The 144179-nt window shown below is 44.0% G+C and overlaps 1 protein-coding gene across 6 annotated transcripts; it reads right to left on the bottom strand.

Moving 5' to 3' along the window:
• Window positions 1-30464: 30464 nt before the first annotated feature.
• CBFA2T2 (CBFA2/RUNX1 partner transcriptional co-repressor 2) lies at window positions 30465-126365 on the bottom strand. Of its 6 annotated transcripts, none has more exons than XM_056844413.1 (11): window positions 126336-126365; window positions 50330-50473; window positions 48260-48501; window positions 47644-47733; window positions 42979-43160; window positions 41079-41329; window positions 40629-40765; window positions 38568-38763; window positions 34188-34259; window positions 32789-32979; window positions 30465-30870 (listed from the first exon to the last, which is right to left on the bottom strand). In XM_056844413.1, exons 1-11 carry the CDS (start codon window positions 126361-126363, stop codon window positions 30580-30582), a joined length of 1824 nt encoding a protein of 607 aa, XP_056700391.1. In that variant the 5' UTR covers window positions 126364-126365; the 3' UTR covers window positions 30465-30579. The 6 variants fall into 6 exon arrangements, with proteins under 6 accessions (XP_056700391.1, XP_056700392.1, XP_056700393.1 ...); XM_056844414.1 differs by having other exon boundaries at window positions 32789-32976; XM_056844415.1 differs by having other exon boundaries at window positions 40680-40765.
• Between the last annotated feature and the right edge of the window lie 17814 nt (window positions 126366-144179).

The following is a 144179-nucleotide window of genomic DNA, read 5'->3' as shown; positions in this document are numbered from 1 at the left end:
CTGAGGACCCCTGCAGTATAGTTTAAAGTCAATTATCCACTTCAGCTCATTTTCTTTTCCCAGAACCATTATGTCTAATACTTGTATGTGTGACCTTTGCTGTGGAAGAGAAACATAATTCAATTAACTTATCAGAGTGGAGTCAACATATGCATTAGCCCTTTCTCCACTTCCTACTTTCCAAGTGGACTGGTTCAATAACCCACTCTTCTTTTGACCTCCTGCCAGAAATATAAAAGTAAAAGCCTGCCCATTTTCCTATGCAAACATCTCCTACGGACATTGATCTGATCACTGACCCCTGAATTCATCCGCTGGACCGCTGCTCCTGGCCTTCTGCTTTCACCAGAATATGAATGTTCCCCATCACTCACCTCTGCTGCTCTCTGACTTGAATATCATTTGTAAAGATTTTGGAGGCTTCGATGATGAATATCTGGTCTTTGGAGGCATCCCAGAACAGCTTGGCCACAATATCAATCTTGACTTTAACTAAAGAACTGCAGGTGCCAGCCTTACTGCTTGTATTCATGTTTAACATTTCCAGAAGTTTCAAAGCCGTGGGGAAAAACAACAGCAGAGTTTATACCTTTTTTAAAAAAGCAAACATTGAGAATAAAAGAGGTCGGGGAGAAAGGGATCACAATAACAAGCTATGTTCATGCCCATCATGAACAAGGCCAGTTGTCATGTCTCAATGACAGAACTGAAAAAATAAATATTCCTAAAAGCAAGGTTGACCATAGACAGTTCTTAAGAGGTTTGATAACACTTTGAGAGAAGGCATTGTGTACCATGGTGTTCATACACTTTTTTGTCCAGCTATCTCCTTAAATATTATATATTGCCTTATGTAGATATTACAGTCACACAGTTGCTAGAAAGCAAATTGCTGGCCTCGCCCTCTCCTCCCTCTCTACTCTTGTTATCTGTGAGAGTTTAATCTGCTTGCCTGTTCTACAGTGGTTACCACGTTTTTATTCGAATGCCATAATATTTAAAGTTGTTACGATGGTTGTGTTTTTATTCTTGATGTTTTATGTGGTTTTAGAGGTTGTTACTCGCCCTGAGCCTGGTTCGACTGGGAATGAGGGCAGGCTATAAATTTGAATGAATGAATGAATGGTGGTCAAGTAATTTTGCTTTTAAAAAGCCTTGCCCATAAAAGCATTTTGCTCAGCATTCCAAGGGTGTAAACAGACAAGATGCTTGGGGGGTGGGGGGTGGGACCTGGCTTCCTAGCTGTTTGTTGTACTTTCATGTTTCTATTATTGAACTTGAACTGCTTAAAAAAATTAAGGGTACTGTTTGTTTAGAATATTCTGGGCATTGGCTGAATATACTCTTTCAGTGAATGCAGTTGTAAAAGCCATTACTCTTCTTAGCATGAATATAACACCTTTTCTCAGAATGCCGTATTAGTTAAAGCCCCAATGCGACCAGATTTGTCACAGCAGCTAGCCAAATTTATGGACGCTGTTCCAGCTCTCTGAAATCTATGAATACATGAAGCTGCCTTATACTGAACCAGACCCTTGGTCCATCAAGGTCAGTATTGTCTTCTCAGACTGGCAGCGGCTCTCCAGGGTCTCAGGTCGAGGCCTTTCACATCACCTTCTTGCCTAGTCCCTTTAACTGGAGATGCTGGGGATTGAACCTGGGACCTTCTACATGCCAAGCAGATGCTCTACTACTGAGCCACAGCCCCTCACCCTATCAGAGAGCTGTAGCTAACCCAATGTCCAGAGTTGGTACTCTTTTCCATTTTAATGAACCTAATTAACAATGGAAAATTCAACTGATGCGCAACTATTTTGAGCATCAAGGTACATATTGGGTTTTTTTTCTTCATTTTTCAGATGTTTTAGCTGGTATTAGTACACAGCAATTCACCTCCATACAGGATGAGCAATACAATCCTAAACAGAGTTGCATGCAGAAGGTGTAAGGTCCACTGAAGTCAATGGGCTTAGAAGGGTACAACTGTAGTTAGGATTGAACTGAACAGAATACACGGGAGCTACAAAGTCTGTAGCTGGCTCCTGAATCAGGTGAAGGACAAGAGTTCTGTCTAGTATAACCAGACTGTAGTCTCAGGAAAGGACCTCTAGGGAGACCAGAAGCTGTGAAGAGATGAACCCTGGCTCAGCTTCTGTATGTGTAGCACTGGAGCTCAAGCCAACAACTGCTTTTGTGAACACGACCATTGCGGTAATTTACGTTGAGTTTTTCTGTTGTTCTGCCCCTTTGGATGCTTACCTTACAGCTTCTATGACAATTTCAACAGGGAGAGAAAAGCGGACTGTGTTGTCACCAGGTGAAAATTTCATGGTAGTTGGGAGAATGACAATTTTTGCAATGGCCAGGCTGTGAGACAAAAGCCAGGGAAATGGTGGGAGAAAGAGGCAAGCAGATGTATTATTGTCAAAACTGATTCCCCTCTCCTCAGAAGTGGCAAGCAGAAGGGATATGATCATCACATTGTTTAACAATTTTTCACCCTTGAAATGCAACCCTCTATATCCTATACCGTCCTCAATATAGGAATCCCACAAAGAGAGAGAGATTTTTTTAAAAAAATCAGACTTGGTTAGAATTACTGAAAAGATCTCTTATTGTCTGATGTGACCTTCAAGACAGTGGTTGTTGTTGTAACTGCTGGTAAAATCAGAAGTAAGCACATGCAATTGATTGCTCTTTTATGATTTAAGCTCAGCATAACAATGATATCTATATTGGTAGAAGCTCTGCTGAGATTCTGGTCTGTAAATGAAGTGGTTGAAATTAGCTAATTTGGGGCATGTGATTGTTCGGTCACTCCCTCTGTCACTTTCATACAGTCTCAGTGCAGAAAAGCCTTTTGTAATGATTTCTGATTTTAAGCACATCAGTGTAACGGAACTGAAACCCAACCCATGAGCCACTATCTGGTCTCATCTATTACTAGCTCTCTCTACAAATATCTTTCAGTGGTTTGTTACCCCTTCTGTAAAACAATTGTGCGTTCCTCCTGACTGCTATCTGGTTACATCGACCAGAAGTGTTGGGAAGAGAACTTGGAAGAGAAGTTCCACAACACCAATTTATTTACCGTTTCATATTCTGTATCATTTTGAGCATCTCGTTTTTACCAGCATCGTCCTTCAGGCTTTCTGTAAACTGGTGGTTTTCTCTACCTTTTAGAAGCTCGCTTACACCTTTGATCGTCATAGGCATTGCCTTTGTTATGTCCAGCGGCAACAGTTCCTTGATCACAGTCGACAGTAAGCCTTGGATATCTGAAAATGGGAGATGGTATTGATATATTTAGAGAGCTATCCTAGGCAGATCTACTCAGAAGTAAGCCCAATTTTATTCAGTTGGTTTTACTCCTAGGAAAATGTTCTTAGGTTTGCAACCTTAAGTACTAGCTTCAAATGGTAGTTGGAGAACATGACAGGTCATGACTCACAATACTGACAAATTCAGTGTCTCGGGTACCACCACAATCACAATACATAAATAACCTGAGAAATTCCCAAAGAAATGGGTGACCATGTGTTAAGGAATCTCTGTTAATTGTAAAATGGGTAAGTAAAGAGGGAGGAAAAGCATCTGTGCATGATGGGCTGGCTCCTGTTTACGAATGTGGGATTCACATTCGTAAACTTTTATGTGGCTGTCTTAGAGGGTGGACATTTCTCACAGCAGGGCAGCTAGCACAGATAAAAGCCATCTCATTAGAACAGACAGCAACGCTTCAGGAAACCATGTTACCCGGTCCCAGGGTAATCACCCAGCTGACCTGACTTTTGAAATGGTCAAGATTAAACAAGGAAAGGTTCACGTTTTCAACACGTCCTGCCAAAATGACAACACTGGAAGGGGGGCGTTCATAGTGTTTTGTCCAAAGTCGCACTGAGAGTAAAGAATTTTGAGCGCAGTCTCAGTCAAAGTACCTTCCAAGAGAATTTTATCCTTGGGATTTCTTAAGAAATGCTGCATTTCTGCAACAGAAGCAGAACATGAGGATAATAATGTGGACAGTGCACAACAAAAAAGTAAAAAATGCTCACCTGAACATTGCTCAAACAACACATCAACATGGAAAGTAGCTGAATTATGGGTTCATAGCCCATGACTTTATATAGGCTGTGGTTTATTATACACAGTAGTACTTCTCCACACAACGTATAATTAAATTATAGAGTTAAGGTCCACAAAAATGAGTTTATGGAGGCCACCTGGTTAGATAACTTTGAAAAAGGATTTGTCAGGTTGATGTATGGCTCTACCAGTGGCTACTGAATTTCAGTTAAATGGCACCTCCATGTGCAAAAGCAGTATACTTCTGCATCTTAGATGCTGGGGGCAAATAATAGTGGTAGAGCCACCTCTTTCGTGTCCTGTTTCTGAACACAGAGTGGCATCTGGGTGGCTGCAGGAACCCTTGGTCTGAAAGCAATCTTACAGTCTTATCTTCATATACATGTATTCACTTTGAGCAAAGGGGAGCTTTAAAAATAGAGGATTATGTAACCTAGGAAAATGTTGGAGAAAATAACTGTCCAAGGCTTTCTTTCTTTTTTAGTGACTATGGAAAAGATGATTTCTGGAAGTTAGTGTAAAACTTAGTAGTAAAACTACTAAAAGAGCCAATGTAGTATAATGATTTGAGTGTTGGACTACAATCTTGGAGGCCTGCTCTAAATGATGCTTACTGGTTGATCTTGGGCTAGTCACTCTCTGTCATCCTTAGCTACCTGACAGGGTTATTGGTAGGATAAAATGAAAAAGGGGAGAACGATGTATGCTGCCCAGAATAAGGGTGGGGTTTGACACACTGTTTACTTACAGTCATTAAATGCAGTCTCACTGATGCTTGCAGTGATAAAGGTATGTACTGCTCTCTTTGTAGATGAACCCACTTGGCTTCCTGCAGCTCTGATGACTCTTGCTGTTTGACTGCTTGGTAAACTCCATGGATGACGTGTATTTCCAGACAGATACTCTCCTCTTCCTTTGTCACTGGATGGGTCAGTTCTACTGCATTTAATTTTACAGCAAAAGAGGATCAGAACCCCATACCAGATCCTCAGCATCCTTGGTTCTGACATTTAGAAAGCCCACCTTTGCAATGAGGTAAAAATAACAACAACATAATGGTCAAATACAAAAAAATATATATGATGCTCTTAAGTTTTGTCCACAGTGTGTTCATGCCATATGAATGGGGAATCATTACCACTATTTGGTAAAAAGGGGCTAGAGCCATTCAGCCAGCATGGACCTAGCAGAGAGTAGGTGATAAATGTGTGTGTTAAGTGCCATCAAGTCGCTTCCGACTCATGGCGACCCTATGAATGAAAGTCCTCCAAAATGTCCTATCTTTGACAGCCTTGCTCAGATCTTGCTAATTGAAGGCTGTGGATTCAAAGGTGATAAATAAGACATGATATATAAGACAGAATTCTGCTTGACGGTGTCTTGATTCCAAGTTGAAAATTTCAGGCGATTTTTCATAAACTCTCCAGCAATGGACATAGGACTGGTAAAGCCCAATAAATTTTGGGCAATTAGCTTTCCATAAAAGTGGGAAGAAGATGCTATTTCTAAATATAGCTATGGCCATTCACTGATAATTAAAAGCTGCAATATATTCTAAAGGAGGGAGGCTGAGGCCAGCATAATATCCCAATAAATAATTGCTAATGACTGTGCCCAAGGGTTATTTCCCTTTTTGCATTTTTGCTGCATTTTTTCCTTATGAGAGTCCAAAGATGAAAATTTTACAACAATTAAACCACTTACAGTGCAACCCAAATAACGCTTTCCAGGGATAGGAATCTGAGTAGGCCTACTTAGGATTGCTTTCCCAAGGAAGTTCTCAAGATGCACAGAACAAGCTGAACTCTCCTAAGTGAGCTGAGCTCACCCTTCTCAGTTTCCTAATTTTGTCCTCCTGAACTTGACCTTTCACAGCCAGTATTTCCCTTCTCTACATACCTTCCATTAGAAGAGTTAATTGCCTTCTCATGGTGCCCACTGCATGTGCTAGTTTTCTGTCGCAGCTCTCAGTGTAGATGATATTTGGACACAAGACAATGACACTACCATTCCAATTAAATCAGAAACACAAATTCAGCATGATTATTCCAGCTATGTATATTGTCTCAATGTTGGGGTAAAGGCAGTAAAGCAACGTTGAACCAAGCGAAGGTAAATTTACTTCCAGTGCCAAGTTATTCTATGGTACCAGCCCTTAAGTGTCTCAGAGGGCATTCAAGATCAAAACAGCAAAAACTCATTCCTAAAAGTTCAGTGACTGAATAGCCCATTTATCAGAGAGGTTCCTAACTGTGTGCTTACCAAAAGAAGAAGACTTGAGGGACTGGCCTTATCCAGTGAGGGGTTTCCAGCAAGGAATATTCAAACTCCCCCAATTATTTGTTCTTGGTATTATATACGGATAGGCCCATATCATAGTCAAGGGGTTATGTACTGAGATAATTATATGGGGGCAGCAAATCTTGATAACCTTCCAAAATAAATAACTGGAGAAAACACTGTATTCTGGGCAAGACTGTGGAATGTGGGTAAGAGGTATCATATTTAGGTATGTTTAGGTTTAAAGCCAACTTGGTTATTCAAGTCCTCTGAACTCTGTGGCTTATAAACCAAGGGTTTTATAAGAGTTAGTGGATACTGACCACCTGGTCTTTCCTCCAGCATTTTTTAATAGATCTTGCATGTAAGGATTAAACAGACCTTGATTTCTGAATGGGTTCAACATGTAATAGTTTTCACAGCCAGTGCTTGAGGGACTAGCAATGAGTATTGGCTACAGAGTTAGGAGATTCAGCTGGTGTTAATCCTGTATCACATACTGTGTCTAAGGACTTTCACCTCATGCAGACACAACTTTAGCGTATGCAAAATTAAATAGTTTAGGAAATATACCTGCTGTTATTTAAAGTGCCTGTACTCACAGTACAAATATTTCTGACATGGCTTATGTAGTCCATGAAAAACAATAAAGCAGCATGAATCAATAAAATGGAAATACAATCATGAATAAAGCAGCACTAAAAAAAGGGAGAACAATAGGAAGCAGCAGCAGATCTTTTGGTGAAAAGTAGCAATAAAAATAAAATAGATGAGAAACCAGAAGCAAAAACAAATCAATGCTCTACTTTACACATCAGTAGGGTTGCCAACCTCCAGGTACTAGCTGAAGATTTCCTGTTATTACAACTGATCTCCAGCCGATAGAGATCAGTTCCCCTGGAGAAAATGGGCACTTTGGCAATTGGACTCTATGGCATTGAAGTCCCTTCAGCTCCCACCGTCCTCAGGCTCTGCCTCAAAAACGTCCTGCCGGTGGTGAAAAGGGAGCTGGCAACCCTTCACACAGGAACAAAAGTGAGAAGAGGGGCCAACAAAACAAGGAGTGTAAATAAATTAGAAAAACCTAGGGGAAAAAAATGTCTTGCCCAGTGCCTAAAAACAGCTTACAGTGCCAAGTAAATTTCCGTACGGTGGACGCTCCTAAGTCTTGGTTTTGCAACAGGAAAAGGCCGGTCCCTGGAGCTCCCCTGTGTTGCTTCTGAAAGTGACATTCACAGAACAGGATCTCTGAAGCTGATCTTAAAATACTGGCAGTGCTTGTCATGTGCTGGAACAGGATGAGAAGCTTTCACTCTTCAGCTGTTCAAGATAAGGCAGGAAATGGCTCCCCTTTCCACAGAGCTGCTTTGAGCAAAGGAGGCAGCTTGGACAGGTTCTGCTGAGCAACCTAATCCAGAGGGAGCAACACAAGGCCAGGCCACTGTCATAGGCATTGCATGGCGAACAGCTGCAAATCTACCCTGAATATAATAAAACAGGGGGGTGTCCTTCCAAAATTTTCATATTAATTTTGTTGCTCTGGGGTACTTTTTCAGATTCTGGAGTGTCAGGAACATTTTTGTTTTTTGCCATTGCCCCCCATCCGCCACCCCGAGGCAGCATGAGTGGGGAGGGAGGACGAGAGAAAAGTGTGCTCCAGCAAACAGTGCTTTGGCAGCACATATAGGGTTGCCAACCTCCAGGTGGTAGCTGGAGATCTCCTGCTATTACAACTGATCTTTAGCCAATAGAGATCAGGTCACCTGGAGAAAATGGCTGCTTTGGCAATTGGACTCTATGGCATTGAAGTCCCTCCTCTCTCCAAACCCCACCCTCCTCAGGCTGCACCCCCAAAATCTCCAGGTATTTCTCAATCTGGAGCTGGCAACCCGAAGCATATATGTCCTTTAAAAGGCCATTATTTTCTGTGGGAAGGATGGGCTTCTGAACTCCAAAGGCCAGGACTTCCTCCATAGAAGACAACGGCCCTTTAAAATGTAAAGGGCACATGTGCTGCCAAAGAGCTGGGGGGGGGGCACTAAATAATGGGCAATAGACCTGGACTTTGACTCTGGTGACCAGGCCTATCTCTCATCAAAAATAGCAGGTATATTTGCATGAACCAATAAAATGGAAAATACAGTCCTGAATAAAGCAGCAGAAAGAAAGAAAGAAAGAAAGAAAGAAAGAAAGAAAGAAAGAAAGAAAGAAAGAAAGAAAGAAAGAAAGAAAGAAAGAGAACAACAGTAGGAAGAAGCAGCAGAACTTTATGTGAAAAGTAGCAATAAAAATAAAATAGATGAGAAACCAGAAGTCAAAAACAAATCAATGTGCTGGTTTACACACCAGCAACAAAAGTGAGAAGAGGGTATAGATGCCCTCAATGGCTTCAGATACTCCCCTACTTCAGTTCAGGGAGCGGGAGTGGTGAGGGAGGAGGTAAATGGGTATTATTGAATGGGATACCTCCAAGGAATACCAGTGGTGTGACATGGGGCAGGAAATGGCAAACCACCTCCCAAAGTCTCTTGCCTTGAAAACCCTACAGGGTCACCATAAGTCTGCTGTGACTTGATGGCAAAAAACAACAATAATGAGATCCACCCTTGTTTACAGAGACTACAAAGTCTCATGTTATTCCTCAACATGGTGTAGTGGTTAAGAGAGGCAGACTCAAATCTGGAGAACCAGGCTCGATTCCCCCCACTCCTCCACAAGAAGCCTGCTGGGTGACCTTGAGCCAGTCTCAGTTCTCTCAGAACTCTCTCAGCCCCACCGGCCTCACAAGGTGTGTGTTGTGTGTGTATGGGGGGAAGGCGATTGTAAGCTGCTTTGAGACTCCTTACGGTAGAGAAAAGTGGGGTATAAAAACTACTTCTTCTTCATCATCTTCTTCCTCTTCCTGTCACCCTTTTAAAGCTAATTTCTCCTTCTCTGGGTCCAGTTTGGGTGACAGTTGTCCCTGTCAAAATAGCAAACTCATACCTGGTTCAGATCAGATTTGTTGATACAGCATTAGCCAGTAAAAACACATGTGTCATACTCATACCTGGTTAACTATCACTTAGTGTGAATAATTATTGGTTTCTTTACAAAAATTGCCTTCTTGATGCACTTTACTTAAGGGAGGGATGCTATTGACTTAAAATATTGGATGGTATGAGGAAAGGAGGAATACACACACAAAAATCAAGATTAATTGTTGTAGGAGAAAAAATGGTCCTAAATAATGCCCCCACCCCATGCAAGCATGCAGGCAGCCATGGACTGCTTTATGGAAACTTTTTTCAAAGGTATCAAGACTTGTGAGAAGTAAAGGATCTCACTGAGATTTTGGCTGTCATTCATAGGGTTCAAAAAGAAATATCCATTGGCTTTTGCTAAGGGTGATTCAAACTCCTTTTCATCTCAGTATTAAAGAGGAGCTCCAGGAAATATTAAAGAAAGATAACTGAAGCTTTGAACCTCCTTGAAGCCTCATAAATCGCTTCCATAAAGTATGACCTTTTGCATTGTAGAAAAGAAAGCAGTGCAGAAAGGAACAATATGTCCATTGTGGCCAAAGGTGTTCCATTTTCTGCATGTTTATTTTTGGTGTTTCTCTAAATAAGCAAAATGAATATACTTTCACTGTCTTCAGTAACCCCATTGCAGCTGCTGCCACCACCACAACTAACCACTCAGTTATTGTTGAACGACAGAAGCAAGGAAACACAGAATGTGCAAGATATTCTTGCAGCAGTCAAATAGAGGCTTCCAAGGACCTGATTCAGATCAGAACTGTGGCAAGCAGGGAGAGGGGGCTTAGAACACTCCCTAGTGCTGTTTTCCCAACCCGAACCAGCTCTGGGGAGTCACTATTTGCCAACAGGGCTATGTGTCAGTTTCCACAATTCAGCAAATGGTGTCTCATTAGGGGCATTTCTGATTGGGGAAATCAAGTGGAAGAAGGTCGTAGCCAGCTCTCCTTGCTCACTGTGATTTGAACCAGCACATACCTTTCTGGGTGCCTGGGAAGAGCAGAGCTCCCAGGACATGACTGTGATCCACTCCAGTAGGGTTGCCGGATCCTTCTTCACCACCGGCAGGAGGTTTTTGGGGCAGAGGCTGAGGAGGGTGGGGTTTGGGGAGGAGACGGACTTCAATGCCATAGAGTCCAATGGCCAAAGCTGCCATTTTCTCCAGGGGAACTGATCCCTATCGGCTGGAGATCAGTTGTAATAGCAGAAGATCTCCAGCTATCACCTGGAGGTTGTAACTGTAATAAATGGCAGCACGTGGCTTTAAAGATAGTAATATTAAATATATCAACTGGAAAAGAAAACAATATTATAGAATATAATAATTCTATTTTTTGAAAAATCCAAAACACAACATATATTCATAAACACTGTGTTGAAAGCCTGCATCCCTGTTCTCACTTCGAAGAATACTGATTTCTGAATGGGTTGATTACTCTTTCTTGATCCCTTTCATATGGGGTAAGACTTCATTTTTGGTATGGAGAGTTGTTCAATCTTTGATTCTCTTTTTTAATATTAGCCTTATTGATTAGCTTCATTGTACCATAGGAAAAAATTGTTCCCATGAATTTCCTTTTGAAGATTCCTTGGACTTTTGAAAAGCAGTGGTAAGCAGTCTTATTTTTTGAAATTGCATTCATGTTGTTACAAATGTATTCTCAACACTCTTAAGTTGTCACTGTAGCCATTTTGATAAGCCTTATTATTAGCCTTATTATTATTACTATGATTATCATTATTCCTAGAAGCCATTTTTTGGTCTCTTTAAACATCATTGTGGTCGCCAAGCTGAGGAAGGATTGGATTCCGAAACGCGTACTTGTGATAGACCCACCTTGGACCTTTCTTCGTCTCTTCGAGATTTTTCATGGACTATAATTCTTGAGTATACATGAGCCCTTGCTAAGGCCATAGAAATAATTCTTGAATTTATGTTGTTCATGTTGTTTAAAGCAATCTGTATTATACATTTTTTGTTATTTTAGACCCTGTGAGGTTTCTGTGTGGCTTTCAACACAGTGTTTATGAATATATGTTGTGTTTTGGATTTTTCAAAAAATAGAATTATTATATTCTATAATATTGTTTTCTTTTCCAGTTGGTATATTTAATATTACTATCTTTAAAGCCACGTGCTGCCATTTATTACAGTTTCTACTATTTCCAGCATAGGTATTTTCTTCTTCCAATCACCTGGAGGTTGGCAACCCTACACTCCAGGGACAAACGAAACATGTAAGTACATTAATGCTTATTCTTCCCTTTGTTTTTCTTTTGTCTTCCGCTGCGTTAAACTTTATATCATAAGCTCCTGGGCTGCAGGGATCTGCCACATTGCTTTTGCTACTCAGAAAAGCACCATGTATGCAACAGTAGTGCTCTGTAAACGATAAAGAGGGTGAAGATAATGAAGCAAGGATGGCTAGCCTCAGTAATTTAGGTTATATAAACCATACTTGTGTAAACAGCTCTTTGTGAATTGGCCTCAGATACTTAATTACTAAGAGCTTAGCCCCATTAAGTCTGTAGAGGTCATGTATACATGCAATTAACCTCTGCCTTTATCGGGAGCTTAATACATGAGCTTGGTCCAGAAACACTTCCACTGCAATGTAAAGTAGGCTACTGGCACCTTTGTATGGGCCAATATGAAGAAAGAATAATCTTCCTGTAGCTTCTAGAGCTGCTCTTTCCCCAAAGCCTGTGACTCCCAAACTCTAGTGATGCATGGGAGCATAGAATAGATTTTACTGCATGTTCCTCCACTCAGCGAAACATGTCTTCTAGTTAGATTGATGCAGCGAGGTTGCTTTTAATGGTTGCAATAATAATTAAAAAATCCCCGTCAAATTCTGCATCAGATTTGAGCCAAAGGGCAAACTCAGCAGCAGCAGCAGCTCTGAAAGGTCTCAAGCCGAGATTTTTCTCAACCCTGATGATTGACATCCTTCTAACTGGAGATGCCAGAGACTGAACCCACAGCTGAGCTATGGACCATACCCCAGTTAAGGTGCATGTCCATTGTCATCAGGACTCAGGCCTTTTGGGGTGCCAGTACATAGCATATTATACCCTGAAATCTGAAATCCGGCTCCAATTGGCAGTTGAAGGTCAACTATATTTGCAGGCCATTGCAAACCAAGCCGAAACTATTTTCATTTGTTAGCTTTGGAACGTCTCCCACCCCCTCATTTGCAAACAAATCTGCATTTTCAAGAAGGAGAATGATGGGGGAAGAGACAACTCTGCAGGGTGAAAACATCTCAGGAGTGGCAAGAAAATGGCAAGGGAGGAAAGAGTTAAAGAACTCCTGTCACTCCTCCTGCCATTCTCTTTGAAAAAGAGGCTGCATTTGCAAAAGGAAAAATATTTTTAATTAACATAAAAGAAAACATAATGTGTAATTTAGCCCACGTAAGCTATCAAAATTAGCAAAGGAAGTCTAAGTGGAGCTGGCCAATTTGATGATGATGATGATGATGATGTTAGGATCTGTGTTCTAAAAGCACAAAGATGATTCTCCCTCTCAGGTTCTGTGTGAATGAGTCAGTGCATGTTCACTTTAAAAATAAAACCAGGAATCAGTACCTGGATAAATGAGGAGCTTAAATTGTCCATTCAGCTATAAACACATGGAATGGAAAGTAAAAATTTACTCAATGTGTGTACAAATAAAACTCATGTGTGCAATGTACATGGATTGTATATACATTCATTGTATTCAGGGCTCATGTGACCATTTCCCATGCGACTGTCTCTTACTCCTGTGGTTGGGTAGTTTACAGTGCAATCCTAAACAGAGTTATACCATTCTAAGCCCATTCACTTCAATGGATTTGGAAGGGTGTAACTTTGTTTACAGTTGCAAAATGTGCCCTTGCTGGGACAGGGGAAAAAAGCAGGTGATCTCCTTTTGCAAGGTCTGTTTACCCAGTGGAACAGTTGGCACAAGGAATGCCTGCGTGGTAGGTCAAGCTCCAGGCTGAAGGAGTGGACTGCATTATGATGAGATGGTTACCATGGCATCCTGCAGTGGTTAATGAAGTGAAACACAAGGAGACCCAGAGAGAGGCCATTGAAACACTCCTGGACAGATGGATTTTAAAAACAACCCTATAACAAGTCAACAGCACCCCTCCCTACAGTATCACTGCTAAATCTCTAGGACTAGCCCCTGTAGGATATTAAATTACCTAGCCTCCTTTCCTGGAGTTATTGATTCATTGATTTGCTGTATGTATAGCCTTTTAGTCATAACAGCTCACAAGGCAAGCTATAATATACATGAATTAAAACAATTCTCAATGTAAATACTAAAATAGATCACTGGTGGTGTCAGAGGAAGGCACTAGTTGATATAATTGGTAGGGTTGCCAACCTCCAGGTACTAAGGGAATAAGCAGCACTAGGGCTCTATGCTTAAGTAGCGTTGACAACGCTGTGGTGAAATTGACCAAAGTCAATTTATTTATTTTCCATGTACCTGTTATATTTTCCGTTTTCCTTGATTGTGATTTATGGGCCTTAGCACTCTGAGAATTATCAGTAATACTTTGCCTGTTCACTGGTCCTTTCATTTATTTTATTTGATTATTGTGACTGAGCTGTATCAGCCTAACATGTATAACCTTTCTGATGTTGACTGAGCTTTATCAGCCATGCATGTATCTTTTCCTCAGTTACATTGTTGTATTTTGGTACTAGTTTGTTACAGCAGGAGTCACAGTGGCTGTTTGTGAATTTCACTTGCTTGTATACGTTGGCAATTTTTTTCTCTTTGCGAATGTTTTATCATCTATTAAATCCCTGTGTTACTTTCACTCATTGCACTTTGGTCAATTTCACCACAGCGTTGTTAACGCTACTTAAGCATAGAGCCCTAGTGCTGCTTATTCCCTTAACCTCCAGGTTCTAGCTAGAGATCTCCCGCTATTACAACTGATCTCCAGCCGATAGAGATAGGTTCACCTGGAGAAAATGGCCATTTTGGGAATTGGACTCAATTGGACTGGCAGCCCTAGCTGTTGAGATGATCTAGCTGCTGCTGTATCCTTCTAAACAGGCCAGCGAAAATAGCAGCCATATTCCCTGGAGAACTGCTTCAGAACAGATCTCCAAAGCTCCTGGTACTTATTCTTTGTTAGGGCCTTTCCTCACCTGCTTGCCAATAACAATATGGCCCAGGTTCTGCTTGGAAGTTGCAAAGGCTCTTGTGTGTGGGGAGGTGGTATTCAGTTCTCAGTCTTTTAAATGACCTGGCTGCTGCTGTTCTCTCGTGCACAAGGCCCATAGCAAGGGTGGGGAAAATAATACTCTTCTCACAGGAAATGATGCCACAAGGTAGACTTAGAGGTCCTGGTTTTCGGATTCTATATGGGCCAGAATGCCTGTGCCTTTACAAGTTACACAGTTGGGTTAATTTCAGTAGATACAGTTTCTCCCATCAACTGAGCACTATGTGGTATCCTAAAGGTTACTAAGTGCATGTGAAACTGCCTTATACTGAGTCAGGAAGTTGGTCTATCAGTGTCAGTAGCTCTCTAGGGTCTCAGGTAAAGGTCTTGACTTAGGGTTGCCAACCTCCAGGTGCTAACTGGAGATCTCCTGCTATTACAACTGATCTCCAGCCGATAGAGATCAGTTCACCTGGAGAAAATGGCCGCTTTGGCAATTGGACTGTTAGCCAAATTGCTCGGTTATGAATATTTATGGGGAAATTAGCAAATTAATAACCAGCACTGGGCATAACCCGCAGGATCTAACCTGTGTCTACGGGAGTCCAAACCGTGATTCAATGAATAAAGCAGAGTCAATGGATTTTAGTTTCAAAGGTTTACTTGTTATTAAAATGTGTGCACAAGCACTCAAATATCATACACACACCAACATATAGGGTCTAGGAATCAAAGGGAGGAGTAGAGAGACAGTTGCCAATGTGGCAGGCCCATGATGATGGGTTATACTGCACCTGTCCTGGAGCGGAGTTGACCTGGGTTCCGTAGGCTAAGATACTGGGAAAGAGGGGCGAGGAGGAGGGGTTCCCGGGGGCTCAACCAGTGAGGCGGGAGGGGAGCGTGGTCAGGCTGCCAAAACCCAAACCAACAGAGTGGCGACAAGTAAGCCAGGGAAAGACCTAAGGTAAAGAATGGATGGCAGGGACCCCAGATATACTCTTTACTGGGGCAGGGTAATTGGATTACCCTTTCGTGGTTCCCATGTAAAACAAAAGGTGACAAAGACCCTAATGGTCGGCTGCCGGGGTGAGGCAATTGGGCAATTGAGAAAACTATGCTATTTCCATTGATTTGTGCAATTCCGGGAGGACCGGGAGTTGCTTGCAGATCGGATTAATGATCTAACACAAAGGCGCGCATAGCTGTGTCCGGGGCGGGTCACTTTGCATAGCCAGAGGAACGATCTATCATTGGTATCTCAATGTCTCCCAATGGGCTATTAATCATGCTGATGAGGCAGGAAGGGGAGTGCTTGTGGTGACTGCGTGCTTGACAGCTCCCTGCGAGATGGCTTCTGCTGTTTATATTTAAAAGGGTTAGGACATACCAGGGTTAGGACAAACCAGTGTTGTTTTGAATCATTTGTCCTTAGATTTTCTCCCTTCCTCTCCCTCTAAGGTCAAACCTTGTATTACTAAGACTATCAATAATCTTCTGCATTTTCACCAATAACATTTTTTTGCAGATAATTGGGTCAAACTTATTTATGGGTCAAAAATATCTATATAGTGCTGGCTTATTCAGAAGAGTCAGAACTCTTTAACACATGAACACATGAAACTGCCTTATACAGAATCAGACTCTTGGTCCATCTCAGTCAGTATTGTCTACGCAGACTGGCAGCAGCTCTCCAGGGTCTCAGGCAGAGGTCCTTCACATCACCTACTTGCCTAGTCCCTTTAACTGGAGATGTCAGGGATTGAATCTGGGACTTTCTGCATGCCAAGCAGATGCTCTTTTCCTGAGCCACAGACCTTCCTCTTGATTGGTATAATGGTATTGGTATAATGATGAAGTTACCACACCTACTTTTCACCTGATTTCCTCCCAAGATATTATTGATCCATTCTGTACAAAATCCATGAATCAAGGGAAATTAACATTTATCCCACTTTTAAAATTCCCTGTTGCCCTGGCTTCTGCAAATTCCTTACTTAGAATTAGAGATATAACTTGGAGAAAAACCTAGTACAAATCATAATCTTCCTTTTTCCCTAGTGGCCATTGTTGAACCAGGGAGTTTGTCCAGAGGGTTGTGGGATCTGCATGGAGTAATAACCATGCAGGTCATGAGGTTGCAGTGGGGAGGAGGTAAAATCATTCCCTCCTTCATCCATCAGTAGGGTTCAGCTTACACAAGAGGCAGAAGGGAGCAGTTCCGCCTCCTCCTCCCTCCTCACTGCAGCCTCCTAACCTGCATGGCTAATACTCCCTGCAAACCCAGGAATAAACTTTCCTGGGGTCAGAAATGGCTGCTGGGCAGAAGGGAAAGTGGAAAGCTGGCGATGAGTTGTACTCACACAGTCCGAGTGCAGGTTCCAACCCAATATATGTTAGAAAATCCCAAGCCAAAGATCAGAAGAGCTTCCTTTTAAAAACCTACAGTAAGTAATCCTCTTCAGCAGTAAATACTAATCGTCATGCAATCTCAAGAACCCAACACCATGGGCCCAAAAGTGGGTCAAAGCAACATATTACCCAGCACATGGCTGCATGCACCCCTCAGATGACGCTGGTGTTGGTCTATATTACTAAAAATCCCCCAAATGATTCTGTGAGCCCCCTGTCTGGGGAGTCCCCAAAGTATGTACAGACCCCAGCCTTGTCAGTGCATAGCCAAGTTTTACAGGTTTTGTTGCCCAGACAGAAAGGCCATAAATAACATTTTGTAGCAATGGCTTTGGAACCTGAAGAATATTTCTGCTGGTGGAAGGGATTTATTTCAGGGGAGTAGACATTCCTTGCCTCTGCCCTCTTGCAGCTACATATGTCCCCTGAAATGCTGCTCCTGGGCGCAGGGGGCCTCCAGGAAACGCATGATGGGGAGTCAGAGGTCTGCACTGTGAGTGGGGCAAAGATTTCGTCCCCTTTCCATCAGTGGAAATCATTCACAGGATTTAGCCCAATATGTAGAAATATTGGTATTTTAGCACACTGATTAGTTTAGCCACGACGACGTTAATTTACAAGCTACAATGCACTTTCTTCACTCCCAGTGAAACCAAGTACAAACTACATGAGCAACCGTTAGGGTTGCCAACCTCTAGGTGGTAGCTGGAGATCTTCCGCTATTACAACTGATCTGCAGGCAACAGAGATCAGTTCACCTGGAGAAAATGGCCGCTTTGGAAGGTGGAATCTATGGCATTATACTCCACTGAAGTCCCTCCCCTCACCAAACTCCACCCTCTTCAGGCTCCGCCCCCAAAATCTCCAGGTATTTTCCAACTCAGAACTGGCAACCCTAGCAACCATTAATAATGGGATTGTTATACATTTTTCAGCATAAGATATGTGCTGAGCATGTGCACCATCTGTATTAACTAACCATAATATTTGTCTTTCTTAGCTAATTTGGATTTTAAAAAGCGAATGTCTTTTACAAATCCACAAAGCTCTTAATACCCATTACTGTGGACACTTTTGTGAGTGATATGAGTGGCTTTGTACGCTCATGATCTTTATGAGATTTATGGAATGGCTTGGCATGTTCCAAATGTCACTTTGTAAATAATTGGTTCTTGTGCCTTTAGCTCCTAAACCTCTGTACCAGCCCACTTACAAAAATGATCTGGGAATGAACAATGGGTGATGGAGCTCTCCGTACCTTCTCAGTGGTGTTGTAGTGGTTAAGAGCAGTGGTTTGGAGTGGTGGACTCTGATCTGGAGAACCGGGTTTGATTCCCTACTCCTCCACATGAGCTGCGGACGCTTATCTGGTGAACTGGATTTGTTTCCCTACTCCTACACATGAAGCCAGCTGGGTGACCTGGGGCTAGTCACACTCTCCCAGCCTCACCTACCTCACAGGGTGTCTGTTGTGAGGAGGGGGAGGGAAGGTGATTGTATGCCAGTTTGATTCTTCCTTAAGTGGCAGAGAAAATCAGCATGTAAAATCCAACTCTTCTGCTTCTTGAACAATGTTTTGAGCCCCTATAGAGAGATATGGACGGTCGATCCTAAGAATACTTTCCTGGGAATAAGCCTCACTGAATAGACCTGAGTAGGATTCTGAGAAGACCTGGTTAGAATTGCTTGCTAAATAACAGTTCAATTAGTAATGCAGTTCCTTTCTTTTACATTTTTTTAAAAGTCAGCTTCTCTATTACTGTGTAGATATCCTCTCTCTTTCATGCCCTCCAGGCTCTGCACACATTCTAGTAATTAACAGCAATGATGAATATTTAGTTAGCAGCACATTTCCCCTAGGAAATACACACTTCAGGATGTGATTTGGTGTTCAGGGAATGAGACCAGTTTAGCCTTCATATCTATTAGCAAGGACGTTTCCTGAGAAATCTCAAATTGCAGGGGCTTTTAAAAATGATAATGTATACATCAGAGGTGATGATAACTTATTCAGTGCCATAATTAGGCAGCCTGTTTTATATTTATTTACTTATTTATTTTGAAGAATTTATGTCCTGCCTTTCTGCTCTCACAAGGGCCACCAAAAATCCAGGTAAAACCCTGGAGGGTTTTTGTTTTGTTTTATGTGAAATGTCTGTATTATTGTATTAATTTCCAATGACAATAACACAGTAGGAGGTTGAGAGTTTAAAGCGGTTGTTTATTAGGCCCAATATACGTACCGGTTGAGAACTTCCCAAATGCGCAGGACAATTCACACACCAGAACAAAGGATTGCAACGTTTATAACTTTGGTTTAGGGATGTTACAATTATGTAGATTCACTGCCCATTGGTTGTCTATTTCACTTTAATTAGCATAGCATATAGATATTGGTCAAAGCTGTCTCTAACCAAGCATTAGGTCTTGTGGCCACATTCCTAAGGATGAAGGTAAGATACTGTTATTCTCTACTGGTGAAAGGCCGTACCAGGCAAGCAATGTAGTCTTTCATTCTGGCAGCTCATAATGGCGTCTGCCAGACTCATGCTAACTTAAATGATTACACATTAGGGCATCTGTTTCAAGGATCAATACTTTACCCCTTATACCTGGAGCTGCATGTCAATTACATACATGTGCTCTCACATGGTATTGTCCTAGATGCTACCCCTTATATCCTGGGCTTAGCATCTTTATAAATGCGAGTATGTGGACTGAGCATAAAAGCATACATTTCCAATACATTTCCCATAGCATATAATGATTTCAGGCATTACATATGTAATGTTACATTTTAGGGTGATGGAATGTTTTAACTGATTGAATTTACTGTTGTTTAATTTTTTATTGTATACAGATTTTTTTGGAGGGAGGGGGCAGCATGTTATAAAGTTTGTACTGAGCCCAGAGAAATGGCATTTGAGTCCTGTTTCCTGTGGGGTTTTAAACCGGTGCGACTTGGATTTGGTGCTTTTATTTATACGGAAAAGTTAGATATTTAAACAAAACAACACATAAGCATTATTCTTCCAGCTACTGGTGTCATAAAACTTGAAATTATTTGATTTCATATTGATAATCAAGGCCAGAAGAGAAAATATCAAGGTATAATACTGAAGAGAAAATATCAAGGTATAATACTGAAGTTTAAAGAAGACCTGATTCAGGGTTTGATGTGTGTAGACTTGGCTGTATAATGAGGCCATCTGCAGTGGCCATCTCAGGTAGCAGGCTGGAGGGAGCAATGCCACTCACCCATCACCAGCCTCCCGGCTCACCTCACCTGTTTCACCCACCACCTCTGCTGCCTTGCCCTCACCTGGGGACAAGAGCAGCTAATCCTAATTGGCTCCTCACTTCCTCTTTGAAAGGAGTGTGGCAAGGCACACAAACCCAACGGCATTTCTTGAACTCTGGCAAAATTCCTTCCCCTGATGAGAATTCAGTATTCTGCCAGTATTCAGGTTACCTTGGGAGTGGCACAGGTAGTTGAGGTGGTTAGTCTCAGGGGAAACTATGAATGCAGCCAGTATTCATTCACTCTCTCTCTCTCTCTCTCTCTCTCTCTCTCTCTCTCTCTCTCTCTCTCTCTGTATAAACGAAGAAGTTCCTTCTTTTTTACAGAAAAATTAATTTGAAAATCAAAATTCTAAATTTTCCTTTACAAAACATTTCTGTGTTTCTACATGAACTGTTATCAATGGAAGCTGGGGTGAGATGTAAAATTAGGGTTGCTAAGTCCCTCTTCATCACCGGTGGGAGGTTTTTGGGGCGGAGCCTGAGGACGGCGGGGTTTAGGGAGGGAAAGGACTTCAATGCCATAGAGTCCAATTGCCAAAGTGGCTGTTTTCTCCAGGTGAACTAATCTCTATCGGCTAGAGATCAGTTATAATAGCAGGAGATCTCCAGCCAGTACCTGGAGATTGGCAACCCTATGTAAAATAGACACAATTTAATCTGCAAGTAACCATTTTACAGAAATATAAATACTGATGATTTTAAAAATTCAACCAGTTTTAATTTAAATATTATTGTTCTTGTTTTTATCTTGTAAGCCCCTCTAAGCTTTGGAAGGGTGGGACATAAATATTTTAAAATAAATACAAATAAAATATATGATAAGTCTTCAAGCTTTGGAAATGATTTGGATTTTAAGGGGCAGGAGGGAGTTTACTGGACTGTGTAAATATTTTTGTTTTTAAAAAAACCAATCAGACATCTGTTGAGAAATTAGATTAAACCAGTAACGTCATTTTGCAAAGTCCAATAGTCCTAGGAAAATGGGCCACACACGCCACACTGTGGTACAATTGGGGTATAGGAATTTATAGTGCAGAATTTATAGGATACTGTTCAGTCTTATCTCACACATTCCTACTTTTTAAAGAACACTTGAATAGGAGTTCAAATGATTCCCGTGGTCAAAGAGAAGGATAGTGCCTAGTGCAGTTTGAAGAAACGGAGTAAGTTCAAATTCTGGGCCTTTATGTATTTAATTGTAAAATAGATGAAAACTATTTTCAGCTGATGACAAGGATCCAAATGAAGGTCATTTGTTGCAGGGAAACCACAAATAATTTTTCCTGCAGTATGCTCTATTAACTGAAGGGTTGGTTCTCTGGCCAAGCTACCCAAGGGACTGCTTGAGGTATATAAGAAAGAGCCACGAGAGCTGAGCACTGGCTCATCCCTTCCAACCCTCCCTTTCATGATCTGCCTAAATTAATAATGAATCATAGAATCAGCATTGCTGTCAGATGGCCATCTAGCCTCTGCTTAAAAACCTCCAAAGGAGGAGAGCCCACCACCTCCTGAGGAAGCCTGTTCCACTGAGGAACTGCTCTGCCAGGAAGTTCTTCCTAACGCTTAGCCAAATTTCAATCTGTTGGTTCTTGTCCGACCTTCTGAGACAACAGAAAACAATTCTGCTGAATCCTCTATATGATAGCTCTTCAGGTACTAGAACATGGCTATCAAATTACTTCTCAGTCGTCGCCTCTCCAGACTAAACATACCCAGCTTCTTCAACCTTTCCTCATACAACTTGGTCTCCAGCCCCTCACCATCTTTGTTGCCCTCATCTGGAAACGTTCCAGCTTGTCAACATCCTTCTTCAACTGAACACAGTACTCGTGAGATCTAACCAGATCCGAGTAAAGCAACACCATCACTTCATGTGATCTGGACACCATATTACTGTTGATGCAGCCCCAAATCGCATTTGCTTTTTTTTAGCTTCCGCATCTTCATGCTGCTGACTCATGTTCAGTCTATGGCATAAATACATCCACTAAATACATCCTGACCTGGATGGTCCAGGCTAGCCCAATCTCACCAGATCTCGGAAACTAAGCAGGGTCATCCCTGGTTAGTGGATGGGAGGCTAGGGTTTTCCAGCAGGCAATAGCAAACTATCTGTATTAGTCTGTTCCCTTGAAAAACCCTATGGTGTCAACATAAGTTGGCTGCAACTTGATGGCACTTTACACACACAAATAAATTACTCCCATTTCCAGAGAATGAGGGGATTTTCCTCTTGCATTGGGTTTACTGAACAGTATTCAGTTCACGCACAAACCTCCATGCAGAAGTGCGCTTGATATTTAGCCAATTCTTGCAAGAAAAAAAAATCAAATCTGTGTTAATTCATTGTATAATAGGCTTGAATCAACCCTCCCTCCAAATGTTCACTTATATTGAAAATATTCTAAGTGCTTTGGGGACACTTGGAATCTCCTAGTGCCCACAATAAAGGAAGGCATCAATTTAATTCACATGGATTCTCTCCAGCCTGCAGAGGGAGCAGTTTTAAGTGTAAACAGATCAAAGACGATCCAGTCACTCATTGCAGGGCTCTAAACAGGAGCCCTGCAGGCAAGATACTAACAGTTTATTTGCTGCAACCACAGGTCAGAGGAGATTTCAGGTTAGCAAACAGACATTGCTGGCTAGAATCCTCTTGAGTTACCAGTTGGGAGACCCAATCCCATGCCACTTCTTGCTAGACAGCTCCTAGACCTAGTGTTCCCTCAGGCTGGGTGACAATTCTTGAAGGGAAGCCATTAGGCATCTCCTCTTGCTGTTTGACTGCCAGAAGGGGCAGACTTTCAACTTACAGAGGAAAGTTTCCAGCAGGCCACTCTCCTGGAGGACCACTGGCAGCCAAGACCAAACAGAGCTCTGTCAGCACTGTAGGGGGTCATAGAGCTCAGAGCTAGCTGGTGGTGGAAAATGCCATCAAGATGCAGCTGATTTAAATAGGGTTTTCAAGACGAGATGTTCCGAGTTGGTTTGCCATTGCTTGCCTCTTTCTAGCAACTCTGGACTTCCTTGGTATTCTCCCATCCAAGTAATAACCAGGACCAAAACTGCTTAGCTTCCAAGATCTGTGGTGAGCTCATGCTAGCCTGGCCCATCCATGTAAGGGCCAAACCTAGCTAGCAGTACCAGTGATAGGTGTCACCTCACCCACTGAATGTGACAGGTGAGCCAGCACCCATTGCTGGCCTGGTGTGAGCGGCCTCAGTAGTGCTGGCTTGTCACACCAAAGGGACCACCAGACTGGCTTGCTCTTGGGCCACTTGGAACTTCTTGGTCCGCCCAATCGCAAGTTTTCTCCACTATATGCCGTGTTGTCTTTTTACCTCACCACTTACTTTGGGGTTTTTCATTTACAGAGCCTCTTGACTCTGGGAACTCTGTTGCTGGTTCTGGTCTCCCACCACCTCAGAGCCAGTGTGGCATAGTGGTTAAGAGCGGTGGACCAGGTTTGATTCCCCACTTCTCCATATGAGAGGCGGACTCTAATCTGGTGAAGCAGGTTGGTCTCTCCACTCCTCCACACGAAGCCAGCTGGGTGACCTTGGGCTAGTCACAGCTCTCTCAGAACATCCTCAGCCCCACCTACCTCACAAGGTGTGTTGTGGGGCGAGGAAGGGAAGGAGATTGTAAGCCCGTTTGATTCTTCATAAAAGGGTAGGGAAAGTCAGCATATAAAAACCAGCTCTTCTTCCTACCAACTTCTTATGTTTTAAGGCCATGTGAAGCTCATGCAGCAGCTGAACATATAAGTTGCCTGAGTTCAACCTAAGCTTATCTGATAGCATGACCAGCAGGCTTTGTCCCTAGAGGCTGGAGTGAACTGCTTATCAAGAATGACTTCCATTTCCTTGTGAATGTTGTGTTTGCTGGTGAGAAAACTAATAACAAAAAGTCAAGGCGAGTAATATTTGGGACAACCCCTCCAAAATACGTAAAACTCTGTGTCAAGGAAACTAAATTTCCAAACATGTGCAAATGAGTCAGATTTATTCTTTATTTAAATATCTGTTATACCCTTCCTTTCCTTTGTGGCTCAAGGTTTACAATGCCATATTTAAAAACAAACAATATACAATAAAATTTCAAGTAACCACCCCTCCAAAATGCCTGAACTCTAAGAAAACTTAGAAAAAATTGTGCATGTCAGTAAAATCTATGAAAAACGTATTTAGCATGCATCCTCAGTTTACACAGGCTTTATTCCAAAATCACTCAAGTTTTTATAGTTACCCCCACATAGCCAATGTTCTAGCTGTATGCCTGATCCAGTGGGTTTACTGAAAGAGACAGGTTCACTCCAGGGTCAGCCTCACTCCAGAAGAACATTTCAACAAAAGGAAACTTATGTATAAGAACTTGTAATGTTGTATGCAGTATAGCAGTTAAAACAGGGTGACCTGGGTTCAAGTCTCCATTCTGCCATGAAGTGCATTGGGTGTGTGACCTTGATCCTTCCGTACGTTTACCTAACTGAAAGGTTTATTGTGGGATTACAACAGAGAATGGGGGAACCCAGGGCACTTCCCCAAGTTTCATGGAGGAAGGATAAGGTACAAATCATGAGAGGGAGGGCATCTTGGCCATCTTCTGGGCGTGGAGTAGGGGTCAATGGGGTGGGGAGGTGGTTATGAATTTCCTGCATTGTGCAGGGGGTTGGACTAGATGGCCCTGGTGGTCCCTTCCAACTCTATGATTCTATGAAATCCATTTAAAGAAAAACGCTTTCCCCAGATGAACCAAGTTATGTACCAAAGCAAATTGCATCCTGGAATCTGTATACATTTTGCAGTGTTTGTATACTGTTATTTTGTACACCTTGTTGTGTAATGTTTTCTATTTTGCACTCTGGTTTTTTGGGTTTTTTAATTGGATTTTTGGTTTTGTCACTCAAGGACAAGAAATTGTACAGAGCACTTCAGCACTATCACTGTCTTCTTGGGAGTCTTAAGGACTATTCATAAATTATCACCCAGACAGAATGAACATGTGCCCACTGTTCCACTCCTACATGCATTCAGGATAACTTGGGAACACATGCTCACACATTCTCAAGCATATCTTTAAAACTGTAAGGGATACAGATGTTTTCTTTAAAAGACAAGCTTATCCAGAATCTGAATTTCTACCTGGCATCATGTTCTGTGCCACATGAACGCATGAAGCTGCCTTCTACTGAAACAGACCCTCGGTCCACCAAAGTCAGTATTGTCTAATCAGACTGGCAGCGGCTCTCCAGGGTCTAAGGCGGAGGTTTGTCACATTACCTACTTGCCTAGAGCCTTTAACTGGAGATGCCAGGCATTGAACCTGGGACTTTCTGCATGCCAAGCAGATGCTCTACCGCTAAGCCAGAGCCCCTCACACTCCTGTGGAATTTTAGCAAATAAATCCATCAACCAATGGGTCAGTTGTATCTTGTGTCATGAGTTCACTTTGGGCTCTTTACTCCTACTTGAAGATTATACATATGAAGATATCTTGTACCAAGTCAAATCACTGGGCCAGTTTGCCCAGTATTGTCTATTTGGACAGGTGGCAGCTCTCCATGGTCATCAGAAAGGACTTTCCCAGCCCTGCTATGTGAGTTCGTTTCTTAAAGGGACAGGTGGGTGGGTGACTGAAGCTGGCATCTTATTGGAGATGTGAAGTCCCAATAAATAAACAGAAAACATTGTTTCAAAAAGGAGGCTTTTCTGTAGTATTGCATTAAGTATATATTCACAATTTTTCTGGTAGGAAACTAAGGCTTTTATTTTATTTACAAAACATTTATTAGCTTCATAAGGAGCTCAAGGCAGCTTACAGCATAGATAAAAGACATAAAAAACCAAGATTTAAAATCACAATTAAAGACTGCTAATAAGGCTAACCAAATGCAGTCTTAAATAAAACTATCTTCAACTGCTTCCTGGAGATTGAAAGTGAGGGGGCCAGGCGCACCTCTCTGGGGAGGTTGTTCCATGATTCTGGGGCTGCCACTGAAAAGGCCCTCTCTTGTGTACCCACCAACTGAGCTTCTTTGATTGATTGGACAGTCAGGAGGGCTTCTCAAGATGGTCCTTCAGATACCCCATTCCCAAGCCATGTAGGGCTTTAAAGGTCAACACCAACAGTTTGAATTCATCTTGGGAGTAGCTCTGTAGCCAGTGTAATTGCTGTAATATCGGGGTCACATGCTCCCAATTGCTGGCCCCGACCAGCAGTCTAGCCATAGCATTCTGTACTAGCTGCAGTTTCTGAACACTCTTTAAGGGTAGCCCCAAGTAGAACACATTGCAATAGTCCAGTCTAGCTGTAATTAAGGCATGGATCACTCTGGCTAGATCTGACTGACCCAGAAATGGATGCAGTTGATGCACTACCCAAAGCTTGGCAAAAGCACTCCGAAGCATCGCAGCTGCCTGGTTTTCTGTGACTGCTTTGTCGAGTAGCACTCTCAAGCTGCAAACCTGGCTTTTCAAGGGGGAATATAACCCCATTCAAGACAGGAGAGATCTCAAGTCCCAGGTTTGCCTTTCTACTAACCCAGAGAACCTCTGTCTTGTCAGGATTAAATTTCAGTCTGTCCACCCTCATCTGGCCCATTACTGACTCCAAGTACTGCTTCAGAGTATCAACAGCATCCTTGGAATTAGATGGGAAAGAAAGGAAGAGCTGGATATTGGTGGCAGCACAGCCCAAACCTCCTGATGATATCTCCCAGCCTCTTCATAGATATAAAATAGTGTGGGGTGGGGAGATAAGATCGAACTGTGCAGAACCTCACAGGTCAGTGATCAAGGGGCAGAGCAGGAATCCCCAAGCACCACAATCTGAGACTGCCCCCGGATAGGGCTCGAACTACCATAACACAATGCCCCCCTCCCAGTCCCAGTGTCGAGAGGCTGCTCTGTAGGATACTATGGAAAATAGTATCGAAGGCTGCTGAGAGATCCAGCAGAACTAGCAGTGCCACGTCCCTCATCAAGTTCTTGGTAGAAGTCATCAACCAAGACAACCACTGCAGTCTCTGTTCCAAACCCTGGCCTGAAGTCAGACTGAAATGGGTCCAGATAATCAGTCTCTTCCATTTATCTCTTAACGTTTCAGAAATACGCCACATAGTACAACTTTCTGTGCTACACTATGAATGATCCATTTTATGCTGCTACAGTAGTAAAAGGAGGTTAGGTTTGATAAGAAAGAACATTTTATTTTCCCCTTCAAAATTTCCAATCCCCCCTTAGGGGGAAAAAACAAGGTACTTTTCCATCTCTGGAAATGTTATATTTCTAAATCTTATGCATGCAAAGTATGTGTTCTAGAAGTCCGCTGTGGATTCTCATCTGATTCACTGTGATTTAGCTCAGCTATGGCCATTTTGCTTATTTTATTAGAGTTCCAATCACACTTGGTCACCCTTTCATCCTCCATGGGCTAGTTTTTATACAACACAGTTGTATGCAACCTTTATAACAAAGTGAAAGCAGGTGATTTAAGGTGAATATAGTCTTTTTATTGACTACTGTGAGTAGAACAAACTAAATACATCTGTAACAGTTTCGGTTCCTTTATACAGTACGTTAAATAAGTTATGCACATGAAATAAGTAACAAAAATTCCCTAGCATAAAATCAAATGACACCCCCCGAAAAAAAGAGGGAGGGGAGAAGAGAGAGAGAGAGAGAGAGAGAGAGAGAGAGAGAGAGAGAGAGAGAGAGAGAGAGAGAACACGAGAGAGAGAGAACGAGAGAGAGAGAGAACGAGAACGGAATCCAAGAAGTTTCCCCATCATAGAATTTTACATCTTTCACTTCAATTTTCAAAAATCATCATAAATCATGACTGGTAGTATTTCATTTATGTACATTAAAATTAAAGTATTTTTCTTTAATACACAGCAAGCCATTGCATTTGCATGGAAAGTTATGGAAGACTTTCTATGTACACATTATTTATCGGAATGCCACCTCTCTCGCGCGCACGCGCACACCCACAATCACACAATGTCTTTGGAGTTCGTCTTCTAGTATTTAGTTCTTTTCAGACAACTGGGATTTATAAGATAATAAGTAGTTTCAATACTGCAGCCTTAATTAGTATTTCCATATTTGCTGCAAACTCTGGGAATATTGCAAACTGACACCAGCCTTGGTAGTCTCCTCTAGCAGTAGAAAATGTGTAATTAAAACTTTTCACTCAAACTTCTGGATGTATTGGGGTTCTGCATATGAAGGAGGTGGCCAATAAAACAGGATGTGTGATGACTTCCCAAACCTTATTAATAGTCAACACACAAGAATGTTCCCTTTGACAGCACATCACTAGTGCGTTGGCAAATGGTATTTCTGGTTGTTTTTCCCTGTGCAGTTGCATACCTGGGCACGTGAATGCATAGAGATGTAAATACCTGAATCAGCCCCCAAAAATAAAAATCACAACAATTCCAAAAGGTTTCATTTTAAAAGATCAAGCATAACCTGAAAGGTAGTCGGCTGCAATTTCAAATCATACCAGGATACTTGTTTCTCAAAAGTAAAGACTTCTTAGTATTGACTCTCAAGCCAAGTGGAGGTGACACCTTTCACACTGCCACGTATGTCAAGTGCTCTGGTGGATGTACAATAAAGCCATGTACATTAAGCTTCTATATGTGCATTTCCCAGTGGCTGTAGTTATTTATTAATCCTCAGCTGATCTTGCAATTTATGAACATATGAACATATGAAGCTGCCTTATACTGAATCAGACCCTTGGTCCATCAAAGTCAGTATTGTCTACTCTGACCGGCAGCAGCTCTCCAGGATCTCAGGCAGAGGTCTTTCACATCATCTACTTGCCTAGTCCCTTTAACTGGAGATGCCGGGGATTGAACCTGGGACCTTCTGCATGCCTAGCAGATACTCTACCACTGAGCCACAGCCCCTCCCCAACTAGGACATTAATGGGCAATTTGGCACACTTGATGGAGAACCATAAAATGATGGATTTGAATTCTTTGGAAGAGTCATTCTAAGAATGCACTTAAAACACTGCAAAGATAACAGAGGCTGGTGGTAAAGATGCAACTAGAAAACCCTCAGCACCTCAAAAAGTATATCCAAATATTTCACTATGGTTCTACACTGCTTTGTTTCCAATTCCAAACCAAACCAAAAAACCTTTAATGGCATAAAAGTTGTTTCCAATTCACAGACTCTTTAGCTGGAGCCAGTGGGTTAAAGGCAATTGTTCAGATAACACATGGAACCCCATTAAACCTTGGATATATGCAAAAGTTTGAACACTAAAAATACAATCACCTGAAACTTATTTAGTTTAGCCAACTTGTTTAGAGAGAATAGGATGTAAGTTATACGATGGAATAATGTGTGTGTGTGTGTGCTAGTTTGTGCACTGATAAACCTTAAATAATGTATTTAAAATCAATAATGTGTGGTGTGATGATGGAGATGGTGGGGGATGCCTTCAGTATCGCAAAATAAACCAGTTGATGGGGTGGGGGGAAAGAGCTGCAAACGGTGTCGTGCAAAATGGCTGCATGACACCTCTCAATCTGTTAAGGCCCACAGACATATGCAGAGAGGGGCTTCTTCACACCAGTGAACGATTAAAATGGGCCAAGTGAGACCGATCGTGATTCACCCTGTCCAGAAAGAGGTTTTAGATCCTCCCTTCAGCAAACGAGAATAGCATCATTCTGCCACCTCCTCCTCCACCCCAAATCTGTCCACAGCTTGTGCGAACAGAAAAAGGCGGGGTGGGGGGGAGAGAAATCAACAGTGTTAGAGGGGGGATGAGAGAGCAAGGGAGAAGTAGGCAAAACTGCCCTTGATAGCTCACTGCCATTGATGCAGTTTCCAATCATGGCACACCTGCCCTATGCCACTGTGCGTATGTGTGTGTGCATGGGGGAAAGAAAATACCAAGTAGGGCGCTCAGCAGCGCAGCAGCCACGGAGGACAGCCTTGTAAAAAACTCACATCAATTTTCAAAGCGACAACACGAAGGTAACCCTTTGAGAAAGTGCAGATTTTTTAAAAATGAGAAGCCGAAGTTCTCAGGATCGGAGGAAACCCGCTGCTTCCGAGCCCCAGGAGATCATTCTGGGATTCCAACGAGGACCGCTGGCACGGACTTCTAGGCGAGCCGATTATAAGGATGTGGGGGAAAATGCCCTGTTAGCATTCGCTTGAGTGACAATGTGCCGCAGTACGAACGTTCAACAACTGTTTCGAGGAGTCTGTTCTTAATGTAGAAAACTAGGAAAACTAACAAAATATGCTGGATGGTCATCTCCCCTTTTAGAGCCCATTAGTGTCTACTGCTGTCACGGAGGCTGGAGTGGAGGACCGAGAGGTGGTAGCCGAAGTCTTCTCTAGAGCTGGACTTGGGACTCCCTCGACTGCTTTGAGAGCGGCTGCTGCAGATCGGCCTGTGGGTAAGGGGAGTGGTTTGACCTGGCTGTGCAGGCCTTGCCCGCAGATTCGATGGTGTCTCTCCCAATCCTTGTGCTGGCAGAAGGAGCCACAATAGCGGGCAATGTTGCATCCGCTGCACGTCTCGCTGGCTTTGCGGCCACAGTTCCAGCAGCTCTGGCAAAAAAACAAAAACAGCAACCACCCTTTTAAATTCATTCGCTGTTGTTTGCTTCAAAGATGACCAAGATCTCCAGGGAAGGCACTACACAAGATACTGCTGCAGGCACTGGTAATGGTAAAGGTCCCCTGTGCAAGCACTGGGTCATTCCTGACCCATGGGGTGATGTCACATCCCAATGTTTCCTAGGCAAACTTTTGTTTACGGGGTGGTTTGCCAATGCCTTCCCCAGTCATCTTCCCTCTACCCCCAGCAAGCTGGGTACTCATTTTACCGACCTCGGAAGGATGGAAGGCTGAGTCAACCTTGAGCCGGCTACCTGAAACCAAGTTCCATCGGGATCGAACTCAGGTCGTGAGCTGCAGTACTGCACCTTTACCACTCTGTGCCACGGGGCTCCTAACTGGCAACGAGGAAGCCATTTTCCCTCCCAAAAATTAGATGCGCTTTACCCTTGATGTGGAATGGCTTGCCAAGCTCTTACCAAATGGAAGCCTGTGTACTGCATACATCTACTGAACCCATCATAAAAGAACATCATTAGCAATCCGTACCAAGTTTCCTCCACCAAGTTGTAACAATAACATGGATCCTAACACCCCCCTCCCAACCCCCCATCCCAGTTTCTGCAGCATTTGTCCTCTGCTGTGGAGGGTGGTTCTCTGTTGCAGAGAATGTTCCTCTGTGGCTAAGGTCGTTCTCCTCTTGCAATGAGAAAGAACCTCGCACTGGAGGGAACATACTCTGCAGCAGAGCATTGCGTCTGCAACAGAGGCAAGCTCTTTGGGAATGGCAGAAAAAGTTCGGATCCACGCCACTGTTTAATAAGCGACCCTCCACCGATAAGCCATATGAGAGGTTTCAATTATCTGGGACGTCTTGAAACCCCTGTCAACTACACAAAAACCATCCCCAGACTATGAATTCCACCTTAGAAGTCAAGCGCCAGGCGACTAGCAAATCAGGGGGTGGATTTACAGGGTGACCAATTGGCAATGATGGCAAGAGGCCAAAGCTGCAGCTGGTCTCAAAGCAGGAAAATCAGCTTGTTGTTCATTTTTTTAGTGAGTGTTTTTCATTTAAAAAGAAAGAAAAGAAGCAACGGGTTGAAATTAAATCAAAAGAGTTTATAGACGGAAACTCTTTTGATTTAATTTCAAATTTCAATTAGGAAGAATTTTCTAACAGTTAGAGCGGTTCCCCAGTGGAACAGGCTTCCTCGGGAGGTGGTAAGCTCTCCTTCCGTGGAGGTTTTTAAGCAGAGGCTGGATGGCCATCTGTCAGCAATGCTGATTCTGTGACCTTAGGCAGATGATGAGAGGGAGGGCATCTTGGCCATCTTCTGGGCATGGAGTATGGGTCACTGGGGGTGGGGGGGGGAAGGTAGTTGTGAATTTTTTGAATTGTGCAGGGGGTTGGACTAGATGACCCTGGTGGTCCCTTCCAACTCTTATGATTCTAAATAAAGTGTTAGGGATGGGGGGGGGGAGTTCCTACTGTGACAAAACATCTACACTTTACAGGTTACCAGTGTTTCTGCATATCCAGAAGGTAACACTTAGCAGTGCTGGAAACCTCTTTCAACAATGTCACTACAGACATTCTTCCTTGGGCAACTGTTCCCATGAAATGTTAGAAGGGGGAAATGACAACTCTCAAAAGTCCAAGAAAACCATCACATCTAAAATAACACATAAGGATAGCGGAGGCTTACATCAAAGAAGACAAGATAGTTCCATGCTGGAGACAGGAGTCTTAACACTTTGAAACTTAAGCAATAATGAACTTTTAAATTTAATACGGACAAAACACTTGACAAGTCTAGGAGAACCATAGGTACCTCCTGAAAATCTTGCCTTGGGATTTCTCCTATGCACTCCAAAGCCTGCCAGGGATACTTTTTTGGTTCCTTACCTCCGTAGACTCCTCCTGCTCATTGATCACTAGGAAAGCATCCTCGGTTGCCTGGCGCTTGGCATCCGCAATAGTCTGCTCCATTCGGGCCCTCTCAGATGCAATCATTTCAAATGCCTTCTGCTCTGCCTCTGCTACCGCTTTCTGGACTTCAGACATGGCCTGGCGCTTCACTTCATTCACAGCTTCTTCTAAAAGAAAACAAGAGCCTCATCAAACAGCTTGTCAGAGAAGGCAAAGGACAGCGTGGAGCAATCTGCAGTCTGCCTGATAGGAACGCAAAGATTCTGTATGCCCTTCAACTCGATTTGGGACTTACACCTTAGTCAACTTCGTGGCCAATAGGATTAAATGGTAAGATGGGCAAATGAGGCCAAAGGCTGTGAGAACATAAGTGGGACCCACCGCCTGCTGCATCTATGGAAGTGATTTCCAGTGGGACCCACCAGATGTAGATGCCGACACTGACTGCTGTTTGGCTTCGAAATTCCACGGTCAAAGGGGCAAACAGTGGCAGGTTCATCTGGCTGAATTTGTTTGGAGGCTTTGACTAGTATTACTCTTCAGGGGAGGAAACAGCAGCATTATCAATAAGGGTCTCCCAAAAATAAGTGCCTGCCTGCTGCCAGACAGAGGAGAGACTGGTTTCATCATGGGCAGAGCTGTTACCACCTTCTCTGTCCCCTTTTCCACTCCGATGATGGCTGGTAGGTTTTGTTGTTAGGTTTTGTTGTCAGATTGGATGGAGCTTTGTTTTCTATGTGTGTGGATTATTTCTTTTCTTTCTTTTTCTTTTACTCTGTATGCTACTTGGTGTCTGCACTGAGCAGAGAAAACCAGGTTAAAATACCTAAATTAATAAGCCAGCCAGCCAGCCAGCCTGTGGTGTATAAGGATTTTTATCTGGTCTTGTATAATAGTAAGAACACAATTCTCCTCCGAAAAGCCTTTCAGCCCTCCCGACATCATAAAGCAACATCTGGTAGATTTTAAAGGATGTTTTCAAAAACTCTGTCTGCTTGTGAAGATCTGTGATGTGCTATTACAGGCTGCTAAAAAAGAACTATGGTTGAAAGATGTTCAGCAACTTAAGATGATTCCCCCCCCCCCCAAATGACTATATAAATTTGCATCCCAGATATTAATTTATGGATGAATTTATGCTAAGGTATTTACAAAGTTGCCAGAGAAATACGAGTAGCTTTCCTGGATTTCTTTCTTAAAAGATTTGTAGTGGTTTTTAAAGGTATACTTTTTTAAAACTGCATGATTCTGTCTCAACTCAGGTTGGTATTTGAAAAATCTCTGTCCCAGAACATCCCACGAATGACAGTGTGTGTGTGTGTGTGTGTGTGGAGGGGAGGACATTCTTCCAAACAAGACCTCTTCAAATACATACCGGCTTTCTTCCAGATCTCTTCAGTGACATAGCCGGCTGCTCCTGACCTGCTACTAAACTCACGCTGAGAATCTGCGGAAAGAAGGGTTGCGTCCACAGAATTAGACACTGAAATATCCCTCCCACTCTAGCTACGAGAACTGATACACAGCATCTGTTCAGCAAGATATAGTGCTGAAAGAAAGGACAGAGTTAATTGCTTAAACCAAGCCAAGAGATTTCTGCAGTTAAGAGTGTTCACCAAATGGCACGATGATAAATGACCGCATTTAATTTAGTGTCCTACATAATTTATCGCACAGCACAATCCCATTTCCATCTCTTAATACTTCGTCATCGCAGGCTATATTTATAAGTATCCTGTCAGGCATCTGCTTTGTCCTGCTGTAGCGAACATTAATCCGTGCTGATGGCAGCCGGCATTTTACACAGCATCTTGCATTTTCAAGAACTTCAGACAACTGAAGTGCGCGCTACGTTTTGTGGGGGTCGGTCACTTGAGAACTGGAAAAGCAGTGCCCGCATGGAAAGACATGTCGGGCCAGAAACATCAAGATCAGCAACGAGAGACAATGGGGCCGAATGTCCAGGGCTGGAGCCTGTGGATCTCTTCTGTTAGGGGTGGTGCTTTACTTTGGCAAAAGGAGCCTTCCTCGAACACTGGACAGCCTCTTCTGCTGGAGGGGAGCGCCACTGCCAACTGAAGAGACCTGCGGGATCCTACCCTACATTCTCACTTTGCTCACTTGCTAGAGGAGACGACTGGGTACCAGCAGGCTGGGTTGCAGTGACTATCCACTATATAAATGTCAATGCACCTTATCCATCAATCTGGAGAAAGCAGAAGCTGAAGCATTGCTCAGCTCTGAACTAGACCTCCACTCTCATTTTCCCTTCTTGCCCTCTGCAACACACACACACTGCTGCCATTACTCCCCTGCCCCGATGTTCACTGTCAATCTTACTACCCACTTCACACCTTCTCTCTACATCTGAACACTCACATTAAGCCAACTTAGTTATGCCCCTAGTTCAATTGTGGAACTCCCTGCCCCAGGATGTGGTGATGGCTGCCAACCTGGAAGGCTTTAAGAGGGGAGTGGACATGTTCATGGAGGATAGGGCTATCCATGGCTACTAGTCAAAATGAATACTAGTCATCATGCATACTTGGTGTCTCCAGTATCAGAGGAGCAAGCCTATTATATTATGTGCTGTGGAATGCTGCAATTGTCTTGTTTGTGGGCTTCCTAGAAGCACCTGTCTGGCAACCATTGGAACAGACTAATGGACTTGATGGCCTCTGTCTGATCCATCGCAGCTTTTCTTATGTTTTTATGTGCTTATATTTTTAACTATCACTCTTCTAACTTTCCACAAAGCCTTTCCCCTACCACCATCCAGAGCCTTAGCAATTCCATGCCTTCTGCTACCATGTTATCCCCAGGGACACTAGCTGTAACTTTTCTAGCGCTAAGCAAAATGCTGTCAGTGGCAGTTTTATGGTTCTAAAGTATGAAGGGCTAAATCCAGGAGTGCCCTGAAACCTTGGGCAGAAAGAAGCTGTGGGAGACACTCCCTAAACGAATGTGACTAAAAGTTGTAAAGCTGCTCAATTTCTAAATAACAATTAAGTGCCGTCAAATTGCAACTGACTTATGGCGACCTCTCATGAGGTTTTCATAGAATCATAGAGTTGGAAGGGACCACCAGGGTCTTCTAGTCCAACCCCCTGCACAATGCAGGAAATTTACAACTACCTCCCCCACACACACCCAGTGACACCTACTCCATGCCCAGAAAATGGCCAAGATGCCCTTCCTCTCATGAACTGCCTAAGGTCATAGAATCAGCATTGCTGACAGATGGACATCTAACGAGGGGCATACACTTTCCAATTTCCAGGGCGGGGGGTGCTGGGGCTGGGCCAGAGGCACGAGATGAGCCAAGGTGCTTTGCCATTGCTGTATTATTTCCACTACTGTCCCCCAGCACTGTTTCCTTATCTTTTTTACACTTATGGCAATGAAAACTTCAGGAGAAAAAAAAGCAGACACAAGAGTAAGAGTCTTCATATAAATGACTGGCTGTGGATACTGAGAAAATTTCCAGTCGGGGTAGACAAGTTCAAGGATTACACAGCTTCCTTTCCTCCCATCTTCTTATCCCTGTGTTTGCGGAGTCTTGAGAATCCCCCTCTAAAGACCCTTTTGCTTAGCCCTGACAAAGCTTCCGTTTGTACCCAAGAGCTGAACTGAAAACAAACTCAAGCTAACAGAACATTTCGTGCACATGCAGAAGCCTGCTTGAAGAAGAAGAAGAAGAAGAATTGGTTTTTATATGCCAACTTTCCCTACCACTTAAGGAATAATCAAACTGGCTTACAATCACCTTCCCTTCCCACAACATACACCCTATGAGGTAGGTGGGGCTGAGAGTGTGTGACTAGCCCAAAGTCACCCAGCAGGCTTAACATGTAGGAGTGGGGAAATAAATCCAGTTCACCAGATTAGCCTCCACCGCTCATGTGGAGGAGTGGGGAATCAAACCTGGTTCTCCAGATCAGACTCCACCGCTCTTAACCACTACTTACAATATGCAAACACTACTGAACTAGGAAAACTCATATTTCTAAAAAGGTGACAGAGTATTGCTGTCTTTACTATTTAAGAGTGTAGATCTATTTTGCAGAATATGAAAGATGGCACCTTCGGCCCCAACCCCAATAGTTGCCCTTCTGCCCAAATCATACTTCTGGATTTTCCGATCTCTTCTTATTAGGCTCACGGATCCATCAAGAGATAGAAAGAGATGCTACAGTCTATTCTTCATTTTTTAACTTCAAGCAAGAGAGAAGTGACAGCTGGTGCACCACAGTACCCTAGATGTGAAGAAGTTACTAGTAAAAGGCTTCCCTGGGGCAAAAGCTACATGCTAGGAGCATGGAGCGTAGAGGTTATGTGGCCTCTTTGTGCTTTGCCCTCTGTACATTTCCATGCATTGCGCTGGCACCTGGAAGTGGAACCCCAGCCTGGGGAGAAATCTTTCCTGGCAGCTGCCATGCAGCTGGGGTAATATGTAAACAGACTGGGGGTGGGGGGAGAGAAAATGGGGAACCGAATATAAGAACATAAATTTAATCGGAAATGCAATTTGCATTCTGCGATTATACACATTCCTTGTCCATGTACTGAAGTGCGGTCCTCTACGGAGAGTGGGAAATGAAGGTCCTCTACATTCTCTGATTTTTTTTTTAACCACCAGGGTTTCTTGGATCACGTGCGTATAAACTTCAGGGTTCTAGCTCATGAAATGGCAAATCTAGCTCATGAGAGGCAAATCGGCCACTCAGCGATCCGATGTTTTGGTGGGAACAGAGTGGTGTGTGGATAACTAACTGTGGCACTTGGCAAGCTAATGTTGGAGAAAGAACAATCTACTGATTGAGCAAAGCCATGTTAAGCTTCAGTTCTACGTATGCAGTTCTGCTGAAAAATAATGATTGCACAGGGGTCACTGAGAGAAAAATCTGGCCTCCAGAACTTTTATTACGAAGAGGCAATAGTTGGTTTACTTTGTTTTGCAGGCACATGGATAGCAATTTCATGTCTTTCAAGTGCATATTAGCTTTGAAACAAACACTGCTGGATGTTGTGTCGGTGTTCAGAAGCTTCCCGGTACTGCTTGATAGAAGCTCTGTTGTAACACTAACTGGAAAAGTCATTCCAGCCCAGCAGCATTTTCTTACCTGGCAGCAAAATGCTGTCTTTTGATATCATTATCCTGTTTTAATCTGGTGCATTTTATTATTGCTTTTTTCTGTTTGTTGAAGTTTTATTTGTTGCTTTGTTGTTTTAAACTGCAAGCAGCCTCAAGTATATTTATATAGAAAGGTGGAACATACGTATTTTAAAATAAGTAATCTCATCCATTTCAACATATTTCCTAAATCTGAAAGCATGGATTGTTATAAATTCTAGCGAAAAGGAGACAATCGGAAATGGCCTGTATATGTATGCCCATAACTGAACGAATATAAATACCTTGCAAGTACCCTATTTTCTTTCCCCTTGGACAATTCTGTGTGCTTCGTTTCCCTGCCGCAAATACAAAAGAAGCTTACAATTTTCATGTATCTGTTATTTCGGTATGAAATTCCACCTGAACAACAGCTGTCCTAACTTCTGACATCAGAAATATATTAATGGGAGGGGGGAGGCATCCTGCCTGATTTTGTAGCAAACCTACAAGTGGCAGTTAATTCCTCCGAGCGTGCTATGTAAGCACTGGTCTTGTGAAAAAAACTTGGCATCTTTTAAGACTACTTCCTCTTTATGACACAGTGTAATAAGAGTGAAGAGCTCAGGTTCCAAAACTTACCGCTGCTGACCGAATCCGAGCTCCCCGGGCTGTGCTGCCTCACGATTAATTCGCTCCCTCCTTTCCGTGGCTCTGTGGTCTCACTGCATCGTCTCTTCCAGTAGTTCAGCTCTTCCCTGTCAGCCTCTTGGCAACGACGGAGGACAGCCATGGAGCGCCTGGTCTTCTCCACCATTTCCATGATGCAGTTCAACGCCTTTGAGAAATATATTGCTTTAAACTAACACCCTGCTCTTACATGGGGTTTCCACAGCCCTCCCATACAAGGTACACATCTGCTTAACGTCATCTACAGAACCAGGTTCCTAAAGCAACTTACTGTACCCTACTAGAATGGCATTTTTAGATTGAGTTAGAAACTGTGATACCCTTGCAACTTTGTAAATAACGAAATGCCAAGTAAAACAAACTACTTTCAACTCAATAAAATAGTACAACTCATGCTAGACTCTTCCCCTTAAGCATGTAGCTTAATTTTTGTGTAAGGATTTTTTTTTTTTTATATATATATATATATATATATATATATATATATATATATATATACGCGCGCGCGCACACACACACACACACACACATATATACATATATATATATACACACACACATGCATCAAAATGTGCAACAGTGTCCAGGAGAAGTTACAGCATATGATTTAGCTGATCACATAGTTTGGCTTTTAATGCGTAGTTTCAGGATAACTTCATACATGATTCACAATCAGTGGATGGGTTTTGCAGCAAGACAAATATGTAATCTCCTTTTTTCTTACACAATTATCTCCGTCTAGAGAGCTCAAGTATGAAGTGGATCCAAGTCTAATTGATTTCAATGGGACTTCATGTTTGGCTTGCTCTTCATTGAAACTATTATGTGGAAGTATTTTTCAGAATATTTCGGGATATTACAACGTGTTCCAAATCAGGAGATAATACCAAAACTGAGAGTGCATTTGTTCAGCTGTCTGTCTGTCCACGCAAGGCAGAGGATATTAAAACCATCTAAGTAAAAGGATATTTTCCAAGTTTTCAAAATACAGTTTTCATGACAACTTCTCAAACAGCCTCAGCTTTGCCTTACAGACAGAAACCCCATACAGAAATCTGTATTGGCCTTTTTCAACTTTTGTAATACAGGAATTCTAGGTGTTCCTCTTATATACTTGCATTACTACAGGCAGCAAAGAAGTTGGTTAAGAAAGACACTGACCATCTAGTAATGAACATTTACAGACCATTTTAAATTTCACCGCACCAAATGAAATACACTGCACGTTAAGCCAGAACTGACAATTATAAACAAACACCTTTTATATTTGTTGGTTTTGTTTCACCCTATAATAGGGACTCCTGATTCTACATTCAGTTGCCTTTGCTGAACTGGGCATACGCACAGGTTTTACCAGGGAGTTAGAAAGGAATGGGGAACTCTGAGATTTCGTTTTTGTTTGCAGCTTTTACACATTACAGCCATATAGCAAGCCATTTTCAAACAGATTACAGGGCAAAAGCTTTGCCCATCACATCCCACGGGCCTCACTTCCTCTGCGGCTCATGCCAAATGCTAGACTGAAATCACAGTCCCTGCTGGGAGGAGAAATGCAATCTTAATGGAGAATCTGAGAGAAGCCCTTTGCCTGGTATAATCCTTTGCTGAACCATTGGGGCTACTGCACCACATGCTTTAAAAATCTGCTTCAACATGACAATTCTGCCATATGTAAAAAGTATTTTCTGTGGAGGGAGAGTGTCTTGCAAAACTGCAAACAGTGAAGCAGTCCATGTAGCCCAGTACTGCCTATTTGACTGACACAAGCTCCCCCAGATTTCAGGAATAGAGAAGGTTTTTCCTAGCTCTCACACCTAAGATCTGTTTAACTGGAGGTGCGAGGCACTGAACATGGAGCCCAATGTGGCCCCTTCATGCTAAATGAAAACTGAGCTGTAGCCCCTTCATGCTAAACAAAAACTGAGCTATAGCCCCTTCAAGCTAAATGAAAACAGGATTACACACAGGCCTATTTTGCTGTCACTTTATCAGTGCTGATCTCACAGAACTCACTGTGCAGCTCATGTTAAGAGGAGCTGGAGGCTGTGCATTCAGGTTCCTTACATGGTCAAGATGCTTCCATTCATCAGCCCATTCTCTCTCTGTTAAGCGATGATCCACGAGCTCATCCTGATAGCCTCCGTTTAGTCCTATTACACAAGGAGAGAAAATTGCTACATCAGGTATGCTGACAGTTTGATGCCACACCGAGAAGAAAAAAGCCACATACACTGGGACGTGTAACGCACTGCAATATCAGAGGGCGGAGGGGGCTTGCGCAGGCCCTCTTTTCTTCGCGCCCTTGTCCGCACTAGGCAAGGGCTGAATTCCGTATTTGGCATCCTGAAGGCTTTCAACCTCCGTTCCCAGGGGGCAAGATGGTTTGGGGTGTTTTCGTGACAACGGTGCCCAGACAGGGCCCAAGAGAAGCGGGTGAGCGGACCCGCACAGAGGCCTCCTTACCGACGCTGTGCCTGTCTCGCAATTCCCTGTGCTCCAACATCTTGCCCGGGTCTCGGTACAAGTGGGAGGTCGCAATGTCTTCCAAGGTGTAATGTTGGAGCGGGGGTGGGGTAGGATGGAACTGCCCAGCTGGGTTGATGACGGGCAGCATGAGGGCCGGGCTGTGCCGGGGAGCTGGGCTAATGGTGCACACCCTCTTGGCGGGGGGCTCCGAGGGGAGTGGGTCTCTCTCAAAGCTGCTTTCTTCTCTCCTGTCAGGAGGAAAGAGAGTCTCCATTAGCATGAAGAACGTACATACGGAAAGGTGACCAAATGAGGCCCAAACTACTCGTTACATTTAACACACAATCCCGACGGGGACTTGCAGCCACGCAGCTGCTGCTAGTTCCCTACAAGAACTCATTCTAAAGCGCAGCAGGAACCCAATTCAGATTGGGAGTGCTGCATAGGGGGGAGGAGGGGCTCCATCCCTCTGCCATTTTACTGATCCAAAACAGCCCTGAAGGAGTTATTTACCACACTGGGAGGCTGCATGTGCAAGCTTTCAGTACATATGCAGTCCTCCCATGGGCAAATAATGCCCCCCGGGCAGTTTCTGGTTGGGAAAATGACAAAAGCCCCTCCTCCCTCTGTGCTGCGGTCCCGATCAGGCCCCAGCAGTGCTTTCAAATTGAGCACCCAGCAGCTGCTGCTTGGTTGTAGTTTGGGTTTAGTGTTTCCAGTCTGCGACGAGCACAGGTTTTACAAGGAGCAAGTAGCAAAACATGCAATGCAAGTAGGAAAATGCAGCAATGCAGCAATGCAGAATAATATAATCTTTTATGTTTGGAACTATTTTACATGTCAGAAAAGGGAGGCTTACTAATGTTTACTTACTAATTTCTCCCCTAGACTTGGGGGCTCTGAATTACCTGCTTATTTACAGATCAGAACGAATGAGCCAGCATTGATTTCTGGCACGTGTTCAGATTGCCAGTGTGGTGTAGTGGTTTAGAGCAGTGGACTCTAATCAGGAGAACCAGGTTTGATTCCCCACTCCTCCACAGGAGCAGCAGACTCTAATCTGATGAACCAGGTTTGGTTTCCCCACTCTTCCACATGAAGCCTGCTGGGTAAGTATGGGCTAGCTGCAGTTCTCTCTGAACTCTCTCAGCCCCACCTACCTCACAAGTTGTCTGTTGTGGGGAGAGGAAGGGAAAGCAATTGTAAGCTGCTTTGTGACTCCTTAAAAAGGTACAGAAAAGTGGGGTATAAAAACCAACTCCTTCTTCACATGTACAATTCATTGCAGTTTTCAAGGCATTCATTCATCTCCTTTAACTGACCATTTTATTTATTTATTTATTTATTTGGTAATTTCTTTACTTCCTTTCCACCATTACATTTAAGGCAGTTTATGGTCCAAATAACCTCTCCAATATAACAGAATACAAGGGAGGGGAGAACGGGGGACAAAACAGGGAGAGGAAAGCAAGCAAACGGCAGATGGGCTTCAATGAAGACACTGCTCCAAAAGGGATCTGGATGTCATCGTGCAACCGCATCGATGTTCCTTTTTTGGTCTTGTGATTTAAAATCAAAACACACATCAGGGGAGATAGTGACAGTGTCAAACCAAAAACTGTGGCTAACTAGGATACTTCAGTTTTGAAATTAATTTTAGAAACTGTTGAAGTTAAACTGGAAGGCAGGTGAGGCAGAAAGTCGGGCAGCACCAATCAACAGAAGTAATGACATGGAATGGTGACATTCAGTTGGCAAGTATAAAGAGCACATCGCATAAGTAAATGCCTTGTTTCCCCATAAATCACATCTCTTAAGGCTGGACATGGACCAACTTTCTTGCATAAGGCATGCAGTCCAACCCAGCCATCTGGGTTTTGGAAGCAGTTCTCATTACCTGTCTGGACTGTGCCTCTTCCCGTTTCCGTTCACTTCCATCAGCAGCTCTGATGAGTCAGCTGGGGAAGCTGTGTTTGTGTTCAGCAAGACATGCTCGTGTTGGGCCAAATATTGGGAAGGGGTTTGTTTGGCTGCCCGAGCACAGTGCAGCAGCTCCCTCTGTAGAAGTGGAAGGTTGGCCTGCAAAACAAAGTTAAAGTTGCCATTTAGACTGGGAAACTGCAGGGGTCCTATCTACTGCCCAGGTGTTGTTAAAACAGTGGCTCTAGTGTCATAACAGCCCTGCTGCTCCACCAGAAGCAACTAAAGCAAAAATCAAGCTAAAAGGGCAAGATGTCATAGTTCTGCTGTACACCACATTGGTCAGTCCGCACCTGGAGTACTGTGTGCAGTTCTGGAGGCCTCAGTTCTGGAGACCTCACTTCAAAAAAGATGTCGACAGAATCGAGCGGGTGCAGGGGAGGATGATCAGGGGATGATCAGGGGCCTGGAGACCAAGCCCTATGACAGTGATGGCGAACCTTTTAGAGACCGAGTGCCCAAACTGCAACCCAAAACCCACTTATTTATCGCCGAGTGCCAATGCGGCAATTTAACCTGAATACTGAGGTTTTAGTTTAGAACAGGGGTGGGGAACCTTTTTTCTGCCAAGGGCCATTTGCATATTTATAACATCGTTCGGGGGCCATACTGGGCGTAGATCTCCTGGTGTGTGTGTGTGGGGGGAAGCTAGGGTTGCCAGGTCCTCTTCACCACTGGTGGGAGGTTTTGGGGGTGAAGCCTGAGGAGGGCGGGGTTTGGGGAGGAAGACTGCACAGCCATAGAGCCCAATGGCCAAAGTGGCCATTTTCTCCAGGGGAACTGATCTCTATTGGCTGGAGATCAGTTGTAATAGCAGGAGATCTCCAGCCACCACCTGGAGGTTGGCAACCTTAGGGGAGGCTATGCAGAGAAGGCTTGGAGGGTGCCTCAGCTCCCCCAGGTCTTCCCCCTCCTCCCAGGTGGGAAGGCAGCCAGCGGTGGGCCCAGGCAACCAAGATGCCAGGGGGGCGCAGCTTGCAGCCTGCGGTCGATCTGCAGGGAAGGAAGGAAGGAAGGAAGGAAGGAAGGAAGGAAGGAAGGAAGGAAGGAAGGAAGGAAGGAAGGAAGGAAGGAAGGAAGGAAGGAAGGAAGGAAGGAAGGAAGGAAGGAAGGAAGGAAGGAAGGAAGGAAGGAAGGAAGGAAAGAAAGAAAGAAAGAAAGAAAGAAAGAAAGAAAGAAAGAAAGAAAGAAAGAAAGAAAGAAAGAAAGAAAGAGAAAGAAGGAAGGAAGGAAGGAAGGAAAGAAAGAATGAAGGACAGAAAGAAGGAAGGAAGCAGGGAAAGAAGGAAGGAAAGAAGGAAAGGAAGGAAGGAAAGAAAGTAGGAAGGAAGGAAGGACAGAAAGAAGGAAAGAAAGGGAAGAAGGAAGGAAGGAAAGAAGCAAGGAAAGAAGGAAGGAAGGAAAGAATGAAGGACAGAAAGAAGGAATGAAGGACAGAAAGAAGGAATGAAGGACAGAAAGAAGGAAAGGAGGAAGGAAGGGAAGAAAGGAGGACAGAAAGAAGGAAAGAAAGGGAAGAAGGAAGGAAGGAAAGAAGCAAGGAAAGAAGGAAGGAAGGAAAGAATGAAGGACAGAAAGAAGGAATGAAGGACAGAAAGAAGGAAGGAATGAAGGACAGAAAGAAGGAAAGGAGGAAGGAAGGGAAGAAAGGAGGACAGAAAGAAGGAAGGAAGGACAGAAAGAAGTAAGGAAAGAAGGAAGGAAGGAAAGAATGAAGGACAGAAAGAAGGCAGAAAGGAAGCATGGAAAGGAGAGAGAGAGAGAAAGAAAGAAAGAAAGAAAGAAAGAAAGAAAGAAAGAAAGAAAGAAAGAAAGAAAGAAAGAAAGAAAGAAAGAAAGAAAAGGAGAGAGAAAAAGAGGGGGGGGAAGAGACAGAAAAAGAGGAGAGAAAGAATAGGAGAGTGACAGAAAAAGGAAGAAAAGAGAGAAAAGCCTTCACACACACACACACAGCCGGCTCCCTGCGACCGGGCTTCAGCCTTCCCACCTCTCCCCCACCCCCACCCCCAAGTCCACAAAAGTCCTCCACCTGATCGGCTCCCACGCGGATGCTCCGGCCCCGGGAGGGAGCGATTGGCTTTTTCCTCCTCTTCCCCCCTCCCTCCCTCCCTCCCTCCCTCTGCGGCGGCCGAGAGAGGTTTCAACCCCTGTGCCGCGCGGCGTGCAGGGACGCTTCGCCTTCCCGGCTTGCAGGAAGCGTCTTCCTCCCTCCCGCCTCCCGCCTCGCCTCCCGCCTCCTCTTGCCGATGGCGAGAGGGGATTTAAAGGGGCCGCAGCGTTCCTGCACGCTGCGGCTTCAGAGAGGGCCGTGCTGCGCTGCGTTTCTCTGGCAGCTGCAGCGGAGCCCAGTCTGGGCCAGGAGCCTTCTTACTCCTCCTCCCAGAGGCTCCAGGGGCTGCTTGGGCGCAAGTCCCGCCGGCCGCCACCGCAGCACGGCCCCCCCCCCCCCACCGCACGGGCTGCTCCCGCTCCCTGGCTCCGCTTCACAGGCCGCTCGGCTGGGCTGCGCGCTGGGCAGAACCGGGGCGGCAGCGGCGGCGGCTCCTCTTGGCCGAGCGGGGGAGGCGCCGCAGATGGCGGCCCGGCTTTCAGGGGCCTTTTGCAGCGGGCGGGCGGGCAGGCGGGCCCTGAGGGCGACCGCTGCCGGCTCGCCCGCTGTCCCCGCCCCCGTTCTGAAGCGCCTCCCAGTCCGACCTCGGCGTGAGGAGCCAATCCGGAGTCGCTGCGGACCGCCCGTGGCGCGGGGCCAGGCAAAGCCGCGCCTCAACCCCTCGCCTCCAGCCCGGGAAGGGAAAGAAGGCTGCTTCCCCGGGGGGTGAGTGGAGGCGGCAGGGCGCGTGCCGGCAGAGAGGGCTACGCGTGCCAGAGTCGGCACGCGTGCCATAGGTTCGCCAACACGGCCCTATGAGGAAAGGCTGAGGGAGTTGGAAATGTTTAGTCTGGAGGAGGTTGAGGGGGGACATGATTGATCTCTTTAAGTATTTGAAGGGTGGTCACTTACAGGAGGACAGGGAGCTGTTCCTGTTGGCAGCAAAGGATAGGACTCACAATAATGGGTTTAAATTGCGGGCGGAACGGAACCGGCTGGGGATTAGGGGAAAAAAATTACAGTAAGAGTTGTTCGACAGTGGAATCAGCCACCTAGGGAGGTGGTGAGCTCCCCCTCACTGGCAGTCTTTAAGCAGAGGGTGGACAAACATTTGTGAGGGATGCTCCTGGCTGATCCTGCATTAAGCAGGGGGTTGGACTAGATGGCCTGAATGGCCCCTTCCAACTCTATGATCCTATGATTGTACAGAACCCTTAGTTGTCCCCGAGTGGGCCATAGTTACAGTAATAGAAACACTGCTTTTTCCCCAGACAGGGAGCAGTCTCAAACAGCTCTGTTGGTAAAATATTTGTGTTTGTGTGTGTGTTTGACCTAAAGCTCACTTCTCCCATCTCTACAAATGGGAGATGATGCTAGGGAGACTGGGCCTAACATCCAATTTTGACAATTCCCAAAAGGCTGCCAACTCAGCTTGGTTTCCCTTCCTGCTTCACTTCACAGAAGAAAAGGGCAGGACAAATAGTTTCTTACTCCATTGGGCACAGAAATATCTAGCTATGAAACTGGCCCCACAACGGGGAGATCCATGACCAAGGAAGAAGCAGGCTCACATAGGCCTGTGGCATGATACAAGGTCCCTGGAGGGGGCAGTGCAGAGCAAACAAATGGGTTATTTCACTGACCTCCTAGCACTACTGAGCAATAGAAACAGGAAAGCTGCTTCTGTTACAGCAGCTGGGATACTGGAGGCAAGGAGCAGATATAGCATGATTTATTAAAAAGGGGAAAGAACACCGGGGGCGGGGAAAGGAAGATTCTTGTCCCTTCCCTTTGACAACTACTTTGGGCTATGCATGCATGAATTATCCTTACACTTCCAGAACCCTCCTATTACAAACTCCCAAGTGTAGATCTTAAATCAAACAAAGCTCAAGCCAAAATTTATTCATCTGAAAGTTTGGTACTTTCTAGGATTCAGAAGGGATTTAAAATATATATAAACAAATTATTCTCTGAATTACTTAAAAGCCCTTCCCCCTAAGTATTTTTTTTGTTTTAGATTTGAGAATTTTCCTGCAAACCTGGGGCTTTTCTCAGCTTTGCAGAAAGATCTGTCTTGTCTATCCATGGCCCAAACCTCTGGATTTAAGCATCCACCCATGGGGCCAAGTTGGGAATTAGATATATTGATACAATAAGCATCTAATTCTATGAGTTTTACAGAAACACGAGGGCTTCCTTTCCCCTTAAGATTCTATGGAAAAGAAAGAAAGAGTATGTCTTCTCTATGAGGTCCCCCCCCCCGCCAAGAAAGATGGGAGGGAGATCCACAAACATAGTAGATGACACGCAGCCCACTGCAGTGCTTTCAGGCTCTGGATCCGAGGAGAACTGCCTGAATAAGTAAGGTTGCTAGATGTAATAAAACAATGCTTTTATAGTTTGGGAGATCCTGTAGTATTCATCTAGTGCGCCACACAGCTTTTTCTTATTATTGGCTCACTGGTGTGACGTACAACATTAACCAATCACCTTCAAGAATGGAATCACAAATGGACGGAGAGGAAAATTAGTGGCCTCCTGAAGCTTGCAGTGAAACTCCTCTATTGTCACCGTAGAATTCTGCAAAGAGCAAAGCAAAGGGAATTAGTCTGGATTTTCTTTCCACTTCAATTAAAATTCTACTTCCTCAATTCAACTTGTTTTGGAAGATGGCTTTATATATACCCTGTAGTGGATGTTGTTCCACTAGTACATTTTTTTAATAAAGAACTTTTTGCCACCCTTCCTCACAGGAGCGTAGAATGGCAAACACAGTCCCCTCCTCCCATTTTATGCTAACAACAACCTTGTAGGGTAGAAAAAGCAGAGAGATGTGGGAGCCTCAGAGAGAATGACTAGCCCAAGGTCAACCAGCCACCTTCATGGAAGCGGGAGGATTCAAACCTGGGTTGCCCCAGCCATAGTCCAATACTATCCAGCATACCACATCACATTCTTGCAAATCGATGTTGATTTGGTGATGTGCATCCTACGGAAAAGTTCAAATGAAATTCTGTGAAGGATACACACCACCAGATTACCACAATTTTGCTGGCCAAATGCATGGGTGGGGGAGAGGGGAGAGGAGACAGAAATAAAAGCTTACCACTAATGCTAAAACAAGTGTCCGGACCTTCTCCCCAATCTCTGGCGAAATGTCATTGCCGAACTGCTGGAGGGTGGTAAGAAACCTCTTCAGTTTGCTGAGCTGACGAGCCCCGCAAGTAGCTGGGAGCTGCTGATTGGTCAGTGAAGATGATGAAGATGAGGACGGCCCATTGCTAAACCTCTGAGGTGGTGATGGTGCTCCATTCAGTGTAGGGGGTGAATGGTTCATCCCATTTGGTACTACAAAACCAGGCAAAATGGAAATCAACGAAGAAGCACACGTTGTATATTTAGACTTCACTACATCTTGCTTTCAAACAAAGACACTAATGTTCAGAACGGAATTTGGGAATGTTCAGGTCTACTTTGCTTGATTTTTTTAAAGCTTAACAGTATTCAAGAGAGCCAAGTTTCAAATTTAAAAGTTCTCTGTACATTCTTTGTAAGATATTATGCCATTAATAGAAATTCCACAGTAAATTTTTAAAGGGGGTGAGGGGGGAGAAAAGAAAGAAAAAACAAACTAGTGTTCTAGAATTTGGGAAATGATAAATATAAGGTATCGGCTACTGTTTTTACTGACAAGCACCTCAAGAGCTTTAAATGGTTGAGAAATCCAGTCATTTAAAAAAAAAAATCTAAAATAAATTCAGGGTTTCTTCTGGGCTTCATATACATGATTACAGCGGTAAGGAATTTGGTCAAATGAATAGTATTTTACTGCACTCCAGTGCTGGGTTTCTTCTTGAAATTATTACTGCCATTAGTAATTCTCTGGTGGCCATAGCTGTGTCACACTGCTCAGTCTTCCAAAGGAAGCATATGTATGGTGTATATGGGGCAAGCTTTTCTAAGAGAAGCCATTGCTGGGGAAGGGTGTGACTTCTTCCCTACCTTCTCCAAAGTGTAGCTGCCACAGTAGTCCCCAAAAAACCAAGACACAATCTTTTACACAATTACTAAGGTTGGTGACTTGATGCAACTTGTTTTTACCTCAAAGACACCTAAACCCTCCCTCAGAGGAAATGCCCAAACATACAGACTAAGACACTGCAATAAACTGGGTTTTATGAAAACACAAACTTGTTAGTCTACCTTATAAAAGTAACAAATCCCAGTCTGTGCATAAGTGCTGGTCTTTCTTTCCTCTCTCCAATAGACACCCAGGGACGATGTTCTCCGTACAATGCTGTCTTTGAGAACATTTGACTGTGAGAATTTGGCCAATTCAACAAACTGGGGTTGGTGAAGTCAAATGCCACAAAACCTATACTTTAATAAAATCTATTCTTAATCTACAAATCTTACTATACAATCCAGAGTTCATTTGAACATCTGCACTCGAACACCAAACCCATAACTAAGATGTCATCAAGCCATTTACAAACTATGGATTATCGTGAAATCTAAATGAAGCCTTGCTTTACAGAGCAACAAAAGGGCGGGTGCCATTTGTGTACTGGAGAAGATCTTTCCTGAGTATAGCATTTTCCCAGTGCTGAAATGGCAATATTTTGTCAGTTAACATTCTCGAGGGCAATAGTCATGGCTGTATGGAACGCGGTGGTAAACTTCACAGGGCCTATGACATCATCAGAGATGGGGAATGTAACTCTTCGCTCCCTCTCAGTGCTCAAACGGTGGCTACATCCTCAGTGAGACACACCATAATCCCAGCATTCTTTGCTCTGGGCAGGCAGATTATGAAGGCATTGCCAAGAAAAAAATATTATTAAAAGAAAAAGTAGAAGGGCTGCAAATGGAAGAAAGCGCTTCTCTATGAAAATGGACTCATTAAAACAAATAAACACACTGTCATCTACTTCTCAGGAAACTTTTCCCAGCCTACTAAGTTTGTGAAAAATCAGTGCAATCTCATGCAGAAGTACTCCTTCTAGCTCGGGCCGGTGTTGCTCTTTACTTCTATCTTGCCTGAATCAGAACGACAGGACTTCTGCAAAATGCTGCTTCCGTCCCGCCTATTGAAGTAAAACCGGAGAGGCTAAATAAAACTAAAGCAGCCCTTTTTAAACACAACAGGTTCGCCCCAAATATCCCACGCTCTTACACGCTGCTGGGGTAAATGAGACGGGTCGGGGACCGCTGGAGTTGACAGGAGGCAGTGGCGGCATGCTGGATGGAGACGATCGTGACTGTATCTTTACTTCCACAGGGGATCCTGGCATTACTGGAACCCTCTTCTCAGTAGCAACTGAAAGAGAAATTTTAAAAAAGCATTTATTAAATTAAGTGAATGCGTTAACAACTCTCTTTAAAACTGACAACACAAGTAAGAGATACTCTGGAAGCTCTGTGGCACATTTTCAGTTACTATATAACATTTTTTTGTGGCCCACATTCAGATGGGGGCTGTGGTGTGGGAGAAAGGGGATTTAATTTTCTGTCCAGACTGTTTTCCGAAGTTCAGCCTCATCCCTGAACTCCTATTTGCCCCATTGGGAGAAACAGGCAATATAAGGCAACCTGTATGGTTTCACTAGCAGAGCAAATTGGGGTTGGTTAAGCTCAGGAAAAACAACAACAAGGGGAGACTTAACCTCCCACAACTTTTTGGGGGACAGCACCAATCAAATAAAGGGCACCCTTGGCTGTTATTTTGCAGTAAACTCCAATCACAGATCTTCCCTGCAATGTGTCGAGTTTGATGACAATACTCCAGAGTCAGCTAGGGCAAAGACTGGAAAATCTGGTGAGGAAGAGGAAGGTAACAACAGATGATACTTAGTATGTATATGAGGGTTCACAGAGTTTAAAGCGGTCCATGTGCATTCTCTCCATAATCCCTGTAACAACCTTTTAAGGTCAGTACTCTTGCCTGCATTATTTTATTTAAAGAATTTATATGCTGCCTCTCCAGGACCTGCTCCAGGTGACTCACAATTAAAACTATAAAAACAAAACAAGAAATATGACGTGTAGGCCATCTGATGAATTCATGGCAAAGGTGAGATCTGGACACGGATGTTCCTGTTTCACAGTTCCTTCTTTTAACTCTTGTACTATATGACCTCCCTGTATCTTTGCCTCACATTCACTCCCCAGTTTTCATATTAGATGCATGTTATGTGCCTATTTGTCAAACACTGATAATCTCATGCTTGTTGACAACGCTGGATTAATTTTTAACATTTCCTGCAATATACAAGGCAGTCTTGCATACAATTACAATACCAGTAAAATATTTAGAGTTAACAGAAATTATAAATGGGATCTAAGAGACCAGAAAATAAAAAAGTTGCACATTGCGCTTCTGCATGAACACCTTACATTTCTGCAGCTTGCTAAGGTACAGGAGGCAGCAGCTGCCCCGCACAGCTCCAAGCTCCTCAGACATTTCCAAAGCTTCGCATGATGACAAAACTATGTTAAGCTTATATATTGTATTCATTAAAATATTTATATCCTACTGGCAGCCAATGTAGCTGTTTTAAGATTGGCAAGGTATGCTATCCGCTTTCGGGACCAGCTGCAGTTTCCAGGTTGTCTTCAAGGGCAGCCCAACATAATGTACATTACCGCAGTCCAACCATGAGTTTACAGAAGCATGGATCAGCATGGCTATATCAGCTGAGCCTAAGAAGGATGAAAGATGGGGAGCCAGTTGTAGATGACAGAAGGCGCTCTTTGTCTACTGACCTAACCTGCTTTTCAAAACAGCAAGGCTGGATCCATGATCCACCCCCTCTTAACATGCTCTGCAAGAGTCAATTCTGCCCCATCCAGGATAAGTAAACACATGTTGATTGAAAAAAGATGAGGGAGGAAATCTAGCCGCCCTGAGCCCGGCTAGTCACCCCAAGTCTGGCTTTGGCCAGGAGAGGGGGTGGGATACAAATCCGATAGATAAACATAAAAGCCAAGACTGTCCAAGATCATTCCAAGCTTCCCTTTCTTGCATGTGACACTGGCATATGACAAACTTGGTAATATGGAACAACAAAGTGAACTGCAGTGCACGAGGACCCCACCCCCTCCTCCAGATGAGACCCCATTTGATACTAGGGTTCCCCTCTTACTTTGGACTTAGCCCCCCACCCCCTTTACAGCCTAAGTGCCAAGGGATCTGGAACTTGGAGAGTCTCCTAAAGGTGCCTGGGTTCAGCCATGACACTGGAAATTCCCAGGTATGAAGAAGACGGGTGTTGCTGCAAGGAAAGCAGAACAGGGGCAATCTCCCCCAGCTCAGTGGCATATCCTTCTCAACAACAAAAGACTTTTCAACACTGGAGACATCACCCAATATCCTGACATACCCCAGAGGGATCTGCCCAGCCTAAGGCCCTTGCTATTGCATCACAACTCCCGGTTCCTCTTTTTCTGTTTTTTACTCAATCAAGAAGGCCACTCAAGTCATTTGCCCTCCATCTTGCCTCACCCAGACTTCTGTGTCACTGCAGATCTAGCTCCAACCTAATCAAAGTATATTAGTCATGTTGCCTCACCCATGCAGATTTGGCTCATAATAGCCTAATCAAGGTATTTCCCCCAATTTTTCCCTGCCAAAGGTTGACAGCGGTTAACTTTAAAGTAATCAGTGAGATTTAAACTTTTTATCTTGACCCAGTCAAAAGCCAGAATAGTCAACCCCCCACCTATTCTGGGGACCTTCTGTCCATAAAAGAAGGACCCCCAGACGCAGCGAATGGTTCTTCAGATCTCCGGTCCAGATCTCTGCAGGTCAGAACTCTGGTTTCCTTTTGAGAACCCCTGCTGCACTCCACAGGCTTTTTCTCCTTGCTTTGCTGGCTCCTTGTTCTGCTTCTTGGGTCTCTGCAGCCATCAACCCCTGGATCTTTCCAGGCCTCAAGCCCCGGATTTAAGGTTGTATGTTCCTTCCCTAAAACTTCCCAATTTCCTTCCTTCCTTCTTCCTTTTATAAGTACACCTTCTTGTTGGTATGTGAGTGAGTGCGTGTGTGTTCTCAGGTGCTTAGTGTAGGTTCTTTACATTTTTAAAATTTCTTTTTATTTTATATAAAATAAAGGTATTTGTGTTTGCAATTACACATTATCTCACTCTCTTTCTTAGTTATTTTTTGGGGGGATACCCCTGCCGAGATCCACCCTTATATACAGAGACTACAAGGTCTCACATTATGGAATCCTTTTAAAGCTAATTTCCTCTTCTCAGAGTCCAGTTTGGGTAACAAGTGTGTCTTTCCTGTGTGACTATCTGAGATCATAGGCCATTTGCCAAGATTCTTCTTTGTGTACCTTTCTGTAGTGAGTCCTTATTTCTGGAATATTCCTCCTGAGCTACCCACCTGGAATCTTTTCATCTTCAGCCACCAGTTCAAGATGTTTTTATTTACCCAGGCATTTGGGTAACATGGTGTTGTCTCTCCCTTTCTCTATTGTAGTATACTCTTAACTGGTTGTAATGGTTAACAGCTCCCCCCCCCATTTGTTTTTGGGATGTACTTACTGTCATTATCTATTATTATGATCCCTTGTAGCCCACATTTCTGTATAAAACAGGAAACTAACTTTACAATCCACAATGTAAAAACAAAGAAACATTAAAACTATAAAACACCAATAAAGCCACACACTGACCAGGTATTAATGCTTATCTCATCTGATCATTCCACAAATAAGCGGGGATCGTGTTGAAGTATGCCTTCAAATATATTGACAGGCTTCCAACACATCCATCTGTGCCCCATCTCCCCCTTCCCCTCCTTCTTTTGTTAAGGGAGAGACAACCGGGGATGGAAGGAACTGACAGTTGTCTTTCACTTCTGCATGTTGTGCACAGAGTGTGAAACCCCAAAGGGAGCCCTCGCTACAGACCACCTGCTTTCCAGCAATGGGAGCCAAAAGGCCTGCAGGAAATCTTAGCAGCTAGACACGTTGCAATCTTCAGCACTTGGAAGAACCCTGGAATTCAGCAGTAGCCTACCAGCAGGCATGCCTCAAAAGTTAAGGCTGAAAACTCCAGACTCTCTTGCGCCTGTCAAAGAATAAGCTGCTTCTCTGAAACCCTCTTCCATGCAAAAACATGCATAGTGACTAAAGCAATCAATGTTAGACTGTGGAAAGGGGGAAAATAGGCACAAATGACACTTGATTACTTTTTCTTTTGCAGCAGAAATTGCAGCTTCAATTAGCATACAAAGAAGCTGTTACTTACTCAATAAGAATACAGAAAGGGACTTCCAGGGGTGGAAACAAAAACGGCAGACTCGCACTTTGCAGCTGATTTGCAGCTGTAAATTCAAATTTGGATGTCATTCCATTTTATTCGGCAACATGAAACAGAGCTGTAGCATAACTCCACGTTACCAAATTAACTTAAGGAACACATAATTAAGGGATTCATTTATACAAGACGTGGGTGATGGCCATTCGTTTAGTTGGGTTTTAAGAAAAGATTCTGCAAACTCTGGGGGAATAACAATGCAATCCTAAACAGGTCTACTCAGAAACCCACTCAGATCTATTAAATAGGGCTTAAGATCAGACCAGTGGTCCATCTAATCCAGCGTCCTGTCTCATACAGTGGCAAACCAGTTACTCTTGAACTAGGGTTGCCAGGTGGCTTGGAATGGCGGGAAATTGCCCGCCAATCCATCAGCTGGCTGACAGCAAAGATCGCATGCATGGCCATGAGCAACGCGATCCCGTCACTTCTGATTTGCTTCCGGAAGCACTGCAGCGTAACTGGACAATTTACCACTCAAATGGGGATCTAGTCAAATGTGATATGTATGATGCCAGGATGCACTCAGACATCATGTTTACCTTATATTGGTTTCCAATTCTGGAGGAAAACATAATACACACTGACCCACATTTCATTCAATACTGTTTTCCCACAGAAATCTGGCCTCAAGTTGCCTTCCAATATCTGGAAACAGTCAACATAATTTCCATGCAAACACGCAAACACAACAGCAAACGTAGAACCAACAGGAAGTAGTTAGAGCATTAGACAAGAATCTGGAAGACCCATGTTCAAACCCCTACTCTGCTGTGGAAGCTTGCTGGATGACATTGGCTCAGTCATACACTCTCAGCCTAACCTACATCACAAAGTTGTTGTGTGGATAAAATGGAGAATTATGTAAGCCACTTTGAGTCCCCGCTGAAGGCAAATACATAAATAAATTGACATTGTTTCCCTCTTGCTTATCCAAGTTTCCATGGTTGTGAAGCACATATCCATCACAATCAAGGAGAGGTCCCCACTGGTACTCCTAGATGTAAAGCTTACCTAACAGGTAAGGATAGCTCCAGGTATGCTTCCTGAAGCTAATATGTGAAGGGTGGAAAATATTCTCTTACATACATGCATCATTAAAGGGTCCACATACAAGGGTTGTAGCATACACACTTGCATGTTGTTCACACTGTGTTTACTGCACAAAACAAGATGAGAAGGCTCAGAATAAAACTGCAAAGATTATAGGGTTCCTTCCCCCCGCCCCCATGGAAAAACTGGGCAATTTTAGAGAGCACTGAATGAAACTCTTTTTGAACGGGTGAAATCTTTTACTCATTAAAAGCATATTATATACATTCTTTACCTAAAACTATCTCCAGTGTTAGATTGTTTAAACGTAACTAATGGTTTATCGTTTAAATGTTACTAATTTTAGCAACAATTAATATGCTATGTGTTTGATAATACACTAGTGAATCCAAAGTTTCCAATGGTATAAAGTTTATCGTCCAAATAATATAATTACATATGCTAACTAAGTTATAAACTATGCATTTTATGTTGTTAGAGCAGTAAATAAGTTTAGTTCTGACAGGAAAGTAACTTTTCTACATCCATTAAAATCTAAGAAGGGTATAAATCAGTTTAGGATTTCATGGATTTCCGTTTCAATTCCCCCCCCCAATTTTTCTGATGGCTTCCCAGGGGGGGAAAAAACAGGACTCCTCACACACACAACTCCAAAATTTCTGGAAATTTTACATCTCTAAACAGCAGTATTCTCACTCAGAAAACATGTCCATATTAAGCGGCTCTCTGGCAATGATGCAGCTATTGCACTTTGGGTGCTAAGGGAGGAAAACTGCTTTGAAGAAATCGGCGTTTAACTATTCAGAACAGAATCTACTCCTCTCCCCACCCCAGGGTACTTCTGGTTTTCACTGAATTACAATCTTGTCACTTTGTAACTTCTGTTGGCAATCTGTTCACCCATCGGGGAAGGAGGATGCGCTAGGGTGTGAAATGTACGAGTAGCTGAACTGGCGCAGGAAACACACACACACACCCGTGCCGGGCACGCAGTGCTGAGCTCGGCTGTCCTTCACCTGAAACACCCTGTGGAAATCCCAAACACCTGTTCCCCCCCCCCCAGTCACATGCTCCAATTAGCTCACTCTGTTTCCGCAGAACACATAGCAAGACAGGAGTGAACCTGTTTTGGGTTGTCTCCAATGACAGTATTTGCGACAACAGTAGCTCATTAAGGCTCTAGGATATAACAGGCTTCAAACTCACATATGGGGAACCTGTTGTTTACACAACCACGAGGGAAGGAGCACCCCATTTCAATGCACTAGAGCAGTGGTTCCCAAAGTGGGCGGTACCACCCCCTGGGGGGTGGTGGGATTTCCTAGGGGGGCACTAAGAGGCATGGGGACAGCAGGGGATGCTAGAGGTGGGCCCCTCAACTATGTTGTTGGATAGGGTAGGGGGCACTGGGGTTGAGTTTGTGGAACCAAGGGGGCGGTGGGCCGAAAAGTTTGGGAACCACTGCACTAGAGGGTTATTATCTATTGAAGTGTGCTTTATTAAATTATCTGCTGAAAAGAACAATGGGTTTAAGAAGTACATTATTTCAAAACACTAAATCCTACAACAGTGATTATTTTTCTTTTAACATTTAATGTGTATGACCTTCTGCTGTGCTGCTCTTTAAGAGAATTTGTTTGGTAAACTGAAGTGTTGGCAAAAATGAAGACGTGAAAGAAAAAGCAAAATTTGTAATCCCCTTGTTGCGTTTGGTAGGTATGACTATTTCTGGAAAATGGGGATTTTCTCAAACAGTCCTTCTAGGAAGGCTCTGCTGACCTCTGGTCTGTTGGAAATCTAACCAACTTTGAGGTTTCATTTCTCAAGGGCGGGGGGAATCTACGGGTCAGTACAATTTGGTTCGGTTCAGTTGATGAAATCCTTTTCAGCAACATTTGGGAGCCAGCAGACATTCCCTTAATAATGTCTGCTGGGCAACCGACCAAATATGTTTATAACTCACAGCAGTTGCCATCAAACAGCGAAACATCCAAAATTGATTGGTGGTGGTGGTGGTGGTAGTAGTAGTAGAAGAAGAAGAAGAAGAAGACGAAGACGAAGAAGTAGAAGAAGAGATGGTTTTTAAACCTTGCTTTTCTCTATCTTAAGGAGTCTCAAAGCAACTTACAATCACCTTCCCTTCCTCTCCCCACAACAGGCACCCTGTGAGGTAGGTGGGGCTGAGAGAGTTCTGAGAGAACTGGGACTGGCCCAAGGTCACCCAGCAGGCTTCTTGTGGAAGAGTGGGGAAACACTACTCTTAACCACTAGACCATGCTGGCACTCTAGGGAGAAAATGCTGACTGTTAACACCAGCGCTCTATGAAAGAGCACATGCAAGATACTCATTCACCACATGGGTGAGAAAAAAAATAGCAGAATCTGGATCCCAGGACATCTTTCAACTGAATTTTCAGTCTAGTACATCATCTGAGCAGGTAGGGAAGCTCTGCCGCAGTAGCCTCAAAAAGGACCCCACTTCCAAATAACAGTTTGCCACGAATGACTGGCATTAATATGAATGTGAAACAGATAACACAACAGGCTAAAAACAGCAGCTAGCTCAGAAAGCCCTTTACAGTTGTCAGATTACTCTACAGAAGTGACAGCGGAAGACACACCAGACAGAATTCCTGTGTCAGGGCATGGAGATACAGCTTATTAATCCTACAGTTCCTTGGTTCCTATGCCTGGCCACTTCCATCCTGCCCATACTGCACAGCTCCCCCCATACCTACAGTACAATCTTATGCAGAGTTAATTCACTCTAAACCCACTGAAAGCAACAGGAAAGAGCTGTGGCTCAATGGCTTTGCATGCAGAGAGTCTCAGTTCAATCCCTGCTATCTCCAATTAAAAGAATCAGGCAATAGGTAATACCAAATCCATGAGAGCCACTGCCAATCAAGAGTAGACAACACTGAGCTTGACAGACTAATGCCTCAGTAGCAGGAAACTTCACGGATCTCCAGTCCTTTATGTTCCTTTGCTACCCTGTTCTGCAGCTCATGTCTGCACAACCCATTAGTTCCTCCAGCCTCTGCTTTTCAGGCAACTGCCTACTTTCTTCAACTTCCGTTGGGCACTGGCCACTCTCAGACATTATAACAGAACTCTGCCTAGGATAAGAATACAAATAGTTTGGACTTTGATTTAAACATTCCTAAACCTGGAAACATGAATACAATTTGCCATGACATCTGAATGTAGGCATCTTGGAAATGAGGCTTCTTCCTCCCCAAAAGCCAGAATGCTAAATGCCACACTCCAATTTGCTGATACACCAGCATTTGGACATAATGGTAAATTGGACTTTAAACCTTCAGAGTGTCAAGAGTTTAATCTAAGTCAAACTGAAAACTTTTCTTGCACTGTGAGCAGCCATGGGAAGGGACTTTTTCAGTAATCAAACGAACTTCGGCATTTTCATTAACAATGAAAGACCAGCCTTTGCTAAAAGGTACCAACAGTGGCATTAAATAGGTATGGTGAACTTTGATTCTGTTGGTCCAGGACCAGCAGACCAACTGAAACATACCATTTGTGTTTCACTGTTTGGGCCAGTCCCGCAGCAACACTTTATCACTAGATACAGAAGCAAGCAATGGCAACCCAGCTCTGAAGTCCCTTGCCTTGAAAACCTTACGGGGTCACCATAAGTCGGCTGCGGCTTGATGGCACTTCACACCACACACATAGGATATGATCCCACTGAGATACGGCTCTGTAGAAAAAGCATCCTCCAGGCTCCTGATATACTAAGAAATATAAGGTGCTGAAGCCAGAATAAAACCTGGTCTTATGGATGGTATTTGCAAAATGACCACACAAAGAGACAGCCTCCTGGCAGCGAGGGATGCTGAGTTTTCTCCACCCACTGCAAGTCATCCCAGACTTTTTTCCCTTCAAGGTTTCAAATGAATACCTGAACACAATGTTACTCGGAGTGTGTTTGTGTGTGGGGGGGTGGGGGTAAAGGGTTAAACCAAAACACTCCTGGGGGTTAAAGAGAGGCTAGATCTGAATTCGAGGGTGGGAGGGACAGACAAGTCCAGGAAAACAAAATTATGAAATTCTGATGTTCATTCTCAAAGCAAAAGAGTCTAAAAATCACTGCAGTGGAAGAAAACCAGTTCAGAAATACGTCAAGGAAAAAATTACTATCTTTACAAGACCATCATGATAAGCAAAACCCTATCCATTGGTTTAAGACTCTTTAGTATTATGAGAAGACAAGCGTCACTGGAAAAGACAATCATGGTAGGAAAAGCTGAAGGCAGCAGGAAAAGAGTAAGACCCAACAAGAGATGGACTGACTCTATAAAGAAAGCCACAGCCCTCAGTTCGCAAGACCTGAGCAAGTCTGTTAAAGATAGGACATTTTGGAAGACATTGATTCATAGGGTCGCCATGAGTTGGAAGTGACTTGACGGCACTTAACACACACACACACACACACACAGGATTAGCCAATATTATAATGCCCCTGTATGGTGGGGCCTCATTTGGAATACTGTGTACAGTTCTGGTAACTGTATCACAAAAAGGACATTGCAGAACTGGAAAAAGTACAGAAGAGGGCAACCAAGATGATTAGGGGTTGGAGCACCTTTCCTATGAGGAAAGGCTGAAGAGTCTGGAAGTTTTTGGATTAGAAAAGAGACAACTAGGGAGGGACATGTCATGGCGGGCAGGTCTGTCATTGACTACTAGCCACAGTGACAAAAGGGAACTCCTGAATACCAGTGCCAGGAGACAACATTATGGGAAGGCCTCTGTGCCCTGTTGTTGGACCTCCAGAGGAACTGGTTGGATGCTGAACTAGACAGACCATTGGTCTGATCCAGCAGGGCTCTTCTTATGTTTTTATGCTTATTTTCTTTTTTGGCCAAGTATCCTGTGTATTGATTCTTTTAAGAAGCTAAAAGCAGCATCTCTATAATTGGATGAGATAATATAATTATGTTTTGTCACCTCCTCAGCCTGGGTAAATGCTTATTTTGAACAACATGCTTATCTACTTCAAGTGCTCACCATCTGCTTTCAGTCTTCATCAAGCTAATATTTTTCACATTAGGAACTGGGGGGAATTCTTTCATTTTATAATTAACATAATTCTTTCCACTTGCTGAACCCCTTTTCTGACAAACACTTTCCCCCCCCCCAATTTCAATACATTTATTGGCATACCATCAAGCAGTTGATCAAATAAAGCCAACCCTCTAAACACATTTTATAAATAGGCAAAACCATCTTCGCCTTTGCCCAAATACCCCAAGAGTCTCCTGGCCAAACTAAAGATGACCTCGGAGACCCTGAGACCAGCACTTCCAGCCCACAATTCTTTTTATTTACTTAAAACATTTTATGCCGCCCAATCAGGATCCATAAGGCAGCGAACATAAACACATTAAGACATTTAAATGATTAAAATACAGTTAAAAATAAAAATGTCTAATAATATAAAAATTTAAAAACCATGGGAGGCGGGTATGTCCATGTTTGCCATAGCAGTTTTGGAATAGGAGCAAATTTACAGTAGGAGAAAGGCACTGCCAAGGTCAGGATCCAGCCCCATGGCTTTCAACAGAGAAAAGAGATCAGATCCCAGCCCCATGGCTTTCAACAGAGAAAAGAGATCAGATCCCAGCCCCATGGCTTTCAACAAAGAAAAGAGATCAGATCCCAGCCCCATGGCTTTCAACAAAGAGATCAGATCCCAGCCCCATGGCTTTCAACAGAGAAAAGAAATCAGATCCCAGCCCCATGGCTTTCATCAGAGAAAAGAGATCAGATCCCAGCCCCATGGCTTTCAACAGAGAAAAGAGATCAGATTCCCCAAGTTGGCCCTCAGGTGGCAAGATAATATATCCGCAAGTGTTGGTATCAATAGCCAGGCCTCCTCTAATAGCACCATCTTAATGTGGGGGGGGATTAGTTAGGAAGCCCTGAAGGCCGCTCCTGGCCCGGGGAAGCGCGCTGGAGGCGGCGGCTGCGCCCTCCCTTGCACGCAGACCGCTCCTGGCCCGGGGAAGGGCGCTGGAGGCGGTGGCCACGGTGCCCCCCCCTTTCGTGCAGACCGCTCCTGGCCCGGGAAGCGCGCTGGAGGCTGCGGCCGCGGCGGCCCCCCCGGCACACAGGCCGCTCATGGCCCGGGGAAGCGCTCTGGAGGAGGCGGCGGCGGTGGTGGTAAGTTCCCCCCCTCCACCTACCGTATTGACCCGTGTATAAGCCGAGTTGGGATTTTTCCACCCTTTTTTTGGGCTGAAAAACTCGGCTTATACGCGAGTATATATGGTATGTATGCTTCATACCTGGTCAGTATCCCCTTCCATAACCTCAGAATAGCTTTTACCTCCCTCCGGTTCCAAACCATGCCAACGGCTTGGATAGCTGGACGTTACTCCTGAACGCCATGGGCCTATGTATTTGTGGGGCCGCTCCAGAGGACCTAACTCATTACACTTTATTCTGTCCTCTTTATACAGAGCGCAGACTTAAATTTCTCAGAGCGATTCCAAAGGGCCTAAATCTTTCTCCAGATCCAGAGAAGCTGCACTTTCTCCTATCAGACACCAATCCTGATGTTTCCTACAAAGTGTCACTCTTTGCTTTAGCAGCTAAGAAAATCTGAGCTAAAGCTGTTTTTAATCAGGGATCTTAACATATTTAAATATTAGTTTCTTGTGGGTCAGACTGTTTTAAAGTTATTTTAATGTTATTTTATGATAATTTTATGTTATTTTAATGTTTTGCATGGTGGATTGTGATGGCTTTCGGCCACGGACAATAAACTTTATCACAGGTATGTTGGAATTATGATGGCAAATTCAACCTGAAAGCAATTCAGCTAAGGGGGGGGGGGCGTCAGTCAATTTTAGAGTATTTAGAAGAAACAAAACCATCACAACAGTTAAACAACAGAAATATAGACATGCACAGTGATGTGTCCAAAAAGTCTCAAAAGTGGTTAACAAGTAAGAACTTGATTTGTGAACTGATGCATTAATGAAGAAGAAGAACAGCCTCCAGGCCTCTGCCCATCCACAGCCTCAAGGAACCATTGCCTTAGCAGCAGCAGTACAGGTTGGTAATGGGAAGACCACAAAGTAGCAGTCGTCTGGCCAGAAGTGGACCAATGGCCACCAATCACCGGGTTTAGAGGGCGATGGGAAAGATTACTCCTCTTACAACAGGGGTGGGAAACTGGTTAGGCAGGCGCCAGAAGACTGCCGTTCAAGAAGATGTTGGGTGTTTATTTGAGTGTTTCTAGGCTGCCTTTTTCCCCAGAGGGACCTAAAGCAGCTAACAAAAATTTCCAGAACAAACTTAATTACTCAATATAATTTAAACAAGGAAGACAGCAAACAAAACACGCACAATCCGGGGCGGGGCCTTGTTCTCTGGGCTGGCTGTCACAGGCCCAGGAATTCAAGCTTTCGGGTGAGAGCCAAGAGCCTCATCATTCTGGCCCCACTCACACTTGCTCATGGAAGCTCAGTTAGATGTTACACAGCTGGAAAGATGTTCCTCAAAATCCCCTCCCTTTCTAAAAAGCAGTGGATTCTGAGTGGCAACCAGGGGACATTCTGCACTTCGATACTTCCATTCTAAAACCCCAAAGGTGAACAACGTTGGGAAAGCCCATAAAGTGTAGGTTGCTTCCCTGAAAATACCATTCTGCACCACTGAATATCAAATTCAGTAAACTCATGTTTTCTTGAGTATTCCAAGTACCAAGGAAATCTATAAATGACCCCCCAACATTCAGAGAAGTCAGTCTCAGAGCATCAGTGAAATTCTCCCTCCTGGAGTTTTGGTTCTGCAGGATGCAGTAGGAGTGGAAGGGATTTAACACCTCTTGTGAGCTCTCAGCAGCTTGAAGGATTGGGCTTCTGAAGCATGGGCCAGATACTAGATAATTCAAAAATAAATACATGCCTCTCCCACACGCAGCTGCTTCATTTTATGTTCTTTCAATTCAGCAGTGAAACTAAGTCTAAAAGGTTGATACCACAGGCTATTTTACAATTCAAAGCAAGCTTAGAAAACATTTAATGCAGAAAAAGGAAGGCAGAATGCAGAGCTCTGATTGCCTGCTCTCCCACGAAACCCACACTGCTCATTACAACATTATCAGGTTTATGGGATGGAAATTATGATGGATTCTCTTCTGCCATTGTCATCATGTGTTTAATCTAGAATATAACAGTGTCAGCTTCTGTTTGGTTTTTCACCGGTGCAAAGATAAGCAACAAAAACTGAATAGCTAGCCAAAGACCTGTGCTTTGGCAAACACTGGTTTAGCATTTGAGCAAATTCCAGGATTTAGGCTGTAGCTCATTAAAAAACAAAACAAAAGAGTTACAACTTAGGTCTAATAAAAAACTAGAAGTCCTCATACCTGGGAAGGACATCAGAAAATCTCATTATAAATCCAGGGGATATTAAAATTATTCTGGATTTCCATCACAGGGAACGGTTTCCTCTGGAAGACCTACATTACAGTTATTAAAGTCACATTACTCAATGTTAATAGGCTGATGGGGGGGGGGGAGTGAATATATCAGTAAGATTCTCAGATGATTAGCCCTTATGCACTTACGTGGGCCAAAGGGCTGGAGGGAAATACTCTTTACAAGTAGCCATGTTTCTGAGGCCCATTTCCTTTCTGTTATACCACTGAACTATTCAAATATCTAAAGAAGCTTCAAGAACCACTTCCAATGCAGCCTGATGATCTGTGAGCTAGAGGGGAAAGTAGGCCAAGCCTCAGCATGTCCACTGAAGTTGTTGCCCACTCCTAGGGCTCTTTGATTCTTGGCCCAATGATTTTTCATAGTTGAAAAATATTACAACATCTTGGCAAAGATCAGGGGTTTGTATCAATAGTTGCTTTCATATAGGTAACTGGGGCCTAACAAACGACACAAGGACTTTTGGGGTGGGAATCAAGATGCTGGAAAAACATGATGGGGACAGATTGACACACAGAGCCAAGACCAAAGGATCGAGAGATGTTTTCTGATATCAAGCATATCTAGAGTGTGTGTTCATGCCCTTGAGATACTTATGTACTGGAAGACAGCCTTGGTAGTTGTTGTTTTTTAACTTGCAAATAGCGACACGCATGGCCAACTGTGGAAAGCAGGAGGCAATAGAGAAGATTTTGCAAAACGGATGAGTGTTTTTACATTTACCAGCGTGGTGTAGTGGTTAAGAGCGGTGGTTTGGAGCGGTGGACTGTGATCTGGAGAACCGGGTTTGATTCCCCACTCCACAAGAGCGGCGGGGGCTAATCTGGTGAACTGGATTGGTTTCCCCACTCCTACACATGAAGCCAGCTGGGTGACCTTGTGCTAGTCACAGCTCTGTTAGAGCTCTCTCAGCCCCACCTACCTCACAGGGTGCCTGTTGTGGGGAGGGGAAGGTGATTGTAAGCCGGTTTGAATCTCCCTTAAGTGGGAGAGGAAGTTGGCATATAAAAACCAACTCTTCTTTACATCGTCAATGTGCCACAAACAGACTAGTATTGGTCGATATTGGCAGGTGGACTAATAAATTCTGTGTACTTCTGTGAAAGCCTGCTGAGGTTTTAAAAGGCACAAAGAGGGATGCTTCCTGGGATGGTGTCATTTCCCAGCCCTCTCTGTCTGTCTGACTAGAGATCAAGTGCAATGCAGTCATTGGGAGTGTCAGACTCGGAAGACTCAGGCTCAAATCCCCTCTCTGCCTATAACGATTAATATCACTTCTGGCAAAGCATATACAAAAATAATCTATTCATGGTACAATAAAGAGCTTTGCAACAGAGGATTTTATCTGGCATCCCAATCTAAACATGCTTACTCAGAAGTGCCATCAAGTTCTGTATGACTTACTTTCAAGTAGTTTCCAAGGAAGGTAGTTTCAGTTGTTAGCACTACAAAACAAGGTTCTGAAGATCTGTTCCATATTAACAAGAGGTCTCTCAATATTTATCAACTGTTCTTGAAGCGTTGAGTGAAATTTTTAAAACACTCACATACACAAAGCAGACGTTCAATCACAGAGACACAGTTTCAGGCACACGGGGGTGGGGAGAGCAGTTTTTCAAGAACTGTCTCTTGCTTCACCACACTAAATATTCCTGCTGCAACTAAAAGTATTTCACTGAGACAAAGAAGCCTAGAACGAACTTTCCAGATGTGAACATCTGTTTCTCATTTGCCTCAACCAAGAAAACATGAGGAAGATTGACGACTCCAAGCCTAGGGTTGACCAGACATAACAAGTAAAAACCTACGAATACTCTGGAGTAATCGCTGCTATTACTGAGACTGTCATGATCTTTGTACCCAAGGTGACTTCCTGACCATTCCCTCAAGTGCAGAACCGACACACACACACACACACACACACACACACACAATTATCTCTAAAATAGAATTCAGTTGTACTCAAAGATTGGGGTGTCAGAAGTATTAGGATAATTCCATACTACCTAGAAACAAAGTTTGGTGCGTGGCTCAAGATACCGTAAGTATTAGAAATGTGTGGCAAAAGAGTCATAAACGTAACTCTCAAAACCATCATAACTCGACCCTCAAAATACTGAAATAGCTTTTGCCTTAGCAAAGAGCTGAAACTTGGCACTCGTTTAGTCCCACAGTGTTTTGGGGGGGGGGGTGGATGCCCAAGAATAGGACATTTTACATATTACAGTAAAAAATGTTTGTCTCATAATAGACACCTGTTATCAATCACAGAGGAGTTCAGTCCATAAACACAAATGTGGGTTGTACTCTGTCTGACCCAAATGAATCTTCTCTTCCCTTGTATCATGCACGGAAAGGCAAAACTCTCCCCGCATGAGGGTCTTGGGACAGCAGCCTTGGGCTAGAGTTTTAGAATATTCTGAAGCCGATTCTGCACAGGCATAGGACCTGTGATAATGAAAAAGAATTCAAGCTGGTTTTATTAGTATTTATTAATATTAGTACAGCATGTGCTTTATAAATCTAGATTCACACCTAAAAGGAAAAAGCGCACCAACCATTACAGCAGCTGAAGTGGCTCTATATCAGTCACAAAAACAGGCAGAAGCATCCAACCTTCCTTCAAATCCTTACCGCAGACTGAGATCAGTCAAGATCACACCATTCACTGACGGGCCCGAAAAGGTCTACATAATTAGGCTACCGAGGAACCCGCCTCCCTCTCAGCTCCCACAGCGCAGCGTCTTGTTAAGTAGCACATCAATCACTGATGCATCAGTCTGACTGGCCATAGCTCTGACAGCATCGGGTTTCGGATCCAGCTCAGCACAGCCAGGCCGATAAGTCAGTGGTACCTCGTAGACCGGTCCCAGGTTCTATCCCTGGTATCTGCAGTTGAAGGAAAAGGCTATGAACGACCTTTGCCAGAGGATTTGGAGCACCATTATCAATCAGAGTGTGACAATACCACTTGGGATGGACCAGTAGACTCAGCATAAAGCCGCTGCCTATGTTTGGAGCATAAACCCGTGTGCCCCCTTCACCAGCACAGCCACAACTGGGTCTGGGCTGAACCATAAATGCCCATTTTCCATAAAGAAAGTAGACTAAGGCTGACCAATATACGGATAGGGTTGCCAAGTGCCAGGTGGTGGCGAGTAAACTACTGCCAATCCACCGGGCTGCCCACTGACCAGCTGAGGGCCAGCGGGCACCCCGTGCATGCGTGCACGTGTGACACGCCTATGTCAATTCAGGGTTTACCCTGAAGCGATGTGGACGCTCTAGCAAATTCAGCCGAAACTCTATGGTTTCCATAGAGTTTCGGCCGAGATTGAGAGAGCGTCCCCATCACTTCCGAGTAAACCGTAAGTGATATAGGTGTGTTGGCATGCGTGCGCATCGAGCCAGGCGCGCACCCGCTCCGCACGCCTCAGAAAACCTCCCGCCAATCGACCAACAGGACCTGGTAAGCCTATATATGGACCATCGCATGTGAAGTAAATGAAATTTCACCAGTACATTCAGTGTATGACACACGCTGTATTGAAGGCACAATTAATTACACCATTTGGGGGACATAATGGTTTTACTGTATGTGTTAATTTTGCTGCAGTGTGTGGGAAGTCTCACGAGTCTACTATGTTTAAAACTCTGCCGTAAGCAGCAATCAGCCAAATGGTCTGAAATTATTTGGTATGGGGGGAGGGAAGTGTGTGCTTCTACCAAATGAAGAAGATAAAAATAAAAGGTTTACTTCTATACATTTCCTTGCAGACTACACGAAATCTGAATAAAGAGCCCTTTGTATATATTCAAAACTGAAGTCCACGCAGAGGATGATTTACTTATATATATAATGCTAAGCACATGTTGGTCTGGATGACTTCAGCTCCATGAATGCATTTTTACACGAGTCACGTCCTTTCTGCTCCATCCCCCTTTTCTAAATTGATACATTTTCCCATTTACTGGAAAGCCCCCAAAATGGAAAAAAATAATGCAGCTCCAACTTTAGTTTTCCCTTCAGTGTTATTTTCTCTTTATTATCTCTAAGTGTTGGTTTCAAGAGAAGACTTGATAGAGATTTACTGACTGACAGAACAGATGGAAAGAGTTGGATTTGGATGATACCCGACTTTCTCTCTCTCCACGCTCTCTCTCTCCCTTCAACTATCAGGAGCAAAACTCTGTGTGTGTGTGTGGGGGGGGGGGTTAGTCTGCTGAGGGAGGGGGAAACAAGAAAGTCATGCTCTGTGGGTGGAAATTGTTCCACCCACGAAAACACTCTGGGGGATCCAAGCATTCATCTTCCCCCATGTTTTTTGATGCCAAGTTAAGATTTGAAAACAAATCGCACTGGTTCATTATTCTTTAGATATCTCTTGGTCCCAGCAACTTTTAAATCTTGGGGGACTTTTAAAGAAATACCTTACAAGAGCTGCCTGCCACCTCTGCCTTGATCTGACAGGATTAAAAAGAGGCTTAAAATCAGCAGCATATAAGGTACGATATCATAATCCTATGCTTTTCCCCAACAGAGTCCATAGGAGAGGTCAAACCTATTTAACTTATGCTGGCTTTAATGTAACTCCTTTCTCACGTGAATGGGCAAGCACTGCCAAGAGATTTAATTAGCACACTTTTATAAAGCAGTTTATAATTTTTTCCCAGACATGTAGGTGGTCCCTACCCCTAGACAAGGCCACGTCTCCAGCCACAGACAGCTCCCCCCCAATTCATCAATCTCTTCCAGGTGTGGAAAATCTGATATTCAAAGAACTTCACTATCTAGTACTTTTGTTTCTTTGTCCTCTTCAAAAAGGGAGCTAAGAACATACAACAGAATGGATATATACGCTGGCTCTCTCTCCTGAAATGAATGAGGAGACCTATGATTGAAACCTAAAGCTTCTGATACCAATGTACACCCCAGATATACCAGTATTTATACTGCAGAGACATACAGTACTCCTTGGAAGCCAGGAATCATTAGGTCTTCACAGGGTGACATCCTTATCTCAAAAATGAAGGTTTCTTGTAAACTGGAAAGTCAATGTTAATTTGGATATTCTAGTGGACCCCAAAATAAGACCCTACATATCCAGACTTGCAAGTGGAGAAAATGCACCCTTATTCTGCCTTCTTCTAACATAGAAGAGTGTGTGTGCGTGAGACACTGATGATACAGAACCATAACACCGCCTGTGAAATCCCGAAATCAAACAAGCCACAAAGAATTTGTGCTGGCTTTCACTTGGCTCTTATTTCTGACCCTTGAGAATTGTTGCCATCATATTTTGAAATGTGTATCTCCACAAAAGATTACAGGAAAACTTATGTTTAAAACCAAAAACACCACACCAACTCTGGAATTTTCTATAACTTATAGAAGACAATTGCAATAATATTTCATAATGCTAACTTTGATGTGAGTGTTTGTTTCACAGAGAAGGGCAGCAAAACACAAGCATCTCTAAGCCTCCAAGCAGTGACAACCAGCATACTCTGCGGCACAGATCATTTAACATAAGCTTTATAAACACAGGCAATTAAAAAAAAACTTCAGCCTAGCAGGAAAGAAAAAGATGCTACTATTTGGTGAAAAAACAACAGTTCTTAAAAGTTAAATATAGGAGATGATGCACTTTTTCTTTAAATCTTAGTCTATCTTGGGGTTTGCTGCCTGTTTGACTCAGCAAAGAAACTTGCTAAGGTTTGTTGGGATCCGGTTTCTTTGGAAGTTGCTTTTGAACTCCTGATGAGTTCATTATACATTACATTATTGAACTTAGACGAAATGTGGATTTTATCCAATAGTGAGTGAGCTCTGCCAAGTGAACTCTCCAGTACAAAAGATCATGAGGCAAGGACACACACCCCATTAGCTATGGGAACCAAAAAAGGTTCAATGCCATCTAATTGCTAGGAAAGTCATGAAAGAAACCATTACAGAGTTACTCTCAACAATGTCAAGACTCATACCTAAGAACCATGTGCGACCATTAGCCAATGGCATAAAAATCTCGTTGCCTTTTACATTTTTGTGGAAAATGAGGCCATATAAGCTGCTCCGAAAAATGGGCAAACCCACTACGCTATGTATAAAACACAGCCTAGATTTTTAAAGTCTGGTTTTGTCTTGCTAAAAGAGCAATATACTAACAGCATATATTGAAAACCCAACTTGTGATGTGCACACCCCTTGAACGAGTCAGGTTTAATTAACCTGAGACCATGCAGCCCAGAAACTGACAGACACAACTGCTGACCTAGGGAGGAGAAGTTGCATCACAAGGTCAGGTTTCCTCGACAAGAACCAGCATTGAGCCACGAAACATGAAGGAAAATTAATGCTCTTTGAAGCAACCTGAGATGTAAAACAGAATCCCTCAGGCAAGCCGCTCTCCAGGATGCTGGCTGAGCCACCAAGGGAGAAATCTACCCAACGTTTTGCTTAATGGTGGGCTGATGCTGGCATGGAAGACATCCCATGTCCGTGTGTGTCAGGCCTGCTTTCCACAGCTCTCAGCAGCCTGTCAGACTGTGAGTGTCTTAGTTTCGATTCCACCAGGTGCCTCTCAAGGTCGAACTTGCTAACTACTGAATTCCTGTTCCAGCGCTATCTCCCGTGGGAACGGCTCCTCGGTAGACCCATTGTGACTAATACTTTCCCTTATAGGCCTGCACTGTGCTCCCAATTGCCATTCGTGCCAATGTACCTGTAAGCTCTGCATACCTGTATGTTTTCCAATAAATCAGCTCTCTTTTGGACTCCTTGTCTGTGGATGCTGTTTGTGGGATTACCATGGGGACAAGTGCTCACATTTTGGCACGAATCAATTAATCTGGAAATTTGCTCTAGCAGAGGGATATTTTCCTAATGAGCTTGTCAGACCAAGAGCTTTCTTCAAGCTCTCCCAAGTTAAAAGCATACAAACTGAAAATTAGTAAATAAGCTCTTGACACTAACACTAATCCTAGAACGGGACCTTGGTTACTTACCGAGAAGGTTCCTTCTCCTCTGAGGTACGAAGGGCATCTTGCAGATAGATGGGTGTTTCCATTCCTGGTTCATAGATAGGCAAGAAGTACACAAAAATCGACCTCACTTCCTGACCCCTGGCTGGAAACGCCCCTTCGTCTTCACTTGAGACTTTCAGAGCTATGTCGTATGCCAGGAGGGTCCGTGGACAGGAATCTGTAAGGGAATCGAAAAGGACAACACAGGGCCAAACTTCAGGCGTTTGGATGCTGTAACTTTAATGCAGAAAAAACTGAGGTAACCGGGGTTACACTGAACTGGATCCGCTAATAAACAAAAACTTTTTTTTTTGTATTGCACGTGAAACTTGTCGAAACAAAGGAGAGTGTGTGCGGGAGGAGGCCAGCTCTCTCCCCCAACTAGGAGCAATCGAGGACAAGGAATAAGGTGCTCAAGGAATAAGGTACTCCAGTCTCAGCCCCCAGGGTGGCGGCAAGATGCCCTTCGTACCTCAGAGGAGAAGGAACCTTCTCGGTAAGTAACCAAGGTCCCATTCTCCCTGAGGTGAAGGGCATCTTGCAGATAGACGGGATGTCCAGGAGCTAGTCCGTCAAAGGGTGGGAGTCGTCTTCTGGAAGGATGTGCTGGAGCACCCGATGTCCAAAGGCTGCGTCCGGCGAGGAGATGACCAGGTGGCTGCCTTGCAGATCTCCTCAACTGATGCCCTGTTGTTGAAAGCCGCCGAGGTGGCCGTGCTGCAGATTGAGTGCGCGGTGATGCCAGGTGGAACAGGTCTGTCGTTGAGCCTGTACGCTTCTTCAATGCACTTACGTAATGCCCTGCTGATGGCGGGCTTGGAGAGTGGTCTTCCCTTGTTGGGGGCGGCCACTGAGATGAATAGAGCGTCGGTCTGACGGAACGGTGCAGTGCGAGTGATGTATATACTTAGGGTTCGCTGTAGGTCGAGGGTGTGCCACTCCTTTTCCCATGGGTGCTGCAGGTGTGGCGCGAAGGAGGGAAGGTGAATCTCCTGCTGTCTGTGGAATGTCGTGTTGACCTTTGGTATAAAGGTGGGATCCGGCCTCGGTCGCCCGTTTGCCGGCTGGTTTGCGGTTGCCGGAATCCGCCGCTTCTGCGGGGAGCCGGTCGGGCGCCATGCCGCCACTGGGCTCCGCCGTGGGGAGCCCGCCGGAGTTCTTGGACGTGGGCTGTGCCACCTCCGCGGAAGCCCTGCCGGTCGTCTTGCTGCTGCCCGGCTCGGCCACGGGAGCTCGGGCGCCCGAAGGCCCCTGCCTGGTGCTTGGCAGGAGACCCGCCACGTGGTTCTCCGGCCGGAGGAACCCATCTGCGCTGTGGCCGGGTGGCGAGTTCATCCTGAAGGCGTGCAGGAAGCCGAAGATGTAGAATACGTTTTAAAAAGGCAAAAAATGACTTGGAAGCCTGGTTGGAAAAAATCAATGGCGCTGGTTGCGATCGGAGCAATCAGAAAGAGCTGCCTACCTAAGCGAGGCAGGAAGAAAAGTGAAGACGAAGGGGCGTTTCCGGCCAGGGGACAGGAAGTGAGGTCGATTTTTGTGTACTTCCTGCCTATCTATGAACCAGGAACGGAAACACCCGTCTATCTGCAAGATGCCCTTCACCTCAGGGAGAACTGTGAACACATAAAATATCTAGTAATTTATCTTTATTTCTGAACCAAGTTAGCTTCACCTTAATGTAAATTACTTCTCTGAAGAGTACATCTCAAGTAAGTGACCGACCATCCCAGCATAAACTATGTGCACTCCTCTTAGAATAAGCCATCTCCCAAAAGGTTAAGAACATAAGAAAATAAGAAGAGCCCTGCTGGATCAGACCAGTAGTCCATCTAGTCCAACATCTTGCTCTCACAGTGGCCAACCAGTTCCTCTGGAGGGCCAACAACAGGGCATAGAGCAGGGGTGAGGAACCTCAGGCCCGGGGGCCATATGCGGCCCCCGAGGACATTTTATGTGGCCCTCGGGAGCTCCGGGAACCCTGCCGCGGAGGCGGGGCGCAGGGTGGCCCTCCCCGAGGGTGTTCCTGGGGCCACGGCTTACAGCGCCCTTGTAGCGCCCTTTGGACCTCCTCTCACCGACTGTCGGTTGTTGGTCGGCGAGAGGGGAGGGGGAGACGCTTCCCCCAAGGCTGCCCCCTACAGCTGTGGCATGCAGGAACGCTGCGGCACATTGTAAGCCCCTCTCGCTGCCTGTTGACTGTTGAGCAGTGGGGGGCGGGAAGAGGCCGGCGGCTCCCGGCGGCAGAGCATGCATGCAGGAGCCGATTGGGCTGGTGGGGCTTTTATGGACTCTGGGGGGGGGGAATGCATGGAGACTGGGGCCCGGTTGCTTGGTGCTCTGTGTGCCGCCGGGTGTGTGTGTGTGGGCGGGGAAGGTGGGGGTGGCTGGGGCCCGGTCGCGCAGGCCGGCATGTGCGGGTGTGTGTGTGTGTGGGGGGAGGCTTTTCTCTCTTTTCTTCCTCTTTTTCTGTCACTCTTTCTCCTTTCTCTCCCTCCCTCTTTTTCTGTCTTTCTTTGTCTACCTCCGTCCTTTTTTTTCTTTCCCTCCGTCCTTTTCTTTCTTTCTCCCCCTCTCTCCATTTCTTTCTCCCTCCCTCCCTTTTCCTCTTTCTCTGTTTTCCTTCCTCCCTTGCCAATCGACTGTGGGCTGCGCCCCCCTGGCGCCTCATTTTCTGGGGCCCACTGCTGGCTGCCCTCCCACCTGGGAGGGGGGAGGGGGGCGCCCTGCAGGCCTTCTCTGGCTGGCCTCCCCTGGGGTTGCCAACCTCCAGGTGGTGGCTGGAGACCTGGCAACCCTCGCCTCTCCCCCCCACCGGGAGATCTACACCTGGTGTGGCCCCCGAAAGATGTTATTAATGTGCGAATGGCCCTTGGCAGGAAAAAGGTTCCCCACCCCTGGCATAGAGGCTGAGGCCTTCCCAGTGTTGCCTCCTAGCACTGGGGTTCAGAGGCTGGCTGCTTCTGAACGTGGAGGTCCCCTTTAGCCACCACGGCTAATAATCACTGACAGACCTATCAAAGGTTCCTGGTTTCATATCTTCCCTCTGCCACAGAATGATTAGCTGACCTCAAGCAAGCCATACTCTCTTAGCTTCCCATCTGTAGTCTAAGGACAATGTGCTTGATTTCTCCAGAAGGATCTCAAGGTGGCTTACACAGAATGACAAAAGATAATTAAATTGTGAATGTTTATATCCACTACAATAAAACAACACTCTGAGACAGCATCCCATCTGGCCCCCTGTTCTCATCAGGCCTTTGTGGCTGACCCCAGCCTCTTTGTACTGACTGGGGGCAATTGGATGGCTAGTGGCCAGGCTGCAGGTGTCTTAGTCCCTTCCCCCCCCCCAACAGGTTTCTGTTCCCCCAGGACATAGGGGGAGAAGCAGCTTTACCACATCCAAGGTGCTAGCCTACCTTTCAGGGCTGTTATAAAGATTATAACAAGACATGTACGAAGTGCTCTGAAAACTGCAAGTGCTATATAAATGCTAAGTATTACTGTCATTCCACACGAAGGATTAATCACTCTGTTTTCATCTTTTAAAGCTGTCCTACTTTCTTTGCTGAACTGTCAACATCTAATTTATGTTTCAAAACAGGAGAGGTGGAATTTTATTCAGAACTTTCTGCACATCAACCAACACTGGAAAGATATACACAACTGGGATCAGAAAACAGCATTAAAAAAACTATTGTCGAAGGCTTTCACGGTCAGAGTTCATTGGTTCTTGTAGGTTATCCGTGCTGTGTAACCGTGGTCTTGGAATTTTCTTTCCTGACGTTTCGCCAGCAACTGTGGCAGGCATCTTCAGAGTAGTAACACTGAAGGACAGTGTCTCTCAGTGTCAAGGGTGTAGGAAGAGTAAGAGTGATTACTCTTCCTACACCCTTGACACTGAGAGACACTGTCCTTCAGTGTTACTACTCTGAAGATGCCTGCCACAGTTGCTGGCGAAACGTCAGGAAAGAAAATTCCAAGACCACGGTTACACAGCCCGGATAACCTACAAGAACCAATTAAAAAAACTAGTCATAGATGTTAAAATGGTGAGCTTGGAGATTGTGATTGTCTTACTTTCACACAACAGACAACACTGGCTAAGTTGGTTGCTGTTGTCAAAAGTAATTGCTGTTCCTATACTAGTTTTCTTCGTTCACTTTTGATCACAGTCTAACATGGAACAGAAAAATATTTTTCAACATATACCTTCATGGTTCGTGGATGATATTATGTGATTTTTTTTACTTGCGCATGACTTGTCTTGCCGGCTAGCTTCTTATGGGTAAACTACTTAATAATCTGATAAATGTACTTAAAAGAATTTCTATCCAAATGTGAAAGCTCACCTGTGCTCAGGCACAGATTCAAGGCTCATCCGTGCTAAAGCACAGAGGTGGCTTTGTCTGCCTTAAAGGAAACCTACATTTTCCTATCACCAAGGAACTGGGTTTCTTCATTCTTGTAGGGCAGGGAGATGTCTCCATAGAAGAGAAGAGCTGTGACTCAGTGAAAGTTTTTGTTTTGCATGCAGAAGGTTCCAGGTACAATTCCCATGAAAAGGGATCAGTGGTATGGTAGACCATACTGACCATCATCAGGTGGCAGCTTCAGATGTGTTCAACATTTGACAACAGATTCCAAGTTCTATGTGGTTCTCTCAAAAAGTGACATTTGTAGTGAAAGTTTTCTAACCCTATCATGAAGCTTAGGTTCATGCAAGCAAACTTTACGACATTCTCATCATTTTTTAACTTTGAACTGTGAGTTCAAAAGTTGATGCTGACATGCCTACCGGAGACAGCAGAAATGCCCGACCTTTTGAGCGTTCTTATCCTCTGTAAGGACCTCTAGTAATGAAAATGTGAACTATGGGCAGATAAAGCACGGCAAGGAAGCACAAGTCGCAGGAAAAGAAGGAAAGGCTCGCACTCCCTGTGCACTATGATATTTGAGCTCCAGATCCATGTAGCTTTCATGAACATGATACAACAGACCAAAAAAACAGGCATCAAAGTCACTTAGGCATCCTACTTCACTGCTTTTTTGTAACCACTGAAGGTGCCCCATATCAGCTTCCCAAATGAAGCAAGTGATAGTTCAAGTCTTCTTTAGGCCACATTAGCTCAATAGTTATGTCAGCAGCTGGAAGCAAACAACCTTCTTGATCACCACCAGCTGGGAGGTTTGTCCCATTAATTTGTAAACACAGCAGGAAAATCAATTCTGTCCCGCCCACACAAACATTCACCACCAGCAACCAGAGCTTTGAATCTGTTTTCTGACAGAGAAGCAGATGAAAAGAAGCAATTTTGTTCATTTGCAAACTCAGTTTCCAGAAGCATCAAAAACACGAAATTTAAGGGACTTGAAAAAACAAAACAAAAAACTGAAGATTGCACAAATTGAGGCTTGAGGCTCCTGCAAATTCTCCAGAGGGGTTTTCTTTAGGCATGGCTCAAAAGAGGTTATTAAGAAAGAGAAAACCAGAATAATGTCTGCTGGACTTTGATAGGAAACCGAAAGTTTTAATCCTCAAAACCCCTCTGAGTTGGTAGCAAAATTAAGTAGGCAAGTAAACAGCAGAATTACAGGATTACCCAAGTTACAAGTTTTAGGTATTCTGTTCTTGCAGAAAGGCACTAACATTTCAGCTCACCGCCAGGTTAACTACCAGGCAACACTATTATATTAATATAGTGTTGCTATGTGTTCATAACACAGACAGCCCAGTGTCTCTAAGTGGCCACTATACTGCATAATATGCACTTAAGCACAGTACACAGGAAGTTGGCGGCTAAGTGCTACAGTGTGTGAGAAAATTGAGGATCTGTATGTTTGATTTTAGAGGAGTGTTTTGAAGAATTAGCCTTGAACAACATAATGGCTGCGTTTTACATGAGCCTAATCAGACTGCTCCTTCCACCTGCTCTGGGTACAAATTGCCCTTGCGTTTGAACCTTTTGATAATTGGGGTCCATTTTCTCCACAGCAGCCTGCTACCCCGAGGTACTGTTTGTTTCTATGTATGTGTGTGTAAGAGACTCACACACACAGACCCCACACCCGTTAACCCTCATATCTGTTTCAAAAACTTTGCCAACAAAGGCTGTTACTGCACTAGGTATTCCCAGCGATGTTAAGAGTTTGAAAAGGTTATAAAAAATACTGTTCGCACTTTCTATGTATTCCCACCGATGTATTAAGAGTTTGAGACTGTTATAAAAAAGACTGTTCGCACTTTGTTTGGCCCCTTTAGCTGTGAAGATGTCATTTTTTAGTGAAAATGGTGAGAACCATTTCTTAGCCGTGGCATCCAAAAACCCTTTTAAAGCGATGTTTTTCATAACATTTCCAAACTCTTGATACATCGCTGGGAATACCTAGTGCAGTAACAGCCACAGTCTTTCTGAGTATATCCTGCATTACAGTACCAACACACACCGGCTACTTCCTGGTAAAACTTCTAAAAACGATCGTGATACAGAACGTAATTCAAAGCAATGCAAGTTGTTCCTCTAAGGTGCTTTGTACAGGTTTACCCATTCTCGTTCATTTGCAAAACAAGCCTCATGCAGAATACTATTTTTGTGTACACTAAGACAATTTTGGAAAATAAATGTACACATCACCACTAAGAAAGGTGTTTCATTTGCTACAAGAGGTTGGGTAGCCAGTGTGGATTACTGTATAGCAGGTGTCTGGTCTATGCAATTCACAAACTCTGCTTAAACTGCAAGACAGGAACCAATTTCTCAGTAAATGCTCACGTACGCTGGTGTAAGTATCCATCATATCTTTTTAAAACTCAGATTTTTTTTTAAGACTATCCTCTTAGATTTATCAGATTTCACACATAGCGTATAGGCTTAAGATCATGCAATGCAGATTTGTTAACTTAGCCATCAGAATGCTTACAGAATACTAAAGGATGGCCTTTTCCACTGCTTCAAACAACTACTATAGGTAGAATTTTTATTAATAGTTCAGGTCATTTCATGGGACATGACCAATGATGAGAATAATGAGAACATATAGAGAGCTATCAGGAGCTTCCTGAAACTTATACGCTTGGAAAAGCACTTTATAATAACATTTGCAGGTACTTCCTTCATTACATTCTAAGTGTATAGAATGAAGGTATAGACGGAAAATGCATAGACTAAAATAGTGGCCTCTAGTGATATGAATACTAGTGGTATGAGGGTTGGGGGCAGGGAAATGGGGGGGAGCGCAATGTCAGCTACCTCACTATGTCACTTCCAGGTTTCCCCCAGAAGCGACATAAGCAACGCAGCCGACTTCACTGGGGTTTGTTTTTTTCCCCTCCCACCGCCAAGCAGAGGCAGGCAAAGCATGCAGGATCAGGAGATGGCAGGGATTCTTTATTTATAAATTAGAACAAAGGTGTTATCTTGCAGTTGATGGGTAATCTTTTTTTCTCCTAATTAAACAAGATCACAGAAGGTGGATGACAAGGAGCACCCCTTACTCAGAAAGGCAGAGAATTCCAGAGACTAAGGGCTAAAGGCCCTGGTCACAATTTCGACATGGTGGCACCAGCAGCATCCAAGGGCACTGTCATCTTTGTTCAAGCCAAGAAAGACTCTCAATATTACACAGAATGAAGCGGTAGGATTCTGGACTATACTACTTCAGTTGTGCCGGGCGGTTAGAGTCTTTTTCTTTTCTTTTTTAATCCCAGCTTTGGGGAATTCCTACCAGAACCAGTGACTGGCATTCTGCTTCCCCTCCCCCTGCTCTGCAATTTCAGTCCAACTGCATTATTTTGTCTTACTAGGAATATTTGCTGCTAGATTCAAATGTTGTCATATCTGGTAAGATGCTCGTTGATTGCCTGAGGTTATAATGTTTTGTAATTCACTTACTAATTGACGGAAATTTTTTATCATACTTGTAATCCTCCTTTGTAAGAGCCCCGTGGTGCAGAGTGGTAAACTGCAGTACTGCAGTTCATGCTAGGCTAACGACCAGAGTTCGATCCCGCCGGAAGTTGGTTTCAGGTAGCCGGCTCAAGGTTGACTTAGCCTTCCATTCTTCCGAGGTCGGTAAAATGAGTACCCAGCTTGCTGGGGGTAAAGGGAAGATGACTGGGGAAGGCACTGGCAAACCACCCCGTAAACAAAAGTCTGCCTAGAAAACGTTGGGATGTGACGTCACCCCATGGGTCAGGAATGACCTGGTGCTTGCACAGGGGACCTTTACCTTTAATCCTCCTTTGGTCCCAGTTAGAAAGGCTGAATAATGATAATATTAATAATAATAACAACAACATTGGCACAACAGTCCAAGAGGCACACATTTTGCTATTGCTAGTAAACCCCAACACAATGTATAATATTCTCATCCAGATTATTAATTCCCCTCCCCTAAAAATAAGTCAATTAAAAACAAGGTCCTCTTGGTTATCAAGAAAACATCCAGTGACTGAATCTTTGAGACATGAACCTCTTTCTCTCTTTCCATCTCTGTTAATTAAATTTTCAGAGCTTACATTTTGAGAGGAGCTGGGGGAGGACTCACAGGGAAGGTCTGCAGCAAAATTTCCACCAAAACAAACAGGACCATTCCTGTGCAGCTTCCGTATATACCACTCGTTTTCATCTTCCCAGTGGCCCTTAAGTTTGCATAGGGTGGGGAACTCAAAAAACAAAAACAAAAAACAGTATTCTTCCACCTATCAATTCTGCCCTCTTGGCTATATTTAGCCAATTAATGAGCAATGTGCGAAGGTTGCCACTTCTTTCTCTCCCTCTCTCCCCCCATCTCTTTGCTCAGCGAGTTTATAGGAGTGGCTCAACTGGATTAAAAAAAATAAAACTTCATCGACTACATATTTTCCATTGAAGATCATCTGAATGCTGGCAGAAGCCTTGCTGCTAGCAAAAATCCACATATTTTGCTATTTCAGAGAACTTGCTCACTAGCCAACAGTTATTGTGCATTTGGGAAGCACAGAAAAGGGGGGTGGCTGGGTGGCTGGGTATAATTAGCTTCACTTGTAAAAAGCTCACCATAGTTGTAATGCTGACTGATGGGAAGCCTATAGGAGGGGGGAGGGCGCCTAATAGATTTCAGGATATTGTTCTTTGCAGATAATAAAGTGTGTGTGTTTCAGGGTGGAGAAATTGGTAAGTGGATACTACTTCTCACCACAAGTCCATATGGAAGTAATCAAGCGCGAGGGTGGCAGCTGGGGCCAATAACAGTCACCTGCAGTTAAGGGACACTGGGGGGGGGGGGCTCGGGATTGGTTTTTAATGCTAATTTCCCCCTCCGAAACAATGAGCGAGAAGGAGCAGAGTAGCAGACGAGACCGGATGAATAGAGACCTGCTAGAACAATAGCTGCACCTGGTGCTAGGAGCTGAGGAACAGAGCTGGCACGCGTCGACAGCGCAGGGCACATCTGTTACCCTCACGGCGTAGCCCCCCCACCCCCCTCCACCAGCCTGAGTAAGCCATATGAGGTCTTTAAACATTCACAGCTTGCCGGGTGCAGCAACAAGTTCGAGTTCTTTCAAAGTGCCAGTATTCCCCTTCCCTGCCTTGCTCAGGAGGAGTTAAAAGCTGTCAGAAGGCTATCCCGACCCACCCTGCCCAACGGAAAAGTCAAGACTTACTGGGAAACTGGATCGCTTCCGCGGTATCCCAAACAATGCACGGGCATTTCAGCACCTCACAGGTTCTCCTCCCCTTCCTTCCCCCTCATTTGAGCTGCTACCCAATAGCTACTCCCGAGAAGACCTTCAACACAGGAAGAGTAGGAATACTGCACTGTGCCTTTTTAAAAACATCCCACTCCATCTCTGTAATATACCTGTTGAGTGGCCATTAAGTCAGTGGCTTAAGTGTAGCATGGAGTAGTGGTTAGAGTGCTGAATTAAAGTCTGGGAAACCCAGATCCCCATCTGCCACAAAGCTTGCTAGCTGGCGCTGGATCCTCAGCCTCTCTCAGACTATCCTACCTCATAGAGCTGCTGCAAGGCTAAAACAGGAGCATGAATGCTGCTCTGAGCTCTCTTTGGAGGCAGGGTGTAGACAGACAAACTTTGTAAAAGACTTGGAGGTCTAAGCAGGGGGGACGGGACATGACCACTAATGGATTACGTGTCCTGCCACAAACATGACACATGGGCATACAAAGAGTCACATAACAAGGCAAATTTAAGTAGAAAAGAAAATCCTCCCCTCAGACATCTCCTTGCTTGTGGAGTTCTTTCCTACAATGACACAATGGTCAAATCTTAGCACTTTTAGGCCCTGGGTACTTCCTAAAAGCAGAAATGGAAATGTTTCAAGATTCAACTAGAAATTCATGTTAACAGCTTGCTTTTAAAATTCAAAAACTCTAGTTAAATTTGCTTCTGAGGACAGGCCATCCAAGCTTTCTCCAGTTTTCAATTTTGTTGGAACAAGCTGCCACAGCTACCTCTCAGAGAAACAAAAGATGCCCGTCAACATCAACTCAAAATTAAGTTTAGCGAATGGGATGAGTTCAGAAAAGCTAGGTTCCTAGAAAGCTGGTTGCTTCGCCGTAACAATCTATACCTCAAACAGCAGTTCCTTCTGACACTATTCTTAACGCTTTATATGCAAATTAAACCTCCACAGGAGCATGATTGTCAACCAGTAAAATCAGGCAAATAATGTGTTTGCCAGGTTTTAGCCATAAAGATTCAAAAGCACACAGATACTTTCTGACTGGACTTCATGCTGGTGGTGAAAAGAGGAAATACCTGAAAGGATAAAAAGAGGCACTGCCATCCAGGAAAGTAGGTTCAGTGAAGAGGCATCATCTTTCTTACCCATTGGTGTGCCCAGCCTTAGACAGCAGGAAGCAAAATACTTCAGGCAGCAAGTTTACCTCCCTCCAGTTTCCATCTCCGCAAGACAGTTGAGATACGGGAGAGGGGGGAACCCATTAGAATTCACCGTCAATGTCCTCTCATAAAATCAGTGATACTCCTACAAAACAAGGCTTGTTCCAAGGACTGAAATGAGGCTGGAAAGGATACTTCAAATCCCCAAGTACCACCATCAATGTTTTACGCGCCAGGCTGGAAGCTTTCCCATCCTAGGCTCTGCAATTTCAAAACTTCTTAACCTGACAGCTATGCTGACAGCCTCAGCCTAGAATGCAACCGATTTCCCCATATTTTTCCTTTCACAAGAACATAAGAAAGGCCATGCTGGATCAGACCAAGGTCCATCAAGTCCAGCAGCCTGTTCACACAGTGGCCAACCAGGTGCCCCTAGGAAGCCCCCAAACAAGACAACTGCAGCAGCAGCATCCTGCCTGTGTTCCACCGCACCCAATATAATAGGCATGCTCCTCTGATCCTGATTCAACAGACTGTGAAAATTCTGCTCATCACGGGACATGGTATTTTGCTTGCTTTTAAAGTTAGACACACAGAAATGTAAACCTTTGGAGTCTCAAAAGCAACTAGTTTTGGAAAACAAATATGATCTGAATTCTGTTGTAGGTTTTTGATATTCACTATACAGAACTTAAACGTATTAAAGGTGATTGGCTTGGGCTCTTAGTCAATAAAGAGAAAACAAGCGAATCTGTGGAGAAGAAAGGAACGATTCATCCTCAGCAGTACTGGCAAGATCTATTTTGTTCAGAAGAATTCAAAACATGGCTCTTTTAAAAGAAAAACGTTATCTACCAGGTCAGTGGTGGGAGTTTCCCCATCTTTCCCACCTTACACTCTCTAAAGTACAGCCCTTCAATTTGCAAAACGTCTTTCCAAAGTTGCTGAGAAACTTCTTCATCCTTCTATTAGGCTGTGCCCTGGAACCTCTCAACATGCAGGCATCGGTATTCTACAGAGAACACACCACTCCCTTTTGTGGAAAAAATTAATGAAAATTCCATCCTTCCGTTCTGGTCTCCCCCCCACCCCAAGTAGTGTCTTGTTTTGGAAGTCATTCTATAGAAATCTTTGCAATTACTCATATTTCATCATTATAAAGTGGTGTGAAAAAGATGCAAAAAGCCATAAATTAGAAAAACTTCCCCAACCCCAACTTTTAATCAACAAGGTATTCCCAAGGGCATATTATCCTACACTTGACACCTCCTTTAAATTAGAACTGAGTGAGACTGCCTATCTCAGAAGCATTCTAGCAAGCATTCCCTGATCATCTCAAAACCTCTTGAATACCTTTTTATCTTATCTGTTTGTACACCCCAGGCATGAAATCCACCGATTACTTTTTGATGCAAATTGACTGGCTTTATCTATATGTCCGAGCGGTCCTATGGGGGCTACGCTAACAAAGCCATGAATCAGGAAAGATTAAACTTTGCTGGAGTAAACCTCTGCAAGTTAATACAACAAAAAATTGTGCAGCTTTCAAATGCAAACTTATTCCTTGCCTATATCAGAACAGTTGTGAACGGCTAACACTACAGTAAGCAACATACTCTCCTAGATGAGCACCCTTCCCTGTACCTGATGTGACTCTGTAATAGTTTTGAAATATTAAAAAGCTTAGTGGCTAGCTGAAAGGGTGCATACACAATATGCAAGTATGAATTCTCTCTCTGTGTTAGAGGACCTATTTTTCCACCCTCTTAATGATCCACCTTCCCAAAGTGAAGAACATGTTCTACCTTTCGTCACTTAAACACAAAAACAAAAAAAATTATCCTTAAGTTATTTTCCAAACAAGAATTTGGAAAATAGAGATCTTCTCCCCAAATACGTATCATCATCAAGCTCCTGCTGCTAGATGAGGACTAGTACCACAGTGGAGGGAAGAACAAGTTGTTCTTGTTCCACAGAAATACTCACCTATCCACAGCCTAGAATCCTTCCAGTTTCTGGCTGTCCTCATCCTCCCTCACACAGCGACTACTTTGGTCTTACTGAAAACATTCGACTTGGATTGATTTTCAAAAAGACCTCCTTACAACACTGACCCCTGCATGCATCCGAGAAAAGAGAAGATCAAGCTAGAGATACTGGGAACTCTCCAGGAAAAGGGCATACATCAGGTGGTATGATCCTTCACTGACAATGGCTGTTACCACACTAGGTATTCCCAGCGATGTATTAAGAGTTTGAAAATGTTATTAAAAATACTGTTCGCACTTTCTATGTATTCCCATCGATGTATTGAGTTTGAAACTGTTATAAAAAAGACTGTTCGCACTTTGTTTGGCCCCTTTAGCTGTGAAGAAGTCTTGCAACCATTTTTTAGCCGTGGCATCCAAAAACCCTTTTAAAGCGATGTTTTTTATAACATTTCCAAACTCTTGATACATTGCTGGGAATACCTAGTGCAGTAACAGCCAATAAATGTTTTCAAAATGGTTCTTCTCCGGGATATTTGTATTTGCAATGCTGCTGAGAAATATGCTGTATTATCACTGCTTCATTATAGCAACTGTCTCAACCTTGGTTGCAAAAAAAGAATGGGTGGAGATGGGAGGGTACACATGTAGGTATAGGGTCATTTCTTTCAACTCTGCATAACAGCTACAAGGATAAAGATAAAATTCACTCGTCTAAATGCTTTTGAGTTTAGGAAACAGTAGACTATAAGCACATAAACTGTTATAGTGTGGTGTCTATCAGAATTGGTAAGTTTAGCAGTGAAACACACCAATACAATGACCACAAAAAAGGGAATTCCCATTATTTTGTTTGGGCAAAACACACTATGCATGCAAAAGGAAATAACCTTGCCCTAGATGTCCAAGAGAGCCCACGCCAACCTTTTAAGTCTGAACTCTCAGTTTTATGGCAAAACAGAACAGAAAAGAGACAAACTGCACATCAATGGGTTGAGGTTTGTCTGGCAAAAAACCCACAATACATTAATTTGAGAAGTGTATGCTTGCTGTGATCCAAAACAGAATTCAGGGTTCTTCAGGGATGCCACAGTACCAGCAAAGACTAAGAGCCAACACTGCTGTACCATAAAACTGACCCCCAGAGAGTTTATTGGCAACACAAACTGCTCCTTTTAGAATCCCGCAAGGGTATGACCTAATAGCCATAAAGCGAAATGATCCAAATAAAGGAAGTGTCAGCATTCAGACTATTTGAAATGAAAGGAAGACGCTTCATCCTGGAGTTCCTCCTGTCAGCCATTATCAAGCAGAAGCAAACTCACAGTTTGACAGTGTGAAAAGTACTGAGCATTGGCAAAACAAAATAATCATCATCTGGCCTTTTCATTTCTCATTTGACTCTGAAATACTGATAGCTAGCTTCCCGCCGAAGGATTCCACAAAATCAAGCCTTCTGACATAATCGTGAAGGAGAGCTATACGATTTGGCTGTTCACCACCAAATGTTTGCTGTTTTTTTCCTCTGCTGCAAAATCCATGGAGCAAATCGGATCATCTAATGAAGTTTTTACCCAGCAGAGGCAATGCAGTCAAACTGAAGGCAGTTAGGAAGATGGGGGTGGTGGGGAGAGAAGCAGGGAGAGCTGTAGCAAAGTGCTGCATCTGTTAACATTGTGCCTGCAGAACCTACACAGCGGCACCAAGCAAACAAGTCTTCTGCTGCATTTTAAGCCACAAAACATTCCCTTTTTTAATAAGAAGAAGGGGGGGAAAGCAAACCTGACATCCACCGTCTTGATTCAATTAATATTACTTAGAAGAGCTTCCTTACCGTGTGCAGCCGAGGCTAAAACAATCCAGCTGCCGTTCGAAAACGCCCAGTTTCTTCAAAATATAAATAAAAATGGTCTTTTTTTTGCAACTCCTAATCTTCGAGCCGAGCCTGCAACCAGCCTGCCTTCTCTTTTCATTAGCTGGACATGTGTCAGCTCCTGCACATCTGCGATCTCTCACTGACTAGAGCCGCCTGTCCGATTCCAGAAACACAGATGGATCCCAGATGGTGAGGTCCTGCCAAGCAGACCAGCTCTTTACCTTGCCAGAAGACCCAGATACGCACAATACACACACACACCCTCCCTTCTCCCTCTAGCTTCCCTCTGCCTCCCCGTTGTTTCAACTCGCTCTGTTACCAGGGCTCTCTGCCAGCTGATGTCACCAAAGACACACCTACCAGTGCCTTTCAGCCAGTCTGACATGAACGTGTTAAAAAACTTGCCATTTGTTTATGGACAACAATAACAGTGATATTGGGCTAACCCTATCTGGAGTCCCTAGGGAGCAGGAAGCCTCAAAGGCTGGGACAGTAGATTGCTCAAGGGACTAATGCTTTCCAAAACCCCATTGTCTTTTTCCAGCTTCCGGGGTGGGTTTCCTATCAAAAACCTCCCACAAAAGCCTCTCACCATCCAGCAAAAACAAGTCTTGAGGAGCTTTAAAGACCAAGACCTACATCTGGGCATGAGCATCTGCAGGCCTGAGCCCATCTTATCAAGCACATAAAATGGTCGTTTTAAGTGGTTGGATATGCCCAGGATACAGAAGAAGAGAGGGATTTTCCCCCCATCTCTTCCCCTTCCTCACAAAGGCCAAAATGCTAAACAATGCAAAAAAAAAAAAAAAATAGCATTTAGGTGTGTCACATCACTATGCAAAACACACAGCCATACAAGACCCAATCAAACAAGTACAGAATCCAATCAGTGCAGAACCCAATCAGAGTTATCCACTTGCAGCTAGCAGTCACGGTGATGAACAGGCATTGAAACAAGCAACACCTAAAGAGAGACAATTATTTTCTCTCGCTTACCAGCCACTCCCATTCTCTATTAAGTCCATGTTCCACAGTTCTGAGTTTTTAGGGAAAACAGATTTTGCTCTCTCCTCTTTCTGTTCTCTATGTATATGTGTGTAAAGTGCCGTCAAGTCGCAGCTGACTTATGGCGACCCCTTATGGGGTTTTCAAGGCAAGAGACTAACAGAGGTGGTCTCTATGTATATATGTTTACCAATTTAGGTGACTATTGTGTGTTCTTCACAATGTGTGACCTTGTCCACTAAAGCTTATGTTCACAATCTTTACATTTAATTCTGAACATGACTCTATAGTGTGGATCAAAACATCTGGATAATGGGGCCATATATAGATATATAGATGCTTTTCTACCAAGCAAAACGAACCCCCAGATTCGCCAAAAATAAATAAATCCAAAATGTTTTTGAAAGCTTAAAAATAAAGAAGCCATGTCTGTGTTTGCACAGATGTAGCAACTCAAACAAAAAATGCTGACTAAGATGTCACAAAATCATGGCTTACATTAAAATAAGGCATTCTTTTAAATATAATGACCAGCTGAAGGGAGGAGGGGAATGTGGTGGCCGGAGGACAGGCAATGGAGGGAGGGTCTGGAGAAGCAGCAAGGCAGAGGTGATGGGGGCAGGCTAGGGGAACGAGGCAACAGTGGCAGGAAGAAGAGGTCGGGCGGCAGCAGCGGCTGCAACAATGGGAAAGGAAGGAGGTGGTGGCAGTGGCACAAAGAGGTGTCAATGGGAGAAACTCTGAACAGAAATTGTGAGCGACAGGCATTCTGCTCCAAGCCTCTTTCCCCCCACGTTTGGTGAGCTTTCATCAGTAAGCCACCCGACCCCCCCCCCCCATCAGCCGCCTGGTAGGGCGAGGTGGATGATGAACAGGCATTGCAACAACCCACTGGCAAAGGCCAGTGAGAGGAGATTCTGATGTTGCAGGAGTATTAAACAAAGTCTGGGATCAATAACCCAAGAATTGTTCTTTTATAAAGTACGCATATTCACAGAGTAAGAGAACTAACTGTTAAAGGAAAATGTATAGCTCAGTGGAAAATGAAGTTAACCATACAGTGAAGCGGAACATTGTTGGGGACCCAAAACAGCTTACATCATCATTCTCTCCTCCATGTTATCTTCACAACAACCTTGTTAGGTAGGTTAGGCTGAGAGTGTGACTGACCCAAGGTCATCCAATGAGCCTCCATGGTAGAGTGGGGATGTGAACCTAGGTGGCCCAGATCTTAGTCTGATCTCTACATCGTGCTACATCCTATTGCACCACTCAGCTGAGGGTGAATACATGAACACATGAAGCTGCCTCATAATGAATCAGACCCTTGGTCCATCAAAGTCAGTATTGTCTACTCAGACTGGCAGCGGCTCTCCAGGGTCTCAGGCAGGGGTCCTTCACATCACCTACTTGCCTAGTCCCTTTAACTGGAGATGCCGGGGATTGAGCCTGGGACCTTCTGCATGCCAAGCGGAGGCTCTACCACTGAGCCACAGCCCCTCCCCAGGGTGGCATATGCAACTGATACAGAGGTTTCTCTGTCAGCAAGCACAACTTGTGCTGACAAACGTGTTTCCCTTAAGTGAATGATACAAACCATTCCAGGCTGCATTCAGACATCACAATGAACTACAAGTACATTGGGCACAAATACAGTACAGTTGTCCAAGGCACATCTATCGCTCTTTTCACCTCCTCTAGTACATGGAACATAACTGAACACTTTTTGGCTTCGAGTTCCAATTTGCTGTGACATCTAAATGCAGAGACATCAGTGAATTGGAGTTCGCTTAATCCACTTGGGCTCCTACAAGGACTTAAAAGCACCCCTGGAGAGTCATTTCCCAATGACAGTGGGGTTAATGCCCCTTTCCCATGTGGAACCCTTATCCATACTGATAGAACCCCATGACTGCCTTTATACATGCTTGAAGTTCCAGTTACAGAAATCCAACATTATGTGCAGAGCTCACAATCATAATGCAAAGGAAATATTAGGTGTGGCTCTGAGCTTTCGCCAGCTGCATGTGGCTGAAATGCACCCAAATGTGATCTGAAGAAGCACAGCCTTTCCACCAAATTCTGAATGATCTGCAAGGGGCAAAGCAGCTTCCAGTGTGTTTAACAGTCTTCCCCCTTCAAGCCAGTTTTATGTTGTCATTTTCACAGGGTATATCTGTGTACATTTGCCAAGACGGGCTAGACGGACGACAGCAGATCCATGGCTTTAAAACATAACACAAGAAGGTTTCCTTTTGAGAAATGGTCTTCTGTAAACCGTCAGTCTTCCTCTGAAAAGCAGCAACATCTTCTGAACTACTGCCTAGGCCCACTTTCTGCCTTTTGTGGCATCTTATACTGTGACAAAATAAGACAGTAGGAGAAGGACTGCGAGGAGACAGCACCGACAAACCAGATGGACTCAATGCTGTCCAACTCCACATTCTACCTATGCGGCTTGGCTCGGATGCAGCTGCCCAGCGCTGGGCTAGCAAACCAGTGTTGCGTTTTATTCCCATGAATTTCCTAAAATACCGAAGTACTATTACAACCGGCTCGATGCAAGCCTGTATGCATTTGTGTGTATGCTCATGGCTAAAGAGAGTCAATTAAGCAGCTGGTAAGCCACACTGAACTTATTAACACCACTCACATATTCCAGGATATGCGCTTAAATCAACAACGTCACACATGGAGGATACCTGTGCCTCTCAACGTGAAATAAGGCAACAGCATATGAAAAGGGGGGGGCATGATTGTCAAGTTTTTCTGCTTCAGTCACGTGTTCAAGAAGGCTGTTATATTAAGGAAACAAAATATGTACCCTATTTACTTAAAGGAAGTTGAATTTCCACCCCTCCAGGAATGCTGTCAAGAAATATAAGGGGTTGTCTTAAATTTGCATACAAATTACAGGTATGCACAGTAATAAAAAAACTTATTTGTGTATATCCTTTTAATGGGGGAGGGTTGTCTTCCTCTCAGGTCAATGCAGTATGTGCTACTCTTAATAACGGAATGTCTACAAACCCAAGACATGCCATATAATACAATAAAATATATTGTAGGCTACACTCTGAAGCATGCTTAGAGAACAATGAAGCCTGCTCCTAAGGAAGCACCATCTCGGCCAAGCTGTCCCACCTGTGGTCTCTCTTAATAGCACTAACACATGGTTTAAATATCAAAGGATTCACACATTAATATCGTCTAAGAACAAGAACGATATTGTACAGGCAATGCTGATCAGGGCAGTCTCTTAGGCACTGGGGATAATTAGCATACCACTTCAGGATCCTAACTTGTCAACTACTGATGAGTCTGTCAGCCAGCAGGGGGAGCCCTTCTTACAAACTGAAGTTTCTTAGAGGGGGTGGTCTCTATGCTGTCTCCATGGTGAGCAACTGGTACTCCTATATCGACTGAACATTAGCGTTGCCTACTTTGAAATATGTGTTTCCTGCTTCCAAAATTGGTAGCTGCTGGGTCTTCACTACACAGCATGAATGATTACATGCTCAATGGAAAGAAGAATAGTGGAGCTAAATAGGTTGAACCTCTCGCAACACCTCTGCATGGGCTGCCGGGAAAAGCAACACAAACCACAAACAGTGCAGCTATGCAACTCTTGACTGGTGTCACAACACACTTGTAGGTTGCAGGCAGCATGTGGACTCTGGGCTGCCCACCTCTGCACATTTGTTTCCTGTGCCTTGGATGGTCCTTTATTTCCTTTACACATTTACAGTATAATGCTAAACAGATTTCCCCCCCATCAAATCACAGCTGATTTATGGCAAACCCATAGGGTTTGCAAGGCAAGCGGCATTGAGAGGTGGCTTGCGATTGCCTGCCTCTGTGTAGCAACCCTGGTATTCCTTGGTGGTCTCCCTCCAAATACTAACCAGGGCCAAACAGAATCAGACCCTTCTAAATCAATGTAATCAATGGATTCAGAAGGGTATAACTTTGTTTAGGATTGCAGTATAAAAGATTTTGATGAAGTCACAAACGAAGTTGAACAAAGCATGAACATGCATGCCAAGGAAGTTATCTCTCAATCAATTATGAGCCATGGCGTGATCAGCTTTAACCACTGCCCCCTTTGAGCAACCGCTCAGTAGTAGTAAAAACCGCTCAGCAATAGAGGCCAAGCTTAGAGGCAGGAGCAGGGAATCTTTCTGTGCAAAAATCTGAACAGGTGTGGCTATTTCCAATATGGAGGTACACTCTCACCTACTGAACTTCCGTCTGCAAGCTCCTGTTAAGTTACAGGAGCAACACCAATAGAAAGTGGCAAATCTGATAGGTTGAAATGTTTAATATTAGATCTATACAATAACAATCATGCACTACTATCTATTAAGGACATATATATACTGAATATAGCATATCTACTAGAATTATGTACTGCTATCTATTAAGGATACATGCATATCGAATATGGCATATTTACTAGAATTAAATAATAGAAATTAAATATCGTTACTTATGTATACAGTGAAAGACAGGAGACTATACCCCGGTCTCTTTCTCCCGTTTAAAGACTTGCTTTACCTTAGATCCACAAATAAGTAAACAGGCTTGGTATGATTTAGACCTGCTCCAAAAAGTAGCTGATGGGTACTTTGTAATAGGTACTTAGTTGTTTTTATGTATATATAATGTGTGAATGTTGTTTGTTTTGTCTGCATTGTTTTATGTTGTTTTGAAAATAGAAATTTTTAAAAAAAAGAAATTGTTAAAACTGCTGACATGATATCCAAACTGTGACTGGATTCTCACTGCCACGACTCGCCACACAATCATCTTTCAAGATGTAAATACAAGACATTTTGCACGTGAACTCGAAACACATCAAGTATGACTTTCAACAAACATGTTTGGAGCGGTGGACTCTGGAGAGCCAGGTTTGATTCCCCACTCCTCCACATGAGCGGCGGAGGCTAATCTGGTGAGCTGGATTTGTTTCCCCACTCCTACACACGAAGCCAGCTGGGTGACCTTGGGCTAGTCACACTCTCTCAGCCCCACCTACCTCATAGGGTGTCTGTTGTGGGGAGGGGAAGGGAAGGTGACTGTAAGTCGGTTTGATTTTCCCTTAAGTGGCAGAGAAAGTCAGCATATACAAACCAACTATTCTTCTTCGTCTTGTAAAAACATGCATCGTACAGATACGTTCATCAGGGCACAGGAACTGGCCAAAACTCTGGGTGGCAAGCCTGGTTAGGCTGCTGAGTAATGTATGAAATGATCTTCCTAACGCTGACTTAACTTCGTTCTTCCTCAGAATCATGGCACCAGATCAACTGCCCCCAAGGTGGGGGGGGGGGTTTGGGGGGGGAGAGGAACGCTGGCTCCTAAAGAATTATTCTGATCTGCAAACTCTCATAAGGAAAGGAGTTTAAGGAAGTTTATGCCCTGCAAACTCAAAGAAAGCAAACCTTTGACAGAGTGAAGCAGTCCAGCTTGGCAGGACAGCAGCCAGTGCCAAGGATTTTGCAGCCCAGACAGCAACCACCCTCAGGAAAGAAATACTGCTTGCAATGGCCAGAAAAACTGCTTGAAGTAGGCTTTGCTTTCTTCATGTAAAAAAAAAGAAGTTCCACGCAGCAAACCAGAAAACCAAAGTATGAACACAGAAGACTTATTCATACCTGCATCTTTGATTCAGTTCCTGGGGAAAAAACAGGGGAATCTGGAAAAATATTTCCAGTTTTCAGCCAGAACTTCTATTAGCTATCACAGTTGATTTCTAGCGGTTACCGCAGAAGATAAATGTGTGTTGATTTTTGTGGTCTAGAATGATGGAAAGAGTCTGTATCCTAAGCTTTCACCCTGGAAAAAAAAAGCTGATTCAGGTACTACTGGCTCTCAAAAGGTTTGACATGCCAACAAAGAGCTCTTTAGGAGTCTGGATGGATTCATTTGTTGGGACGGCACCAGCCGTCAGTCCAGCCCGGGCTGGTCCCTTGACCGTGCACACTGCGGACAGGAGAAACTGCAGGATCGGGATGGGCCATGAAGCCTGTACCACATGTTGATAAGGAATCTACTTCAGATTCCCCCTCGCTGCCCACCCTCTTGGTTTAACGCTAACTCTGTGAACGGAGAGTATGACCAGGCCCAGTGCAAAGCCAGCCTCGGAGTACCAGGAGCCATCAGGTGAAACGAAAATTGTACATCAAACTTCGCTATCACGAAGGCAGCAAAAGGGACCCACCGACGGCCAAGACCGAGGCTTCTGCATATTTGGGGCACTCCTTGGGTATACAGGGAAAAGAATACAGGGGAAATATATATATTGATCAAATGATAAAAAATGCTATTGACATCAGAAGGTTGAGAGCAGTTAATGGCAGACTTCAATTTATGGAAGGGAGAAATAAAACAGGTGGAGTTGGGGGAAATGGCCTACTGGCGGCTCTTCTATAGTATCTTACGAAAGAGAGGAAGAGCAGGATGTTTCCCCTACTATCTCCTCAGCTTGTTTCCTCTAACAGTGCATTCCTAAGGAGAGGTACTCCAGTCTAAGCCTATTGAAATGACTGGGCTTAGATGAGAGTAACTCTCCTTAGGAATGCACTGTAACACACCCATCAACATGGCAGCAAAATGGGGTTACCCACAAATGAGGGTGAGCTGTCTGCATACAGGGGATATTCCCCAGGTTTGAGAAAAACACTACTTTTATAATAAAGAGGTCCCCTCTCCCTCCCCCCACCCAAAAAAGCCTGATGGAGTGTGTTTGCTGTGCTCCAGGAGGCACAGAAAGGTTGAGGGTAAGCTGAGCATCAGATAATGGAAGGGAGGGAAATAAATTCACATAATCAATCTTCTACAAGTTTGGAGCATTATAGAGATCAAGAGGCCTGCAACCCTCCAAGCCCCATTTTCACCCCAATCTCTTCTATAATGGCAAAAAGGACAAGGCAAAAATGTCATTCTGTTGCGCTGTACCACTGAGGTTGGGTCTAGATCAGCCATTTCCCAGCTCTGAACCTCAGCAGGTAGAGCTACAGGGCAACCACAATCTAATACTAGACCGCAGAGGTTTAGGATCGGCTGAGGGACCAGTTCAGCAATCCCTGGACTGCCTAAAGACAAGCACTCACCTGTGGAACTTAACATTCCTGCAGCATCTTATTGAAACTGCACTGCCAACCATGCAAAGCAAATGCGTGTTTCATTAGCACACCAGAGTAAACCTGTCCAGGCTACCTGTCTCTTGCATGCTAGCTAAGCACAGCTTTTGTGCAGAGGTGGCAACTCAATTCAAACAAAACTGTAGAATGCAAGGTGGTAGAGGCAAGTGCTTTTGCTGCACCAGCACGACATCTTACACTACCAGGGGGTGCAGATTGCCAACTGTTTGCTTGGCAATAGATTCAGGAGGCACAAAGCAAGTTACTTTTTTACTCAACAAGTAATTAAATTGCAGAATTCAGTGTGAGTGGATGTAGTGATGGCCACGAGTATAGATGGCTTTAAAGGGGGATTAGACAGATTCATGGAAAGAGGTCTTGCAAAAGCTATTGCACGTGATGACTAAAGGGAACCTCTGAGGATCAGTGCTATGACCTGATCATTGGCTCTCCAGAGCAACTGGTTGGCTGCTATATCAAACAGAAGAAGAGTTGGTTTTTATATGTCGACTTTCTCTATCACTTAAGGGAGAATCACTTTCCCTTTCCCTCCCCACAGACACCCTGTGAGGAAGGCGAGGCTGAGACAGTATGACTAGCCCAAGGTCACCCAGCCGGCTTCATGTGTAGGAGTGGGGAAACAAATCTAGTTCACCAGATTAGCGTCCACTGCTCATGTGGAGAAATGGGGAATCAAACCCAGTTCTCCAGATTAGAGTCCACCACTCCAAACCACCACTCTTAACCACTACAACACACTGGCTCCCAAACAGACTGATGGGCTAGATCAAGGGTCCCCAATGTGGTGCCTGTGGGAGCCCGCCAATACCTTTTTCTGGTGCCCACCAACTGTTTTTGGCAAGTGGGTGGGGCCAGGTAGGGGTTTTGCCCAGCTAGGCTTCTGGCTGGCTGTGCAGATTTTTAAAAAAATGTTGCTTTGGCAGCAGCTGCCACCACAACACACGGATCTATACACTGTTACTGAAGTTAAGCTGCAGCAATCATTTTGTTGCTGCACCTACCATGGTGTGTCAGAATTCCAAATGTGCCCGCAGGCTCAAAAAGGTTAGAGACCCCTGGGTTAGATGGACTGGCCTGACCCAGCAGGGAATGCCTTATGTTTATCTGCTTCCCCGTGCAATTCTTCACTGGGATATGAAGGAGATAAACTGCAACCTTCACATTGGGCAGAAAAGACACTTGAGCCCATTGCCCTTTGTCTGCAATGGAAGTCATTGTTTCTTGCATACTCTGAACGTGACCATTTATTTATTTATTGCCTGCACTGTCCCAGTAGCCTTTGGTGCTTCCTGTAGCCTGTCTTTCACCCCACACCATGTAATCCAATTAAGTCTGCAACACATCCTCTATTCCATTCTACGAGCTGCAGACAGGACCTGGGCTGACCATCATGCTCAGAAACATCTTTTTCTCACTTTCTCCCTGTTTTAATAACAAAAATCCAGCCTGAGGAAGAGTTCAGAACTTCAAAGTTGCAATATTTTGTAAGTATTTTTCAAACATCTCTTTCAAGATTTATATAATGGACTCTTAAATAGAAACTAACCCGTTATTATTCCATCTTTTCAGACAACCTATACACATGCCTGGTTGGATTTGAACTGTTTGTATATGTATGTATGTATGTATTTATTTATTTATTTCTGTAAATGTGTGCAGGCTTAACATGGGTTTTAATTAACCACTGATGAAGGCCCATTAGGCCGAAACGCGTTTGGTTGAAGCTGCCTTATACCGAACCAGACCCTTAGTCCATCAAAGTCAGTATTGTCTACTCAGACGGCAGCAGCTCTCCAGGGTCTCAGACAGAGGTCTTTCACATCACCTTCTTGCCTAGACCCTTTAAATTGGAGATGCCAGGGATTGAGCCTGGGACCTTCTGCATGCCAAGCAGATGCTCTACCACTGAGCTACGGTCCTTCCACTCTGATCTGCGGCCAAAAACAGATGAGCAGCTAATGCATAGGATTTGAGCAGAAATACCTGGGAGTGAAGTGAGGTCTTAAACCACGCAGGCAGTTTGCTACAACTATTGCAGGCCTGCCCCAAGCAGGATACCCTGTGCAGTGGATAAGTATGGAAGGCTGTAAACAAGCACCACCTGGATTATTTGGGCAGCATTATAAAAAAACCAAATACTTTGGATTTTGTCCAAGTACCTACACATACATTAACTATCTTCGCAACAGAAATACCCAACAGATGTCATATAGCATTTATTTAAATAGTTCCACATTTCGGTCATGTTTCCTACCCATGCCTCTGTATCATATACATTTCAAATTCAACCCATAAAGTGACTCCCACGGCAGTGTCCAAGTGCCAACTCCTAGGAAACAGGGGTCACCGGAGGAACTGGATCATTGGGGGGGGGCATGACTAGGGTTGCCAGGTCCCTCTTCACCACGGGTGGGAGGTTTTTGGGACGGAGCCTGAAAAGGGTGGGGTTTGGAGGGGACTTCAATGCCATAGAGTCCAATTGCCAAAGCGCCCATTTTCTCCTGGTAAACTGACCTCTATTGGCTGGAGATCAGTTGTAATAGCAGGAGATCTCCAGCTAGTACCTGAATGCATTCTCTTGACGCGGCGTTAACAGCTTTCTTAATCACCGTGCTAACACTTATGGGTGTACCCATCATTTTTCCTTTTATTTTTCCTCGTTTTGTTATAATTGTGAGATAAAGTGTATGTACAATTGATTAATATTATATAGAGAGTGCATTATAGTGGCTGTGTTACTGCTTTTCCCCCCTCGGGAATTTCTTCTTAGTACCTGGAGGTTGGCAACCCTTGGGGTTCATAAAGAAATTTTGTTTCTAAATTATCCTTTGCAGATTCAGTTTCCTGTTCCTACTGGCTTTGTTGTTGTTTCTGCATCACTACCACCAACACAGGAGAGTTTCTCAGCCAAGGGTGGGGATGTCAGTAGAAAGGGAAACGGCTCCCATTATCAATGTCTCCAAAATCGCACTTTGCGAGGCAGGACAAAGAGGGGGCTCCTCCTTTTTTGGCTCTGCACAAATAAACAGTTTTGGGTTGAATAATTGCTAGCATGTGGTAGTGGACGCCATTATACTATTTAATAAACTTGTAACTAGACTGCCTATGCAAAGCAGATGGGGGTTGCTTCAGTCTCTAGTAACAAAAGAGCCCGAGTGGGAAACACCAGGCTGACAGCTTAAACTTCGTAAAGAAATTTTCATACATGACCGAAAAAAAGAGGAGATGAAATTCTCTCACACTATATGCCCTCTGTGTGCAAAGGCTGTTGAGCATGGGATGTTAGGCAGAAGAGAAACAGAATGCGCACGCTCACCAATGCAGGCTTTATCTTCTCATTACCCAGGCTGATTGAAGTACAAATCAATTTAAATCTCTGTGTTAAAAGACCCCCCATGTTCTAACTTAAAACTGTGCAGAAAGATATCTATCTACAGGCCACATCAGGATTAATTTCAAGTTACTCTTTCGAAGATTTACTGAGGAACCATTCCTTTAGTCAAAGCTGGACAATCTTGCAGACTTTGCATTTGAACTCTTCTTTTTCATTCACTGTCTTTCCCCACACCCCCACCCAATATAACTCTGGTTTTGTATATACCCAAATATGAGCCCTCACCCTCCTTCAAAGCTAACCATCATTCGCACCATTTTGCTCTCACTGTCAATTGGTCCAGTGGATTATTAGGATCAGGAGGGAAAAAATGGTCAGAGCTGGAAAAAAGACAGACCTTTTGTGCCTCGTCTGGCATTCCAAGCTCTCGGCTCCTGGCTCCACGAAGTCTGATTTTGCAGCGCTGCTGGGAGCTATTAGTTTACGAAAGGGCCAGCCCGCCCACCCAAGCACAGCCGACTGCAAGGGGCTCCTCTTACACCACCGCCATGTGCCTTTCATTCCGCTTTAGAGGGGCCTGAAAGGTTGTTGATTTCACCGAAGACAGGAAACCAATCAAAAACCAGAAGGGCCAGGGGAGAAGAGAGCAGAGGTCAAAAGAGGCAGCACAGGATCCCTTCCAGACTGTGGGGCTGGCACAGAAGATATTAATTAATGTGCACTTTATTGGAAGGATTTGGCACCGTCACTGTCCATTAGCTTCATTCAATGTAAACTAATGTCTTCTTTGCATTTTGTTCTTCCCTCTTTGCCCTTAGTCCACCTCTTCCTTCTGTTTATAGATGCAGGGATCAGCCACTACATCATTCTCAGTCTCTTTTCCTCTTCGTCCATCCACTCACTTGCTCCTTCCCCTCAAAAGGAAGGAGGTGCCAGTAAATGCATTTTAAGCTACCTTCATAATTCTTCCCTTCCTGTTCTCATACCTTTTCCCGTCTTAAGCAGTTTCGTTCGCTTTAAAACCACAAATAGAAAATAGAAGTTATCTGCTGATGGAACGCACCATCCCAATTGTACAACTCCCTCCAAAGTTTTGTTTTTAATGCAAAGTAACACTTTAAAGGGGGGACGGACCCTTTCTATTGCATGCAAGTGTCTGGTTAAAGCAATCCTATAACTGCAGATCTGATCCACAGCAGCACTTTGCAAGAACTGATTTCCAGTTAAGGCTGCAATCCTAAAATTACCTAAAGTTAGTCAGTCTTGGAGCTTCGTTCCAAGAAAAAGGCTTAAGATCACAATACATCCCAGGCTGAACACTTTTTAAAAGGCACCACTGTACTCGAGTGTGACTGTTATTATCTATGGACTCCCGTTATACCTTTTAAAGGGGTCACTGAAATACTTCTGGTCTCTTCTCCTCTCTGGTATTTTGGGTCCTTTCTCGTCCACTCTTTCATCACTATTAAAGGAGTAACTAGCCTCTTGGCTGCATTGTGGGACCACTACATAAAATGTCACCGATGAAGAAAATACACCAAAAGGTACCACTCTAGTATACATCCCCCAACAGTTTTAAAACTGATTTCCATCACATTCTCATCAAGTAACTCCATGAATTACATTTCTAAAGCAGTAACCAGGAGCCTTAGAGAACGCTCCCTATCTTCAGAAAAACCGCACTGCCCAAATTTCCATTGGGAAAGACATAATGGCTTAGCCAGTTAAAACCAGTTATGCTTGAATCCCAAGGATGAATAAAAGCAGACTACGTCTTCCCTGTTTTAGCAGTGTATTTAGAACGGGGAAATCCTTTTAATATCAGAGAGTGCACACACAGCCTCTTTTAACGTTAATGCTGAAAACCATCAGAGCCTGGGACGAAACATTGAGCATGTTAAGTGCTTCTGAAGTAGACGGCACCCATGAATGATCCCACAATATGGGCAAACTACCCCCTCCCCCCACACACACAAAGGTAATTTATAGCACCATTTCCTAGTCTAAACCCCCTGAAATAAGTGGGCTAAGACAGGAGTAACTCTGCACAGGTATGCATGGTTAGTGCTATTTTTCTTGCAATAGCGAGCCCCTGAGTACACCACTCACTGAGTAATCTGGGGCTGCTTCCCAGTATCAAGAAGGGATGCAGGAGTTACAAAAAGATGTTCAATCGGGACTTTGAGGAGTCTTCGAAACTATTCTGTGGATACCATGTTGAATGTATGGGGGGGGGGGAGAAACTGTATATTTGGAGTGATCGTTAATATTCAGGCTAATACTTTTATTCACTGTATTTTCTACAACTATTTCTCCTGAAGAGCAGGATTTAGTTTGAAATGCACTGGGATCTGGAATTCCTACAATATATCTATAGCAGTGGTTGAGAAAAGTATCTGTTTAGATTTAACATCAGAACTGAAATATCCTTTAATTACAGTTAAGAGTGGGGGGGGGAGAGAAGAGAACAGAAAAGGGAAGAATCTGGTCGACCGGGGGGGGGGGGCTACAGAAAGAGAGGCAGTACACTCTCATGGCTCACACCTACAGGGTAATCCTCAGCAGAGTTACACCTATGCCCACTGACTTCAATGTTTTTAAAAAGGTATAACTGTTTAAAAATGCACTGCTATTCTCTTAACCCAGCTTAAAAAAATAAGGTGCAATATGGCTGTGCCTATCCAACGTGCAAATGAATGACTATTGAAACTGTGTCTAGATTTTGCATATATTAACTCTGACACATGTCAACTCCCCTTAACCTGACCCTGTTCAACTTTGTTAGTTCTGCAGGAGCAACAGAATTGCAGAAGTTCAAGTCTTACTTCTTGAGCAGCTGTTTCTTTAACAAGAAACTAAACACCCTTCCTCTATCAGAGAAGGTTGCCAGCACTTCCGAGCCCTCGTTCCTTTGTCCCTCAGCAGTTTCATCTGCAGACATGAGCAGGTGATAGTGTTACCTATGATTCCACAAAAGGAGCTCAGAAGCAGCTACAGGAAACACAGTTTGGTATCTTAAGACTTCTTTAAAAGAGAAGGATGTTGGCGCCATGCTATTTTCATGTTTTCGTGTTTTCAAGCATGGCTTGAAAACTCAGCCACGTTAGTAAAATCTCAGAAGCCAAGGGGATGGGGGAGTTATGAGCAGGACGTTCTGCGGCCAGGGCCATACTCTGAACATTTCTGTCTATCTTGTGTGTGATGAACAGCTGGAATGGACGCAGTGCTGCTTGAAGTGGTCGGGAGTGGAAGTGAGCCCAAGGAATCAGGCCTAGACAGGATACCATAAGGCCTAGGAGCCTTGTCAGAGCCATCAGTTGATGTTGTGACGACTTTACCGTGGACTTGGCCACCGCCGCAATTTTGCGGGCCTTGTCTGTTGGGAGGAAATCTATGACCACTCCCAGATATAGGATCCTCTGTGATGGGCTTAGCAAGCTTTTGGCTTTGATTATAAGATAGCTGTGCATTTCGAGTGCCGTGATGACTCGAGTGGAGCGCTGAAGTGCCAGGTTGTATGAGGTGGCACATATGAGTAGGTTGTCTAGGTAGGGATGTACTTGGATTCCTTCCTTTTTTAACATTGCCACAATAGCTACCATCACTTTGGAAAAAAGAAAATAAACTTGGGGGGCAGATGTCAACCCAAATGGTAGTGCCCTGAACTGTAAATGAAGGTTCATATAGCTGAATCTCAAAAGGCGCCGGTGGGACTGATGGATGGGGATATGCATATAAGCCTCTGTGAGATCTATGGTTGTCATGAAGGTGTTTGGACGCAGTGCCTCTATGATGGTTCGCAGTGTCTCCATGTAAAAATGTTTGGCCTGGATGAATCAATTGAGAAATGTGAGATCCAGGATAGCCCTCCAGTCCCCATTCTTTTGGGGACTGTGAAAAATATGGAGTAAACTTCCTGGAGACATCCCTGAATAGTTACTTCCTCTATGGCCCCGATCTGGATCAAGTGAGAAATGGCTTCCATCATTCTCTGATGTTTTACAGCACTGCGGTAGCATGGCGATGCGACAAAGCGATCTGGAGGCTTGTGATGAAATTCTATTAGACATCCCTGCTGAATTAGTTGTAGTACCCAGGCATCTGTCTGGGAGTGAAGCCCCTGTGGAAGGAAAAGTTGTAACCTTCCCTCCACCAATGGATCCCTGGCGTCACTGCTTATTTCCTTTGAAGAATTTGTCAGGTTTGTCCGCCCTAAAGGACTGTGGTTGTGAGGGGCGGTTGAATCTGTTGAAACGTCGAAAGGACCCTCTCTGAGGAGCCCAGCGTGGAAGTCTCTGATCCTATCTGAACTTGGATAAGGTATGGTAGGATCGAAAGGACTGAGAGTATTGGCCAAGACGGGGTTCCTTTTTATGGGATTTAAGGATTGCCTTATTTTATCCTTAATTTCGGAGAGCATCCTATCTAGCCTCTCTCCAATAACTTTCCACCCTTGTAGGGATGACCCATTAACATGGTCTTGGACCTGGACTCAGCTGACCATGGCCTTACCCATAGGGCTCTGCGAATGAACATAAGAACATAAGAACGGCCCTGCTGGATCAGACCCAGGCCCATCAAGTCCAGCAGTCTGTTCACACAGTGGCCAACCAGGTGCCTCTAGGAAGCCCACAAACAAGACGATATATATATATATATTTTGCATGGACAACACACACATGTGCATCCAGCCCAATTGCATATCTCCTTTCCTTTCCGACACGCATGATGCACGTGTGAATCGCCCCTCCCCTATATATATACAACACACACATGCGCATCCAGCCCAATCACGTATCCCCTTTCCTCTCCCTGACACCAAAGATGCACGTGTGAATCGCCCCCCTCCCCTATATATATCTCTATCTATCTATATTGCACGGACAACACACACATGCGCATCCAGCCCAATCGCGTATCCCCTTTCCTCTCCCTGACACGCATGATGCACGTGTGAATCACCCCCCTCCCCTACATAAACGGGATCGGAAGGTAGGTTTAAATGGCCATATTGGAGGCGACCGCTCTAGCAGCGAAGATCACTACGTCCAAGGAGGCATCTGCCATAAAGGAGGATGCCTTTAGCACTCGAGACAGGCCCTTGGCTATTTTTTTTTTAATCTGTGGTGGGTAGAAGCTGAGTGAGCTTCTTTATCCAGGCATTTGAAGCCCTGGTCATGAGTGCTATAGTGGTATTGGCCTGAATAGACAGTGCAGCTGCCTCATACACCTTTCTGGAAAGAAATTCCATTTCCTATTGAGCTGATTTTTAATAAAGCCCACTCCATCCTCCGCCAGGAAGTCAGAGGATTGAAGGGCAGAGATAGGAGCATCTACCACAAGCAATTCCAACATATCCGTTGCATATGAGGCCATATCATATAGTTTCTTGGCATTGCCAGAGAACTGTTTATTATGTAGGGGTTTGTCCCATTCAGTTCTAATAACTTTCTCAAAGTATTCTGGCAAGGGGACCTTAATATTCTGGGCCCCCATTGTGGGAAATATTCCTTGGAACCTTTACCTCTGGATTTAGACTTAGATTCCTCAGGTGCTTCAGCTTCATCAGATAGGTCTAAAGCAAAAAGTGCCTTGGCCAAAGGAGGCTGGAAATCATCAGAACAGCACAGCCGAGGCTGCTGTTCTGAACAATGAGGAGTTCTTCGTCTGAAATGAACTCTCCCTCCTTATTGTCAGCCCCAGAATCCCTATCCACAGGGTAGGTTTCATGTCTCTGCTCTTGGATATTTGGCACTGCTTTCAAAGCTGCCTTAGTGGGACACTGCCTAGAGGGGGTGCTTTGGCTGTAGCCAGGCTCCTCCTGCATGGGTTCAAATATAGCTGAGGACCCAGGGGAAGATGTCCAACTACATGAAAACCCTTGAGGAAGTGGCTGAAGGAGTCTTTGAGGAGGGTAACCCTGCTGGAAGGATAGGATAAGAGATTGAAACCTCTGAAAATGTCTTTCCATGGAGCCCTCTATCATATTATATACCTGTTCAAACGTGGGGTTCTTGGGGGATCCCCTTCCTCAGAAGGGGGGTTACTTTACCCTCTGTAGGTATCCTGGGCTCCACATCCAAAGGCACAGTAGAGGATCCGGCGGGGACCTTAGAGGTCGAGGCGGAACTCTGCTTAACCTGGCGCTTGCGGCTGCTGCCTTTTTTTGCGCCATTAGACTTGTTTTTCTTCAGCGATTTTCCAGCCGAAGTAGATGGTGGCGGCGACTTTCCGGTCTCCCTCTCCGATAGTCCGCCAGGGCGGCTAAAGGCGGGATCCAATTTTAAGGCCAATTCTTGATCTGCATTGGAAAGGAGTTCGATGTCCTCCGATGCAGCTTCTCCAGCAGCCATTTCGTTTGCCGTCTATTTCCCATGGCTTAGCTGTTCTCCCGCGGCTCAGCTGATAGTCGGCAGAGCTGGGAGCTTAAATTTAAAAAGCGACTGGATACGACAAGGTAAGAAAAATGATCTATTCTAACCTAATTTCACTAGACCTAGGCAGCAGCTATGGCTGCAACGCTCTCACCCCAGCAAAGGCAGGAGAAGAACTGGAAGGGGAGGTGTTCCTCACCAGGAGACAGGAAGTTGTTAGTTTAGTCCTGCCTACCCCTAGCAATGGGCGAGAAACACCCAAAGATCAAGAGACCCTTCTTGCAGAGCGGGAAAGGGTAGCATCCACAAGGTATCATAGTAAACATAAAATATTTCCAAACATGTCTGCTTTGACTGTGTTGCCACCGAAAACTTGGCATGATTTTCACTCACCCCATGATAACAAATAACAATCCCTTTAACCTCACAATGATCCTATAGCAAAATGGATTTAACAGCAAAAGGGAAGAAAACTGGATTAGTTAATTACTCTAGTCTAGAGCAAGCATCTGGACAAAAAACTCCTAATGCTCTGAAGGGTATTTCAGGTTTGTTCATGTGTATAGACACTAGAAAGCACACCAAAAATTCACAGAGAAGCATCTTAGACACTGTCCTTCAGATTTACTCCTCTGAAGATGCCTGCCACAGCTGCTGGCGAAATGTCAAGAAAGAAAATAGCAAGACCACGGTCACACAACCCAGATAACCTACAAGAACCAATGAACTCTGACCGTGAAAGCCTTTGACAACATCTTATCTAAATTTCCTTCCAAAGGATAATCAGCGCAGAGGCTCAGGTATAGATGCCTTTAACTACCATGTTCATTCTCCCTTTGGGGTCTGTTTCATAGAGGTGCGATGCAGTCCATTTGGGGCATTTTTCTTAACTTTCACCAGCTGTCTTTTGCCTACTGCACTGAACATCTCCACCTGTTTCCACAGATGTTGCTGCTGCAGTTCAAGGCAAACACCTGGCCTTTCACATCTAGGCATGGGGGATTTAAAAGCAGATTAGACTTAAAAGGACTCTGTCCTAGTTAATGGCCTATCAGCATTTAGATTATAAACCCTATTTCAACAGTTAACATTCTGGCTGTCTCAAGTACCCTTTCAGCTGAGAGTCCCTGCCCGGCCCTGTGGAGTATTGTTTAACAAAGGTGATTTACATTCGTTTAGCTGCTTCTAAGTGACACATTGATTTTATTTCAGTGTTTATAGATGGCCCTTAAGCCTCTGCTGTGGGTTCGGCTTACTGCATATCAATGGAAGATGTGCCAGTACAGTAATTCAGGATCAAGGTAGACACTTCCAGTAGTTTTTCAGCGAATGTCCACTGGATGAAGTCTGAAAACCAGGTACACGCAGGGCAACCCGATGCATAAGAGGCCAGGGATTCTATATGTGTAACAGTCATATAAAAGAAGGAATTTCAGCAGGAGAAATGTTTTCCACTGTTTGTGACAAGGTGAACTGCCTTTACCTGTGATATGTGTGTGCTGTCAAGTCACTTCTGTCTTATGGCGACCCTATGAATTAATAGCCTCCAAAATGTCCTGTCGTTAACAGCCTTGCTCAGGTCTTGCAGACTGAGGGTCTTCGCTTCCTTTATAACTGTCTCATATATTAACAAAATCATTCATAAAAGATATCCCCCCCAGCTAAGCATGAATTGAACAACAATATTTTTTTCCTTTAACAAAGCAGTCTGATTACATATGCCAAAGGGCAGGGAAAAGTTCAAGGGCTTTTTCAGAGGCGGTGCCTGTGGAACTGCCCTCCACGCAAATAATAAATGCATTTTCTGGGTGGTGCATCAGTGATGCTAACTATTTTGCTTATCAGTGCCATCAGGGCCCTTCAACAGGCTTGAACTTTGCGGTGCCAGTCAAAACCTTATTACGATGTCCTATCCATGTTTCAAGTTAAACTTTCTCAGTTGTACGACACAAACATACCTCCCTTCTGCACCTTTAGAAACACATTCCAAGGTATCCTGCCAGTCCTATAGAACCACTGCCCTAGACAAATAGAGCGGTGGACTTTGATCTGGAGAACTGGGTTTGATTCCCCACTCCTCCACATGAGTAGTGGAGGCTAATCTGGTGAACTGGATTTGTTTCCCCACTCCTCCACATGAAACCAGCTGGGTGACCTTGGGCAATGACAATGACAATGAAACCTTTAATGGCATAATTATTATTACAGTTGTTACAAAATAGTCATAAAACCTAATATCAATAAAATGAGCTCAAAAATCAAAGGTTGCAAGCTTTTGAATTTTCATCACATCCATCAGGAAATTGGCAACATCCACAGTAATCTTTGGAGCAAAATCATTTAATAGGAGTTGACATTTTGCTTTATTGGATAGATAATATTTTGAATGTATCCAATTTTTAAGCCTTTTCTCACGGGATATTTGGTATAGGGGGCAGTCAAGCAGTATATGATCAATCATATCCAGGGAATTGGACCCACAGGTACAAAGCCGTTCCTGTATTGGGATTTGATGGTACCTTCCATACAACATCCTTGAAGGGAAGGCATTGACCCTGGCAAGAGAGAAGGCTCTACGAAGTGGAGGGATGTCCAAATTATAAAAATAGTGGGGAATACTGTCAGTTTTGTTCATAAGACCCAGCGCAGCTGAGGAGCAGACCGGGGGTTGAGTGGGATGCAGCCTCTGTAGTTCCATATCTAAAAAGCGTTGCTTAACAATTTTTAAAATATGAGCCTCGGAAGTTGAGGCCAAGTCTTCCTGGGAGACTCCGATAGATTTTATTTTGGTCAGAATTATACGGTCCCAGGTAGTGTTATGTAGTTCTTTCAGCAGCATTGATAAAAGAGAACCACACTCTGCTCTGAAATACAGTTTAAGGCAGAAACGAATCGTTATTGGCCAAGCCTTGGTTCCGCACAAACTTTGGCCCAATTAATTATAAATTGCATAGTAAGAGACACATCGCGGGAAACCCAGAATTTGTCTAAAGAAGTTTGCTTGAAAGGATTCCAAATCGCGATTAAAAGCATTGACCCAAACTGGAATACCGTATAAGATCTGAGGTAAAATTTTGGAATTGAATACCTTAACTGCAGCAGGGACAAATTGGTTGCCCTTACAGAAAAAGAATGACTTCAGTTGGCTCGAGGATATTCTCCCTAGCTTGATAGCTCTATTTCTGTGTACTACCCATTTCAGATTATAGTTGAAGGTAATGCCCAGGTATTTAAAACTCTTCACCTGATGTATTTTGGCCTTACCAATACGCCAGCTGAAGGGGGACCACTTCTTAGAAAAGACTAAGATGTTAGTCTTAGAGTAATTGATATTAAGAAGGTTTAGATGACAATAATTTTCAAACGCCCCTAGAGAGCGTTTGAGGCCAACTTTGGAGTTGGATAAAATGGCGGTATCATCAGCATATAAAAGAAGAGGTACGGCTTTCCCTCCTAATTTTGGCGGATGGCCGTTGATGGAATCTAAAGAGCAAGCGAGGTCTGACAGAAATAAGTTAAAAAGAAGGGGAGCAAGGATGCAGCCTTGCTTCACACCCTTGTTCGAAGGAATTTTATCAGTAAGGGGGTGACCTTGGGCAAGTCACAGCTCTCTTAGAGCTCTCTCAGCCCCACCTACCTCACAGGGTGTCTGTTGTGGGGAGGGGAAGGGAAGGTGATTGTAAGCCGGTTTGAGTCTCCCTTAAGTGGTAGAGAAAGTCGGCATATAAAAACCAACTCTTCTTCTTCTCCTTCTAGAACACTGGTTCCCAACTGGTGGTCCGCGGACCCCCAGGGGTCCACGAGAACTAAATTAAGGTCCGCGAAACAAAGTTATAAACCCATAATAAATTAATATTTTCAATTAAAAGTTCTCTATACTATAAAAATATATTCAAATATTATTCTAAGTTTAATGTTTAACTAACAGTTGTGATTAAAGTTTATTTTCAAATTCTCGGAATTTTTATTTTGAACCTTGGGGTCCCTGCACCAAACAAAAAAGTCCTAGTGGTCCCTGGTCAAAAAAAGGTTGGGAACCACTGTTCTAGAACATCTCCAAGAGGAAACAGATTTGCTCCATTTGCTGAGACAGCAAAACCTTTTTTTTAACCATTTGTTTTTTCAGTCCATCTGCATTCTCTAAAATCCACAGGGCTGACTAGCAGTGGCTTTCCCACAGATAATTCCAGATGTACATTCTTCAAATAGGATTTTACACTCCTCTTTCTTCATATGGTGGTACACTTCTAAACAGCCAGTCACCTGGTTGCTATTGGTGAGTAAAAATCTCCACCAGGCAACCAGGTTTACAAAGGCTGAGTGTTTTTTTCCTTACTGATGTAGATAGTGTGAACAGAAGATTAATCTCAGATGAGAAATTCCCTGTTCTTGAACACAGGGAATGCCTATTAAGGCAGTGCTTGTTGGTTAATAGTTTCTTGTATTAATAACAACATATACATGGTTTTATAGTTTTTTATAGTTTTCTCCTGGGGTTTCCTTCTCGCTGATCACGGTGTTTCAGTTGACCAATTTAATTGATCCATCAAATGTTACAGCCCTGATTTTTTTTTAATGTGCTGAAGTTACACAGGCTTAATTGCAAGACCACACTGCTCTCAGATGTCACAAAACTGGCACGAAGAAACCTCAAAGCGTGCCAGTCATGCAGTTGGGACAGCTCTGCCTCCAGGAACCCATTGGACTGCCCAGCCTCATTGGCCTAACAATCCCTGGCATCGCAACTGAGACTGCCAAAAAGGGGACCAACTGTGGCAGGGACACCTGTCTGATGCAGAACGGCTAAAACCAACCATTCATTTCACTCAGGCCAGCTAACAGCTGTCAGATGGTAATAACTTCGTCACTGCCAACCTGGGCTGCAGCTGATCCAGTGACCTCGAAGTGAGAAGCTCCATATGCCACCCCTAATCTGCTAGGAGCCATTTAGCTTCTGCAAATAATTAGTCAAGCTTTTTTCTATTTTGTATTTAAAACAATAGTTAAATACAGCTGGGGGGGGAATTAACTGATCAACTGCAACAACGGATCAATCATTTTATTAACACAGAACAGCGGCACGGCCCTAATCAAACAGCACTGAACCCAAAGGGAGACAGATCTACATCACTGGAAGGGGAGGGGGCAGATGCAGCCGCCATTACCATTCGCAATCTTGGTACATCTTTTGCTTTCTCCAAGTTAACAAACTGGGAGGTTCAGAACCTTGGCCAAAAAGCAGGACTTGCTAGGAGGCTTTGAGAGCCCTTGCATCTAACAAGCAAGGTTTTACTCAATTACTTTTCTATCAAGTTAGGGGTTTCTTTGTGATGTTTTCATAATACAGCACCATTTCAAAAATGATGGCATCTTCAAAGGGGAAAAAAGGGATCAGTTGGACTGACTTCTCTAACGTGAACTATCACCATAAAAATTCTCCCTTAAGAGCCAATCTCCACAAAAGCCACAGCCCTTGGGACAGGGAAAACATACACCCAAACACACCCCGGCTTCTACTTCCCTTACCAAAATAAATAGGAGACTTATGGCATCTAAAGGTAAATGAAATTTTATTTCAGCATAAAGATTGCCCGAACTAGATCCAACTTCTTCAGGGTCTCTTTAGCAAGATGCAAAGTTTTTTTCTCGGTAGCCACAACAATTCAAAATTTGTGATTAACTGCGATTTACTAAATTTGGGAACAGAATCAAAAGAAAAAAATCATCCTATGCGAACGCAGCCAATTATTCTCCTTCCCCTGCCTCAATACTCTAACCTCTATGGACAAAGCAGTGACTTATGTGCAGCCTCGTCAACGCCGGCACATGCTGAGAGTGTTAGCCTGTGTGTCAGAAGGACATGTGGCAGCCCCAGGTGGCCTCGGGTGAAAGCTGCCTGCCTACAAAGGAGTTCAACAGCTTGATCACATCTTCCTCCCCACAGAGTTCCACAAAGGCTACATTAATGCTAATGTATGTGCAGCTCCAGAAAAAAAATGGGGACGGGGAGACTTTGCATGAGTTTCAGGTTTTGCAACTCCAGCAGACAAACAAAATATTAAGGCTTCATGAGGTACAAGGGCTTATTGTTTTGCGTTACTACTGAATGAACCCTATAACAACCCCAAATAAAAGGGTTTCTCGGCTGGAAATCTTGGTCACAAAATGAAGACCCTTTCAAAAGTTACAGCGAGTGCAGAAGCTTGGTCAGAACTATACCACCAGATCTTGGAAGCTAAACATGGTCGATACTTGAATGGGAGACCACCAAGGAGGGCTCTGCAGTTGAAGAAGAAGAGTTGGTTTTTATATGCTGACTTTCTCTACCACTTAAGGAAAAATCAAAGCAGCTTACAATCACCTTCCCCTCCTCTCCCCACAACAGGCAATGGCAACCCACCTCTGCGTCTCACTTGCCTTTGAAAGCCCTTTGCTGGGATCGCCATAAGTCGGTTGTGACTTGACATATACTAACCCTAAGAATGGTCCAAAGCCACCATAATGCAAGTGAAACTCAGAAGGCCAAGCCCTGGAAGCTGCCTGGAGAGGAGGGCACCTGGGGCCCATGCATAAGCTGCCCCTAGGTTGTTGGATGAATGGGGCATGTATCTGTTCCATTTTTATTTTATATCCTTTTCCCAAGGTATATGGCAGCACCTTCATCTATTTTATCCTTACAACAACCCTTTGAGAAAGGACAGAGTGACCCACAGCCAGCCAGAGAGCTTTCATGAACTGGGGATCTGAACCCAAGAGTCAATAAAATATGCTAATCACTGGCACATTTGTTTCCAGTATCAGCTCCACTCACAGTGCCATGCCTGCAACATAGAAAAGGAACAATATAAGTCAGAAATGGGCAACACCACATCCTCTGATGTCAGCCTGCAAGTTCTGAGTGGCAAACTTCCTATGTCACACTTATGATCTCTGACAGTGTTAGCACTGCTATAGTGCTGCCACAACTATAGTCTGTATTCAACATCCTACAGCCCTCATACCCAATTCCTTTTTGCAGCAACCCCCAAATGTCCTTGTTCTAAAGCAGTGCCAAACCATGATCTGGCTCTGTGAGGATCCCCAGGCTCATGGGCTGTCTCCTCCATTCTCCCACGTTCCTGTAATCAGTTACTTCCTGGTTTTCCACCAGCAATAGTTTTTTGTTACCTCTGAACCAGCAAACCCTAATTTCAAGCTGGAAACAAACTATGGTTTGGAATCCTGGTTTGCAAAAAATGTGAACCACAGTTTGCTAGTTCACATTGAACTGAAAACTATGATTTACGGAAAACCAAGAAGTAATTATGTCATAGCAGATGAGGGGACCACAGTTTGACTTTCTGTGGACTTGAGCCCATGGATTAGTTCTGCTAATGGTGCTGCTTACATTGGCACATCTCACATTGGAGGAAGGCAGCACTGTTAGAGGAACAGATCCATGAGATCCAACCCTGTGAATGCCAGTGAAAGAGAAACTAAATTAGAACATGAAACGGGAGAGTGTGGAAGACCAATGATCCTTGAAGTTCATTCACACAACACCAAACCACGGATACATCAGAACTGAGCCATAGCCTCCCACTCTCAAAAGACTGGTCTTCAAAGGGTATTAATTCAAAGCTAAATAGTAAGTGAGTTCCATGATAAATGGCCTTCGACACACAAAATGCTGCAGCTCTCAGAGGTAATGATATCATTTCTGTTTTGCTGGAAGCAGCCCCATAACATTACATTAGCTGCTTGGCAATGAAAAATTGTAAAATATATTACAGACATGATTTAGCACTTTGGATATAGTTCCAAACACACTATCCAATGCACAGCCAAGACAGAAATAAAGATATTTTCAGCTGTCAATGTCTTATTTTAATGTAAAAAAAAAAATGAACTCAAATTAGCACTTATGTACCAAGGATAGCCGAAATTAGATCAGTTAATAATTAAAGCAATTGTGACCCTAGTTTCTCCCCAAATTCAGTGGCGTCCAACACTAACAGCAAATCTGGGGCATAAAACAGCCCGTGCTAACAAATTAATATTAAAAAATAACTTCCAGCGTGAGATATGACTTAATAGACTGTCTGGAAAGAACAAAGCCAGAGCTCTGCAGGAAGCCAGCCAGATAAGAGTACATTCCAATCGGCCCTTCCTCATAACTTCAAGAGAGGGGGGGAAATGCCCCCGGTGTCTCCCCACCTGGCTGTACCATGAGGTGACAGTCAGGAATGTGGATGTGTGTGTTAATTTTCAGCATAGATGTGTTCTTTCTCTCCAGTGAGATTTTACCAACTGTCCAGATAAAAGTCATATCAGAATTAGAACTTTCCAAGCAGCTCTCCTTCTTTGGAAGGGGTCCAAGTTTACTCTCCTGTAAGCTATTCTAACGCATGCAAGGGAAAACGGCAAAACCCCATTTTTTAAAATTAAATAAATTCATTGTTCTACAGAGAGTGAGCTTTTCTAACAAGACACATTGAAATTTGCAGGTCTCGGTTTGTCAGATTCTAACTGTTATGTAAAACAGGCTTAGGGGGTTGTCTGTTACATTTCCCTCGTGGCCCATGCACAGCCCACTTGTAAAAAACGGGGGTCTGGTGAATGAATACACATACAGTATACAAAGATCTTTTTTTTGCAGAGGACAAATTTGCTGTTCAACACATGGCCAAACTCTCACACAATAAGTTAACCGTTTGGCAGCCGCTGAGCTATTGCTGGAGCCAAACCAATTAGGGCTTTAATGTGATCCCAATTTCCTTTTTCTGAAAATAAGAGGAAAGGAGGGGAGGAGGAAAGAAAAGGGGGGAGGTTAAGTAAGTAAATCCCCTCTTGCTTTATAAATCCATGCCAATCATCCCAGATAAACCTGTCACCCACAGCTCTCAGATCTGCATTCACACTCCTGAACTCAAGAAGGGGCCAACGGGTGATTGCACATGGCGTTCAGTGTCTCCGAGCCCTGACATGTGTTTCCCATAGTTACGAAATTCAATCATTTAAAAAATATTTACTAAGTTCGGTCTTTAATCAAAAAAGGATGGCCAGAGATAAAGCAAGCTTAGCACAAGTTACTGTTTCTAAGCAAGGAATGGCAGAAAAATCAGTGATGTCACCAGATAAACTCCGTTCCCTGCCCTGGAGAGTCTTCTGGTCTTTATTGGGATTAAAAGAGGTAGGAGAACAAGACCCGTTGGAATTCAAAGTCAGATCCACAGAAAGGTTACTTTAAGAAGACGAGAGCAGAGAAGAATCTGGTAGCATAACATCTCCAAAAGTAACGGGGGGAGGGGGGACGGGACAGAAGGCGGTGGGGAAAGCTTTAGAAATCTCAGAATGATTTATGTGGAAATAAAATACTATCAGACCATTCATTTGGCTTCTTAAAGCTCTGTGGATGTCCAACGTCCAAAAATGAATTAACGATGCCACTCCAAGCAGGGTTACACCTTTTCCTCTGGGCTTAGAAAGGCGTAGCATCGCTTAGGATGGCATTTAGGATGCTTTCTCCATTGTGGCCCCCACTTTATGGAATGGCCTGCCTGATGAGGTTACGAAGGCTCCTACTCCCTTGGCTTTTCTGCAAACTATGCAAAACTGAATTATTCAAGAGGGCTTTTTGACACAGGTAACAGGGATGTCTCTTGCCTTGAAAACCCCATGGGCTCTTCATAAATCAGCTGCAACTTGTGAGCAAAAGAAAATCGGGCTGTACTGTAATGAAATTGTTCAGAAACATGCTTTGGTAAAGGTTTAGGCACTGTGGATAATACTAATGTATTTTATAATGTATTATATGTAATAATACTAAAGTATGCTCTTACTACATAATTTCTGCATCATTTAATATGCCACGTTTAAATGCTTATGCTTTGTTTCAGCACTTTCAATTCTGTTTAAGATTTCTGCAACCCAAATCCTGTTGCACTGATTATTGGATGCCCCATCTTGTTGATTGTTTTGATTTACACTGTGTAATCTGTTTTGAGCCTCCATGAGAAAGGTGACCATAAAGAACACAAAGAAATAAATGATAACAAATGTCCCCTAGAGCAGAAGCAGTTGCACAGATCTTTGCATCCCAGTCTAAAACTTTCCTCCAGTTCATTTGTAGGCACCACAACAATTGGAAGAAGGAATGAATGAAAAGAGGCCATCAAAAATGGAGCCACTTATTGGCCATCAGGGTAGAAGCAGATGCAATCCAAGGATAACCTGCGAAACACCCCAGATCTGGGAGAAGGGATCCCACCTCCACATCAGTACTTTTCACATGGTAATGACCAAAGTATTCACAGAATCATGGAGTTGGAAGGGGCCATACAGGCCATCTAGTCCAACCCCCTGATCAATGCAGGATCAGCCTGGAGCATCCCTGAGAACAGTTCGTCCAGCCGCTGCTTGAAGACCTCCAGAGAGGGGGAGCTCACCACCTCCCTAGGCAGTCAATTCCACTGCTAAAGTATTCTTACTGTAAAAAAAACTTTTTCTTCATATCCAGCCAGTACCTTTCCACCAGTAATTTGTAGCCATTATTGAGAGTGCTATCATCTGCTGCCAACAGGAAGAGCTCCCTGCCCTCCTCTAAGTGACAGCCTTTCAAATACTTAAAGAGAGCACTCATGTCCCCCCTCAACCTCCTCTTTTCCAGACTAAACATTCCCAAGTCCCTCAACCTTTCCTCGTAGGGCTTGGTCTCCAAGCGCCTGATCATCCTCCTTGCTCTCCTCTGCACCCACTCCATTCTGTCCCCATTCTTTTTGAAGTGAGGCCACCGGAACTTCACACAGTATTCCAGGTGCAGCATGAACAGGATTATGACATCTTGAGATTTAGATGTTATGCCCCATACCCCTAGATCTTGTTCACACACAGTGCTCCCAGAAGTGTATCCCCCATATACATAAAGCCTTTGTATAAAATGTATTTCCTTTAGCTGCTTGAAAAATGCACCAGGCCCAAGGCACTTCCTCCCTCAACCCTCTTTTTATACTTTTATTGCAACATCTAGCCTGAGGAAGTGTTCTGGAGAACTCTAACTATTGCACGCTGTTTATAGGTCACTGGGTTGGTCCCAATAAAAAAGTATTACACCTTTTTATTATATCTTGTGTATAATAAGACTCACAAAGCAGCTTGCACCACACTGAAGAGGAAAATCCAAAAGTGGTCTCTACATACCAACTTCAACAAACATTAAGGCAGTAAACCCAACCTGATAACTAGTCACTTGCCGAGTATGCATTCTGAGACATGGAAAATTTGCAGGGCCATCCTAAGTTGATCCATCTATGCAGGGAATTGATTCAAAACAGAGACTATTAACCCATCAAAGTCCCTGCCTGGGAGCACTGAAATGATGAACCCAATTGTCCCAATATGCTGTTTTTCAAAAGCTGTTATAATTATGTAACATACAGACTCCAAATCTGCTGTGCAAATGAGTACTTACATGCAATACATTTTGACAAAACCCCAAACCTCTTAAATAGCCATGTTTCCCTTGCAAATATCTAAAAAACTCTAGGGAGGAGGGAGTTGCCAGGAGCCTGGGGGGGGATGGGCAAGTTAGAACTGAAACAGCCACCGAACAGAGAGTATAGAGACACACAATGAGAGGGAATGTGCTGCATGGTAAATATTTGAAGACAGTTCAAGCAGTAAGGGGATCAATCATAGGGTTGCCAACTCCAGGTTGGAAAATTCCTAGAGATTTGGGGGAGGGCAGAGTCTGGGGAGGGCTGTCCCTGAGGAAGAGACAGGCCTAAGCAGGTTATAATGCCATAGCCCACCAATCTATCTCATCTGGAGAGCAGCTGTAAGTCCAGGAGATCTCCAGACCCCACCTGGACCCTGGCAACCCTAATTAATCACCACAGGGAAGCGGTTTTCTGCAGCCATAACATGTGCTTGAGGCATAAGTCCTCCACCCAACCCATCAATATGGGTATGCTGCAGACTTTATCAATGAAAGAGCCACCAAGGGGTAGTGGTTAGAGTGCTGGACAAGGATCTGGCAGACCCATGCTCAATTCCCCATTCTGCCAGGGAAACTTGCTCACATGCACTCGACCTAACCTACTGCACAAGGTCCTTATGAAGATAAAGTGGAGGAGAGGAGAACAATGTAAACCACTTTAGGTTCTCATTGGAGAGAAAGGCAGAGCATAAATGAGGTTCCACTGAGCCCAGCACACTGTACACCAAGGATTTTTCTCCTAGTTTGCATTTCTGCAGTCAACAGATCCCAAGTGGCACCCAATTCAAAGCACTACATATCCATGCACCTCAAAACAAAGTTGTCTCTACTTCCTTCTCTGATGATCAACACAAAGAAAGCCATAATGTAAAGTATTTGGTGCCAGCAGCTTTCCATAAATTTCCTTGAACAAATGACCACACAAAAGGCTCTTTAGGTTACTCAGGAAATAATCTTTACCACAAACACAACAAAGAACCAACTGAACACAACTGCGGATGGCACACTGTATGATATCTTCCCCGACCTTGAAGAACAATTTTGACAAGCGGTTTTACTCCTATGCACTCTTCAAATATTGTTGTTTTATTAAGTGTTCATGTTGCTGTTTTATCTGTTTTTTATCTAGTTCTAGACTGCCTGTTGTGCCATTTTAACAACAGAAAAGCAGGATTAAAATTTTCTACATTAAAAGCAAACATCGCTTCAGAACAGCAACCTTTCCCCAAGTGCTAAATTCTACGCCAAGGTTACGGTGCAAAGCAATGTCTCTCACATACCGATTAGGCTCACAAGCTGTGGATCAGGACACCCTTGAGGATTATGCGGGGGGGGGGGGGGGAGGATTGATCCATGGGTACAAGAAAAAGAAGGGCTTGCTCCTTCACTCTCAACTCCCCTCCCCTTTATGAGAATTCTGCAAGCACCAACTATAGCAAGAAGCCACTCAGTTTCTGTCCTTTCCGTCCACCTGGAGGACAGTGAGGCGGTCCCTTGTGCTGGGGCAGCACAAGATCAAGACTTTAATATCAGTGAGGGCGTGGCATTTGATCAATAAAACTGTGCTGCATCGAATGGTCAAAATGTCAAATAATGGGTGAAGTACACCCATAATTTCACTTAGAACAACGTAATCAACAGGTTTGGTACTTAAACCAATTAGATTAGCTAACTTGGGTCTGAAAAGACAAGGAGGGACAAAAATGTTTGAGATAAACCAATTAAATAAATAACTGTTACTATAAAACAATGGAAGTTAACGTTTTAAAGTTTTAAAGGTCAATTTTTATTTACTTCATTTATACCTCAACTGTCTCCCTAATGGAGACTCATTGTTCTCCTCTCCATTTTATCCCCACAACTAACCTTGTGGGGTAGGTTAGGCTAAGAGTGTGGGACTGGCCCAAGGTCACCCAGCAAGCTTCCATGGCAGAATCAGGATTCAAACCTGGGTCTCCCAAATCCTAGTCCCACACTGTAACCATGACACCTTCCTGCCTCTCTTACCTTTTGAAGGTACTTATGTTAAGTAGAGTTAGATCCCCTCACAGGAACTTTTCAGTGCAGACAGCCAGATCATATGGGAGAAGATACTTTGCCATTTCTGCAGTAAGCAAGCAAGATGGAGTTGATCCTAGACATGACCTTTAACAACATGTTTGGAGATGCTTGCAGTGGCAGCAGGTGGTAGACAGGGGAAACTTGGCTACGCTGCTAACCCCCACTATGCTCGCCCAGTTATTGCAGGAGTAGGGGTAAGCAGATATACACCCACCTTTGTTGACAAATGACAACCGGGGGGGGGGATTACAATCTATACCATGGAATTCAGGGAATATTTGACCATGGTCATATAAGAGATGGTCAACTGATTAGTATGCAAATCCCAATATCCGTTTTTTTGTCTGAGTCCACAGATTCTTGCATGCTGTAGAAGGAATGCTACCATATTTTACAACTGCCACAGGCTCTCTCTTCCAACAGGGCTGGAGGGGTGAGTCCCAGACAGAGGAATCAGAGGGTCTCATGTTTAAAAAGCTTGGAAAGCCCTGGCAAACAGCTGCATTTTACAGAACATGTTCATTTATGCTTGACTTTCCAAGCCCACCAGAAAAATTAGGACATTCAGTATCAGTGTTTAAACTCACATAATTGTAATTTGAGCCTCTTACAAAACCCTATTTCTCTTCACTCAATTTAGAAATTTAATATAACTGTGTAGTATTTTGCGCATCCACTACTGAAAGAACTCATAGCTTGTTTTGACTTGCATATTGCAATATTGATTTAATTAATTCATTTATACCCCAACTGGGGTCTGCCCTATGGGGACCCAAGGTGGCTTACATTATTCCCCTCTCCTCCATTTTATCCTTACAACAACCCTGTGAGGTAGGTTAGGCTGAGAGTGTGTGGCTGGCCCAAGGTCATCCAGCGAGCTTCCACAGCACATGTAGGGATTCAAATCTGGGTCTCCCAGATACTAGTCCGATACTCTTAACCACTAGACCCTGCTCTGCTCCCATTACTTAGGTGTAGAGGTTTGCCATCTCTGTCCATGCCATTGTCAGCATCAGACTTTAGGCTATTTTTCTCAGTGGACTAGTATCCACTGCAAAACTGCTTTCTCATTTCCTTAGGATGCATTCATCATTTGTATTGCACAGGCCAACCACTGGTCGCAATTCTGCACTCATATTATCCGATACCAATATTTTTCAGTTTCTCAAAGGCATAACAATGTCAACTCACTGTGCTACTGCTTAGCCTAAAATTTACTCCCAATACACAAATCCATAAATTAGCAATTGCTGCACAAGACGAACAGGATGTCAGCACGATAACTCCTTCACATACATGAACTACCTAGAACATGCCCATAGCAATACTAATGGGCTTCCTCATATGTCTGCCAACTGTTCAGCTTTCAAAGAATCCATAGGGTAACTCTTACTACCCTAGCACAGTGCATACATGGTGTTCCAACTTAGTAATTACCTCAAAATTCTGAATACAAGAAAAAAGGTATATTAATTTGAAGGCTGTTAAGTAAAGTTCCCTGGCTAGTCCAAGCTAGCCTGATTTTTGTCAAATCTCAGAAACTAAGCAGGGTTGGCCCTGGTTAGCATTTGAATGGGAGGCCACCAAGGAAGCCCAGGGTTGCTACATAGAGGAAGGCAATGGCATACTACCACTGAACATCTCTCGCCTTGAAAACCCTACGGGGTCACCATAAGTGGGCTGCAATTCGATGGCAAAGAAGCCACATTCAGTCTGGCATTTTTGGCAACATCTCGGCAGTTTCCAAGAACCACGTCTTCCATTATAGTAAGGAATTACTAGTCCCTGTTATTTTGGAGTATGGCTTGAACACATAATGGCATCAAAGCCCTAGCTAATAGATGAGAGAGGGCAAATGGAAGAACTTATTCGCTATGCAATGATGGCCCCTAGTTTAGGTGGCTTTAAAAAAAGTATTAGTTGGCCAAACTTATGGAGACCAGATATGGCAACAACTGCTAGCAATAATCACTAGAAGAAACTTCCAAGTACCAGTTGCTGGGAATCCAACCTTCATAGTCTACTAATAGCATCCAAAGTCAACTAGCAGGCTGCTGTTTAGAAACAGAATACTACATGAGGTCACCTTTGGTCTAATCCAGCAAAGCAATTCATACAGTAATTTGAGAGCATACACAAAGGGGCTATAATGTCTCAGTCGGCTTTAGGAATACTTTATTTCCACTAACAGGCAGACCAGATGAGAACTACTGAATTGCATTGTTGTTCATGAATCTTGGTGCTCCTAGAATGGTGGTCAAGTGAAGTCCAGGGTTGCCCAGTGTGTATTTGCATACATGAGTCTGGAAATTAGCATGACAACTTCCCAACCCTGGAGGCAATCACCATCTCAAAAGAAGGTCAAGTAATCCCCTAACACAGCATGCTACTATAAAGAACTTGAAACTCTTTTTCAAGTTCATGTGCTTGAGCTAAGCAGAAAAATCCTCTGCCAATTTCCTTCAACAAAGAGCACAGTTAGATCCTAACAATTCTGATGGATCTAAATGGCAAATTTCTTATTCAGCCACAGCACAACCATCACAAAGAGAGACACTTTTTTCAAATTTTCATTCACTCCCATTGGATCTTTTTCAAAAGGGCAGAATGTTTCTTGTGCTCACTCGGAGCCGCCTGGGGCAATATCTTTTCAGGTGCCAATATTCACTGCCATGAATATTCAGATTAAAAAAAAAAAAGACTCCTCTTGGGGAGTGATGCTTGTGTACTTTCAAACTTTCTTCAATCACATATTCAGCAAGGACAATGTTTCGGCAGACATGGCCAGAATAAGTCTCATGAACAAACTAGTGTGGTGCGTTTTTAGAATGGTGAGCTTGGATATAAGAAAGCCACCCAAAGCAAATTCAGCTCCACTGTTAAGCTCATTGGGTGGCTTTGAGTATGTTACCATCTTTCAGTCTCAACTACATCATCCAGTTGTTCCAATGCTCTAACTCCCCCAAAGGAAGAGAATGATACCAATGCAATAAATACAAACCCTGCACATTAAAGTCCAGCATGAGTCACTAGAATCATAAAAACAGAGTTGGAAGGGATCACCAGGGTCATCTAGTCCAACCACCTGACCAACGCAGGAAATTCACAACTACCTCCCCCCCCACACCCCAAGTGACCCCTACTTCATGCCCAGAAGATGGCCAAGATGCCCTCCCTCTCATCATCTGCTTAAGGTCACCGAATCAGCATTGCTGACAGATGGCCATCTAGCCTCTTCTTTAAAACCTCCGGGGAAGGAGAGCTTACCACCTCCCGTTCCACTGAGGAGCCGCTCTGTTAGAAAACTCTTCTGGGGCAACAGAAAACAAATCGGCACCATATGAGCAGTATCCTCTATATGAGTAGTATCCATCCTCTCTTTGAGCACTATTTTCTCCATCTATCACCCACTTGATAAGGGAGAGAGGAAGAAAGGCAAGGGGAAGATGTAGTGCTTGCTCCCTGACACAGTTAGCAAAATCTCCTACTAAAAAACTTGCTGGCTCAAGAGAGTTAAGAAAGCATCAGCTGATCTACATTCTACCTTAATTTATGTATGTTCGAAAATCTATATGCTGCCTCTCCAGAGACCTGCCATCTGTCTTGAGGCCATTTCTATGTTTCTTAAGAAAAGTAAACTGGGACACGGTCCTTACAAAAAGATGCTTCCGTGATGTTCAGAATGGACTTTGAGCCAACAGCTAGGAAACAGGAAGGGCTGCCTCAAACCCACAGTCAAAGTTCACCTTCGTGTTTCCCACAGAAGCCGACATAACACACCACAGGAAGTCAGAACTCCAGAGCACAGGACTGATGCACAGACACCCACCTACAAGAGCCTCATGCTACTCTCTCAAGTGGGAGGGCTGGTTTTATTCATTTTTAAAAAATCAAGCAGCTACAGAAGAGCAAGAAGGTTAAAAGAATGCAGCTGAATTGTAAAATAGATAACAAACAGGGTTATATGTTACATAAGAACCCTGCTGGTCCATCTAGTCCAGGAACCTGTTTCACAGCAGCCAACCAATTGCTCTGGAGAGCCAATGGACAGGGCATGGAGGCTACCGCCTTCCCTGATGTTGCCTCCTAGCACTGGTATTCAGAGGTCTGCTGCTTCTGTATACGTCAAAAAGGGCAAGAGTCCAGTAGCACCTTAAAGACTAATAAAAATATTTTCTGGTAGGGTATGAGCTTTCTGTATACGGAGATTCACTTTACTCACCACGGCTAGTAGCCATTGATGGTCCTCTCCTTCATGAATCTGCCTAACCCCCTTTTAAAGTTATCTGCGCTGGTGGCCATCATGATCTACATCCGCTGGCAGTGAATTCCACACTTTAATTACTTGTTGGAGCATAGAAGTACTTCTTTTTGGACGTCCGGAATCTACTGCCCATCAACTTCACATAGTGCCTCAACCCTCCCCCCACAAAGTCCTAGTATGACGGTACAGGGAGAAAAATTTCTATCCAAGTTCTCCACCCCGTACATAATAAAAAAGGGCAAGAGTCCAGTAGCACCTTAAAGACTAACAAAAATATTTTCTGGTAGGGTATGAGCTTTCGTGAGCCACAGCTCACTTCTTCAGATACAGCTAGAATGTGAATCCATCAGTGAATAATAATAATAATAATAAAATATTATGTGAATAATAAAAAAGGATAAGCATAAAAGTGAAAAGACTCAACAGCATAGTAAGAGGGGCGCCACCAACTCCAAAAGCAAATTTGCTGAAGGTAATACCCCATCCATCTCATTTTGGCCTCCCTCTCTTTGATCTTTTGCCTTTCCCCGTTGTTCTTTGTATCCTGTTGCACATATGTTCATCCTATACAGAATAGAGGAGAAAAAACATGCATCCACTTTTATTTATGGATCAGAGTGTTGGATAACCAGAAAAACACTCCAAAGAAACAAGCCACAACAGAACCGACAAGGCCATGGTCGGCGTTGGGATGGAATAAAAAACAAAGTAGCAAGAAACAGATGTGGCCCCACTGAAGTGAAAATAAGTTGCAGAAAGCAAAGCTGCCGGTGTTGGTGCTTGCAGGAATGCAAGATGAACATGTGTGCAACAGACCACACGGAACAACAGTGAAAGGCAACAGATTGGAGCAGAGGCCCAAATATAATGGATGCATGTTGTCCATCCATGGGCTTGGATGCTGACCAAAAGTACAGCGGTACAGCTAAGTAGTGGCTTGAACACACACACCCCACCCCCGAGTAAGTTTCACGGCTGGAGAAAATCACAGTCTTTAAAGGGCCAAAAGGAGACCCACTCTCTAGTCCCTCCAAAAGAGTGTGATGCATCCTAGCGCGATGAAAAGATGGGAGGGGGCAGGCTACCAGTCTAACAGCAGAAAAGGACCTGCCTACTTCTGCCCCTGTTGGGATGAGCTGTCCCTCAGTACAGTAGTCAATGGGATCAGATCACAAGAGTTCTGCTAAACTGAGCAGCAGTTGGCAAACTTGTATAAGCTTCAAAAGGCTGCTGCCAGGGCACAAACAACCAAAAAAGCCCCTGCACCTTGCAAGCCAGCCTAAAGCCAGAAAGTAGAACAAACATTAAGGAAAATACACATCCATTCCAATTCCATAGGCAAATTATGATCATTATCTATTCCTCTCAAACATATATTGCATTGTTTACTGGTTGTTTTGTGCTGTCAAACTGAACACACACACATATTTAGTAATCCACTTTGAGCCTCCGTGAGAAAGGTGGGTGATAAATGAAGTTAAAAAAATAACTACGAAGCAAGCAAGCAAACAAATAAATAAAAACAACCACTCAACTTGATCTTTTCTGCGGATGCTCAGTTGGGCTCCCCCTCCCCAAAAGAAGGCAAGTTAACGAAAACTGCTAACAAATCTGACTGGGATATAAGGACTTGGGGATCTCCAGTCCTACTTGTATCTGATGAAGGGAGCTTTGACTCTTGAAAGCTCATACCCCAAAAATCTTGTTGGTCTCTAAAGTGCTACCTAGACTCGAATCAAGATGTTCTATTGCAGACCAACATGATGGGCTAAGTTCCTTTGAAACTATGCTAAAAGGTAAGCATTATGACAGTAAGTATTTGTGATATTAGAGCCCTGGTTAAACCATATGACCATCCACTATGCAGCTATATAGTAAGCAAGCCATATTTCTTTGTAGATGTGGGCCACATGTGATGTCTGTAACCATCTGTTTATTCTTATGATTACTTCAAAGCTGTTCCACTGATAATTCACTGCTTGCATTTTCCCGTGATCTTCTGTTTCTCTGCATTAAAAAGTTGGTATTTTTTAAACATCCATCCATTCACAGAAACAGAAGTTATTCAGAATCCAAGTCCATTGGTCATGGTGCCACTGATTAAGGCAGCAATCCTAAGCAAACTTAATACGGAGCCTTTCAGTGAACAATTTCCTTCTGAGAAAACATACCTACATAAGAGCATGCGAGTAGCTGAATCAGACCAATGGTGCATCTAGTGCAGCATCCTGCTTCCAACAGAGGCCAGTCTAAGGCCACAAGCAGGGCCCACAGATAAAGCTCGCACCTGCTGACTGCTTCCCAACACCTGCCAATCAGAACCCAGAGGCCCTATTTTTCTGTGGTAGCTCACAGCCAATGATATACCTATCCTCTATAAATCTGCCCATCCCTCTTTGAAACCACCTAAGCCCGTAGCTGTCACTCTTGTCTCGTGGCAGTCAGTTCCAAAAGTCGTTTGAAGTACTACTTCCTTTTCCTTGTCTGGAATCTACTGCCATTCAGTTCTACAGGGTGGCCATGAGTTTGAATATTAGAATAAAAGTTTCTCCCTCTCCACTTTCTCTACACCATGTATAATTTCTGTATCTCTAAGATGTCAACACTCAGTAATCTTAAAAAAAAAAAAACCTGGAAAAGTCCCAGATGATTTAGCTTGGCATAATACGGCAGGTGCTCCAAGCTTGTGATCATTTTGGTTGCACTCTTCTCAGATCTTCACTGTTACTTTGAGATGCAGCAACCAGAACTGAATTCCAAATGTGGCTGCACCTGGGATTTGTATTAGAGCATGACTACATGAACGCAAAGGGCCAGCATGGCATAGTGGTTAAGGTGCTGGACTAGGATCTGGGGAACCCAGGTTCGAATCCCCATTCTGCCAAGAAACTTGCTGGGTGACCTCGGGCCAGTCACATACTCTCAGCCTTGACCCTGGCTAGTATTTCGATAGGAATACCAGGGTCGTGATGTGGAGGCAGGCAATGGCACCTCTGAGGTCTGCCTAGAAAACCCTATGGGGCCACCAGGAGTCAGGTGTGACTTGATGGCAAACCCCCACCCCCAAAAAACATAAATGCCAAATTGCAATCGACTCACAGAGACCCCAGCAAGGGGCTTTCAAGGCAAGTGAGAAGCAGAGATGGTTTGCCATGGCTTTCCTCTGCAGATTCTTCCTTAGTGGTCTCCCATCCAAGTACCAACCCTGCTTAGCTTTCTAGATCTGAGGAGATTGGGCTGTACCGTGCCACCTTCCCTACCCAATCCTTTCCTGATGATCTGTAATGTGAAATTCTTATGATCACACTGCACAGCTTGGTCTACTGGAATTCTGGATAATAAGAGACACACAAAAACTGGACTCAGCATCCACAATCTTCTACTGGAGTCCGCTCCAGACGCTGGCCCATTTCATGTCTTAGTTCCAAAGGTAATCCAATTATATACACATAGTACAAGCACACATTAAATTAATACTTTATTTTGCAAGGGAAGGGTGTATTATTAAGACCCAATCTTATCCATTCTGAAATGGTCCAGGAAAAGAAGAGGGGCAGATTTTTCAAGCTCCATGGTGAAGCACCATGGATAGAACACTTATTTTAGGACCCAAATCTCACTGTTCCAAACAGAAGCTTTCCAAACTCCTATGGCTCTCATGGCACAGTTCACACATACAAATAACCCAAAACGCACAAATAACCCAAAACGCACATTGAGGAACAGAAAGAAAGGGGCTCCTACAGGAAAGCACCACTTTTGCAGCCTACCGGGGAGGTCAACGCATCAACCGAAAACGGAATATATAATGCAAATAAATGGAGCAGGAGAAGGAGGTTAAGTAGTAGAAAAGGGCAAGAGTCCAGTAGCACCTTAAAGACTAACAAAAATATTTTCTGGTAGGGTATGAGTTTTCGTGAGCCGCAGCTCACTTCTTCGAAGGGCAAGAGTCCAGTAGCACCTTAAAGACTCAAAGTAGCACCTTAAAGACTCAAAGTAGCACCTTAAAGACTCAAAGTAGCACCTTAAAGACTAACAAAAATATTTTCTGGTAGGATATGATGGTATCTGAAGAAGTGAGCTGTGGCTCACGAAAGCTCATGTGTGTGTGTGTAAAGTGCCTTCAAGACGCAGCCGACTTATGGCGACCCCTTTTGGGGTTTTCATACCCTACCAGAAAATATTATTGCTAGTCTTTAAGGTGCCACTGGACTCTTGCTCTTTTCTACTACTGCATTTAATATTATCTCCCATAAACTTTTAAGCTCCTACCCTACCAGAAAATATTTTTGTTAGTCTTTAAGGTGCTCCTGGACTCTTGCCCTATTCTGCTACTGCATTTAATATTATCTCCCATAAACTTTTAAGCGCCTACCCTGCCTGAAAATATTTCTGTTAGTCTTGAAGGTGCTCCTGGACTCTTGCCCTTTTCTACTACCGCAGATCGACTCACACGGCGACCCGCCGTGGATTATCTTCAAGGAGGTGAAGGACCGCGGGGGACATCTGCAAGGGCTGGAGGAAGAGGCTTGCAGAAGATGACAGATGTCGCCAGAGGCGGGAGGAGAGGGAAGCGCAGGCTTGAAACGGAGCCCGCCAGGAGAGGCGTCTAAGACAGGGGAAAGAGAGAATCCGGCGAAGGAACCGCAGAGCCAGGGAACCAAGGGGGAGCAGAGGGCGGGGGCAGACGGAAGACTCGGGGCGGGGAAGCCCGGAGGGGTCGCGAAGCGGGCGCGATCCGCGAGCAGAGGCGCGGGCCCGATGCGCTCCGGCCTCGCGTCGGGCCCGCGCGTCTCCTCAGCCGGCAGAACCTGAGGCGCGCGATCCGAGTAAACTTCCGAGCGGGAGGCCGAGGCGCCGGACGGGGACCGAGGGGAAGCGGAGGGTCCGCACGGGGTCGGCCGCTTCTTACACTGGGAGGCTCCCGGGATGCCCACCATCGCCTCGCCTCGCAGGGCCGGACTCTTCGCCTTTGTTCCGCCCTCAGCGCCGGACGGACGGGAGCGCAGCCGGGCAAGGAGGGAAGTGCCGCGCTAGGCCCCTGCCTCGGCCCCGCCCCCCCGCCTTCGGCCCCGCCCCCGCGGCGACGTCACGGCACCGCTCTCGACGCCCCCGCCCCCTCCCGTCGCCTCGCTCGTGCTCTGCGCGCGCTTCCGGGGGCGGGGCGTGGGTGGCTCGCGGCGAGTGCCGTTGGCCTCCACGGCGCGCTTGTTCTGCGGAGGCTGGCCTGACCTCGGCAGGTCTCGGAAGCTAAGCAGGGTCGGCCCTGGTTAGTATTTGGATGGGGGACCGCCAAGGAAGTCCAGGGTTGCTGTGCAGAGGAAGGCGCTGGCAAAACCACCTCTGAGTCTCTTGCCATGAAAACCCCCAAAAAGGGGTCGCCATAAGTCGGCTGCGACTTGAAGGCGCTTTACACGCACGCACAAATCCCAGTGATCAGATCCATCCTTTCTCAATGCTCAAGGACGGGCTGTTTGATGATTTGTTCGAACGCTTTTCCTGGTATGGAAGTCAAGCTGATGGGCCGGTAGTGACCCGGATCCTCCTTTTCCCCCTTCTTGAAGATGGGGGCAACGTTTGCCCGCCTCCAATCTTCTGGCACCCCACCGGTCTGCCAAGACTTTTCAAAAATAATGGGCAGAGGTGCCGAAATTACATCTGCAAGTTCTTTGAGTACCCTTGGGTGCAACTCGACTGGCCCAGAGGATTTTGTTTCATTTAAAGAAACCAGGTGTTTGTGCACTACCCCGACGCCAATTTCAGGCTGCAAATCCCTTCCCTCATCACATGTTCTGTTTATGCCATGTTGAGCACCACTTCCCTCACGAGAAAAGACTGAGGAAAAGTAGGAGTTGAGGAGTTCTGCCCTCTCTTCATCTGTTACAATTTCACTTTCCGGTCCCCACAATGGGCTTATCTTGTCCTTGTTCTTAGGAAAGAGTGTTAGGAAAGCTAAAGCTTAGTATGAACTTAGGCTAGCGAGAGATGCTAGACGCAACAAAAAAGGGTTCTTTTCCTATGTACAGAGTAAGAGTAAGAGCCCACACCATCCCTCCAAGGCAGTATACTCTCTTAGGGGTTTTAATAGGCCAGTTTTCCCATCTCCCTCTTTGTTTAACCAGCCCTTAATAGTTACAGTGCCAAAAGTGTGCTAGCTCAGGTCGTTTCCCCCCATTAAGAAATGTTAAGAAATAAATATTTTTCTACATATCTAGCGAGTCTCCTGAAATTTTTTTTTTGCTGTCAAGTCACACCTGACTTATGGTGACCTCCTGGTGATGTTTTCAAGGCAAGAGATGTCCAGATGTGGTTTGCCATTACTTCCACGTCACGGCCCTGGTATTCCTTGGAAGTCTCCCATCCAAATGCTAGCCAGGGTCAGGGCTGAGAGTGTGTGACTGGCCCAAGGTCACCCAGCAAGTTTCCATGGTGTGAGTAGGGACTCTCTCTTAGAGGCACAACACCAGGACACTTGCTACTAGAGGAAACAAACTGGAGGGACCAGGATGAATCGCCCCTCCCAAATCTCCCCCATGGCCTTGCATAGCGCAATTTTGCCATCACACTGTGCTGTGAACTCATTTGGAGAGCAGTGATTGTGGTTTGTACTCTGTTTGAATCTGGGTTGTCTTTTTAAAAAAATTATAGTGTCATATCTTTCTGCTTATGTGGGGAGCCCTGAGTCTGTGAAAACCCTTATGTTGTCTGTGGATGGCCTGGTTTTGTTCCTTTTGTGATAAGTAAAAACCATCCACTTTAGTATTTGATATAATGAAATGATAATTAACTGTAGCCAACTTGCAATGCAAGCGTAGTCTACAGTTTATATTTGTTTTGGAGTTTAATTTTGGATTACGGCACTCAATATTCATCAGTGTTTGGTTTTCTCAGAAATACTTAAGCAGCAAAATCCTATTCAGATCGTGCAGCTAAACCTTCCAAGAACATTAGGAAGCCACTTCCTGCATGCATGCATGCTCCTAGTGTACATAGGTGCCAGGGTATTCAGGACCTTGCTTCTGGGCAGGCATGATCCCTACAGGGTATTTCTTCTTTCAGAAAATACCCTTTGGGATAATGCTTCAGTCTCTTGTATTGTGTGTATAAAGTCGCAGCTGACTTGTAGTGACCCCTGGTGGGGTTTTCAAAGCAAATGATTAAGCATAGGTGGTTTGCCATTGGCTTCCTCTGCAGAGTCTTCCTTGGAGGTCTCCCAGGTATTGACCTAGCTTAGCTTCCAAGATCTGATGAGATCAGGCTACATTATACCATTCCACATCCCCTCTTGTTATTAAAAATAACAACTTGCCTACAAAATGTTTTTAACTTTTACAGGGTATCTCAGAGCAGAACATATCCTAGGGCGCATCAGGGGACTCCACTCTGCCATGCAAGCTTGCTGGGTGATCTTGGGCCAGTCACATCCACACACACCATAACCTATCTCACAGGGTTGTTGTAAGGGTGAAATGGAGGAAAGGAGAATGATGTAAACTGCTTTGGGTTCCCATTGGGGGGAAAGGCAAAGTATAAATGAAGTAAAAAAATGTAGATTCTGCTTTGTTAGGCACAGGAGCAGAATTGCTAGCTACAGGAAGAGGAAGGTGTTACTGTTGCTTTTTGTCACAATAATGGGCCAAGTCATCACCCTGGGCTAAAATGATAATTAACCTTCTCCTGGTGACACATCTATGAGCTACAGTATTTCACCAAGTGTTCCTTGGCTTTGGAAACTGTTAGCACACCTGGTTCATTATAGGGCTTGCAAAGGTTCATAACTCATAATCTTAACATGCAAGGGAAGTAGGTTAATTTTGGCAATGATTACTCTCCGGGGAGAAATAGGAAGCCAAGTGACAAAGGGGGAGGAGCGGATCTCAGTGAGACAAATGTCCCTATAGCATAGAGGTGAAAAAGGTTCTGAGGGTTGCTATGGGGAGTGGGAGAGCCACCTTGTCACTTCTTTTATTGCTGTCAGAGTGCATCTGTTCAGAATTACCTGGAATCAGGGAAGGGAAATTGCTGGTAAAAATAAAACTGAATAGAAACATTTCCACTTCTCTCAAAATAAACTAACATGCGCACCATTATTAGCTTGTATGCACTGACTACTCCCAGAATGTAACATTTGGCCTTTCCCCAACTTGCTTGGGTTTATATGACCCATATTAATGACCAGGATTACAGTGTAGATATATGGAAAGCCATATTACTCAAGAGTTTTCATTAGGGTTGTAAGAATTTTTTTCCAGTTGGTATCCTGTGGAGAATGAAGCTTCTGGCTATTTTTTGTTTGTTTTATCTAATGGTTTCTGGTGTGTGATTAGTGAGGTTGATATTTCTTATATTGGATTGGATTTGCCCAGCTTTTCCACTGGTGAAACAGGAGTTGGGTCCCCTTTGATCACCCAAAAAGCCTATGCAGGCGTGGGGGGGGGGGCATTGTGGAGCAGGGGCTGTAGTAAGGAGGAGAATTAAATGAGATGCTGTGAAAAAGTTGGAGGCATCCAACCCATTTTTTCATGGTTTAAATTTTGTTGTTGTTGACCTTGGAGAACCACTTTGACCTTGGGGAAAGTAGTATAGAAATATTTCAAATAAATAGCCTCTCTCGTTGAATCCAGACTCTGCTGATTCTTTGGCATTTTTTTCCAGTTTAAAAAGGTAGTTTTTAAAACTTTGGGAGTAATTTCATTTAAAATGTGAGTCTCTGTGTTAAAAGCAGCTATCCTTTTCTTAGGACCAACTTTTTTTTTTGTCATTTATAGTCCAACTTTTTCACTTGGACTCAAGGTAGATTACACAGAGTGAGTCAATGCAAACAAGAGGCTGGGATATTAAATAAACAATACAATGGGATGAGGGTTGTAGAACCAATTAGAAATGTAAAAACAGAACTGAAGCAAAGCAGAATTCTTAACATGACACCTTAAATGAGGGGAAAAATTTGTAGTAGGATCCTAGTTTCAGTAAGCTAAATACAGCAGTATAGACCACACTCCGTAATAATTTATCTAAGTAACTTTGTGAATGATTTCATACAGTGCAACTTCATTGCCTGCATAGAAAAGCTCTCTTGAATAATTCAGTTTTGCACAGTTTGTGGAAAGCCAGAAGAGTGGGAGCCTTTTTGACCTCCTGAAACAAGCCATTCCATAAGGTGGGGGCCACATCAGAGAAGGCATGTGTACGGGCAGTTGTTGATTTAACCCATTTTCAGGTTTGCACCTGCAGAAGACCTTGCTCAGATGAGCGTAGTTGTTGTGGCGGTGCATAGGAGGAGAGGCAGTCTCACAGATACAGCAGTGTCTGAAGAAGTGAGCGGTGGCACACGAAAGCTCATACCCTGCCAGAAATTTTGTTAGTCTTTAAGGTGCTACTGGACTCTTGCTTTTTTCTACTGACTCAATTAAGGAAGCCATGGCCCTCCCTTTGCAAGACCTGAACAAGGCTGTTAAAGATAGGACATTCTGAAAGTCATTAATTCATAGGATCACCATAAGTTGGAAGCGACTTGACGGCACTTAACTTACATGCACGCATCAGTGTGCATGCCAATATGATATATAGGGAATTTACAATCTGAAATTTAACATAAACCAACAAAGGGAAGAAGACAAGGTAGAGGTGAGGATAAACATGGGGAAACTGCATTCGTTCTCAGAAAAGGCAGGTCTTAAAGAAGGATTTGAAAGAAATGAGAGAGGTCGCATCAGGGTATTCTGAGAGGCAAGTCCTCCCATCAGGACGAGAAAGGACTGCATTGTTTGAAGGAACAGGAGATCTTTCTGACAACTAGAGCTGGAGAAGCGTAGGCCCCACGTAAAAATATGTATCAGGATATGAGAGCAGAGAGATGGGGAAGGCCATGGAAAGTTTTCCGTGCTGGATTTTGGAGCGGCCAGGAATCCAGCATTAAGGAATGGTGCCATGTAGAATGATTTTAGAAGTGAATGATACCTAGTGCTGGATACACATGAAGGCGCTAAGGAGCAAAAATGGAAGATCAGAGGAGGGACCTGAAGTAGTCAAAAGGCTTCATGTTGGTACATAAGGTTAGAGCTTGGGGGTGCTGCTTAAGGAATCAAGTCCATGCTTGGAGAGCATTCTAGCTGTCTAGGCTAAGATGGAGACAGATCGCAAGAGAGCACATGTTTTCCTTGTGGTAGTTAGAAAGGGAAGCAGGAAGAGGAGGAAAAGCAGGAACCCCATAGATTAGCATTCTGGGTAAACAAAGAGTCAGCAGCAGAGCAAACAGGATGTAGAGGAAGCAACCTGTCCAGCTGACTAGCTTTACTGCTCCGTCTGTACAAAAAAAAAAAACTTTGCACAGTCCTTCATTTCCAACAAGGGATTGATGAGGGAAGAACACTCCCTCTTGGCCAAAACATCGCTTGGGATCGGTTAGCACAAAACACGAGCTGCACCTCAAAGGCCGGCCTGTTAGCAAGCCTGATGGTTTTAGTCGCGGCCTCTACTTGGAAGTTATCCCTGCACCAGGAAGATAAGGGCCCACATTACAATGAGCCAATCTGCAGTCTACAGACCCCCATCTCCCCATTTTTAGACAGGCAGGTTTATCTGTTCCAAAGCAGGCTTCAGCCCGGTGTTTTACGAGCCTCCCAATTTCTCATTCTCTGAGTGGCACTAACCTATCTCAGTGCCGTGCCTAGCAGACTGCCTGCCATCTGCCATCAGCAAAACAACATACAGTTAAATGTTAAATACACAGCAATGCCATGTGACACCTAGAAAAAGGCAATGGCTTAAAGCTATATGGGCTTTGTTACATAAACAGCATCCTGACATTAGTATTTGCTTTTTTTTTTTAAGTAAATAGACATTCTGAGCGTTCTGCTTAGCAGATGCTGGTAACAACAGTTCTTTCCTGGAGGAAAATGTGTTTGATGACCCGAGGGAAAGCTGAACGCCCTCTGCTCTCCAGATTGGGGTTCTAAGACCGTGTGTTTCATTAATCAGGTGATCAGTTTATAAATTCTCACCATTTTTGCCTGCCAGCTGAGACTTCCATAGCGACCAGGAGTCAGGGACTGAAGCTAAAGAATCAGGCTGAGCAAAGGTGAAAATGATAGGAAGATGGACAAGCAAACCAGTGAGCAAAAAAATAAAAAAGAGTGGGGGGGGGGGAAGCCCAGTCCCACCATTTCTAGTGTGTCATTCAAGAGAAACATATTCAGTCAACCTATCTTAAACATTAATTTGCTATTTTGTTACCAAGTAATTAGATCACCTTTGGTGCCATTGCATGAATATTTATTTCTGTAATTTCATCAGAGTTGTTTCTGATACTGAAACTGGAGAGTAATTGACTGTATGTAATTAATCATCATTGCTGTTTGATTGATATATTATTTATTTATAATATATATAATTGTTTGTTGTAACACTCATGATTAGATTGTATGATCCTATGATATATATCAGGTCAGTATGGATTGAAAAATCTCATCACTAGATTATATGATATGGCATTTTTACAGTTTGTATGATATATATCAGTTTTGTATGGATTATAAAAATGCTTCTTTTGTTAAAAATAATGTAAAAATACCAAAATTAAAATAAAGCATATCCCATATCATTTTTCTACTTGCGCAAAATATTGTGCTAGTAATTTCTGGGCAGTTTAAGATCTAGGTAGGACAGCACTAGATGTTGCACAAAACCTTGTGCAAGTGGAAGTGCACTAAGTCCATGTATATTTCCATTTGTACATTGCTGGATCCAAACCAGTGCCTTAGCTGCACACAGAGTCTTGGAAGGCATCTTGGGAGCTTGTATGATGAGACTGCAGGGTAACAATATTTTAACAAAGAACTTGCGGTGGTGGCATACAAAATAGTGTTTACCTATCCATTTCAATATGCCAAGATCATAAAAAAATTACTGCTGGACATGTAACTTTGCACCAATGTAAATGCAGCATCCAAAATATTTACACCTGTCACACCTACTTCCATCTATTTCTGTGCGGCATTACGTGGTATCTCTGCTTTGTGTGGTTGGTGTTACTGGTGTTAATAGTCTCATCCCATCCTCGGATACTGACACAACATCCCATGTTAGCTTGCACTGCTGCCACTTACATCAGGAAGTGGCAGTTGAAGAACAATCTTTGTTCCTGGTGTTCTGTGAGCACAGTAGACCACAGTGTAAAGCCTCTGGTCCTTTCCCTTCTGCTTTGACCAGGCTTTGTCCTGAAAATGCAGCTGTCATTGGAATAGGGTTGCCCACCTCCAGGTGGTAGCTGGAGATCTCCCACTATTACACCTGATCTCCAGGCGGCAGCGATCAGTTCTGGAGAAAATGGCATAATACCCCACTGAGGTCCTTCCCCTCCCCAAGCCCCACCCTCCTCAGACTGCACCCCCAAAATCTCCAGGTATTTCCCAATGTGCCCTGACCTGGATGGCCCAGGCTAGCTGATCTCATCAGATCTCAGAAGCTAAGCAGGGTCAGCCCTGGTTAGTATTTGGATGGGGGACCACCAAGGAATACCAGGGTTGCTGTGCAGAGGAAGGCACTGGAAAACCACATCTGTTAGTCTTTTGCCATGAAAACCCCAAAAGGGGTCGCCATAAGTCGGCTGCGACTTGACGCCACTTTACACACACATTTCCCAATGTGGAGCTGGCAACCCTGCATTGGAAGTAGCCTTGTATATCATACATAGCAAGCATTCCATATATGGTCTATTGGTGGTGGAAAGTGCAACCCTTTACGGTTTCCAAGGCAAGAGACAAACCGAAGTGGTTTGCCATTGCCTGCCTCTATGTAGCAACCCTGGACTTTCTTGGTGGTCTTCCATCCAAGTACTAACCAAGGCTGACCCTGCTTAACTTCTGAGACCTGACAAGCTTGGGCTAGCCTGGGCCATCCAGGTCAGGGTCAGCGGGTGTATCCATCTTCAATGTTATCTGCCTATTAATCATTATATAGCCAACAAGCCATTACTGGCTTTGTCTTTATGTCCTTATGATAGCTTGTTGTTTTCATATTGATAATTTATTACTTTAATTGTAAGCCCACTTGAGCAGGACTCTGGGGAGGCAGCATCAAACTCCTAAATTAATAAAATAAATAGATACCAGTGGAACTCAAATGCCCACCAGTGAGTAGCTCTTCAAGAATTGTCTAGGACGGTTGACCAAGAGACTCAACTAAGGAGACTCTGGTGTTTGTTTTTACTCTAGGGACTGGAGAAATTTGGAACCTAGATCAATGGCTACCTTTACATTGTCAGTCTTTCACCCCACTGAGAGCATGAAAGTTTTATTCTGTCCACTTCCATTTGAGCGTTCCAGAGGAACACCTTTTGTATAGTTTTGTGCTTGCTCTGGTCATTTGATGAATGACTGCTGCATACATCTCATTCTTGCCTTCTTTCTTTTGAGACAAAACGTTGTTTCTTACCATTGGCTCAACTTTCTTGACCAATCAGAGCCTCTCAGAGCTGGTTCAGTCTCTTAATATTTACTGAGAGGGATTCCAGTGTGTAATTGGCAATTTTTAACCTTTCAGTGGATTTCCAAACTACTTTTTAAAAAACTTTTTTTTAAAAAGACATTAAGCATACTCTCCAAAAGCATGAGCAAAAAACAGAAATGAAAGCATCAGACCGCTTTCTTGTGGCATAGAGTAGTTAATGGCAGTCCTAAGGAACTGGAATAAATAGATGGGGCAGGAATCCAAAAGCTGGTGTCACATGATGTTTAATCCATCAATACAGGGCATAGTGAACTCATGAGTAACCACCTCCCTTCCTAATCAGTCCTGATCCCCCCCCCCCAATGCCTTGCCCTTGGCTGCTGGCTGCCACCTGCTCTCTCCATCCCACCACACAGCTGCTGATTTAGAATAACAAAGTAACACCCACTTGCAAAGACCATTACCTACTAGGCATGACAAAGTAAGCCCATTAACCTGGGGCAGTGTGTAGTCTGGGAGCCTGAGAGAAAATACAAGGCTTTAAGCATTTTGATAGGTCTGCTGTCCATTAAAAACATTCCATCCCGAAAGCTTGGGATCTTAGAGGCCAACAAATGTTTAAAATAAAATAAAATTGCAATGCAAATAAGAGAGGGCCAGCTCTGTTTGGAATATGGAATGCTACAAGGAAAAACCCTGCAGGCTTGTCATTTTATCTGGCTGTAATGAATTATCATGTAATGAATTATCATGCTATATACTAACTCATACTACTGATCCGCCTCACTCAGTACTGTTTATTCTGACTGGCAGTGACTATCCAGGGTCTCAGCTAAGCAAGATCTTTCACCCAGCTTCTGCTATCTGAGGTCCTTTCACTGGAGGTATCAGTTACTGAAACTGGCATCTTCTGTAAGGCAATAATTCTGCCACTGAGTCACTGTCCTTCATGATGGGGCCAGGTTCCCGAAATGGGCTATATTCACCCCTGGTGAAGGCACTGGTATGACTTTTTATTATTATTTATGAATTTATTGAAAACACATGCAGCCCACCTTTCCATCCAAACAGAACTCTCTAAAATATACAATATATAATACAACCAACCAATCAGAAGCAGCCCCAGTTTACAGCCCACTACTACTATTACCCATCATTTACCATGAGAAGCAATCCCACAGTTCAGCAGCTAAGCAAGCTAAGTCTTCAAACTAAGGGCTTCTCAAAAGGACTGTCTTCAACTATCAGAATAATGCTGGTTGCAAACTTCAGCCAGTCAGTTTTTCTTTCTTTCTTTCTTTCTTTCTTTCTTTCTTTCTTTCTTTCTTTCTTTCTTTCTTTCTTTCTTTCTTTCTTTCTTTCTTTCTCTCTCTCTCTCTCGCTCTCTCTCTCTCTCTCTCTCTCTCTCTCTGTCTCTCTCTCTCTCTGTCTCATGGCCATGCTCCATACTTCAGACAACAGAGGCATACACAGAAGGACATCTGAAGATCATCTCAGTGTCCAACTATATCAGGGGTGGGGAACCTTTTTTCTGCCAAGGGCCATTTGGATATTTATAACATCATTCGCGGGCCATACAAAATTATCAACTTAAAAATTAGCCTGCTATATTTGGTCAGACATTTAGCCAAGAGGCATGACCGGAGACGGCTCCGAGTGTCTGCCACATAGAGCGACTTGCTTTTGAGCTCTGCTGTCCCCAGCTGGGCCCAAGAGATTCAGGCAGGGCAGCATCTTTCTGAGCTAGAGATCTGCCAGGATCCATGAAGGGCCAGACCAAATGATTTTGCGGGCCTTATATGGCCCCCGGGCCTGACGTTCCCCACCCCTGAACTATATGAAAGTCTAGCAAATTACTAAGGGTTCCTGTAGTTCTTGTGGGACTAGCTGCAAGAAGTCCCAGACCTGGAAAAGGTCCACCAGGTGGCTTGGAAAAAGAGGGCAGATAAGTGTATTTTCTTTGCCAACATTGCCACCACAGAGCAGGCTCTTAACTGGGCTCTAGGTTGTGTTTGGTCAGCTTTATCTTGAGCTTTTCACCATTACTGTCATTATTGTCATAACCATTTTATTGTCATGAGCTTCTCAGTAAACCAGGGAACCAGCTGTGTTCTACTTAGCAAGAGAAAGTACCTCACAGCAATTGTGTCCACCACCCAAGTTGATTCTGTTTGGGATCCTGGCTAGGGTTTAACAAAATTACGTCAGGCCTGTTGGACACTGGCCAAAAACCATCAAAAATATCAGGATATATCAGTTGTCACCAGGGGCAGACTGTTTTAGTCAATCCTCCATCCCTGTCAGATTTTGGAGCCCTTTGCTTAAAGATAGTTTCCTTGTCACAGAGAGTTGACTGCCTGGTGACCGCATGACATCAAAGGACTTGTTGCAACTAATCAACCAGCCTGAAAAAAATAAATCTGACAGTTTTATTATTATTATTTTTAATTTAGCATGTATGCTTTTGGGTGGGTTGCCAGTAAAACAAGGGGCAAGGCCAGGTTTCCACATCCTTTGAAATATATAAAACTTGTGCATCTTAGGGTGAATAGACAGCTTTTTCATTGGGTTTGAACACTAGACATGCCAAAATAAACAGAAAGGCTGTGAGTGTGCTCTGGGATTTGCCCTTTGGCTCTACCCCCACGTTCCATCCAAGTACCAAAGCTTTTGATTTCAAGACTCTCAGTGCAATCAAGTATAATCGAGAACATCTAGCAATCTTGTTTTATTCTAATTGTGGAATACAAAGCAGGAAATGGGTTTTTAATGTCTAACAAAGCCGATGATTATTTTATATACTGTTTCAGTTTTCCCAGCATGGATGGAAAACTCCATTATATTTCTATAAAACAACACATCCTTAACAGTGCTTGCGATCGAAGCTCTTTCCCACAAATACATATTTTTAACTGGAAGCACCACCTATTAGATTTGTTCAGACATTCTGCCTCCCAAGAAAATATGGACAGACTGTCCATTCTGGAAAATATGTCCAGAAAGATCTTCCTGTATGATTATGGGAAGAGCTCCCAAGGTATGAACAGATCATAAACGTTATGAACAGGTAGCACCCTTACTTGTTCCACATTTGATATAATCATTATGCTGAGTGTGGATCTGTGCTTTGAGCTTTCTAATGGGAAAGATCTTGCTCCAGCTCTGGAGAAGGCGGTCCAGCAAAGAAAGTGGTGAAACAATCTGAATTCCAGACTTGCTTCGACAGGAAATGAAATAGAATCCCCAAGTTGGTAATGAATTATCAAAGGGGGCAGTTTGATCAAAAACTGGTCTAAATGTAGAGCACGATGGGTAGCCGTGTTAGTCTGTCACTAGCAGTAGAAAAGAGTAGGAGTCCAGTAGCACCTTAAAGACTAACAAAATTTCTGGCAGGAGCTTTCGTGAGCTACAGCTCACTTCTTCAGATACAGCTAGAATGTGATTACACCTATCCTTAAGAAGACAGGAGTGAATTAGACACACAATGGCAATATAAATGTCAAAAGCAAGTAAATGACATTAGTAGGCGTGATTGGATTCGGTGTGATATGCAGAGGGGTAGTAGGCGAGGAGAAATCAGCATAGGTAATGAGACAGGAATCCCAGATCTCTATTAAGTCCCAGTGTGTGTGTGTGTGAAGTGCCTTCAAGTCGCAGCCGACTTATGGTGACCCCTTTTGGGGTTTTCATGGCAAGTGACTAACAGAGGTGGTTTGCCAGTGCCTTCCTCTATTAAGTCCCAGAGAATGGTCTAAATTGAATTCTTTGATCTGCAGATTGGCTCAAAGAAGGCTTTGAGTGTTATCTATTCTGTTGATATCTTAGAGTTAGAAGAAACTCAGTTAGCTTATCTGAAGCATTTAAAGTCATTTGAAGGACTTGTATATGAGACATGTGTAGTGTATCACCTAGATCAACCTCTGGAAATGTGAAAGCCAGGTGGACCAGCAGTTGGTCTATTGGTGGACTAGTGGACAACTTCTCATGGTCCACCTATTGCCTACTGGTGGCTGCTATTGTTTTTGTTGCTGTTGTTGAAAAGAATGCTTGATGAGGTAGATCTTGGTCTCATCTTTTTTACATACTTAAGCAAGAGTGTCTCCTTGCTCAGGATACAAATTGGTTATGCCTTAACTGCAAAGATATTCATGCTGGCTTCTGTAAATTTAATACGCACAGATGGGCCACAAAAATTCTAAACAAAACAAAAATAGAGTATGCAAAAGTGAAGTAAAAGAGAAGAATCACCACAGATTTCAACAGCTGGGAAATGCCTTTCCTATAGTAGTCTTTAAAGTACCACATCTCCCTCGCTTCTACAGCACAATCCCAAGCAAACTTACTTCTTTCTAATGGACTTAAAAGAACATAACTCTGATTAGCATTGCACTGCTAGAATCTTTTCCTTCATCTGCATATGTCCTTACTTTTAACACAGTGTTACATGTTTTCTTTCCTTCAACCTGCCTGGCTAAAATCATGAGGTTGAATTGTATTATTTATTTCAGATAATGTTCAGGAGTGTCAGTGGGTTGTGGTGGAACACCTGCCTTGGTTGTGGCAGGGTTCAGATTCAATCCCTGCTGTTTCCAGGTAAAGGACAGCAGGACTGTGAAAGACCTCTGCTTCAGACCAAGAGACCTTCTTGCAGTCAGAATATTGGAGAAGAAGAAGAGGAGGAGGAGTTGGTTTTTATATGCCAACTTTTTCTACCCCTTAAGGGAGACTCAACCCGGCTTACAATCATCTTCCTTCCCCCTCCCCACAACTGACACCCTGTGAGGTAGGTGGGGCTGAGAGAGCTCTTAATAGAACTGTAACTTGCCCAAGGTCACCCAGCTGGCTTCGTGTGTAGGAGTGGGGAAACAAATCCAGTTCTCCAGATTAGCCTCCTCTGTTCATGTGGAGGAGTGGGGAATCAAAGATAGAAGAATGATTAGGCGACTAGAGCAACTGTCCTATGGGGAGCGGTTAGGACGCTTAGGGCTGTTTAGCTTGGAAAGAAGGTGGCTAAGGGGAGACATGATAGAGGTCTATAAAATTATGTATGGTTTGGAGAGAGTGGACAGGGAGATGTTTTTCTCCCTCTCCCATAATATTAGAACACGGGGTCATCTGCTAAGGCTGGAGGGCGAAAGATTCAAAACAGATAAAAGGAAGTATTTTTTCACACAACACATAGTTAAATTGTGGAACTCCCTGCCCCAGGATGTGGTGATGGCTGCCAGGTTGGAGGGCTTTAAGAGGGGAGTGGACATATTCATGGAGGAGAGGGGTATTCATGGCTATTAGTTAGAATGGATACTAGTCATGCTGCATACTTATTCTCTCCAGTATCAGAGGAGCATGCCTATTATTTTGGGTGCGGTGGAACACAGGCAGGATGGTGCTGCTGCAGTCGTCTTGTTGTGGCTTCCTAGAGGCACCTGGTTGGCCACTGTGTGAACAGACTGCTGGACTTGATGGGCCTTGGTCTGATCCAGCAGGGCCTTTCTTATGTTCTTATGTTAAGAACCAATGGTTAATTCAAAGTGGAAAGCTTTTGATATCCTTAGTTGCTGCTGCTGTAAATATACAAGTGGAAAATCTAGGTATGAATCTTATTGCCAGCTATATCAGTAAGCAATATCTAGGCACTTTCCTTAAGCAGTTTCTAAAGGGCTTGCCTAATACAATGCTGTGGTTTGTATAAGGGAATGTGTTTTTGCTTGATTCTGTGGTGTGTTTGGAGTTCTTAAGTCCTTTTAACTTTACTGCTGTGTCAGTGTGTCTTGGTTGTGCTGGTGCAAGCGAAAAAATGCAGCTGTGGCTACCTTTGTTGAGCATACGATTGCCTAGTGAAAACTGCAATTGCTCAGAGGTAACTTGGGCTGGTAGCCTAAGTCAGCATTGTGGGAAGGTGCAATGGTAAGTTTCCTTTGCTTTCGGGAACTCAAAGGTGGTATAAATCACACCTTGAACTGCATAGTGGCTGCGTTTGCTCCTGCGGTGTCGAAGGCATCAACACAAATTGACTGGTGCACTAGCTAATTAAATCAATGCTGCTTTAACAACTTGGGAGTCTCTGATTCCCCTTCCCCCCGCTGCTCTTCCTGGGGGCATCATCTGCCCATGTGGAAGTTGTTTCTGATACTGGGACAATTAAATGATTTCCTCCCCTTTTCATCTCTCAGTTGTTACTTCATAACTCAGATGTCTGAAAAGCCTTGCCTTCTGTGAGATGGGATAGATTGGTTCATGGTGATCAGTTTGGCAGCCTGCCTCAGCGCCTGAAAAGATTTTTCCCAATAAGCGTTGAGCTAATTTATCCACTCTGTTTTCAGGCTTTACTTTTCCAGTAAAGGGACTCCAAGATGAGAGTTCAGATGACATGTGTTTTATACGTACAAAAATTTATGAAGTCTTTTCGGGATGCTTCAACACACAACCAGGAATGCAAGTTATAAGCTCCGTGGCTAGTGTTTGCCATCATATCAGCTGGATATATTCAGTGAAAATAGCCAGTTCGGTTCTGTTGCAAGACCAGACTGTTTCTAATGTGCAGTTCCTAGTTCTTTATCTGAATCAAAGGTGTAGAAGTCTGAAGAAGTAGCTGAAATATGAATATCAGTATATCAAAAAAAGTAAGCTTTGGGCCATCCAAATCATACACCGATGCATTTGACAGTCTGTGCTCCAAAAGGTACAATAAGATTGTGTCCACTCACTGTAGCCCAAAATTTAGTTTTGACACAATGCACAATGAAATTGTCCATCCAATGAATGATATTGTTTTACACTGGGATATACATAATCTTTAGGAACTAGCCTCTGAATCCCAAATAACCTGGGCCAGCACAAATCACGCATTAGGAGTCAATGTTCTGTTATTATAGCTTCACCCTCACCTCCCTCATTCTAAAATATTCCCAGGAATGACATTGGTTGAGATGGGCTATCTCGATCATAGCAAATACATATCCATGCTCCCAAAACAAGCATTGGGTCATCAGAAATCACGCAGGTATCATCTTGGGTGTATATAGGCATTCCTAGATTTTTCTTTATTATTATTTCAAGAGGTGGGGATTTTAATTAGAAAATGATTCTGAAACTTCCTTCAGCTTTAAAAATGGTTTGACATTTGCCATGGAGGATTGCTCTTGAAGATACATCTCTAAAAGCCTCCTTCTTTTTTGCCATCAAGTTGCAGCTGATTTATGGTGATACTATAGGGTTTTTGAGGCAAGAGACATTCAGAAGTGGTTTGTCATTGCCTGCCTCTGCATAGCAACCCTGGACTTCCTTGGTGGTCTCCCATCCAAATACTGACCAGTGTTGACCCTGCTTAGCTTCTGAGATCTGACAAGATCCAGCTACCTTGGGCTATTCAGATGGAGGGATGGGGGGAGGGGAAGCCCCTTAGGAACTTAAAACAACTTGCTTGATTCTTAACACTTTTTGTGTTAAGAACATCGCTTTAGACATTTAGCTATTAAATGGCAAGTATAATAAATACTAGGTTTATTACTTGTCTTCTTGCTTCAGATTTACAAAGATGCTATCTACTCTGGAAATGGAAAAATGGGGCTTTAAAAAATGTAATAAAACCATGAACTAGAACAATTGATCATAGTTTCTCTCCTTAATTGCTCAGAATTTGTGCTCATTCTCTGGTTTCCTGTTGAGAATATTGCCTCATACACAGGCACTGAGCACATTGTTTTGATCCAGATGGTAACACAAAACCTTCTGCAAAATATACCAAGAAGCACTATGAACTTTTGCTTCTGTGCTTGGCTATCACTACACAGCCCATACCACAGCTACTCTTAATTTGTGTACACAGCTATCAAGAAGACCCTCCTGCTACTTGGAAACGGGACAAAACAGCTGGCTAGTATATGTAATGGGCGGGGTGCCTACACACCAACAGGGCATCAAATAACCACAGATGAGAGTTGTGTGTTGTTGGAATGTGTCCAGATTCAATTAAATTAAAGGGGAAGGGGGCTAGCCCTGTAGACAAATATCCTGGCCCACTTCAACAACCAGGAACTCTGCGTGCAAAACACACAGCCACTCTTACTGAAGAACTCCCCCCCCCCCTGAAAGTACACATTGGGTAGAGTCACTTGACTTTTCTTATGTGATCATTGCAGCTCCCATGTGATAGGAGGGTCATCATAGGGCAGCTGTCATGGACAGAACATTGCTATAGAACACATTGAGATCCAAAGGTAGATTGTACTGAGCATTCCACAGGATAATTGGCACATTAGTTGGTGCTTGTGCTTCCACCCTGATCTTTTAGTAATACAGAGCTGCTCATTTTAGGAAGGCAGAATGGTGTAGTGGTTAAGAGCATTGGTTTGGAGCAGTGGACTCTAATGCGGAGAACTGGGTTTGATTCCCCACTCCTCCACATGAGCGGCGGAGGCTAATCTGGTGAACTGGATTTGTTTCCCCACTCCTATACATGAAGCTAGCTGGGTGACCTTGGGCTAGTCACACACGCTCAGGCCCACCTACCTCACAGGGTGTCTGTCGTGGGGAAGGGAAGGTGATTGTAAGCGGGTTTGAGTCTCCCTTAAGTGGTAGAGAAAGTCGGCATATAAAAACCAACTCTTCTTCTTCTAAATCAATACTACTTCATCATTGGAAATCTTATGGAGGCTCTCCTCTGGCTTCTGGAATTTTACCAGACATTGTCCTTACCTCTTCAAGACCATCTTTGCAGCCATAAGGACTAAAGTATGCTTAGCAAAGAAGGTCTCAGAGTACTAAATTCTCAGCCAGTATCAAGTTCTGTACTTTCACAGTTTACTTAAAATTACAGAGAATAGTGAGTTGCCAGGTACTAAACTTTCCTGACCAAACTTGTTTTTGAGCACTCTTTCATTAAGCATCATAAAAGTATCATCACAAGATAGTGCTAGGCTACTTTGGGTAAACTTCTGTTCTCCTAGTATTGAGAAATTTTACTTTAGAGTGATTAGAAGGCATAATTTTCCAAACCCAAGTTGTCTCAGTGCCTGGCTCCTTCAAATGTTACAAAAGTGTAGTGAAGATGAAGCCAGAGGTGGCAATTGGACTCTATGGCACTGAAGTCCCTCCCCTACCCAATCCCCACCTTCCTTAGGCTCCACCCCAAAAACCTCCTGCCGGTGGTGAAGAGGGACCTGGCAACCCTACCTGTGTGTGACATGCATAGGGCCCTCTCCATGCAGTTGGGAACCATGAACAACCCTGTTGATCCTTTAGTGAGGGAGCCATATATATGGTTACTTCTAATACATTGCAAAGCATGCATCTCAGGTGAGCTTGC

Source organism: Euleptes europaea, chromosome 2 (assembly GCF_029931775.1).
Source record: "Euleptes europaea isolate rEulEur1 chromosome 2, rEulEur1.hap1, whole genome shotgun sequence".
Lineage (NCBI taxonomy): Eukaryota > Metazoa > Chordata > Lepidosauria > Squamata > Sphaerodactylidae > Euleptes > Euleptes europaea.
This window is presented reverse-complemented; position numbering and strand designations above follow the sequence as displayed.

Coding starts and splice junctions, on each gene's coding strand:
- CBFA2T2 (XM_056844413.1), bottom strand. CDS start 126,363: ATGGTGGGCATCCCGGGAGCCTCCCAGT. Junction 48,502..50,329: donor CTCATTTACCCCAGCAGCGT/GTAAGAGCGTGG, acceptor CTGGTTTTGTAG/TACCAAATGGGATGAACCAT. Junction 34,260..38,567: donor CTCGGATTCGGTCAGCAGCG/GTAAGTTTTGGA, acceptor TTCTTTCCGCAG/ATTCTCAGCGTGAGTTTAGT.